We start from the raw sequence: 114,593 nt of genomic DNA, 5'->3' as shown, positions 1-114,593 counted from the left end.
TACCGAGGTGGTTGTGCGGTAAAGACGACTAACCTGCCCCCCAGCAACAAAGATCCGAGAAATATAGCACCGGTGTTGTTTACACTTTTAACTATGTCAGTTTTAAAACACAAGGTTACACGTCTAAAAATACTAAGTTGGTAACACGCTGATGAAACCCTTAAAAATGTTCCGTCACCCTGGTGTTGTAAGACTAGGTCTCGGACTGGTACGCTAGTTTAAAAAAAATTCTTTAGCATTCCGTGGCGATCAGGAAGGAGGGGGGCTTGATGCTTGGTCGCAGGAGCCAGTGGCGTAGCGAGGTCGGGTGTCACCCGGTGCGGCACTTAATGGTGTCACCCCCCCCCCCCCCCCCAGAGGCGTAGCGACCCTTCCCGGGGACAAACTTTCAAATTTTCGATTTGCACCCCCTCCCCTCAAACTTTCGATTTGCACCCCCCCCCCCCCCCCCTCCTCAAGTTTTCGATTTGCTCCCCCTCCCCTCGAACTTTCGATTTGCAACCCCCCCTCAAGTTTTTCTCTATATATTTTCCTATTTTTTGCCTTGGTGTCACCCCCCTAAATGGTGTCAACCGGTGCGGTCCGCACCCCCCGCCCCCCCCCCCCCCCCCCCCTTCGCTACGCCCCTGGCAGGAGCGACAAATAATTTAAGAAACAGGAAGTGAGATCATAATATCTGGAGAGAGGGATGGGTGTAACCGACTAATAGAAGACCGGGTTCAAATCCTGTGCAGTCTACACTTTTTTTTTTCCTGTGCTATGTGTTAGAGTTTAGTCATTGAGGCTATATTGAGCTCTTAATCTATTTAAAGCCATTGCAGTTTACTGAGCTCTCCCGGTAAATAATCACATGTCGAACATTAAGCTCTTCAGTTTGATTTGCATTTGATAGTGAAATTCATTTGGGAACCCTTTTGTTGGTTTCACGGATTAATTTTCTTGAAACCTATAGACTATAGTCTAGAGCTTTTTTATATCCAAGCTATGTTGTCGAGGGTACATTTTTTTCAAGTCAGTAGAACGTCACTTTGTCCACCCAGTTCTGGTGGGCATATAACTATCGTTAGGAAAAGTAAAGGCAGCTGGGCACAGTGCGGACCACACCGTTCCTTCATATGCCGAGGTCACAGAAACAGGTGAACTCTACTTCACTTTCCCCGTGAACCGATAGGTTCGAAAAGGGAACTTTTACATTTTATCAAATTATTTTGTTGCAGAGGTGTATTGGGGGTACAGTTCTTTAAGGCTATGCTATAGGGAGCATTTTGTCAGAAGCCATATTGTAGAGTCGTTTTGTTGGTGTGCTGGCCAGCATCAATGAACCTAATAATTTGTAACAAATCTTCGATTAAAAGGCTTCAAACATATGCCGCTTCAATTATTAGCTGACACAAATCTCGACCTATACCTGTAGTAACACATGGCGTTAAGCGTTCGTGTTATAAAATTAAAACAAGATCTCGCCAAGACATGGTGAAATCATAATCTTTAAAAAATACAACAAAGCAGTCTGTTTTAAATATATTTTAATCAAAAGTTTCGTCTTAAATGTATTATTTAAAAGAAGTTTTGCTAAAGTTTCCAAATGTTTTTTTTTTTAATGTTTCAGCTTTATCTTATTCGACTTGATTCTTTCTAATAAGGAAAGGCTGCTTTCTTCTCCTGTACACTCTCGGCCCAGTCATCCCAAGACGTGCCGGCATTCTGTAAGTAATACAAGGATTTAACAGGCATTCTGTAAGTAATACAAGGATTTAACAGGCATTCTGTAAGTAATACAAGGATTTAACAGGCATTCTGTAAGTAATACAAGGATTTAACAGGCATTCTGTAAGTAATACAAGGATTTAACAGGCATTCTGTAAGTAATACAAGGATTTAACAGGCATTCTGTAAGTAATACAAGGATTTAACAGGCATTCTGTAAGTAATACAAGGATTTAACAGGCATTCTGTAAGTAATACAAGGATTTAACAGGCATTCTGTAAGTAATACAAGGATTTAACAGGCATTCTGTAAGTAATACAAGGATTTAATAGGCATTCTGTAAGTAATACAAGGATTTAACAGGCATTATGTAAGTAATACAAGGATTTAACTGGCATTCTGTAAGTAATACAAGGATTTAACAGGCATTCTGTAAGTAATACAAGGATTTAACAGGCATTCTGTAAGTAATACAAGGATTTAACAGGCATTCTGTAAGTAATACAAGGATTTAACAGTCATTCTGTAAGTAATACAAGGATTTAACAGGCATTCTGTAAGTGATACAAGGATTTAACAGGCATTCTGTAAGTAATACAAGGATGTAACAGTCATTCTGTAAGTAATACAAGGATTTAACAGGCATTCTGTGAGTAATACAAGGATTTAACAGGCATTCTGTAAGTAATAAAGGATTTAACAGGCATTCTGTAAGTAATACAAGGATTTAATAGGCATTCTGTAAGTAATACAAGGATTTAACAGGCATTCTGTAAGTAATACAAGGATTTAACAGGCATTCTGTAAGTAATACAAGGATTTAACAGGCATTCTGTAAGTAATACAAGGATTTAACAGGCATTCTGTAAGTAATACAAGGATTTAACAGGCATTCTGTAAGTAATACAAGGATTTAACAATTAATGAAAACATGTCTAGAAGTAAAGTGTGAGTAAAAATGTAAAGTAGTTTTGAAATAACTTCATTTTAAATATATTTTGGCATATATATATATATATATATATATATATATATATATATATATATATATATATATATATATATATATATATATATATATATATATATATATAATTATTTTCTATTCACTACATTATTTAATCTTAGAAAGACAAAGTGGACAAAACGTGTTTTACCCAACCATCTGGGTCACTGTTGCTAGTATCTCTTGCGTTATTCACAGCTCTTGCGATTACCTGTTTATCAAACACAGTTTAAAAGTGTTTTAAAGTGTTGTAAAAAATGTATGGGGTTTTTTTTGGACAGAAATATCTAAAAGTCGAAAACAATATTTATCAGCATCCGTATGCTTATGATGTGTTTTCAAATTTTATATTACGCTAAACATTGCCGATAGTAACACTATAAAAAATAGTTTTCCCTCAAAATTTGGGAACAGTTGTAGGTAAAAATAGAAGAAAACTTACTGGGAAAGCCATAGTCACGGCAAGGAAAACCGTTAGACAGAGAAATATGGCGAGCAACTTCATGGTGCCTGGAACACAAGATGACACCACATAACTATCAGGTTGGGTTCACTGCTTACATTCAGTACAATCATTTTAAATGTCGTCTATAAAAATAGTAAATTAAAGCTTCCATTTTAATACTAAAGATAGACAGATGAAGTAGAGTGCACGTGTTTCCTGACCTCGGTTTATGAAAGGATGGTGTGATGCCCAGACGCCTTTACTTTTCCCAACGTGAGTCAGGTACCCATCAGAGCTGGGTGGGCTTAGAGATCTGAAGGCTAGTGGCTGAACGCTCTACCATTTAACCACGTCGTCGCATGAATAATAGTACTTGCTGTTGTAAAGTCTTCCGTGTTCAATTTCAATTTTGTATTTATTTACTCAATAACGGTAACAACAGTAGGCACTGAGGCCTTTTTTTTTTACATCGGTCGTTTTTCTTTTTTTTTTTTTTTTTTTTTTTGTCATCATCATCACTCCTTTATGGCCCCTGGGGAGCAAAGGGCTGCAACCACACATCTCCAGCGGACTCGGTTTTGGGCTGCTCCTCTACTCTGTGCCCATGAGAGCCCAGCTGTTTTTGCCTCTTCCTCAACCGTTCTCTTCCATGTTTTCCTTGGCCCACCCTCCTTTTCCCCTTTTTTTTTGTAAACGGTAGTAAATATTCTTTTAAACTTATCTCATTAACATTAAATTCGTCACAATATTCGTCACTGGAATTAAATTTTATTTCAAACGTATATAAGAATTATGTTATAATTCTGTAAGTACTATCTACAATACAATTTATAGAAGATGACATTTAACCAAGATTAGCGCCGACAAAAGTAAAGTAAAGTTTCCCTTTCAAACCTGACGGTCTATGGGGCAAGTGAAGTAGAGTTCACTTGTTTCTGTGACCTCGGCATATGAAGAGATAGTGTGGTCAGCACTATGCCCAGCCGCCTTTACCTTCCCTAACGTGAGTTAGGTACCTGATCAGAGTTGGGTGGACTCAGGGACGGTATACTGACTTGAACCCGGATTGGAACTCGAGACTTACGGGTTAGCCGTCCAGCTCTCTACCGCTAGACCACTCCGTCCCAGCGCCGACAAAACATCTAGCAAAACGCTAAGCGTGATCGTATACTTACAGTTACGTACGTTGTCTAGATACAGCGGTAGTGAATGTCTGTAGACGTGTGATGAATGGTCAGTCAATGTCAGGGTTTTATTACGTTTTTCATCCACCTCATTATCGTCATGTGGGTGAATAGTTTTAAGCTGTTACAACGGGGATGCTTTGAAAAGTGAATAGATAATATCAGAAAATGCGAATTTTATTCATTTAATCTTAACGATCAAGTTGAACAAAATGATTAGAGTATTGTATTAGTAGTAGTAGGGTATCTTAAAATCTATTTATGTTAAACTACTAAACGATTGAATTAATGAGAGTGTACTGTTCGTATCTCATACATTCTAGTCTTCACTGAGAGGTACCAACATAATGTGGCGTAATGTACTTGCTCGTATCATTTCATCATTTCATCAGCAGGTGAGGGTATGAAGTTTACAGTGCAAGGGAAACTACTCTTAAATTGACTGTCCTTGGATTTCGACAAAAGCGCTTGCAGGATAGCAACACTCCAGTAGAATAGACATTGAACATACACATGCAGTGTTTCTTCCAGACTTTTTTTTCTCCGGGGGGGGGGGGGGGGCACTTGATATTTTCGGGGGACGGGGAGGGGGCGGGGGGGGGACACTGGGAAAAGTATATGCTATCTATATAAATTCCGTTTTGTTCGGGGGGGGGGGGGGGGGCACTGGTAAAAGTATATGCTGTCTATATAAATTCCATTTTGTTCGGGGGGGGGGGCGGTAGATTTTCTTTGATGAAACAAATACTTCTATACCAACATTAAAATGAAATATAAATAAACTTACTAAGCAGCTTAGCGAAAGACAACAAAGATGTAGAAAGACACGGACATTACTGACTCAGGGAGCAAACTCCCGTTCCCCTCCCCCCACCATTAGTCAAGCAGGCCGACATAAGTCCGACTGCTGGGTTACGGAGAGAGCGGTGTCTCCGTCCCATTCTGTTGATCGCTTCTCCTCTGTCAGTAGGAATTCTATTGACGTTATGTACTGTATGTGTTAACAATTAAAGTAAGTGTTGATAACATTAACATAATGGCGTGTACTGTAACAGTTAGGATGGATAAAACGTTAGTAAAAATGTCGGTTAGAAATTGCAATGAAAGAAATAAACAAAGGTTCTCTACAGGCTCAGCGATGCATTGTGCTGATGACGTCAAACTATTCTTTAAAATGTATGCTACAGTGGACTCTAATAATGTTAAACAGAGCGATAGAATGAACTGACCGACATACATTTGTTTTAGAAACATGTTTTTATAGAAGAGTATTCAAGTTTTTTAAACGAGAAGAAAGTTGGATAAGAAAGTTGGATAAGAAAGTTGGATAAGAAAGTTGGATAAGAAAGTTGGATAAGAAAGTTGGATAAGAAAGTTGGATAAAAAAGTTGGATAAGGAAGTTGGATAAGAAAGTTGGATAAGAAAGTTGGATAAGAAAGTTGGATAAGAAAGTTGGATAAGAAGTTGGATAAGAAAGTTGGATATGAAAGTTGTAATGTACTAATTACTAGTTGTGTGGGTATGGTGATAGTTGGTGGTGGTGGATGGTGGATACATCGACTGGGCTAGTTGGTATTGATGGATGGTGGATATATCCACCGGGTTCGTTGACGGATGCATCCACTGGGATAGTTGGTAGTGGTGGATGGTGGATGCATGATATGGGCTAGTTGGTATTGATGGATGGTGGATATATCCACTGGGTTCGTTAATGGATGCATCCACTAGGATAGTAGTGATGGATGTGAATACATCCACTGGGCTAGTTGGCAGTGGTGGATGGTGGATATATCCACTGGGCTGGCTGTTGTACCTCGTTGTATGCAGAAGTGCAACACGACAGATGGTAAATTTACACTCAGTAGCTAGGATCAAGAGTTCCATTGATTGGTCAAGTCCATAAAATTAAACTGGACAAGCTTAGCAAAGAATAAAACTATTGATCTCATAAACAAACGGTCTATAAAAGCTTGAAATGTTGAAACTTTCATAAAGATCACAAGAGTTGTTTTTTGTCATTGTTGTTAGATTTTTAAACTACTAGTTATCGCCCATTGGTTTCTCTAGACCTCTTTTTTACGTGACAAAAAATTTCCAGGACCGTGACTTGAGTTAAAGAAAAAAAAAGCAAATAGTTGTTTTTTTTTTTTTTTCAGAACAAAAATGTTCCGTTTTTAAATGAATTTTTAATAAGTACTATGTTGTTATTTTATATCGGACAAATAAACATCAAATACTTAGGACAGAATTTCGATAATGCTTAAAATAACGAAAAGCGTTAGCTAACAGGTCAAAGGTTATAACTCATCAAACTTGGTTCCCAGAAAGATGCACAACGGAAATAAGCGCAACGAAAAAAAAGGCAAACAGAAAAAAGCGCACACATAAAAAAGCGCAAGCTGAAAAAAGCGCAAACATAAAAATACGAAAACAGAAAAAAGAGCAAACTGAAAAAAGCGCACACAGAAAAATAGAGGGAGGGTAGCAGAATCCCCACCCCTCCCCGCCTACATTTTGTCAGTGTCGCATCAAGAACGGCGTTAAATACACACACATACACACACACACACACATATATATATATATATATATATATATATATATATATATATATATATATATATATATATATATATATATATATATATATATATATATATATATATATATATATATATATATATATATATATATATATATATATATATATATATATATATATTGAGCATCACCTCTCCAATACTAAAAATATATCCTACGTCACTACTTTAAATATCATAAAAATAATAAACAGATTACTTCAGATCCTTATTCAAAATGGCAACAGCTTTATTTTTATATCTAAAGACAACGTCATTATAAGTCAGGGTTTTTTTTAATGTTACGTTTCATTTGATATATTATTATCATCCTAACAGCTCACAGGCATAATAGAGCTTCATATTACATAATATCGAATATCTTAAGACATCCTTGCTTCGACCTCACAGGCATAGTAGAGCTTCGTGTTACAGTCAACATAGTTGGTGGAGTAGTACTCGGACCAGGGTGATATACAGCACTCGCTGCCCGCCACAGTCAGCAGTGGGGTATACAAACCAAGGTTGGTATCGTAAGACCAGTTGTTGTAATACGTCACATTCTGAACGCTTTGACAATCCACCCAAATCGTTTCTCTCAGAAAATAAAACACGCTCAGGAAACTGTTCATTTCTTCGTACACGACGTTCAACAATTTTCCACCTTTTGCGGTGCAATTTCGTTCAGCTTCGTCGTGAGTTGATAAGCTTCTGAAAAAGCCGATACATTTCGTGGTTTCTCGGAGGTTCGCTAGAGTGAAACCCTTCGAGGTATCGCAGTAGGGTCTGATTTGGTACAAGTCGCCTTCGGAGCTAGAGGGCGCCTGTTGCAGAGGGTCTAGGGCTGCCCCGGGGGTACAGAGGTGTGTTGTGTTGTTGAATATGAGACTTCCACAGGCTGGGTAGCTGTGCAGGCAGGTCACTGCGCAGGATATCAAGGAGAAAGCTGTCCAGCCGTGGTCCAGCCGTACACTGCCGTAGCTGGGAGAACTGACGAGGTAAAATGAATGATGGACTGTGCTGGGCAATGCATGCTGTAGAAAACAGTTTGCTGGGAAAAAAGATAATGATAACGTTAATGCTAGTAACTATTATATTAAAAATAAAAAAATAGGCATTGTAATACAAACATGTTTTGAAATTATTGTAATAAAGAACATTATCTTGTTAGTATCAACACGAAATTAATTACCGTGGTGAAGTAAATATGAAACGTTCATGAGTTCAACATTAAGCAAACAATCCTCCTTAGACCTAGCGAACCCTTGGGCACATGAAGTATGTTTCTTGACCTCGGAAAGGAAGGTGTGGTCAGCCACCTTTACTTTCCCTAACATGAGTCATGAACCCATCAGAGATGAGTGGCCTGCATCATGATTCGAACTCGAGACTTTCGGATTAGAAGCCTAGCGCTCTACCGCTTAGGCCAAGCCGTCTCATGTGAGTATAACATACTGTGAGTATAACATACTAATACTGTTATGTTAGTAGTATAGCATGTTCTATTGCAATTATTGTTACTCTCACTTTATTTATTTGACCATCTATCGGCTTTCATTAACGGCTTGGTTAATATTAAACACTTACTTGACAGAATTAGCACTAGTGCCGTAATTTGTTTCATTGTTTAAACACGTGTTCACACCACAAAAAGATGGAAAATTTCACTGTTCTTTAATCTATATTAAGAGCAAAAGCAAAATGTCAATAAAACAGCACATACATTTTTTTATAAATCTAAAAAAGTAAAGCTCTCTTTTCGAACCTCAGTGTCCATGGGTCAAAGTGGAGTTCACACATTTTTTTTCTATGACATCAGTATATGAAACGATAGTGTGGTCAACACTATGTCCAGCCGCCTTTACTTTCTCTAACATGAGTTAGATACCCATCAGCAGAGGCGTAGCGAAGGGGGGGGGGGGGGGGCGGGGGGCGGACCGCACCGGGTGACACCATTTAGGGGGGGGGGGGGGGTGACACCAAGGCAAAAAATAGCAAAATATATGGAGAAAAATTTGAGGGGTGCAAATCGAAAGTTTGAGTGGGGGGGGGGGGTGCAAATCGAAAGTTCGAGGGGGGGTGCAAATCGAAAATTGAAAGTTTGTCCCTGGGAAGTGTCGCTACGCCTCTGAGGGGGTGGCACCATTAAGTGCGGCACCGGATGACACCCGACCTCGCTACGCCACTACCCATCAGAGTTGGGTGGACTCGGGGACGTTCTACTGTCTTAAACCCGGATTCGATTTCGAGAATTTTGGGTTAGCAGTCTAGCTTAATGTAAGTTATATTGTACTGAATATATTAAATTTAAAATGGTAATTATCTTATAAAACCATTCAACTTAATGCTATTATTTATTACAATTAATAACTACATTAATTTTAATCAATCATTTCCTCTTATAAATCTATTTCTAATTCGTACTGTGAATTGCTCTCTTAATATGACTACAAAAAGATTAATTAAAAGATTATAATAATCCTGCTAAACTAAATTCATATTTTTTCACCTTTTTTTCTAAGTTAATATTTACCTGATAGGTCTATAACTTGTACATACAAATTGAAACAGATTTTCAAATATGCAATGTGTCCTCCATAAGCCAAATTAGAAATTAGTCAAACCTTTTGTGTAGCTGGTTTTATAGGCATCAAGAAATCTCGCTATCGCGATAGTAACATCTAGGTGACAGCATAAAAATATTTTGTCAAGTCTTTTGTACTTTTTTGTTAATGAATGTCAAACTACAAACACGTGATGAAAGGATTACTAGCGATAGTTTTAATGGGTTGGACGACTCTAGCGATAGTTTTAATGGGTTGTACGACTCTATCGATAGTTTTAATGCGTTGTACGACTAAGTCAACACTACCGTAGCTGTCGCTAATGGTACAAAGCTTGACGGAGTTTATTTTTCTTAAAGTGCGTTGTTTATTTTATGCCATGGACCACCGCGAGGTCGGTTAAGATCGTCACTTGACCCCCCTTCCCCCCTCCCCCCTCCGTCACCGCCCCTCCTCCTACATCTCCTGCCCAGCACCAACTCCAGAAGATTTAAATTGTAATCAATTTTTTTAGAAGAATTCTTAAATTAACAAAGCTAAAAGTTTATTTAAATATTACATGAACTGTTCAAAGTGTATCCATATTTTGGCTGATAAAATTTATGGACAACATTCTTAAAATATTGTGATTATATTTTGCCAGCCTTGTTATAAAGCTGCGATAATCTTAAGTTAGTGTTCTGGTTTAGGTTAACTATGAAGCTGACATGAGTTGTTGCATAAACTAATCACCTACTGAGATAAAAGTGTCGGTTACAGCACAAAAACTTTAACATCTCAGGAAAAAAAATTCTAAAGGGTAAAATTTCTAAGACGAACTAGATCTATCTGAGATAAGTAGTAGCCTATGTAGAAATAAACCGGGAGTGATCTCCCCTAAACTTTCTCGAATATTCTTATATAAAATAACAGGGGATGGGAACTCGGGCTATAGACATGATTTTTAATCAATTTTAAATACTTAAAGTTTTAAAAAAAAATTCATAAAAAACGTTTTAATAACAAGCTTTTATGTAACAATGCACTAAAAAGTAGAAAATAAATTATAGACTACTATTTAAATAACTATAAAGAAAAGCGTGGGTCACTTTAGTATCTATTGGATACCTTTACTAATGTTAAGGAAGACACCCACGCTTTTCTTTATAGTTATTTAAATAGTAGTCTATAATTTATTTTCTACTTTTTAGTGCATTGTTACATAAAAGCTTGTTATTAAAACGTTTTTTATGAATTTTTTTTTCAGTACTTTACATGTTTTATTTACAATAGAGTTACATTACTAAAAACCATTGCGCGCCTACTGAACATCACGTTCAGTAGGCGCGCAATGGTTTTTGAATGCAGCCATTACGTGATGGCGCAGCTATTGAAGGTGATGACGCGTGTGGTGTGGTTGGCTAGACATGCCTACTAATTCGGTCCAAATTTTAATTAATTCATAAAAAATTAATTAGGCATCCAATTAAGTCAAATTTAGATTCAGATTGCATTGTCTTCATGTCTTGACCCACGTGCCAACTGTGAATCGTGTCGGTCAAGTAGAACTGTCCGAATTTTCACTCCTGCGTTTCCGTCTAGACTGACGACTGACGACAGAGGAAGTGAGTTAAATAAAAGCTTGTAAAAAAATTCATAAAAAACTTTTTAATAACAAGCTTTTATGTAATTATGCACTAAAAAGTAGAAAATAAATTATAGACTACTATTTAAATAACTATAAAGAAAAGCGTGGGTCACTTTAGTATCTATTGGATACCTTTACTAATGTTAAGGAAGACACCCACGCTTTTCTTTATAGTTATTTAAATAGTAGTCTATAATTTATTTTCTACTTTTTAGTGCATCATTACATAAAAGCTTGTTATTAAAAAGTTTTTTATGATTTTTTTTTTTCAGTACTTTACATGTTTTATTTACAATAGAGTTACATGACTAAAAACCATTGCGCGCCTACTGAACATCACGTTCAGTAGGCGCGCAATGGTTTTTGAACGCAGCCATTACGTGATGGCGCAGCTATTGAAGGTGATGACGCGTGTGGTGTGGGTGGCTAGACATGCCTACTAATTCGGTCCAAATTTTTATTAATTCATAAAAAATTAATTAGGCATCCAATTAAGTCAAATTTAGTTTCAGATTGCATTGTCTTCATGTCTTGACCCACGTGCCAACTGTGAATCGTATCGGTCAAGTAGAACTGTCCGAATTTTCACTCCTGCGTTTCCGTCTAGACAGACTGACGACAGACAGAGGAAGTGAGTTAAATAAAAGCTTGTAAAAAAAATTCATAAAAAACGTTTTAATAACAAGCTTTTATGTAATGATGCACTAAAAAGTAGAAAATAAATTATAGACTACTATTTAAATAACTATAAAGAAAAGCGTGGGTCACTTTAGTATCTATTGGATACCTTTACTAATGTTAAGGAAGACACCCACGCTTTTCTTTATAGTTATTTAAATAGTAGTCTATAATTTATTTTCTACTTTTTAGTGCATCATTACATAAAAGCTTGTTATTAAAACGTTTTTTATGAATTTTTTTTTTCAGTACTTTACATGTTTTATCTACAATAGAGTTACTTGACTAAAAACCATTGCGCGCCTACTGAATATCACGTTCAGTAGGCGCGCAATGGTTTTTGAACGCAGCCATTACGTGGTCGTGATGGCGCAGCTATTGATGACGCGTGTGGTGTGGTTGGCTAGACATGCCTACTAATTCGGTCCAAATTTTAATTAATTCATAAAAAAACAATTAGGCATCCAATTAAGTCAAATTTAGATTCAGATTGCATTGTCTTCATGTCTTGACCCACGTGCCAACTGTGAATCGTGTCGGTCAAGTAGAACTGTCCGAATTTTCACTCCTGCGTTTCCGTCTAGACTGACGACTGACGACATAGGAAGTGAGTTAAATAAAACCGTGTAAAAAAATTCATAAAAAACTTTTTAATAACAAGCTTTTATGCAATTATGCACTAAAAAGTAGAAAATAAATTATAGACTACTATATAAATAACTATAAAGAAAAGCGTGGGTCACTTTAGTATCTATTGGATACCTTTACTAATGTTAAGGAAGACACCCACGCTTTTCTTTATAGTTATTTAAATAGTAGTCTATAATTTATTTTCTACTTTTTAGTGCATCATTACATAAAAGCTTGTTATTAAAAAGTTTTTTATGAATTTTTTTTTTCAGTACTTTACATGTTTTATTTACAATAGAGTTACATGGCTAAAAACCATTGCGCGCCTACTGAACATCACGTTCAGTAGGCGCGCAATGGTTTTTGAACGCAGCCATTACGTGATGGCGCAGCTATTGAAGGTGATGACGCGTGTGGTGTGGGTGGCTAGACATGCCTACTAATTCGGTCCAAATTTTTATTAATTCATAAAAAATTAATTAGGCATCCAATTAAGTCAAATTTAGTTTCAGATTGCATTGTCTTCATGTCTTGACCCACGTGCCAACTGTGAATCGTATCGGTCAAGTAGAACTGTCCGAATTTTCACTCCTGCGTTTCCGTCTAGACAGACTGACGACAGACAGAGGAAGTGAGTTAAATAAAAGCTTGTAAAAAAAAATTCATAAAAAACGTTTTAATAACAAGCTTTTATGTAATGATGCACTAAAAAGTAGAAAATAAATTATAGACTACTATTTAAATAACTATAAAGAAAAGCGTGGGTCACTTTAGTATCTATTGGATACCTTTACTAATGTTAAGGAAGACACCCACGCTTTTCTTTATAGTTATTTAAATAGTAGTCTATAATTTATTTTCTACTTTTTAGTGCATCATTACATAAAAGCTTGTTATTAAAACGTTTTTTATGAATTTTTTTTTTCAGTACTTTACATGTTTTATCTACAATAGAGTTACTTGACTAAAAACCATTGCGCGCCTACTGAATATCACGTTCAGTAGGCGCGCAATGGTTTTTGAACGCAGCCATTACGTGGTCGTGATGGCGCAGCTATTGATGACGCGTGTGGTGTGGTTGGCTAGACATGCCTACTAATTCGGTCCAAATTTTAATTAATTCATAAAAAATCAATTAGGCATCCAATTAAGTCAAATTTAGTTTCAGATTGCATTGTCTTCATGTCTTGACCCACGTGCCAACTGTGAATTGTATCGGTCAAGTAGAACTGTCCGAATTTTCACTCCTGCGTTTCCGTCTAGACAGACTGACGACAGACTGACGACAGACTGACGAGGAAGTGAGTTAAATAAAAGCTTGTAATAAAAATAGAATAAAATCTCGTAGACAAATTAATTGCACACCAAGTGAACGCCAAATAAAAAAGCGCATAATAGTGCGCAATATTATTAGTACTTTTAAAATTTACATTAGTTTTTTGAGAAATCGGAAGTAGCGTAAATTACTACTTCTGGTCAACGGAAATTACTCAAAATTTAACAGAAGGTAGAGAATTAGATCTTTTACTTACATGTGAAATTTCGTTTATCTATCTGAAATAGTACTCAAGTTATAGGCTTTTGAAAAATTCAAAGTAGAAAAAGTACCACTTCCGGTTGTCGGAAATCGCTCAAAAGTTGATACGGATCTACGATTTTGATATAATACTTATATATGAAATTTCATCAACCTAGCTGTAACGGTACTCAAGTTATCGTGTTTACACACTGACACACAGACACACACACACAGACATACGGACAAGATTGCAAAATTATGTTTTTCCGTATCAGTGAGGTGTAAAACGTCGAGATCTGTAAAAATCTCGATTTTTTTTTTTTGCACGATTACAATACTTTCTCTATACTTCGTATATACGAGAAAGTAAAAAAGCATTACATTTGTGAAATCTAACTAAGATAGGTTTGATTTTTTAGTGCTTGCAACGGAATAAAAGTATAATAATTTTTTCTTTAAAATATCACATTTAAAGTAGCAGCAAAAAATATTTAATCAATAAATATGCTCTACTTTTCTTTAGAGTTGTCTGAGCTTTGTAGTAGTTGAGCCATGCCGAACTGTCCCAACTTTTGTTTAACTAGGGCTCGACTATCGCAGCAGATAATGGACGCGATGGCAGGCAGATTCAGCCTCCTTTACCGCGTGGTGGGTTTGGTTTTAACGGCACTACCGTCAAGCCCTGATTAAAGAGTTCACCTGTTTGTTGTGTAATGTGTTTACCAGATTAGATCTGTTTTGATAATGTGTAGAATTCGTTCAAGTGGTGCACAAAAACTGCATTTATCTCGCTCAACCAACTGACCAATCAACTCACTCGGGTGAAAGTTAAATTGTAAACAAACATGGCTGCGATAAGAGTGTTTTAAAGTTTCACCGGCGTTTGATCTCAGCGCAGCACGCGATAGAGAGGACTGCAAATAAGGTTGTACCTCACACAAACATAAAGAAAGAACCTGATTCTGTTAATGCTTAAGTTTGTCTTCATAGCTTTAATGACATATTTATTTGTAATTGTTAGTATAGTTCTAACAATATTATCAACTTTCATCTGGACAGTGGTTTTTTTTTTCAGACTTTTTCTCCGGGTGGGGGGGGGGGGGGGAAGAGTAGTTGAAACTTCCGGGAGGGGAGGGAGGACCGTCCTCGCCTGCCCCGATGAGATACATGAAACACAGCAGCGGGATAGAAATTAAGTTAAAATTATATCCGTGATTTCGGTCTCCCAGGCAATTTACAGGCGGACATTTTTTTGGGGGAGGGGGGGGGGTCATACCAGTTGATTTATATACTAGACTTCCTTGTTATGCATGGGACAGTGTCTTAACATATGTCTCATTAAAATACCCGATTACTACACAGACATCCAACATCACAGAAACAAGTCGAACTTTCCTCATTCAAACGGAAACACAAGTAATCGAGAACGCATGCGCAGTGAAATTTATTCAAGAGCAGCGAAAGAAAACTTTTAACTGTCCGTGGTGTTTGAGCAGACGGCAGACACGAGCGCGGCATATCCGGCCACGCTAACGTCTGCTGTATGCTCGTCACACTTCCGGACGATATCCAGCGCGCATGCTAACGCGACTTTTGAGATTGCGCACAAGACTTCCTGATTCGTCTTGGTGTGCAACTCAGTGGCGAAATCGTAATTTTCGGTCACACATTTTTGCACCTCTGTCGAGTTTTTGGTTAGAAGGACGACACAGTCGATCTTGTAGTGAGGGTCATCGCACATCTGGTCCATGGCTTTAGTTGACTGGTCGAGGTTTAGCTTAATTGAAACACCCACTGAAATGAGAGTTAAAGTTGTTTTCTCTTTATTTCTTTTTTAGTGACTTCTTGTAAACGAGAACCGAAAAAATATAAGTAGATATTGTTGAGCAACCTGTTAGATAATATGAAATTAAGGTGATAAGGGGTTGGGGAGTGATGGTATATTTTAGACGTCATTTTAAAGAATAGGCTTTTGTAAGAACTCTTTCAACCTTACGGTTCATGGGTCGATGAGGCAGATGAAGTAGAGTTCACTTTTTCAGTAAACAAGAAATATGAAGGTATAGTGTGGTCAGCACAATGTTCAGATGTTTTTACATTTTATAACGTGAGTCAGGTACCCATCTGAGCTGGGTTGACTAAGGGACATCCTGCAGTTCAAGCAGAGATCCGAGCTCGACACCACTGGACTAGCAGTCGAGCGCTCTATCACCCAGCCACGCCATCCCATATATGTGACAGGGCGTGAAAAACAAATGACGCTACACTTCTCAGGGGAGGGGATATAAGGGAGGGGGTACAGGGGAAGGGGTACAGGGGAGGGGTACAGGGGAGGGGGAGGGAATACAGAATTGTGTAAATACGTGCATCCTGGGACTTTGTTGTAAAGTAACTAACGTTTTGTGAAATATGACAGATTATCTAAATCATTACATTGTTTTTCTAAATGTAATGGATTGAATCAACATAATTTGCTAAGTGGAACACTTCTTCCACTATTATTTTTTACTTGGACAAAAAACGTGTAGTTTATCAAATCCGTTTGATTACCTTTTGATTATTACATAACTACCTAAACTATCAATAGCATCAAGTACATCCCAATAGGTCATAGGTGAAACACAAGTTACTCTAGCAAATAGTTAAAACCTCAGATTTTAAAAAACAAAAACCGGGAGGTAATTTCCTTAATTATTCAACGAGTTGATTAAATTTCCATTTTTTCAGTGCTAGCTTGTATAGAGACTTTTAACAGTACAACGGTAAAAGTATGACACCACAAACCTACCTGAAGTATGACACCACAAACCTACCTGAAGTATGACACCACAAACCTACCTGAAGTATGACACCACAAACCTACCTGAAGTATGACACCACAAACCTACCTGAAGTATGACACCACAAACCTACCTGAAGTATGACACCACAAACCTACCTGAAGAATGACACCACAAACCTACTTGAAGTATGACACCACAAACCTACCTGAAGTATGACACAGCAAACTTACCTGAAGTATGACACCACGATCCTACCTGAAGTATGACACCACAAACCTACCTGAAGTATGACACCACAAACCTACCTGAAGTATGACACCACAAACCTACCTGAAGTATGACACTACAAACCTACCTGAAGTATGGCAGCGTGCAACTTCATCCATGAAACACGTCAAACTTTGCTTGTATTCAGATCGTTTGGAGCACATCGCCTTGTGGTCCTGCAATAAGTGATTGGTTGAAAAACTATTGTGTGTGGGGGGGGGGGGGGGGAAGGGGAGGGAGGATACTCGTTGATTTGCCGCATCTACGATCTACGTTTCCGTATGGATCTAAGTAAGTGACGTCATTTATGGACACCCGCCCCCCCTTTTTTCCGGACGCCTGAAAATTGGGTTGGATCAGTGACGTCACGACAGAATGGTTGAGTTAGTGATGGCATACCAAAACTGGCAGGTTATACTCTAAATCTCAACCAAAGTTTTTTTTCAAATATTTTTCTTCGGGTGGAGGACAGTTGAGACTAATGGGTAGCGTATATTTTCTGTATACATTATCTTTTTCTTTTTTAATTTCGTTTGGGGAGACGCATGAAAGAAACAAGATGTGTAACAAAAGCGGTTTCCTTGAACACAATTCAACTACGCAAAAAGGGGATTTAACTCTCGTGTATTTTTAACCTCTTTTATTTTTCATTTTTACCTCCCTTGATCTGTAAGCTAAGAAGAAGCAGTTTTTTTTAGTAACACTGAAAAGTGTTTATTATTTCTGTTCAGAAGACGAAGGTGAACGCTATACAAAAATAATATTACACAAAAATTTCCTTTGCTTTCATTACGTGCACAAAAACGATAAATCAAACCGTTGGTGTTACACTTTGTTACTGTTCGTGTAAATACACGGTCAATGTCACCTACAGTGTTTCTTCCAGACTTTTTTCTCCGGGGGGGGGGGGGCCACTTGAAATTTTCGGGGGGCGGTAGACACTGTTAAAAGTATATATTTTCTATATAAATTATATAAATTTCACTTCGTTCGGGGGGGGGGGGGGGCGGTAGAAACTCTGGTCACCTATTACTTACATTTTCGTTGAAATCGATAGCTCCGGCGTCGTTTGGAATCAGGTGTTCGATCTCGTCCAACGTGAAGCCATGGTCGGTCAAACATCGGGTCATCGTGACCTTGATGCTAGAAAACTCACAGGAGGGGGCTGCACGGCACAAGGCGACCAATGCGAGGACAGCTGTAGGTTATAAGACGGGGTGGGTAAAATGCGAACAATGAGAGAACTGGTGTAGGTTATGAAAGATAAGACGGGGTGGGTATAATGCGAACAATGCGAGGAGAGCTGTAGGTTATAAGACGGGGTAGGTAAAATGCGAACAATGAGAGAACTGGTGTAGGATATGTATGATAAGACGGGGTGGGTATAATGCGAACAATGAGAGAACTGGTGTAGGTTATATGACGGGGTGGATAAAATGCGAGCAATGTCAGGACTACTGTAGGTTATAAGACGGGGTGGGTACAATGCGAAAATTGCGAGTACTCCTGTTGGATATGATAAGACGGGTTGGGTATAATGCGAACAATGCCACGATTGCTGTATGATATGATAAGACGTGATGGGTATAATGCGAACAATGCCCAGATTGATGTATGATATGATAAGACGCAGTGGCTATAATGCGAACAATGAGAGAACGGGTGTATAATATAAGACGGGGTGGGTATAAGGCGAACAATGCCAGGACTGCTGTGTGATATTATTAGAAGGGTTGGGTATAATGCGAATGAATAGAGAACTGGTTAAAATGTGCGAACAATGTTAGGACTGCTGTAAGATATGTTAAGATTGAGTGGGTATAATGCGAATGATGAGAGAACCGCTGTGGGATAATTTTATGAATGAGAGAACTGACGTAATTTATAAGACGTGGTGGGTAAAATGCGAACAATGCGATAGAGGTCAACTTAAGTTGGTATCTATGCAAGAAGGAAACGATAAAGGACAGGGTTAAATATAAATTAGACATAACAACAAACATCTGCATGTGTAGAAATATAATGACTGTATATAACGATTAGGTCGCTAATCCCAGTCAAACAATATTAGGATATAAACCTACACTGACCAACTCACCTATGAATGTGATCTTCATGTTTTGGTTTATGGAGAACAGGTACATTCGGGTAGGTTGAAAGGTTCAGGCAGCGTGTATTGGCCCGTATTTATACACACACGGGCTATTTCCTCGGGTCAATGACCCCAATGTTGTGAACTATTAAATTACCCCCCCCCCACACACACACACACCCTAGGCCAACTGGTCCGCTTGTAGACTACCATTGGTCAAGCCAAATCTGACACTGTTAAACGGGCGTCTAAAGCTAGACCCCGCAAAGTAACATATAAAGTATACTTGTCACTAGCAAATGGGTACGGATACCCCCCCCCAACCCCTTCCAAATTTTTCCTGTCGAATGTTACACCCTACAAAGTAAAGGCATACACGAAAAAAAAATTCCATTATAATATTTTATTATCGGTTTTGATTCTCCATAGCTGAAACGGCATCATTATTTCTTAATTTCTTAATTTTAACTTCAAAAGATGTAGCTGTTCTAGTAATGAATCAACCCCCTCGAGCAATTATAGATCAAGATGATAATCGTAATGGGGATGTGAAGGTCCTGACCTCCCCCCCCCCCCCCCCCCCCCCCCCCCCCCCCCCCCCCCCCCCGTTTAACTAAATCTTTCTTTTGCGACAGAAGTTAACCCCAGTATTAAATTACTTTCCTTTCTGTAACTTTGAGAGTCATCTCCCATGCTATAAAACATAGGGCGCCTATAGTCTGCCTTGCTAATTTAATTAGAGGAATTAGTACTTGATTTGTAATTAAATAACTTGACTTTTTATTAGAATATTAGTAATCATGTCGAGTTCTAATAGATGTATTTATAATGAGTCACTTTTTGCTAAGCTCTTTAAAACAAGGTTAGAAATTACACTGCGCACATTTTACTTTCGGTCTGTTTAAGTTAGATGTAGCACTTTGTGATAAAGTTAAATAACAACCAGAGATTTATTCAGAAGGTATCTGATTCTACAGTTGTAGACCTATTGGAATTAAAAAGTTATATACCAACCAAAGATTTATTCAGAAGGTATCTACAGTTTTAGACGTATAGGAATTATAAAGTTATATACCAACCAAACATTTATTCAGAAGGTATCTATTGTTTTAGACGTATTGAAATTATAAAGTTATGTATGAAGGTATGTACATTTGTAGACCTATTGGAATTAATTTTTTTTTCTTTTTTTTTTTTTTTTTTTTTGCCTCAGACATGTAATTTACAGCTTCAGTTGTGTGTGTTCGCTCTAGTATTACAGTTTTCTCATCGGCTTGTGAGGACTGATACAGATTTACAATAGTAATATTTCTTTCTTACTTGTAACCTACTTTCATTCATTTAAGATGGTTTACTTACACAAAGATCTAATACAAAACGTCTAAATATAAAAAAAATAATTTAAAAAAAAAACCAACCTGATAATGCAAATGTGTAATTAAATGATGATTCAAGGTATTTTTTTCCCTCGGCGTGGTGGGTGAGGGGGGGGGGGGCTATTGGAATTAAATGTTTACTCACATAGAAGGAGGAAATAAACCATTTGAAATTGACAAAAAAGACTACATATTTTTTTTTAAATCGGCAGCGAATTTAAGTAGTAATTTCATTGTAACAGTCGTTACCCTTTTTACTTATTACGTGTAAAATACGGTTAAAACTCATTAAGGTGAAATGATTAATTAATTATAATCATTCAGTTAATTTAAGCAAAACTGCGCTTACAATTTCTATAGACTGCCCAACAATCTATCTAGCTAAACTGAGGACATTATCGGTGAAGTTCAATAGGACACATATTCAGAAGGTGTTAAAGTCATTTGTTTTTAACTAAACGTCACACAAAAGAGTAAACTTGATAGTATGTATTCATAGCTATAAAAGTATTATACATTAATGTAAGTTATTTTAAACTCTTGTATTGAACTAATTACTGTGTATTGTTGTAACAGAACCATCTTACATCTGCTTACAGCTGATGGCGCTGACCATTTTGGTGTTGATGTTGACAAGTGGTGTTGTGTACAACTGGAGACGGCATCCAGTACACAGACTTACACCCCTCACTGTCTTCATCATAGCTGTCGCCAGTTATAACGACAACATGATGAAACATCGAACCGTTAACGACGACATAATGAAATATCAAACAGTTAACGACGAAATATCCAACCATAACGACGAAATGTCTAACCATAACGACGAAATATCCAACCATGACGACGAAATGTCTAACCATGACGATGACATGTCTAACCATGACGACGACATGTCTAACCATGACGACGAAATGTCTAACCATGACGACGAAACAACAGATCTAAAACAATTAACTTATGAGAAAATAATTTTAAAGGATTTGTTTATCTGCGGGAATTGTGAATGCACGAACAAAAGCAAAGTTTCTTTAGCCAAATGTACAGGAAAAATTGTTCAAATTCCTGTAGATCTACCAAATTACATCCAGCATTTGACCATCGTAAAGTCTGACTTTGCCGTCTTCCGCCCGACGGAAGTTTTACGGTATGGGAATCTTTCTTATCTGCATATACAAAACAACCAAAAACTCGTGGCAATAAGGTTATATCCTGTGTCTGATAAGACATCCGTTTTAGAAGAGCTAGACTTGAGCACGAACAAAATTTCAATAATATATGACAACAGTTTTCACATTTTTCCCAATTTAACTTCTCTATCCCTTAGCGTGAACAATATCTCCGCCATTACTAGGAACACGTTTACTGGACTTGGTCTACTACAAGCCCTGAACCTTTCCTTCAACCTGCTAGAAACTCTGGAGAACACAACCTTTGATGAACTGAAGTGTCTGACTCTGTTGGACTTACGGCACAATACAAACTTAGGATACTCCCCAAAACATTTCCCAGAATCCTTGCTGTCCAAACTTTTATTTCTGACTGACCTTAACCTTGAAGGTAATTCAGACAAATCTGATCACTACCCTGCCCTGGCTCTACAACCGCTCAAACAGTTACAAACGTTGACTGTAGACGGGTTGGATCATCCTTTCGGTAGAGAATTCATTTCTCTGAGCAATTTAGCCTGCATAAAAATAGGTCTTTCCCCAGGAACTTGCAATATAAACAATTTGTCTGATCACTTTTTCACAAACACACCTTTCCTAAGGCATGTTGAAGTAAACGGCTGTTCTACCCAGCGCATGAGTCTAAAAACTTTTCAAAACCTTAGAAACATAAAAACTTTATCACTAACCAACATGCCGGGGTATGACTTATTTGATGCATTTGAAGACCTTGAACACATACATAAAAGTTCGATTGCATTTCTGAAACTTTCCGGCCTAAACCACACGCTTGTGATGTGTCGTATCCTTGAACCTTACCACGCTAAATACCTACAGCACATGAAGATAACAACTTTAGATCTTTCCAATAACAATATAATTATGATGAGAGACGGCTTTGCGAATCTGCTTCCAATCACGCTTCAAAAACTAATTTTAACGAACAACAAATTAAACCCCAGGGTTATGATCCTGAAACAGATTAAATCATTGTCTAATCTGACCGCTCTTGATCTAAGTTTCCAAGGGTACTCTGACTTTTCAGATATTGATAACACTTACTCGTATAAGACATCCAAAAATATTGACAGTCATGAAGCGAGTGAAGTATCGGAATTGAGCTCAGTATATTGCCCTATTGGAGAGGAGACGTTCTATAAACAACAGAACCACTCACATAATTTTCACATCGAGAAAAATATACTCCCAAGACATCTTAAATCAATTCGTGCCGTACGCTACATTCGATTCGGGTTGTATATATTATATTGCAAGATCAAAGAACGATACGCTCTCCAAACATTAGATTTTTCTGGAAGCTACATGACGCGCTGGGGTAGTGGGAAACTACCCCCGGGTATATTGAGCGCGAACTTTGCCAGGAACTATTGTTCAAATTTGACGCAGAGTTTTTTCGAAAACAATAAATCACTAAAAATATTACTCCTTGGCGACAACTATCTGGCTGACGTTTTCGCAGCTGATTCTTCTGGTGCTATATTCTCTACCCTAAACAAACTAGAATACCTGGAACTGCCGAAAAATGTTATTTATAAACTTCCCTTCAAATTCCTTAATGGCTTGTCAAGTCTGAATATTATTGATGTCTCACAAAACAAGTTGCAGGTTATAAATATCAGTTTAGCGAGCTCGCCAAAACTCAGGATAGTTGACCTGAGCAGAAACTCCATTTCCTGGATCACGAGAAGTACACGTGATGACCTTGACACCATTGCAGCTAACCACACACTGTACCTGGACCTAACCTCCAACCCACTGCCCTGTACGTGTAAAGGTTTGCCCATCATATTTTGGCTGGCACACACGAATGTTTATTTGTTAAGTAAAGATTTCCTTATGTGCAGTGATGAGGACAATAATTATGTTAGCATGGGAGACGTCAGAAAAAAATTAGAGACCTTACAGAGATATTGCGCGTCTAAGGAGCTGATGTTCATCATTTGTTTGTTCAGTGCTGTGTGTATAGCACTTGTTGTATTGTTGCTTACCATGTACAGGTTCAGATGGAGGCTGAGATATCTAAGGACCGTAGCGATAGGAAAACTGTTGGGGTTTGAGTCGACGCTACCCAACAACCTGCGCTACAAGTACGACGCCTACATACTGTACACAGACGAGACGCGGAGCTTTGTGCTGCAGGACTGTGTCCAGGAGCTGGAGGTCAACAGGGGTCACAGGCTGTGTATCGAAGAGCGGGACTTCATGCCGGGTACCTACACCGTGTCGGCCATTGTCAGTGCCGTCCAGAACAGCGCCAAGACCGTGCCGGTGGTCACGCCCGAGTTCTACGACGGTGAGTACACGGAATACGGCTTAAAAATGGCGGTCATGGAGGAGATCTTCAGCAGACGATCCGTCCTTCACCTCTGTATTTACAAGCCAGTGTCTGCAGACGACATGTCACGTGATCTGCTGTCTGTGTTGAGGAAAAACCGTTTCACGGAGTTCCCGGCAGACGATGAGATGACCCCTGAGGCACGGCTAACTTTCTGGAACGAAATGTCAAGGTCCATCTCACATAATCCAGCAGAAGTCGACTAAGCCGCGTGACACAAGGTGTGGTGTTGTTCAATAGAAAGACATTCTGTTTTCTAGCGATGTAATGTGAGTTTTTTGCTCACTGGATTGTGAACTTTTGCATAATGAAATGTTAATGTTTACATACTGAAATGTGATTTTTTTTAATACACTGAAATGCATACTTTTGAAATTGAAATTAGTTTTGTTAACACCAAACTCAACGTTAAAAAGCTCATATCATAAATTGTGAATGAGAAGAGAGCTAAGGGATAAATAATAAGACGGGGGTGTAAGGGACGGGGGTGTAAGGGACGGGGTGTAAGGGACGGCGGTGTAAGGGATGGGGGTGGAGGGGACAGGGGTATAAGGGACGGGGGTGTAAGGGACGGGGGTGTAAGGGATCGGGGGTGTAAGGGACGGGGGTGTAAGGGACGGGGGTGTAAGGGACGGGGTGGAGGAGACAGGGGGTGGAGGGGAGGGGGTGTAATGGACAGAGGTGTAAGGGACCAGGGGTGTAAAAGACCAGGGGTGTAAGCAACGGGGTTTTAAGGAGCCGGGGTGTGTAAGGGACGGGAGTGAAAGGGATTTGGAGTGTAAGGGGGCCATGCGTGTAAGGGACCAGAAAACTTAACGTCTGCTTTACCAACTGTAAAAACCGAGCCTGTATGCACTGCTAAACCTAACGTTATCTGTGTTTCTTTGCTGTCATTTCTTTAATAGTACTCGAAAATGAATCGTTTACCTATAACAATGATTGAACACTTTACTCCTCTTCAACAAATACAACAATACGAATTATATCAATTAGCTTCGTTGTATAGACCCCAGTTAAGCATTTTACCAAAACAGCCTTCGATAGTTTTGCCCAAGATTATAGATCCCTGTTGTCTAAATAAAAAATGTTATGAAAACTTGATGATTGAAGTTGATTGTTCCCTTATCAAGTTTTTATTAGTCACAAGCGTAACAACAGCTGTTGTGCTCAACGAAAGTCATCCACTTGACTTGGTTAAGTATCCAAAGTCAAACAAGGATGAACGGTTCGGTTTAAAGTTGTGTCAAGATTTTATTTTATAATGTTGATAAAGTCGCAAATTTCCAGTGTTAGAGTAAGATTGTTTAAATAGCATTACTTTTGCGCGCATTATCGGTAGTTTTCTATTCTCTTAACATTGTAGATACGACAGACATGAAAACAGTTTTGTCTGTTGTTTATATTACGTAAAATAATATTCTGTCAAGGATGTTCTACTTTGTTTTCACATTCTAAAATTTAAACTTTAGTTTCAGTCTTTTAAATACCAAAAGTAACAGGGAAAATGTAAAAAAAACTCAGACTCTAGATTTGCTAATTGTAAGGTTAACGTTATTAGTAACATTGTTTTGACTATCATTTCAGTCTTATACAACGAGACTTAATTACACGCCTTATCAATCTGTTTTGTTTTTTTTAATACCAAGATTTAAAACTCATATATTCATAGCAAAGAAACGTTGCTTCATCTAGTTGAATTGGTAACGGTTAACATATTGTTAACATTTTACGGTCTCACATTTACCCCTTCTCCAACAAGGGGTGGGGATAACAATAACAAAAATTGCTGCAAATTTTAAAAAGGCTTTGCTCTCATTCAAATGGTAAGCTAGTGAAATTCAAACACTGTTGTCGTTCAACTGGTGAACAAATTTTGTTAACAAAAATTAGAAATTGTAATGCTGTAATAAAGAAAATCAATTAAAACTAAACACAGTTTAAAATACAATTTGAGCGAATTCAAACGGAAACAGTTTAATGCTCAGTAAGTAATTGTAGTCCATTTTACAAATCACCTTTGTTCAAATATTCAAAGCAAACAGTTAACAAAGACAGGTGTAGATTGCTAAGCTAATCAAAGTGCTACTGGTCTCATTTTACAATTAATTAATTCGATTTAATTGACGTTTTAATCCAATCAAGATAGGCATAAACAGAAATCGTGTAAGAAGGAAACATTGAGGAATCGCAATCAAAACCGGCAATAACTACACCAACGATGTAATATTTTCCGTTCACCTTACAGCTAAGCGGCCCGCCTGAATCTCCGCCGCAAATGTTTTCGCCTTCCTCCGTATCTAGACAGATGTAGGGATCAACCCCACCTTTCAGTCTCGTGTTCCGGAGAAAAAACATGCACAGTTTTTGATTCATGGGGTTCGTCTTTATCTGCAGCAAATCGTTAGAGAAGGATCCAAATTCACCGGTCACTCCGAAACCAGTAGCGAAACAACTTCTGGAGTCAAGCATCTCTTCGCTAGGCAAGCAGATCGGCCTTACATCTTCCGTGAAAGTTATAGCAGATTCAAGTTTGACAAGTAGAATATCATTCTCTAACTCTCCCGGTCCTAGTAATTTAGATTTTTGTATATATTTCTCCGCCTTGATGTGTGTCGAAGAGTTTAGTCGTGTTAAGTCGTACACTCCAAAGAAAACAGTCATTGTACTACCGGATTCTACCAAACAATGAGCAGCGGTCAGGACCCACCATTCCGTAAGGATGGAGCCCCCGCAGGTTGACTGGAAACCTGATTTAAGATAGGTTTCAATATAAACCTGCCATGGCCAGGATTTCTCTGGGGATACCTTGCCCATCACGATAGCCTCGGACTGGTCAACCGGTGCTTGACCACACAGAGGACTCTGGACAAGGATGTTGTTTGCGTCAGGTTTTACGATGTTGGTGTAGTTCACCCCGCCCGACTTCCTCCTATACATAGCTTGTAGCTCGTCAAAGCCCTTTGTGGTTTTCTCCAATGTGCAGACGTTATGGGTGCTGGTTTGTGTGTTTATGCTCCCCACAAATACAACACATAAAACCACTACCTGTTTTATAAATAGATATTTTAAAACATAAAACCACTACCTGTTTTATAAATAGATATTTTAAAACATAAAACCACTACATGTTTTATAAATAGATATTTTAAAACATAAAACCACTACATGTTTTATAAATAGATATCATTTTAAAACATAAAACCACCACATGTTTTATAGATATCATTTTAAAACATAAAACAAATACCTGTTTTATAAATAAATATTTTAAAACATAAAACCACTACATGTTTTATAAATAGATATCATTTTAAAACATAAAACCACCACATGTTTTATAGATATCATTTTAAAACATAAAACAAATACCTGTTTTATAAATAAATATTTTAAAACATAAAACCACTACATGGTTTATAAATAGATATCATTTTAAAACATAAAACCACTGCCTGTTTTATAAATAGATATCATTTTAAAACATAAAACCACTACATGTTTTATAAATAGATATCATTTTAAAACATAAAACCACTACATCTTTTATACATAGATATCATTTTAAATCATAAAACCAATACCTGTTTTATAAATAAATATCATTTCATAATAAGTTTTATTAAAAGGCAAGTAATTAATTTACATTGCAAGTTACTACTTTTACCGATTTTATCATTAAATAAATATTAGATTATTTCCTTGATTATCTGAACGATTCTGTAAAACAATTATTGAATTTCGTGTTTATTCTTCAAGACGCTTCCCAAAAAATTAATAGTAAAACATGACCAAATTGCCAGCATTACGATAGTGATTTATTTAAAAAATTTTGTTTAATGAAGTTTAACTGGGCTACAGCAGAGGCGTAGCGACCCTTCCAGGTGCCCGGGGACAAACTTTCGATCTGCACCCCCCCCCCCTCGAACTTTTATTTAAAACTTTCAATGCGTTTTTCCAACCCATTTTGGCGCCCCCCCCCCCCTCCCACAAGATCGGCGCCCGGGGACATATGTCCCCTCCCCTCGCTACGCCTCTGGGCTACAGTGCATATACGTGACCCAACTCTATCAATTACTTGAGCTAGACAACAGCATTACACTTCTTCTTCGTTCTTAATGAGAGTGTCTATTCACTATTGGTACTTCACTACAAATAGCCGTCAGAGGGCTATTCGTACTTCGCTATTTTTAGCCGACCAATCAAATTTATTTTTAAATTCATTGTCCTGCAGTCTATGTATAAGATTTAAATTTTGTAAGATTCGTAACTGTTCCGGTGGTCGAAGTGGTTGCGCATTGGCTTATTAGTTTTTCAGGCATGGGTTCGATTCCCGCTGTCCCAGAGGTTTTTTTTATGTTTTTTTTTTTGCTTTTTTTTTTAAATTTTTCTTAAGGTTTAGGGTTTAGCATTAGGGTTAGGGTTAGGGTTAGGGTTAGGGTTAGGGTTAGGGTTAGGGTTAGGCATAGGGTTAGGGTTAGGGTTAGGGTTAGGGTTAGGGTTAGGGTTAGGGTTAGGGTTAGGGTTAGGGTTAGGGTTAGGGTTAGGGTTAGGGTTAGGGTTAGGGTTAGGGTTAGGGTTAGGGTTAGGGTTAGGGTTAGGGTTAGGGTTAGGGTTAGGGTTAGGGTTAGGGTTAGGGCTAGGGCTAGGGTTAGGGTTAGGGTTAGGCATAGGGTTAGGGTTAGGGAGATCTAAAAATAATTAGTTCTAGATCGATACAGCTTGTAAAAGATGAAAAAGGGAATTCAAGAATAAAAAAAAATGCCGCACGCTGATTGGTCAGAGTACGAATAGCCTTCATAGGGCTATTTGTAGTTAAGTACGAATCGAGATTTATCTGCCAGTCGGTTTGAACTCGAGACTTTGTTCGAATTTATCAACCATGAGCTTTTTGCCGACTCGACCACGCCTCCAACACAATTAAGCGTTAAGTGTCAACTGGTTATGCGCCATTGAGGCCATTGACTCCGATTTCAGCCTGCTTTTCTTTTTGGATTTGCTTCCATAGCCTTTGTCCAAGCATTACACTGAAGCCACATATATAGATTAACTCTACTTCATCTGTCCTTTTCACAGAGCATTTTCTAGAATCGGTAAAGGACTAGTTACAACATACCTGTAATTTATTCCTTAAAATGTTGGTCGAGCATTTGAGTACCATTTCCTATAGACTGACTATAGGACAAAAGTTTCAAAACTTACTGTGAAAACAAAAAATTTTACATTCGTGAGAATTTGGAGTTGGAATTTTTTTTTTTTTTTTTTTTTTGCTGGTGTTATGTTTTATGTTTGGGTCAGGGTTAAAGATGGGTCAAAAGCAGAGTTTCTTTCGGACATTTTTCTCCGTGGGTGCACTGGAAACTTTCGAGGGGAGCACTATAAGTTTCCGGGGGGAGCATATTGATTTAAAGTGTATATTTTCCACAATATGTTTAAGAAAACCTGGCAAAAAATATACAGAAAATATACTCAAGTTCTTTGCATTTGCAAATTTGATAAAGACAAAGGCCTAATAATTTGATTTTTAAAATATTAAAATTTTTAATTTTTTGTTTAACTTAAATTTTTTTAGGACCAATAGACCTATTAGCAGGGGCGTAGCGAGGGGGGTGCGGGGGGTGCGGACCGCACCGGGTGACACCATTTAGGGGGGTGACACCAAGGCAAAAAATAGCACAATATATATAGAAAAACTCGAGGGGGGGTGCAAATCGAAAGTTTGAGGGGGGGGGGGGGGGGTGCAAATCGAAAACTTGAGGGGGGTGGGTGCAAATCGAAAGTTTGAGGGGGGGGGTGCAAATCGAAAATTTGAAAGTTTGTCCCTGGGAAGGGTCTCTATGCCTCTGGGGGGGTGACACCATTAAGTGCCGCACCGGGTGACACCCGACCTCGCTACGCCACTGCCTATTAGTATACAAGTATACAAGTAAAACTGACAAAATCACGTATTTCACCAATGTCAACAATATATTGATCGAGGGCTTCTGATCATTAAGCAGATAGAATTCCATGCTCTTATATATCTTGTTTGTTGTGCTAACCAACGGCATAAATAATGTGCGCACACATCCATACACTTATTAATCAATGCAATAATTGTTTTTAATTACTTACACTACAAGTTGTGTTCTGATCTAATTCAAACACAAGCTATGATCTTTTACAATAAAATCTTTTTAATATTTCCTACTACTAGGTAGATATTTCTAGCCCACTAAAAAAATGTTAGTCTATAGTTAATGCTACTTGGTGCGGATTTTTGATTTGCTTAAAATGTGTGCACGTTTTGTCAATATGGTGTGTACTTTCCTGTATATGGTTTAGGCTACACGGGGGTGGGGAAGAAAAAAAAACCGACGATTTAATGAAAAAACCAACAGCCAGCTGACGAAGGAATGCATTAGAGAAAATAAAGGTGGATTAGCTACTCACATAAGGCATCCATTGGGAATTTTTTTTAAAAAAAAGGCCGGCCAAGAAACATCTACCAGGGGGTGCATATGTCGCCCCCCCCCCCCCCGAACGGAAAATGTTCACCGCCTCCCAGAAAATATCAAGTGCCCCCTCGGAGAAAAAAGTCTGGAAGAATCTGGTTTCAGTCATTTTCGTAAAGGTATTCGATATTATAGGCCTAATTATAGTGATCCACACTTTTCATTCGGTAATGAAATAGTAGTACATACTTATGTATTTTTAAAAACAGTTATTTTCTTCTTTTCATTACATTATCGCATTAAAGCTTGTTATTAAAACGTATACTATTTTATGTATTTTTTTTTTTAAACTTAGGTTTACCTTGATTATATATAGGGCTATTTATTATTTTTTTCTAGTTATTGAGATAGTTATTTTTCTTGTTTCGTCACTAATAATTACTAGATCTATGTTTCTTGATGATCAACTTTGTTTTTAATTAAATCATCACTTCCAGACATAGAAATCTAGTCTTCCATATAGATCTAGATTCTACTCGACATAGCTCATAACGTGAATGTTTACTTTTCGTGCCCGCTATCATAGGCCTACTACTAAGGTGGGGTTTTAAATCTGGTAATTGTTAATAATATTAGTAGTATGAACTAGATCTAGCTATTTCTTGTTTTTGTGTGTTCATTTACCGAATCATAAAAAAGCCTACCACTACCCAAATCAACGCTTTAGTTGTGAGGATTTTGGCCTAGTTTGAAATAATGCCGCAAATAGATTGCACTTTTAGTTTTAGTTTTTGCTACCACTGGTAGTTCCGACCTTCATACAAGGTCACGGTAAACTGTATCAAGGTCGACTGTTTCTGATAGAAAATGTTGTGATTTAAAACCTCTAAAAAAATGTTGATCTACAATTAAAATTATTTTCTGGAAATAAAAAGTTGCTTTAGAGTAATATCGGCAATTGGTTTAAAATATATTAACGGCTTAAAGATTTAGTTAAAGAAAACGGCAATAGGTAAATAGACCGAGGCTTAAGTTTTCATATTCGTTCTCATGCGCATGCGTACTTTTTTTGTATCCTTGTTTGATAATGAAAGTTCATGGCGTCAATGGCAAGTTTATCCAGTAAAGTCGCTCGCAAAGCGGCTGCTAGCAGCATTGTAAGTTAATTGTTTATTTTAGGAATGAATACATACTATGCTTCTTATTTGGTTTTTGTTAAATACAAATAGTAATTCTTATATTTTTCGTTATCTGAAGGAATTGGAAGTTTTGTTGTTTTGGTCTCGAATTTGGCCAAGTTCATCGACTGGTCGCCACAGTGCAGATTTATTTTTTGGTTACTCTTATTTTACGTGCATTATCTACAGTATTGATTGTATAAAGTCTATTATTTATATAAACAACCATTTTGATACTAGAGTTGGTCTTTTAAATTAAAACCTTCTGATATATTATCACTAGACTATACTTTATTATGTAACATTACTAGAGTTATGTAATATTTTTATTGTAAGTCAAGGTATAGGACATTAGTTAGAACTAGAATCTAGATTATCTAGATCATAGATTCTAGATCTAGAAAATTTAGATTAAGATCTAGAATCTAGGATTCATAAGAGTTAAGAGTAGCTATAATAGGTCTAAGCATTAAGGAGGCCTTTTTAATATAAAGACTGGATTTAAACTCCGGATAGGCCTACATGTTCAGATAAACATTTTTCTTCATGTGTAAAATTCCTAATTTTATCTCAATTTTAAGAATTAACAAATTTGTTTTACAGTTTGGTAAAATCGGACAATCTGTGTCGTCATGCAGGGATTTTCATTTTCGAGTCCATGGTAGAAACACTGATGCTAAAGCTTCAACTTCAAATGTAATACTTTATTTTTTAGATTAAAAATTTAGCTTGATAACAGTCGTAGATGTATAGAAATAAAGACCCAAGCTAAAATCTCTTTTTCAGATTTCTAGAGACTACCCTGTTGTTGACCATCAGTATGATGCTGTAGTAGTTGGTGCAGGAGGTGCAGGTCTGAGAGCTGCGTTTGGTCTGGCAAATGATGGCTTTAAAACAGCATGCATAACAAAGCTGTTTCCCACCCGCTCACACACCGTTGCAGCTCAGGTAACATGATTTAGCTCGTTGAAGCCTATTTCACATATGGCCCTATAAAAAAAATGTATATTATCCATGCCTTTGTTATATTAAAAGTAATAATTAGAATAGCAGTAATACTGATACATTTTGTTCTGTATTTAAAGCATTTGCTTTTAAAGCCCAGAAACCATCCCCAGATTCTAAACTAAGAGGGACGACCTTAAAAAAACTTAATAAAATTATTTTTAAAATATGTTTATCATTTCCTTAGTTTTAAAAATGATAATGTAATTTTTTCTAGCATTAAATATTACTTGTGGCTAATTTTTTGAGTATGTGAAAATAATGTAGAAGTGCTTTTTGCATGATAATAATGTAATGGAGACACGGTAGGCAATAGAGCAGCTATAACAGCTGTGTCATGTCGCAGAATAGCTTGTCACAAATAATAAGGCAAATCTGATTGAGCTTTTTAAATTTTTTCTAATACCTAACGTTGGCGTCTTGGATGGTTGCCCCACCTGCCCTCCCCTAGCTACGTCTCTACTGCTCGGCCTTTTACTTAAAACAGAATAGAACATGCGTTTTAAAAATTGAAGTAGGTGGGACAATAACATATATTTATCCAAAAAAAAATATTCCTTAGGGTGGTATAAATGCTGCGCTGGGACATATGGAGGAGGACAACTGGCAGTATCATTTCTATGATACAGTCAAAGGCTCTGACTGGCTAGGGGATCAAGATGCCATCCATTACATGTGTGAGGAGGCACCTAAAACTGTCATTGAGGTTGGTGCTCTTGTTTAGCAGGAAATATCCTTGATATTAGTGATTTATTTATTCATTAGCATAGTACACCTTGCTGATTTCCATAAATATAAGTTGAAACTTGTTTATTCTTAATTTTTCACTGATTCTAAAAGCGCATTAGTTTTAAATTAATGAGAGTAATCTTCATTTTTTTTAAATTGGATTTTCTAAGCATTTTGCAAATAGACGGTTTAAAGTATTACCATAACAATATGTTTAAGAATTTAATTAAAAGGTGATTTTTTTTTTTTATTCAATAGCTAGAAAACTATGGTATGCCATTCAGCAGACTTGAAAATGGTAAAATTTACCAGCGTGCTTTTGGTGGCCAGAGTTTGAAGTTTGGTAAAGGTGGCCAGGCCCACAGGTGTTGTGCTGTGGCTGACAGGACTGGTCACAGCCTGTTGCACACGCTTTATGGACGGGTGAGCAGTTTTTGGATGGAGTTTTTTCATTGTATTCTAATTACGTTTTCACTTCAAACATTTTTTTTATAGAATGGATGTGCATATTGTGCTTTTCTATTAAAATTAAAATTCAAATAATTTGTACTGTGTAGAAAAACTTCAATACACTACCAATGTGATCTTTTATTTGAAGATCTATTAAAATAGTTTTGGTGCATAGGTTTTAGTTTTATCATTCTGGGTGGGGGGGGGGGGGGCGGAATATGTATTGTTAAAATGTATGGTAAGGTATGTTTTTCGCTTGCTCTGAAAAAACTTATGTTCCTTCCCCCGAAATATGACATCAATACATTGTATATTACAGTCCCTAAAATAAAATTAAATATTAGTCCTACAAATGTGACACTAATTAAACATGTATACTACAGTCCCAGGAATATAACACCAATAAAATTGTAAATTACAGTCCCAGAAGTACTATAACAATTAAATTACTAGGTTACAGATATATGACACCAATTAAATTTGTATGTTTCAGTCTCTAAAATATGACACCAATTAAATTTGTATTTTTCAGTCGCTGAAATATGACACCAATTAAATTTGTATGTTTCAGTCGCTGAAATATGACACCAATTACTTTATTGAGTACTTTGCTCTGGACCTCATCATGGAGGGCGGTGAATGTCGTGGTGTGACAGCACTTTGCCTAGAAGATGGATCTATTCACAGGTTCCATGCCAAGAACACTGTGCTAGCCACTGGGTAATATACCTTGGACCGTTAAACAATTTAATAGAATTTTAAAATGTACTACATTTCTAAACACATTGTTTTCGTGAACTTATGATTATGCAATTTTTAAAATTCCAATAGTGTTTATCAAGAGAAAAAATTTAAATAAAAAACCATACAGCAAAATATTCTGTTATTATTACCATTAACACTATTTTTTTTAACACATCAGAGGCTATGGGCGCACCTACTTCTCCTGTACATCAGCTCACACCTGCACTGGTGATGGTACAGCTATGGTCAACAGGGCAGGATTAGCCAATGAAGACATGGAGTTTGTTCAGTTCCATCCCACAGGTACATAAAAGATTTCTTTTTAAAAATTATCAACTCCTTGTTCAATATGACGCCATATTAATTTATATTTTTATGAATAAGCTAACTCTAGCATTCTAATAATGACACTAAATAATGTGAAGAGCCCTTAACTAAACAATTAGCTTTATTCATGGCCTTGGGGATGTATCATGTGACTTAAGTTAATGCTGTCTTAAATAAACAAATTATCTAGAATATATGTTAGAAATATTGCTTTAGTTTCTTAATTTCATCATTTTGTAGCTATTTATAAACTTGTTTCAAGAATGATCAACATACACAAATGTGTCTGTCTCCTGTATTCTGTAATAATTATTGACAAGTTTTTCTTGTGGCTATTGTCCAGGTATCTATGGAGCTGGATGTCTGATCACAGAGGGTTGCCGTGGTGAGGGAGGCTACCTCATCAACTCTCAAGGTGAAAGATTCATGGAGAGATATGCACCCAATGCTAAAGACTTGGCCTCTAGGGATGTAGTGTCTCGTGCCAGTACAATAGAAATCAGGGAGGGAAGGTCAGTATTATGTTCGGTCATTCTACTAGAGCTTGTTTTGTCTAAGTATGTATATATTTTTTTAATCTTGATTGATGTATACATTAAATGCTTCTTTTAGGTTTTAAAAAAATGCATTTGAGAACAAAATCTTTTTTTATTCTGTCCCAAACTTGCAATTGTTTCTGCCTTCACATGTAGACTATTGTAATAATGTATGTACCAAAAATGTTTAAGATCCCAGTGTAACTGAAATCTTTCCTTGTGTCCGTAGAGGCTGTGGCAAGGACAAAGACCATGTATACCTTCAGCTTCATCACTTGGACCCTGAAGTTTTGCACACACGTCTCCCTGGTAAGTCTTAACATTTACTATGGTTTTTATACAGTGAGATGGCTATTACTTTGAGTGTATTAGTTAAAGTAATAAATTAAAAATAATCATTTCTGACTAAATAAGCATAAATGCGTACAGGTAAATGCCAAAGTAACTCTTTACCTGGATTTTTCTAAGGAATCTCTGAGACTGCCATGATCTTTTCTGGTGTTGATGTGACTCGTGAGCCCATTCCAGTACTGCCCACAGTCCACTACAACATGGGAGGCATCCCCACAAACTACAAAGGACAGGTAAATAAACTCAGCAACCCTTAAATGTAGAAATTGTAAATGGTAGCAATTTTACGGAAAATTAATTTTAACGTTATTTACAACGATGCTTGTGTCTGCCAGGTAATCCGCTACACAAAAGAAAAAGGAGACGAGGTGGTCCCTGGTCTGTACGCTGCAGGTGAGGCAGCCTGTGCTAGTGTGCACGGAGCCAATCGCCTGGGTGCCAACTCACTTCTGGATATTGTTGTCTTTGGCCGTGCTTGCTCCAAGACAATCGCTGAGGAAAATAAACCTGGAGACAAGATTGGAGCCATCAAACCGGTATTTAATTCTTATTTGTTTACTCTATTTCAGGTTAGGTTTTTTTAATTTGCTTGAATAATTTAGAAAAATATTTTGCATGGAAGAATTAATTTGAAATAAGAACTTACAACAGTATATTTTTCAACTAAAAAGCATGCTTAATTTGCCATTATTTGGTATGTCTTACATTTTATTTATTTATTTTAATCAGTATAATGTTAAATTTGAAAACTGTTCTTGGTCTGTTTGATTGGTTTATTCCCTTGTTGTTAGCTTTTGCATTGAATTCTTTTTTTTACCTCATTTACTGTAGAATGCAGGAGAGGAATCTGTTGCCAATCTTGACCGTCTGAGATATGCTAAGGGTTCAACTACCACTGCTGAACTCAGATTACAGATGCAAAAGGTTTGTATCTGATTCAAGACTTACGTATCTATTTACCTGATTACCTTTTGAAAAAAACAAACATCACAATTTGAAACAGTGATTTTTTTTTTTAAATTAAAAAGTAAAAAAATAATTTATTTCTTTTTGCTATAAAAAAGTTGTTTTAATGTGTTAACAAGACTTGAGTGTGTTCTTGTTGTTGTCCCACAGACAATGCAGAACCATGCTAGTGTGTTCCGTGATGGACCCACGTTGAAGGAAGGCTGTGACAAGATGGCCAAGATCTATCAGGGCATGGAGGATCTCAAGGTACATTTTTTTGTAGTCTGTATTGTTTTTGTAGTATTATCACATTGATTTTTTGACCATTTTTGTTGTTGTTGACCTGAAGTGTTAAATACATTTTATGGACCTCTGCAGGTGTCTGACCATGGCCTCATCTGGAACACAGATCTAGTAGAGACTCTGGAACTCCAGAACTTGATGATCAATGCTGTCCAGACAATTGTGGGAGCAGAGGCTCGTCAGGAGAGCAGAGGAGCCCATTCCAGGGAAGATTTCCGTGTAAGTCACTGTGTATGATGTGTGCTGTCTAGGACTTGCTGGCACAGTCTGAGAAAAATGTAAACAAGCCCAGACTAGTTGGACTAAACTCTCATGTGTGGGGGTGTACATAAGAGATCTGATGTACATAAGAAATCTGATATCGCATCCATCAAGTTCATGTTATTCCAGCTGATTAGAACCAAATTACTATAAATAGATGAGAAAGGGAAAATATCAGTAACAGGCGTTCTTGTTTTTGCCATCCAACTACTAAAGTGAAGATTATGTCTTAATAACCTTCTAAAACTAAGGCACAAGTATTCATTCGTAAAAGACACGAGTTAATCAAAAACAATTTTATTTTCTTTAAATTTTTTTTATCTTCTGTTACAGACTCGTATTGATGAGTATGATTATAGCAAGCCAGTAGCTGGCCAACAGAAGAAACCTTTCGAGCAGCACTGGAGAAAACACACTTTGGCATATGTGGATCAAAAAACTGGCAAAGTTTGTATTTCTTCATTAATTTTTAAATTTAAAAAAATATATTGATTATTTTTCTTCTATTTATTTTAGTCAAATTTTCTATTTATTTTATCAACTGTCATTTGGAGGGTAAATTCAGTAGTACAGAATTAGTCAAGTGACTCAGATTTTATTTTGTGCTGATCAGTTGACCAATTTTGTAAAGAATGGGGGTCAGTTGACCAATACTATAGCAAGTTTGTCAACATCCAGTTGTACAAGAAATGTTTTTTTTTACTCACATTGAATTAAGATTGCTCATGCTACAGCTAATTTATTCTCTTGTCAACTTTCAGGTAACTTTAGATTATCGTCCTGTGATTGATGACACACTTAGTCAACAAGAATGCCCTTATGTACCCCCAGCTATCAGGAGCTACTAAACCCACTCAAGCTTGTAAGTAGACGCCATTCACATTCTTCTATTACACACTAGGTGTCTACTTAGCTAATAGGGTTTTGTAATTCTCTATCTCTCGCTTAAAATTTGACATCTCATTAGGCAGGGAAAGTTATAATTATTGAATGTGATTCAAATAAATAACCAACTGCGCTTCTTTAAAAATAATCACGATTCAATGTAGGATATATTTTTCTTAGGGCTAGCGTACATCTTGTTGTGTTATAATTATCATTGTTCATAATTTTAAATAACTTAACGATGGCAAAAGTAACTTTATTTTACAGATTTAATTATAATATTCACTTTTTGATTTGAAAAATATTAGCTGGCAAGTAGGAGAATAAGTTGGTGACTTAATTACAAGACCTGTTGTTATTTAGGATAACTATTTGATATCCTTGGGGTATAGGGAATTTGTTTTTAAAAAATATAATGATATTCTTTTGTAGTAGAAGAAAAGAAAACATTAAAAAATAGTTAACCAATTTGCATGTTCTTTAACCCATTGTGAAATATCTTTACAGGTTGGTCTTAGAAGGTGATTGAAAGTTTCTAAACATGCAGGATCTAGATCTTACTAATTCTATATGCTTGATGTCTGTGATGTATGTATGATGATATATGTTAGCTTTTCTTTTGTTTTATCTCATTGTAAACTTTTTGAAAGGTTATTGGATATATATTATTTTTTTGTTTATAAGGTTTTCTTTATTCTAGATATTTACTTCGAATATTTTTGTCTTGTTTGCGTAAAAGCTGGGACGTTTTGACAATGAGATTAGCCTATAGACAAGTACAACTTTCTCAATGGTTTAGCTGAGTTCAGTTTATATGCTCACACAACCTAATATCTATTCACAAAGGCTTGACCAGTGTAAAGCCATCTAACTCTAGCCCTAAACAAAACACTTTGTTTGACCAGATTTAACTGGTTAAAAAAAACAATGTATTGATGGTGTAGAATAGATAATTTATTGGTTGATGTTGTATTCATTCATGCCGATTTGGTTAGAAGAATATGCTCATGTAAATAAACAAAGTGGTGACATCTTGGAGTTTTGTTTTTTTTTTGTCGTCAATGTTTTACATGAATTTTAAATATTGTGTTGATATATAATGTTCATAAGCCACCATAGAATATAGCTACACAAAAAGCATTGGTCTCTTAAGCAAGGTTGTGGGAAGACGATAATGGTTTAAGTATATCTCTCTCACCACCTGGAGAGAGCCTGAAAGGAAAACCACTCTTAATAATTTTACTAATACTTCTTTTGTTTTCGTTGGATGGAGGTTCTGAGTATTTAAATATATTGAATTCAGTCCCCTTGACTGTTGAGGAAATACCTTCCAGTTTGTTAAATATTTACCTTAGTGACAAAAACAAACACCGCCTTCTTTTGTCCTGATGAGGATAAACTTAAACAGGTAAACAATTGAACCAAGCAAACTTAAGTTAGTGGGTTTTGTTTTAAGTAAACATGGTTCAATGTAAATAATATATGTTTGTATGGTAGGGACTGGTTGGAATTTTAAATTTTTCTTAATGAAAGTTAATTGTTGTTATATATATATATATACGGTGCACATAATCAACTATACAAATAAAATGTGTTTTCGATGAGTTAATTTTTTGAGTCTAACCGCTTCACTGGCTACTTATTTTTACTGTTAAAAAATCTCGATGTAGCACCCACTCAAATGTCTACTGTAGCTTATAGACGGCCAAGAAAACTTGATGAAACCCCCACACAAATGTCTACTGTAGCTTATAGACGGCCAAGAAAACTTGATGAAACCCCCACACAAATGTCTACTGTAGCTTATAGACGGCCAAGAAAACTTGATGAAACCCCCACACAAATGTCTACTGTAGCTTATAGACGGCCGAGAAAAACTCCTTGATGAAATCCTCTACAATGGCCGAGTCTGGAATTGTGGCCATCATCCCATACATGCCGGCTGTCCCTTGTTTAGACAGCTGCTTTCGGCCCTGGGTGAGAGAATGACTTGTTGTAATTTGTTGTAGTGAGAAGATGACTTGTTGTAATTTGGTCATTTAGGAAAGTGGGTTTTGAAAAGGTAAGCGTATTTCCCCCCCCCCCCCCCCCCACTCGATTTGTTTGATTGTTCGTCTTCAAATGACGTCACGCTTTTTTTTTTTTTTTTTTTTTACTAATTTACATTTAGCACTTCTCGTCGTCAAAATAAGGCAGTCTCTTCCCTCCCTCCAGATAAAAAGAAGTCAGAACTTAGTTTGTCCCACCCCCTTACCCCTTTTCCGAAAATTGTATTTTTGAGAATTGGTACATTTTTCGGAAATATTTAATAAACTTGTTCAAAATTAGGTAGGCTATATTGGCCCATTTTTTACTACAAGTCTAACTTGGATAATGTTAGATAACTGTTCAAATTTTAAGTTTTAAAAAACTTTTATTTTTACGCAATTATGGGATATCCCCTTTGGTCCTCTCCTTTGGATTGTGACGTCATTTATCGACTTGTCCTATTACATTATTCACATAGAAGGGACAGGAAAAACAAGTCCGCATGAACAAATAAGCAAATAATTGGTACAACATCCCCCCCCCCCACACTAACAAAATGTCGACCGCTGGATGAGGCTCTCCTACCTTAGCGTTGATGACGCAGTCTTTGAGGTCCTCGATCAGACTTTCCTTGGAGACCTGGTGGTGGGGCAGGATGGAGCAGTGGATACAACTGGGGTTCTGCTCGCGTTCAATCACCCAGCCTGGATTAGAAGAGTTACATCCCTTGTTTACCCAAACACTCCCATATATATATATATATATATATATATATATATATATATATATATATATATATATATATATATATATATATATATATATATATATTGTATGACGTTTTTTCTGTGGGGGTTTTTTTTTTCAGTTTTTTTTGTAAGTTTATAAAATGGCATCTGAATACTAGCGATACAAGTCATATGGAACTGTCTTTGATTTGCAGCCCCTTAAATGTTATGTGACTATAAATCCTAACATCAACAGACAACAAGAAGAGTAACCCACCTTTCTTCTCCATCAAATCAGCAACGGCCAGAATATCTAGCTGGGGATCTTTGGATCCGATAGCAAAGCAAGTCATTTGCGGATTGCCCAGAATATATAGACCCTGAAAAAGTTTCCGGGTTTACAGATATTTTTTACAAAGCTAAAAATACCCTTCATGTGGGGCATTTACCCTGTGTTAATAAAAGAAACGAAAAATTCAATTTGATGTTTGGATAAGGTGTAGTTTTTAACCGTACCTAACGCACAGCTAACCCGAATTCATCCCAGCCCTATCTTAAGTAACGCTAAAAGAAAAAAGCTGGTAATATGAAACTGGCTTGAAATGGAAATTCGTAAATTGTTATGTAGACTTTATTGCAAAAAGGATACATTTCGATAGTTGGCACACTAACCTCTATTTTATTAATCTCCTCCTTTAGATAATCTGTAATCGCCATCAAGTCCTTAGCTTTTGCCATGTAGCCCTCCTCGCCGAGAAAATTGAGCGCCGCCCATGACGCCGCAATGTTGCCACCTAGTCAGCAATGTGAATTGGGTTTAGAAACACGTGTTAGTATTTTTAGTTTTGTGACAACAAGATGACCTACCGTATGAAACACGTGATCTCTGTCCTGGTCTTATGCCCGCTAGAGACGGGCTACCACACCTGGTCTTATGCCCACTATAGACGGGCTACCATACCTGGTCTTATGCCCGCTAGAGACGGGCTACCACACCTGGTCTGGTGCCCTCTATAGACAAGCTACCACACCTGGTCTTATGCCCACTAGAGACGAGCTACCAAACCTGGTCTTATGCCCGCTATAGACGGGCTACCACACCTGGTCTTATGCCCGCTATAGACAAGCTACCACACCTGGTCTTATGCCCACTAGAGACGAGCTACCACACCTGGTCTTATGCCCGCTATAGACGGGCTACCACACCTGGTCTTATGCCCGCTATAGACAAGCTACCACACCTGGTCTTATGCCCGCTATAGACGGGCTACCACACCTGGTCTTATGCCCGCTATAGACGGGCTACCACACCTGGTCTTATGCCCTCTATAGACGGGCTACCACACCTGGTCTTATGCCCGCTATAGACGGGCTACCACACCTGGTCTTATGGCCGTTATAGACGGGCTACCATAACTCACCTGGTCTGGTGCCCGCTATAGACGGGCTACCACACCTGGTCTTATGCCCGCTATAGACGGGCTACCACACCTGGTCTTATGCCCTTTATAGACGGGCTACCACACCTGGTCTTATGCCCTTTATAGACGGGCTACCACACCTGGTCTTATGCCCGCTATAGACGGGCTACCACACCTGGTCTTATGCCCGCTATAGACGGGCTACCACACCTGGTCTTATGCCCGCTATAGACAAGCTACCACACCTGGTCTTATGCCCGCTATAGACGGGCTACCACACCTGGTCTTATGCCCTCTATAGACAAGCTACCACACCTGGTCTTATGCCCGCTATAGACGGGCTACCACACCTGGTCTTATGCCCTCTATAGACAAGCTACCACACCTGGTCTTATGCCCGCTATATACGGGCTACCACACCTGGTCTTATGCCCGCTATAGACGGGCTACCACACCTGGTCTTATGGCCGTTATAGACGGGCTACCATAACTCACCTGGTCTGGTGCCCGCAAGAGACGGGCTACCACACCTGTTATTAGGCCCGCTTTGGACAGGCTACCATAACTCACCTGGTCTGGTGCCCTCTATATACGGGCTACCACACCTGGTCTGGTGCCTGCTAGAGACGGGCTACAACACCTGGCCTTATGCCCTCTATAGACGGGCTACCACACCTGGCATTATGCCCTCTATAGACGGGCTACCATAACTTACCTGGTCTGGTGCCCGCAAGAGACGGGCTACCACACCTGGTATTATGCCCGCTTTGGACAGGCTACCATACCTGGTCTTATGCCCTTTATAGACGGGCTACCACACCTGGTCTTATGCCCGCTATAGACGGGCTACCATACCTGGTCTTATGCCCGCTATAGACGGGCTACCATACCTGGTCTTATGCCCTTTATAGACGGGCTACCACACCTGGTCTTATGCCCGCTATAGACGGGCTACCATACCTGGTCTTATGCCCGCTATAGACGGGCTACCATACCTGGTCTTATGCCCTTTATAGACGGGCTACCACACCTGGTCTTATGCCCGCTATAGACGGGCTACCATACCTGGTCTTATGCCCGCTATAGACGGGCTACCATACCTGGTCTTATGCCCTTTTATAGACGGGCTACCACACCTGGTCTTATGCCCGCTATAGACGGGCTACCACACCTGGTCTTATGCCCGCTATAGACGGGCTACCACACCTGGTCTTATGCCCGCTATAGACGGGCTACCATAACTCACCTGGTCTGGTGCCCGCAAGAGACGGGCTACCACACCTGTTATTAGGCCCGCTTTGGACAGGCTACCATAACTCACCTGGTCTGGTGCCCTCTATATACGGGCTACCACACCTGGTCTGGTGCCTGCTAGAGACGGGCTACCATACCTGGTCTTATGCCCTTTATAGACGGGCTACCACACCTGGTCTTATGCCCGCTATAGACGGGCTACCATACCTGGTCTTATGCCCGCTATAGACGGGCTACCATACCTGGTCTTATGCCCTTTATAGACGGGCTACCACACCTGGTCTTATGCCCGCTATAGACGGGCTACCATAACTGGTCTTATGCCCTTTATAGACGGGCTACCACACCTGGTCTTATGCCCTCTATAGACGGGCTACCACACCTGGTCTTATGCCCGATATAGATGGGCTACCACACCTGGCATTATGCCCTCTATAGACGGGCTACCACACCTGGTCTGGTGCCCTCTATAGACGGGCTACCATAACTCACCTGGTCTGGTGCCCGCAAGAGACGGGCTACCATATAAGCCCCCGGGCCAGGAAGCGAAGGAATAAATCTGGAATTTTCTGATCTCGTCGTTCTTGTAAGCTATGACGCTAGCGCCCTATGAGAATTGGAATACGGGATTATAAAAACATTTGGAACCTACATAAGTACACATAAAATAACAATAGGCTTATCTCATACAAACCTTACAAACGTACAAATATACGAACACATAGGCCCACCCTTACAAGCACTTACAGACAAAATCTCGACACCATGCACGCAACATAAAACACACAAACATGCACAAACGTCACACATACACATACACACACACACACATAATTAAGCCAACACTCGCTAATACACGGAAACGAAATACAATGGATCTTCAATTATCGTAATTCATGTGTGGAGCCTAAATATTTTAAAAACAATGTAGTCACACATATATTTTACCATTACCTTAACAGAGTAGCCATATTTGTGGACGTCTGCTGAAATGGAGGTCACGCCTGGACACCGGAAGTCCCACTTAGGTACAGGGTAGCCGAGTTTCTCCACCCTGTGGGGGGGAGTAGTAGGTAACGTAGAGTAGCGCTGAATCAACGTGTGTATAAAGCGATATCTACTAAATTGGTGTGAGCAGGGTATTCTCGGTCCTTAAGTTGTGTAGGAATGGTAAGTGACTTGACGGTGTCAAACTAGTGTTCATTTTGAGGCTGTATTGTGCCGCTGGCGTGGACTAAGCGGTAGAGCGCTAAGCTGCTAACCCGAAAGTCTCAAGTTCGAATTCGGGTTCATGCCAACTCTGATGGGTACCTAACTCATGTTGGGAAAGAAAAGGCGGCTGGGTACAGTGCTGACCACACCTTCCTTTCATTTTCCGACGTCAATAAACATATGAACTGTAATTCATCTGCCTAATGGATCGCTAGGTCTAAAGAGGATTCTTTATTTAGATTACAAACAGTAGCGTCACTGGCTCAAACCACTTCAAAGAAATTACCATTTTCGTTTTGGTGTCACCCCTTCCCATACGATTTTATTATTTTAATTGAAAAAAAAAATGTTTTGACAGTAAACGCATTTTCGATTTGGTGTCACACACTAAATGGTGTCACTCCCCATAAATGGTGTCACCCCCAAAATTGTGTCACCGGTGCGGATCGAACCCCACCCTGTGACGCCACTGGTTAGAAATAGTTTAAAAATCCCCGTTATAGATAGATATAATTCAATGGCGTGTCAGAAGCAGAGAGACAGAGGGGGTTGGCGTGTCTTCTCACCATGGCAACATGAAGCCACCAAAACAAGCGTCCACGTGACACGGCAGGCCATGCCTGGCCGCCATGTTGGAGACCTCCTCAACTGGGTCAACGATCCCGTGGCAGAACTGGGGCGCGGAGCATGCGATCAGGACAGTGTTGGGGGTGATGGCCTGGGGATGACATGTGGATGGCATGTGGATGACATGAGGATGGCATGTGGATGACATGAGGGTGACATGTGAATGACATGAGAAAGACATGATGACATGTGGATGACATGAGGGTGACATGTGAATGACATGAGAAAGACATGATGACATGTGGATGACATGAGGGTGACATGTGAATGACATGAGAAAGACATGGTGACATGTGGATGACATGAGGATGACATGTGGATGACATGATGATCACGAGGAAGACATTTGGATGACATTTTGATGACACGAGGGTGACATGGTGATGACATTTTGATAAAATGAGGACAACGTGGATGGAATGTGGATGACATGGGAATGACACAACAATGACATGTAGATGACATGAGCATGACATGGGGTAGTAAATAGGATGACGTATGGGTGACATGAGGGTGGCATTTGGATGACATAAGATTGGCATGGAGATGACATGATGGGTCTTATTGTTGAACACTTTTTATAATAATTTCTGCCTCTATTGCCAACCTTTTCCATAGCGTCCACATCAGCTGTGTAGTCAGACAACACTGGGATGTATTTTATAGACAACCCGAAGTAGTGCGCAGCTTTACCGATGGCCGGATGTTGCGTGAGGGGGCAGATCTAAATTTAGAAGCAAACAAGACCAGTCAGAAATTAAATGTTGCATACATCTCCTACAGCGTTTGGTAATTATCAAAGTTGTTGCGCTCTGTCATCTTTAACAGAAGTCTGACCAACTTACAATTTCCGGCTCTTTGATACACGGGTACAGTCTGTGAGCCATGAGACACAAGTCTGACCAACTTACGATTTCCGGCTCTTTGATTAACGGGTACAGTTTGTGAGCCATGAGACACAAGTCTGACCAACTTACGATTTCCGGCTCTTTGATTAACGGGTACAGTCTGTGAGCCCTGAGACAGTTAACACAAGTCTGAGCAACTTACAATTTCCGCCTCTTTGATTAGCGGGTACAGTCTGTGAGCCCTATCACGGTACGTCTTGACCGCCATCAGCACGCTCTCGGTCCCCCCTGACGTCAGAAACCCCACCGTCTCGCTGTCCCCGTGCAGCATTGCGCATGTCATGCCGACCACTTCCGTTTCCATCTGTCTACAGAGTTAAAAGGGGCGGCCGTCAGAAATACTTTCTTAGTGTCAGTGTTTCTTTCAGACATTGGGGGGGGGGGGGGGGGGTAATGGCTTTAAACTACCGGATAGGGGTTGGACTAAAATTTCAGAAGCTGGGGGGGGTGTATGGGGCACACTGGATGTATTTTGTATATAAATACAATTTCGTTACTGGGGGGGGGGGGGTAGACGAGCATTTGGACCTGTGCCTGCTTGTCAAATAAAAAGTAATGTACAAATATTTTACCAAACCTTAGGCTAGGATAGATCATTGGGTTGAGTCCATTTTCATGCAGGAACGCTTTTAAAAACATTTTGACCACCTGTTCATGTTCAGGCGAGTGGCCAGTTTTTTCTGGGAGGATAAAAAAAAAACATTTCACAAAACTCAAATGTGCCAGCTTGTTGCCAATGTGATGATTTTTTTTTTTAAAGTCTGATTATTTTCTTTAAAAACACTGAAACCAAACGATTTCAAACTAATACGTTTTTTTTAACAGAAATAATGTAGCCTGAAATATCTTGCATTGACATACAAACGCACAATACACAGTCTCTTATGCACACATTATATATATATATATATATATATATATATATATATATATATATATATATATATATATATATATATATATATATATATATATATATATACATATATATATAAATTAAAACGTGCCTGTGAATTGTTCGTATATCTCCTGCTGAAGTTTAAAATGGTCGTCTGTTAATGTGTAGGTGTAGGCAAAGACTTTTCCCTCTAGGTGATCTGTGTCTCTCGTCTTCATCTCTATCATCTTTTTTTCAATTTCTTCCTTGGTCAGTCCTGGAACAATCACAGGTTAATTAGTAATTAGTCAACAGTTATGTTCATACCCCCAGAGAAAATGCGGGGCAATGAGATGGAGGAATTGGGTGGATTTTTTTTTTTACAAAAAAAAAACTGCGTTGATAATTATGTTTATATTAAAATTATTTGTACTAAGCATTCAATTTTTTAAATTATGGTGTTTTGCAGCAGATGTGATTCTTACTGTCCAATCAGATAAACCTTTGAAATTGCCCAGATTTAGCAGAACCAGGCGTCTCAACTCTTGTATAAAAAAAAAATAACTTATTAATTTTTAATCCCATTTCATTTTTACCTAAGATCAGGTACATTAATTTTAGCTCATCTATATTTGTTTGACAGAGATTGAGCAAGGCAAAAACTAACCTTTTTTGGGGATAGCAACAGACATCGGCTTGCCAGTGGAAGCAAGTGTTGTGGTCTTCAAGAAATTCTTGGCCTCGGATTTTAAAACCGAAGTCAAAAGTTCCCCAACACCGGGAATTTCCTTTAGCCCAACAATGAGCAGACGCAGCAAGCCGCGCAGGCCATGGTGTTGATACACACCGTACAGCACAAGCCCAAGTAGGACAAGTACAAAGTGCTCGAAATAAACAAACATGGCTGGAAAAAAAAATAAAACTGTCAAAATCGATCAAAAAACGTATAGATTTAGTTGTACGGTGATTTTTGTTGATTGGTTTCATGTTTTAGAAGGGTGTTTAAAGAAAATCTAGGTATTAACAGTTTGAAATTGCTACCGTATTCATTGTTGATCCCATCATTAGGGGATCGTTCATAAATGACGTCACACTCGGAGGGGGGTCCGTAATTTTGTGACGGTGTGTGATGAGGGGGGGGGGGGGTTCAGATGGTGCGACGTCACACTTTTGCATTATAAAAAAGCAATGTTAGAAAACAAATTTTAGACGTTATTTTGCGTTTTAGAAAACTGTTTTAATACATTGTAATAGGAATTGATTAAAATACTCTATTTTGACAGAGTTCAGACAAGATTTTAGAAAAATATCGATGTTTTAAAAAAAAATTCAACTGCAATTTTGAGGCTGAGGTGTGACGTCATTTTAGGGGGGGGGGGGGGGGCTGGCTTTTTTTTGACGACGCGTGACGGAGGGGAGGGGTGGTGGTAAAAATCGTCAAAAAAGCGTAACGTCATTTATGGATGACTCCTAATTTGTATATATACATACATACATATATATATATATATATATATATATATATATATATATATATATATATATATATATATATATATATATATATATATATATATATATATATATATATATATATATATATATATATATATATATATATATATATATATATATATATATATATATATATATATATAAAGAGATAATGTGGTCAGTTCTTTGCCCAGCCGCCTTACTTAATCCAGGTACTTAATAGAGCTGAGTAGACTCAATGAAGTCCTACAAACTTGATTCCAGGAACCGTGACTTTCGTGCTAGCAGTTGTGAGCATTACCAATTAAAAAAAAAAGATCGTGCAAATCAAGCCCCAAAAAATGTGATGTTTACCCTACCCCCTTCCACAAAAACTTAATTAGACCACCCCAGCAGGTACAGCTCCCACCCCCTCCCCACACTCACACAACAAAACAAGGTGGTACAACAAAATTTGATTTATTTTTTTAAAAATACACTATTGGTGTTTTCCCATTTATTTTTAGCGCAATTTCCATACTGGACAATTGCGATTATTAACTCGTCATTTCTGGATGGACGTGTGTCCGCAATGGATGGATGTGTGTCCGCAGCTTTAAGTCGTATCTTCTCCTCAACGAAGCAATATCGAGGACTAGTTCCGAAGCAATTATGTTAAGCAAGTTACGAGGATGAACATAGGCCATAAAAATTCCGGGTTTCTTTCATGAATTTCCCGGAAAAGCCAAAAAACCTCGAAAAAATGCAGTTTTTTGCCCATATCTCGGCAACCAGACCACTTAGCGACTTGAAACATTTACAAATCGATTCCTGCCATAATTTGGAACAATATTGCCGACGAAAGTTTTCAAAAATATCCTTGCGTTCGGTCACAAAAAATTAATTAAGGAAATTGCGCTTAAATTGTCACTAGACTTTTTATTAACTTGTTTTTTGTTTTTTTTTGTTGTTGTTGAGATAATACTTTTATTAAAAAAAACAGGTAAAGTCCGAACTGTGAATTAAGGATCAAGCTAAATATAAACTCTAGTCCTGTCATTTTGTCTGCTAACAAAATATGCCTTCAATTTAATATAATCAAAGGAATTGTTATAGTATGATAACTGAAAATTTAAAGAGCGACGCAATAGGTTCAGCGAGCAAACCAAACTAATTTAAAGCACTTCCTTTTATAATTATATTTTCTGTTTTCTTATAAGGCTACGGTGTATCGTAGTTAAATTTTTACTGTTTGAATTTTCGTTCTTGACTTTTGGCTTTTTTTCAGTTGCCACTGTTGGTCGTCCATAAATGATGACGTCACGCCTTTTTTTTTGTTGATTCGCCTATTAAAACTCTGTCACACCTCCTCCTATTTCAGTTTTGCTTTTTTAACACGTTTTTATTAACTCAGCTTCGCGTGTGTTTGTTGTTAAAATTGACATCGAAAATTAGCCCACTTCTGATTGCTCTATAGACCTGAAATTTGGCATGCATGCTACTTTCGCCTAACAATTTCAGATGCAATCATAAAAACTAGCAATTAGAGACCGTAATTAGCTTAATTTAATTACGCCCCAAGGACCATAAAATTGAGGACATGATTTCTAAAGATACCGACAAGACTGGAGGCTTATCGACACAGTTACTTCGGCCCCAATCGATGTGAGCGCGCTGGCCGTGATCGTAAAGTGGTTAGTACTTCTCGTTGTGGCCGCGACAACCCAGGTTCGAATCCTGGTCGCTCAAGATTTTTTTAGTCCGTGTATTTATAAACACTTAGTCAATTCATACTTAATCAAGTCATTAGATAAAGTAGAAAATAAACTATATAAAAAACTTTTTTAAAAACCACGTTTTTCATGTGTAGCAACGGACTAAAAAGGAGAAAATAAAATACTTAAAAAAAACTTTTTAAAAAACCACGTTTTTCTTGTGGACTAAAAAGTAGAAAATAACTATTTACATACATTTGATGACAAAAAACGTGGGTCGGGCAGATGGGTCGGGAAATTTGATGGTGAACGTACCCACGTTTTTTGTCATCAAATGTATGTAAATAGTTATTTTCTACTTTTTAGTCCACAAGAAAAACGTGGTTTTTTAAAAAGTTTTTTTTAAGTATTTTATGTAAAATGTAATGAGTTATTTCCCTTTAGTAAAGAGAATAAAAGCCGTAAAAATTGCAAACTCCTTTAATTTTTCTAAAAAACATCGCTAATGTAGCTAATTACTAGTCTATTTACTATTAGTATTTTAGAGAAAAAAAGCTGTTCAAGATTTTATGTTTATCGATCAAACTTTGTGCAATTTTAAAGTCTTTTAAAGGTAAAATGTGAATTTTTATAAAATGCTAGAAACTTTTATTCCTCCCCCCCCCTCCCCCGTTGCATATCATCACAAAAGACTCCCTCCCCCTCCTACCATTATAATGACGTCATTTATTGACAAGCCCAAGGCGCTGGTAATTAATAAAAAATCAAAACACAAGTCAGCTAATTTCACACAAGTAGATCACAAACTTTTAACATTCAAACATAAAACACGAACATTCGGCGATACGGGTCATCTTTTCATTTCACCGCTACACATTTCGGCAGTTCGGGAAACTGACAATCATAAACAAAATACAATTCCTTTAACAAATAGAACTCACCTAAACACATGGTGTGTGGGGGTTGTATGTAACTTGTCTAGCGACCGTAATCAAGCGCGGGCCTGCATCGTCTAATGATACTTTGACCAAAGACCGTTAACGAACAGGACGTGTGTTTGGGGTCTGTGTTCCTGAGATACAAGATTAGATTCGGCGAACCAGGCCTCACTTTATTAACCTCACACTTTTTATCAATCGAATAACGAGAGCACGTTTTATCATTATCGGTGTGTTAAATAACTCATTGATACTCAGGCTAGATAAAAACGCAGGCTAGAGTAGATAGATACCTAGTCTAGAGTAGATAGATACCCAGGCTAGAGTAGATAGATACCCAGGCTAGAGTAGATAGATACCCAGGCTAGAGTAGATAGATACCCAGGTTAGAGTAGATAGATAGCCAGGCTAGAGTAGATAGATACCAAGGCTAGAGTAGATAGATACCCAGGCTAGAGTAGATAGATACCCAGGTTAGATAGATAGCCAGGCTAGAGTAGATAGATACCCAGGCTAGAGTAGATAGATACCCAGGTTAGATAAAAGATGACCAGCTGATTTTCAGTGATCTGAAGGGACTGAGCATACTCAGCTCTTATGGGTACCTGGCAGTTAATAAAAAAAGGATGAACGGGAATACCGAAAAACAGTTAGTGGTCTTGCATAAACAATATCAAACTTCTAAGGGGGGGGGGGGGGGGTTAAAGTTTGGTGACTAGGTCGGAATAATGACCAGAGCAGGGGGGTAGGGTTGTAAGCATGCATGACATTACACTTTTTCATTTTGTAAAGTCATTTTGAATGTAGGCACTAATTTTGCATATTGTTTTTTGTAAATTACAGTAAAAATGATAGCTTTTTCCCCCCAAGGCCAGATAAAGTAGAGTTTATCTGCTTTAGTGACCTCTGCATACCAGGGGATAGTGTGGTCAGCACTTTACCCAGCCACTTTTGCTTCTTTGAGTCAGGTACCCATTAGAGCTGGGTGGACTCATGGATGTCCTAGAGATTTAGAGGCCCTGATCCAAACTCCAGACTTTTGGGTCATAAGCTCTACCATTCAACCACACTATTCCTGATCTTCCAATGAGTAAATATATACAAAATTGAGGTGGGAAAGGGGGGGGGGAGAAGTAAAGAATTAGAATAGTGAGACATTGTTTACAGACAACCTCTAAAGTGTGAGTATAAAATTTCATTATTTGGGTAATCCAACATTTTAAAGTACTGTAAATAAAAGTTTTCCAAGTGGGGTAGGACCTACAATACTCGGTAGCGAGAAAATAAATACCTGATCACTACGCAAAAGAATCTAGATAAAATATGTTCAATTTCTTTTTTTTTTTAAATTATTATTTGGATTTAGTCACATCCTTTACACAACTGCTCCAACAATCAAGACAAAACAAAATAAATAATCAAAAATTTTACTTTTGATATAAAAATTAAATTTAATATACATTAAAGTAGAACTCTTCAGTGAATAGAGTAAATAAATGAGGTCATAAACCAATGTAATCTCAGCATTTGACAAAAATATAAAGAAGTAAAGCACTATGTGTTTTAAATATGAAAGACTAGACTGGAAAGTTTAGAAGGCACTGGAGTTTTGTCCCTTAGCACTAGAGTTCTGTTCCCTGGCACTAGAGTTCAGTCCCCTGGCACTAGAGTTTTGTCCCCTGGCACTAGAGTTTTGTCCACTGGCACTAGAGTTTTGTCCCCTGGCACTAGAGTTCTGTCCCCTGGCACTAGAGTTTTGGCCCCTGGCACTAGTTTTGTCCCCTGGCACTAGAGTTTTGGCCCCTGGCACTAGAGTTTTGGCCCCTGGCACTAGAGTTATGTCCCTTAGCACTAGAGTTCTGGTCCCTGGCACTAGAGTTTTGGCCCCTGGCACTCCTGGCACTCATCCATCTCTGTGACGTACTCCTCTATCTGCATGGTGGTCTCTGAGATGTTGAACCGGCGCTGTATCGCCTGTGACGCCATCTTTAGCACTCTCAGCGGATCAGATTTTTTGTCTGAAATAGACATTTGTAAAACAAATGTAAGTAATCCAAACTTTGTGTGATGGTTTGCAGCTTACATGTTTTAAGATTCTAAAAGTTAAAGTTATCTTATATTGTAATGTTGCTGTAAAAAAAATTTTTAAGTAATATAATTTTTATAGTATATTTTTTAAACTGAAATTATAACTAAATTTAACTTTACTTTAAATTCTACTTTATCCAAAGTCAAATTATAAAAAAGAATTTTAATGGCACAAGATGAGAGTTAAACAATTAAACACAGATACAGTGTTTCTTTCAAACATACCTCGGGGAGGGGGGGGGGGGGGGTATGGGGCACTCGGGGAAGGACAACCATTTTGTTTGCGGAGGGAGGGGGGGGCAGTAGACATAGCTAGATGTAAATTAAAACAGAAAAAAAATCAATAACTTTTATGCAGGCAAACTTAAAACTCAGCACAGCTCAGATTTAAATGGACAAAAACATTATTAGAACTCACCAACAGCTAAGTGGACAGACAGAGCTGTTTTGTCCATAGTCAGTGACCACACCCTCAGATTGTGGATGTCCAGCACACCCTCAACTTCAAAAAATGTTTCCCTCACTTCAGCAAAGTTAATTCCCCTTGGTGTACCTGGGCAAACAAATCATACCAAATTAGCTCCCTTTTTCCTTTTGTAACTTATGTCACATATTCTACTGTTTAGTTAATTAATTTAAAAGTTACAATATATTTTTAATTCAATCCTTGATAAACTATATATAGGAAATTAATTGTTGAACTAATGTCTTTTTTAACAAGACAAAACTGGTACAATATATAAATTATGCTTGTCTATATAAATACAGCAACTTACTACTTATAATAAAATGTTGTGTAAGTTACCTTCTCTAATGAGAGGTACTAATACTATTATGTACTAAAATATATGGGCTTATGTGGCTGAATGATTAAGGCTAAAACCTTGGTAGTTCTGATGCAGGTGTTTACATATAGGTATGGAGTGACTGTCGTTTATAGAAATAACAAGGTAATAACAAAAGTTAGCTAAAGATGTGCAATGTGTGTGTGGTGACCAGCCGTACAGCCAAAACTGCCCATAATCTGATAACCAGCAATGCATGGTCAGTATAGTGACCAGCCGTACAGCTAACAAAACTGACTCACCTTCCATTAAGACAACAATGATGTCCCTCATGAAGGTCAGCACATGAAGGTCAGTATTGTGACCAGCCGTACAGCTAACAAAACTGACTCACCTTCCATTAAGACAACAATGATGTCTCTCATGAAGGTCAGCACATGAAGGTCAGTATAGTGACCAGCCGTACAGCTAACAAAACTGACTCACCTTCCATTAAGACAACAATGATGTCCCTCATGAAGGTCAGTATAGTGACCAGCCGTACAGCTAACAAAACTGACTCACCTTCCATTAAGACAACAATGATGTCCCTCATGAAGGTCAGTATAGTGACCAGTCGTACAGCTAACAAAACTGACTCACCTTCCATTAAGACAACAATGATGTCCCTCATGAAGGTCAGTATAGTGACCAGTCGTACAGCTAACAAAACTGACTCACCTTCCATTAAGACAACAATGATGTCCCTCATGAAGGTCAGTATAGTGACCAGCCGTACAGCTAACAAAACTGACTCACCTTCCATTAAGACAACAATGATGTCCCTCATGAAGGTCAGTATAGTGACCAGTCGTACAGCTAACAAAACTGACTCACCTTCCATTAAGACAACAATGATGTCCCTCATGATGGTCAATGTTGTTACCAGCACAAACAAAGAGAACATAAATGTACAGATGGGGTCAGCTATCTTCCACTCCGGCTGGGGAAAGATGGACACTGGTCAGCACATTACCAGATACAACATTCAGGTAAAGTATAACTACTATAAAACCCTTTTAAAAAATATGTTTTTAAAGCACGAAAAATACGATAAATTCTTTTATCTATAATAGAAAACAGTGATTAAAATGAATAAAAGATTTCCTGATCTACCAAAACTTTTACAATTATTTGAAATCTTTTGATTTGATATTGATACTGTTAAGATTTTCTTCTTACTTTTAATTATTTGAAATCTCTAAATTAATTTTTAATCACATGTAATAAAGTTTTTTTTTAATTTGTTAATAATGTTATTCAAGAGGATTTCTTCCACCATATTTAAATATTATGGGTCAACATGTTAAGTGCCACATATATCTTATGGACTCTGACTAGGCCTGCTTATTATTCTGCTGTCTTATGTCTAATTAGACTGAAATTTAAGTAATGTATTATCAAGGTGTGCAAGAAATCGCTCAGGTATAGCAGTTAAAAATTGTGTTAAACCACCTATTAGCACACAGCCTAGCCTAGTGGTAGAGCAGTAGACTGCTAACCCGAAAGTCTCTAGTTTGAATTCCGGTTCGAGTCAATATATCATTGAGTACACCCAAATCTAATGGGTACCTAACTCACTTAAGGGAAAGACAGCTGGGCATAGTGCTGACCACACTATCCCTTCTAATGTCGAAGTCAAGAAACATGAACTCTACTTTATCTGCCCAATCGATGGGTAGGTCTAAAGAGGAATCTTTACTTATACTTACCTATTTCAACCAATATCTCTACTACGGTGAAAAAATTAAAACCTACCTTGTAATAGATAATGAAGGCAGCAACCAAGACTCCAACACTCTGAAACAAATCACCGATGACGTGAATGAACGCGGCCTTGACATTGATGTTGGACCCACTATGGTGGGACTTTTTCTCCACAACTTTTCCAGAAAGTAGCGGCGCTGTCTCATCCTCCTTGCTGCCGGCTTCTACGTCAGCCATGGCTCCGTAGCTCCCAGTCTTGGAGGCCGACTGGCTCAATCTTCTGGAGTCACCTTCTCCATCATGGCTTTTGTGGGAATGGCTGTGACCTCCACTTTCATGTAAATGGCTGTGACCTCCATTCTCATGGGAACGGCCATGACCTTGGCTTTCATGAGAATGACCATGACCTCCACTTTCATGTAAATGGCTGTGACCTCCATTTTCATGGGAATGGCCGTGACCTTTGCTTTCATGAGAATGGCCGTGACCTTCGCTTTCATGAGAATGGCCGTGACCCCCACCATGACTGTGGGAGTGCTGGTGCAGCGTTGTACCCAGGCTAAAGAAATAAGTTGAAATCATTTTTAACTGTCAAAGAAAAAAGTTGAAATAATTTTAAATTGTCAAACAAAAAAGTTGAAATCATTTTAAACTGTCAAACAAAAAAGTTGAAATCATTTTTAACTGTCAAACAAAAAAGTTGAAATCATTTTAAACTATCAAACAAATAAGTTGAAATCATTTTAAACTACCAAACAAAAAGTTGAAATCATTTTAAACTACCAAACAAAAAGTTGAAATCATTTTAAATTGTCAAACAAACAAGTTGAAATCATTTTTAACTGTCAAACAAAAAAGTTGAAATCATTTTAAACTACCAAACAAAAAGTTGAAATCATTTTAAACTACCAAACAAAAAGTTGAAATCATTTTAAACTACCAAACAAAAAGTTGAAATCATTTTTAACTGTCAAACATAAAAGTTGAAATCATTTTTAACTGTCAAACAAATAAGTTGAAATCATTTTAAACTGTCAAACATAAAAGTTGAAATCATTTTAAACTGTCAAACATAAAAGTTGAAATCATTTTAAACTGTCAAACATAAAAGTTGAAATCATTTTAAACTAACAAACAAATAAGTTGAAATCATTTTAAACTGTCAAACATAAAAGTTGAAATCATTTTAAACTAACAAACAAATAAGTTGAAATCATTTTAAACTAACAAACAAATAAGTTGAAATCATTTTAAACTAACAAACAAATAAGTTGAAATCATTTTAAACTGTCAAACATAAAAGTTGAAATCATTTTAAACTAACAAACAAATAAGTTGAAATCATTTTAAACTGTCAAACATAAAAGTTGAAATCATTTTAAACTAACAAACAAATAAGTTGAAATCATTTTAAACTGTCAAACATAAAAGTTGAAATCATTTTAAACTAACAAACAAATAAGTTGAAATCATTTTAAACTAACAAACAAATAAGTTGAAATCATTTTTAACTGTCAAACAAATAAGTTGAAATCATTTTTAACTGTCAAACAAAAAAGTTGAAATCATTTTAAACTGTCAAACAAATAAGTTGAAATCATTTTAAACTGTCAAACAAACAAGTTGAAATCATTTTAAACTAACAAACAAATAAGTTGAAATCATTTTTAACTAACAAACAAATAAGTTGAAATCATTTTTAACAATCAAACAAATAAGTTGAAATCATTTTAAACTGTCAAACAAACAAGTTGAAATCATTTTAAACTAACAAACAAATAAGTTGAAATCATTTTAAACTGTCAAACAAATAAGTTGAAATCATTTTAAACTGTCAAACAAATAAGTTGAAATCATTTTAAACTATCAAACAAAAAAGTTGAAATCATTTTTAACTATCAAACAAATAAGTTGAAATCATTTTAAACTGTCAAACAAAAAAGTTGAAATCATTTTAAACTGTCAAACAAATAAGTTGAAATCATTTTAAACTGTCAAACAAAAGTTAGAATCAGTTTAAAATGTCAAAAAAACATCACATTCAAAGATTCTCCAGTGAAAACAGGGTAAGTGCCAATAGTTATTTCACCTCAAAACCCTCAAGTCAGGACTAACTCTGGACCACTCCACCACCACACTGGTCAGTTGGCTTATTAAATAAATACACAAGTCAAGACAAAGCTAAATGAGAACCCACAAATGTGTATATAAACATCTATTGCATTGTTACATTTACAGACTGTAGAAGATGAGGCTAGGACTGCAAGGCTTACTTAAGTTGTCGCAGATAAAGGGTGCCATTGAAAACAGAGTCCAATGGAGAGGTGTGGCTGCAGCCCTTTGCTTCTTAGGGGCCACAAAGGAATAAGTCAAGTTGATACATTTGCAATGCAAAATACTTTTTTTGTTAGAAGCTGCTAGTTTTGTCTCCTGTGTGTAGTGAGGTGTCGTACTTTGTCTTACAGGTAAGTTTTATAATGTTTGATACCCTGGAGGTCTCCTAACATATGTGTTGTATGTAGTCTTACAGGTAAGTTTTATTATGTTTTGATACCCTGGAGGTCTCCTAACATGTGTTGTATGTAGTCTTACAGATAAGTTTTATTATGTTTGATACCCTGGAAGTCTCCTAACTTATGTGTTGTATGTAGTCTTACAGATAAGTTTTATTATGTTTTGATACCCGGGAGGTCTCCTAACATATGTGTTGTATGTAGTCTTACAGGTAAGTTTTATTATGTTTGATACCCTGGAGGTCTCCTAACATATGTGTTGTATGTAGTCTTACAGGTAAGTTTTATTATGTTTTGATACCCTGGAGGTCTCCTAACATATGTGTTGTATGTAGTCTTACAGATAAGTTTTATTATGTTTTGATACCCTGGAGGTCTCCTAACATATGTGTTGTGTGTAGACTTACATATCATAACGTTTGATATCCTGGAAGTCTTGTTACAGTTTTGTGTTGCCTTACAGATAAGTTTTATCAGTAACTGATACACCGAGATCAAAAACCTATATGTTTAATCAACACACATTGCTAAGGTTTTAGTCCATGATGATGATATTTTCATTTTAAAACTAGTAAAATGTATATCATCATCAAATATCTATAATCATCAAATATCTATAATCAATTTGATAGTAGTTTGACTTACAAGCAGTGTTTTATCTATAGACTACATAAAATGGACCATAGTGCATATGGTATTTTAAAAAAATAACAGCTAAACTAGCTTTTATATATCTCTCTTGCTAAGTCTGCTAAAATAAGAAGGCTACCATAAAACTAATATTCTGAGGGGAGGTTTCCCCCAGATCATATGATGATTATACATATTTTTCCCAGAAACATCTATAATTCTCTACATTGGGAGCATACGAGACACCACCATGTAAGGGCTTAGCCATTCATACCCCGCTCTCTAGGCATATCCCTACTACCCCCACCAGTCTGGTGAGCTGTGGTTCACGCAAAATGTTTGCAATCATAGAGCCAGGTTTAGTGACGGCTATTAGGGGCAGATAATTTAGTATTTAAACAATTTGGGGGAGGTAACTAAGAAGAGGCTGCTTTCACAAGGGGGGGGGGGATGGCGGGTGTTTATTGTCTTTCACGAGCTACTGATAGTGCTTTATATATTTTCAGTTTAAATATTTTCAGTTGCAGCACTGGTAGTGTTGAATTCACAAATTATGAATTACTGAAAAGTAGAAAATAAAATAACTAAATAGCAGCATAGAGTTCATCTGTTTCAATAACATAGACATGCAAGGGCATAATGACCAGCCGTCTTTGTTTCCCTAACATGTGTTAGAAGCCCATAAGAGATGGGTGGACGCAGGGACGCTCTACTGATTTGAACCCAGACTCGAACTAGAGACATATGGGCTAGTAGTCTAGCTCTCTGCCGCTAGACCACATCGCCCTTTTATCCTAACCAAACCATGTTTTTATTGTCTGTCTTGTAAACCATGATCCTAGCATGCTTTTATTTTTTTTTTTAAATTAATCTGTAAGCTTTAAAAGTTTGTATTTTTTTTAGAGGTGTTTACATATGTGGTGTCCCAGTGGTTGCTGCTAAGTGTGTCTATATTTATCATTAGTGGCTAATGATTCTCATGTCAACAGGTCATCATGTAACCACATTCTGCCTGTGGGGCTGTAGGGATAAAACTGTTGGCTTAGTTTTCTCATGTTAGTTCACTTTTATTTTGTTTTGTAGAGATCATAAACACTTATGAAATTTTTTTTAAAAACTTGAACATTCCTTAAACAATGTTAAGGGATGGAGTGGTCAAGTGGTAGAGGGGAGTGGGGGAGCTAGACTGCTACCCGTAAGTCTCGAGTTCGAATTCAGGTTCAAGTTAGTAGACCCAGCTCTGATGGGTACCTAACTCACATTAAGGAAAGTAAAGATGGCTGGGCATAGTGCTGACCACACTATTTCTTCATATGCCAAGGTCACAGAAATAGATGAACTCTACAACACTTCACTTGCCCTATAGACCGAAGGTTTGGAAGCAAAACTTTACTTTCAAACAATGTTGTGGCAGTTAAAAAAAAATTCACTAATACAATGTTAAAGTCTATACCAGTTGTGGCAGTTAAAAAACTTAAGCATCACTTACACAATGTTAAAGTCTATACCAGTTGTGGCAGTAAAAAAAATGTGAGCATGACTTACACAATGTTAAAGTCTATACCAGTTGTGGCAGTTAAAAAAATTCACTTACACAATGTTAAAGGCAACACCAGTAGCAGCAGTGATTAACATAATGGTGGCATCTATCTCGTAGTTGTCTTCCATGATACGCAGCACCGCAGAGTACACCAGCACACCTGTTAGCACCCACAGCATCAAGATGGACAGAAACGCCCCCAGAATTTCTGCAGACACATACAAGTTTATGCTACAGAATCACAGTGCTAAATGTGTTAGCACCCACAGCATCAAGATGGACAGAAACGCCCCCAGAATTTCTGCAGACACATACAAGTTCATGCTACAGAATCACAGTGCTAAATGTGTTAGCACCCACAGCATCAAGATGGACAGAAACGCGCCCAGAATTTCTGCAGACACATACAAGTTCATGCTACAGAATCACAGTGCTAAATGTGTTAGCACCCACAGCATCAAGATGGACAGAAAAGCCCCCAGAATTTCTGCAGACACATACAAGTTCATGCTACATAATCACAGTGCTAAATGTGTTCACTACATGATGTTGAAAGGGTTCTGATGTTTGGTGTAGAAAAATTAAAATTTACAAAAAATTTAAAGTATGTTTTATAATATTTTCTTACAACAATTTACATTTGAGTAGAGAAGTTAAGCACTTGTATGTTATTCCATAGACAATGGAATGGCTTAAGACAAATGGGGAGGGTTAGGTTAAGACTTTGATATTGTTGGCAGTCAGTTTTCTAACTTTCGCTTAACAAAAAAGTAATGATAAAGCATCTAAAAATTAACAATGAAGCATAGACAAGGCTGTACATTAGATTATATAAAGCCAACAAGTAACCAACTACTGTGGAAATGGAAGTTGTACATTAGATTATATAAAACCAACAACTAACCTACTACAGTGGAAATGTGTACATTAGATTATATAAAACCAACAACTAACCAACTACAGTGGAAATGTGTACATTAGATTATATAAAACTAACAACTAACCAACTACAGTGGAAATGTGAACATTAGATTATATAAAACCAACAACTAACCAACTACAGTGGAAATGTGTACATTATATAAAACCAACAACTAACCAACTACAGTGGAAATGGAAGCTGTACATTAGATTATATAAAGCCAACAACTAACCAACTACTGTGGAAATGTGTACATTAGATTATATAAAACCAACAACTAACCAACTACAGTGGAAATGTGTACATTATATAAAACCAACAACTAACCAACTACAGTGGAAATGGAAGCTGTACATTAGATTATATAAAGCCAACAACTAACCAACTACTGTGGAAATGTGTACATTAGATTATATAAAACCAACAACTAACCAACTACAGTGGAAATGTGTACATTATATAAAACCAACAACTAACCAACTACAGTGGAAATGTGTACATTATATAAAACCAACAACTAACCAACTACAGTGGAAATGGAAGTTGTACATTAGATTATATAAGGCCAACAACTAACCAACTACAGTGGAAATGGGAGCTGTACATTAGATTATATAAAACCAACAACTAACCAACTACAGTGGAAATGGAAGTTGTACATTAGATTATATAAAACCAACAACTAACCAACTACAGTGGAAATGTGTACATTAGATTATATAAAACCAACAACTAACCAACTACAGTGCAAATGGAAGTTGTGCATTAGATTATATAAAACAAACAACTAACCAACTGAAGTGGAAATGGAAGCTGTACATTAGATTATATAAAACCAACAACTAACCAACTACAGTGGAAATGGAAGTTGTACATTAGATTATATAAAACCAACAACTAACCAACTACAGTGGAAATGGAAGCTGTACATTAGATTATATAAAGCCAACAACTAACCAACTACTGTGGAAATGTGTACATTAGATTATATAAAACCAACAACTAACCAACTACAGTGGAAATGTGTACATTATATAAAACCAACAACTAACCAACTACAGTGGAAATGTGTACATTATATAAAACCAACAACTAACCAACTACAGTGGAAATGGAAGTTGTACATTAGATTATATAAGGCCAACAACTAACCAACTACAGTGGAAATGGGAGCTGTACATTAGATTATATAAAACCAACAACTAACCAACTACAGTGGAAATGGAAGTTGTACATTAGATTATATAAAACCAACAACTAACCAACTACAGTGGAAATGTGTACATTAGATTATATAAAACCAACAACTAACCAACTACAGTGCAAATGGAAGTTGTGCATTAGATTATATAAAACAAACAACTAACCAACTGAAGTGGAAATGGAAGCTGTACATTAGATTATATAAAACCAACAACTAACCAACTACAGTGGAAATGGAAGTTGTACATTAGATTATATAAAACCAACAACTAACCAACTACAGTGGAAATGGAAGTTGTACATTAGATTATATAAAACCAACAACTAACCAACTACAGTGGAAATGGAAGTTGTACATTAGATTATATAAAACCAACAACTAACCAACTACAGTGGAAATGTGTACATTAGATTATATAAAACCAACAACTAACCAACTACAGTAGAAATGGAAGCTGTACATTAGATTATATAAAACCAACTACAGTAGAAATGGAAGTTGTACATTAGATTATATAAAACAAACTACAGTGGAGATGGAAGTTGCACATTAGATTATATAAAACCAACAACTAACCAACTACAGTGAAAATGGAGGCTGTACATTAGATTATATAAAACCAACAACTAACCAACTACAGTAGAAATGGAAGCTGTACATTAGATTATATAAAACCAACAACTAACCAACTACAGTAGAAATGGAAGCTGTACATTAGATTATATAAAACCAACAACTAACCAACTACAGTGGAAATGGAAGTTGTACATTAGATTATATAAAACCAACAACTAACCAACTACAGTGGAAATGTGTACATTAGATTATACTATAAAACCAACAACTAACCAACTACAGTGAAAATGGAGGCTGTACATTAGATTATATAAAACCAACAACTAACCAACTACAGTAGAAATGGAAGCTGTACATTAGATTATATAAAACCAACAACTAACCAACTACAGTAGAAATGGAAGCTGTACATTAGATTATATAAAACCAACAACTAACCAACTACAGTAGAAATGGAAGCTGTACATTAGATTATATAAAACCAACAACTAACCAACTACAGTAGAAATGGAAGCTGTACATTAGATTATATAAAACCAACAACTAACCAACTACAGTGGAAATGGAAGCTGTACATTACATTATATAAAACCAACAACTAACCAACTACAGTAGAAATGGAAGCTGTACATTAGATTATATAAAACCAACAACTAACCAACTACAGTAGAAATGGAAGCTGTACATTAGATTATATAAAACCAACAACTAACCAACTACAGTAGAAATGGAAGCTGTACATTAGATTATATAAAACCAACAACTAACCAACTACAGTGGAAATGGAAGCTGTACATTACATTATATAAAACCAACAACTAACCAACTACAGTGGAAATGTGTACATTAGATTATATAAAACCAACAACTAACCAACTACAGTGGAAATGTGTACATTAGATTATATAAAACCAACAACTAACCAACTACAGTGGAAATGTGTACATTAGATTATATAAAACCAACAACTAACCAACTACAGTAGAAATGGAAGCTGTACATTAGATTATATAAAACCAACAACTAACCAACTACAGTGGAAATGGAAGCTGTACATTACATTATATAAAACCAACAACTAACCAACTACAGTGGAAATGTGTACATTAGATTATATAAAACCAACAACTAACCAACTACAGTGGAAATGTGTACATTAGATTATATAAAACCAACAACCAACCAACTACAGTGGAAATGGAAGTTGTGACTCACCCACTCTGTACCAACCAAAACTTAATTTTTTGGTCGCTGGACGGTGAGCCAGGTACAGGGCCATCAGGCTGATCATAAAGCTGGCAAAGTCAGTCAGAAGATGAGCCGCGTCAGACACAATGGCAAGGCTATGGGCCAGCAACCCACCTACAATTAATGATTTTGTTATTAATTAGTTAATTAGTTACCACACAATAGCAAGGCTATGAGCTGGCAACCCACCTACAATTAATGGTTTTGTAATTAATTAGTTAATTAGTTACCACACAATGGCAAGGCTGTGAGCTGGCAACCCACCTACAATTAATGGATTTTGTAATTAATTAGTTAATTAGTTACCACACAATGGCAAGGCTGTGAGCTGGCAACCCACCTACAATTAATGATTTTGTAATTAATTAGTTAATTAGTTACCACACAATGGCAAGGCTGCGAGCCAGCAACCCACCTATGTTTAATGGTTACAATTAATTAGTTAATTAGTTGCCACACATTAAAATATTCAGCAAGACTATAGTAAAAATAATACAGTTTAAAAATAATTAATTTGCAAAAAAATTGTTTTGTTTAGATGTTATTAGTTACGGGCCAACCATCTCCCCCTCATCAACACCATCCTTACCAACCATCTCTCCTGTCATAAACAGCAGACACAGGACACTGGCAAGTATGAGTTTGGTCCTGGCCTTCTTGTTGATACTTTCTTTCTTCAGCTGAGAGTGGCAGTGGCTGTCATCTGGAGCATTAGAGGTGGGGGGAGGGGGTAAATACAGGTGAGAGGTAATTATACAGGTGAGAGGTAAATAGAGGGAAGAGATAAATACATAAGTGAGGGGTAAATACAGGTGAGAGGTAAATAGAGGGGAGATAAATATACATGTGAGGGGTAAATACAGGTGAGAGGTAATTACAGGTGAGGGGTAAATACAGGTGAGGGGTAAATACAGGTGAGGGGTAAATACAGGTGAGGGGTAAATACAGGTGAGAGATAAATACAGGTGAGGTGTAAATACAGGTGAGGGGTAAATACAGGTGAGAGGTAAATACAGGTGAGAGGAAAATACAGGTGAGGGGTAAATACAGGTGAGAGGTAATTACAGGTGAGAGGTAATTACAGGTGAGAGATAAATATACATGTGAGGGGTAAATACAGGTGAGAGGTAAATACAGGTGAAGTGTAAATACAAGTGAGGGGTAAATACAGGTGAGAGGTAATTACAGGTGAGAGGTAAAAACAGGTGAGAGATAAATATACATGTGAAGGGTAAATACAGGTGAGAGGTAAATACAGGTGAGGTGTAAATACAGGTGAGGGGTAAATATAGGTGAGGTGTAAATACAGGTGATGGGTAAATACAGGTGAGAGGTAATTACAGGTGAGAGGTAAATACAGGTGAGAGATAAATATACATGTGAAGGGTAAATACAGGTGAGAGGTAATTACAGGTGAGGTGTAAATACAGGTGAGGGGTAAATACAGGTGAGAGGTAATTACAGGTGAGAGGAAAATACAGGTGAGAGATAAATATACATGTGAGGGGTAAATACAGGTGAGAGGTAAATACAGGTGAGGTGTAAATACAAGTGAGAGGTAAATACAGGTGAGAGGTAATTACAGGTGAGGTGTAAATACAGGTGAGAGGTAAATACAGGTGAGGTGTAAATACAGGTGAGGGGTAAATACAGGTGAGAGGTAATTACAGGTGAGAGGTAAATACAGGTGAGAGATAAATATACATGTGAAGGGTAAATACAGGTGAGAGGTAAATACAGGTGAGGTGTAAATACAGGTGAGGGGTAAATACAGGTGAGAGGTAATTACAGGTGAGAGGAAAATACAGGTGAGAGATAAATATACATGTGAGGGGTAAATACAGGTGAGAGGTAAATACAGGTGAGGTGTAAATACAAGTGAGAGGTAAATACAGGTGAGAGGTAAATACAGGTGAGAGGTAATTACAGGTGAGAGGTAAATACAGGTGAGAGATAAATATACATGTGAAGGGTAAATACAGGTGAGAGGCAAATACAGGTGAGGTGTAAATACAGGTGAGGGGTAAATACAGGTGAGAGGTAATTACAGGTGAGAGGTAAATACAGGTGAGAGATAAATATACATGTGAAGGGTAAATACAGGTGAGAGGTAAATACAGATGAGGTGTAAATACAGGTGAGGTGTAAATACAGGTGAGGGGTAAATATACATGTGAGGGGTAAATATAGGTGAGGGTTAAATACAGGTGAGGGGTAAATACACAGGTGTGGGGTAAATAGAGGGGAGAGGTAAATATACAGATGGGAGTTAAATACACATTTGGATGATATATAAACAGGTAATGGGGGGGGGGGGGTTAATTTAACACTAAATAATCATTATATAATGAACATGACAGTTAATTCTCTGAATTACTGAACTTACTTGAAGTGGATTCAATACCATCTGTGCTGTAAAGCAAAAAAGAAAATTTTAAAATAGCAAAACTGTGATCTTTAACATAACATTTTAATGATTATAATGATTCCAAACCTAAGATATATGAATAGAATGATTAAAAGGATCAGATAAAAGAGTCTGAGGTACTATGAGACTACAAGTTTTTCTCTTCAAACTCTGATGTTCTTTAATCAATCTAGTAGATCAAACATGAGATGGTGCTTTGTTTACCATAGACTGACACAGTGCTACAAATAGCATGTCTGTGTTGTGTACCCACCCACCCTAATTAATTTAATTAATCTAGTAGATCAAACATGAGATGGTGCTTTGTTTACCAGAGATTGACACAGTGGTACAAATAGAATGTCTGTGTTGTGTACCCACCCACCCTAATTAATTTAATTAATCTAGTAGATCAAACATGAGATGGTGCTTTGTTTACCAGAGACTGACACAGTGCTACAAATAGCATGTCTGTGTTGTGTACCCACCCACCCTAATTAATTTAATTAATCTAGTAGATCAAACATGAGATGGTGCTTTGTTTACCAGAGACTGACACAGTGCTACAAATAGCATGTCTGTGTTGTGTACCCACCCACCCTAATTAATTTAATTAATTTAGTAGATCAAACACGAGATGGTGCTTTGTTTACCAGAGACTGACACAGTGCTACAAATAGCATGTCTGGAGTTGTGTACCCACCCACCCTAAACTTTTACATTTAACACTAGTGGAATATTATCCCAGACCCCCTCCCTCTCTGCTCTGATACTTGCTTTAAATAATGTTTTCAATGATGGGATAGATCTATTTAGTGCACATTATTTGATGTAACTGATTTTCTTAACTTGTTAAGAAAAGAGAAATATAACGGAGAAATGTAGAGGGTAATATCCAAAATCTAGATTATTGAAGCACATTTAATACAGAACAGTTTATGATCTCGTTAAAAAAAATTCAGTAATTTTTTTTTTGGGGGGGGGGGGGGGCGGAGTGGCCAAGCGGTAGAGAGCTAGACTGCTAACCCTTAAGTCTAAAGTTCGAATCCAAGTTCAAGTCAGTAGACTGTCCCTGAATTCACCCACCTCTGATGGGTACTTAACTCACAGCAGGAAAAGTTAAGGCGGATGGATTGTGCTGACTACACAATCCCTTTATATGTTGAAGTCACAGAAACAGGTGAACTCTACTTCACTTGCCCCATAGACCACCGTCAGGTTTGGAAGTTGAACTTTACCTGGTTTGGTGATGCGTGTCCGAGGTCTGCAGAATGTACGTCACTTTTTTCTTCTCTCCGTCCAGCTTGGTTTCCACCTTCTCATAGAACTCACCCCCGTTACCCTTATAGCTGGCACCCCCCTTATAGCTTGCACTACTGTACGACTCCGACAGAAACATTGTCTCTTTTTCCTTATCCATCCTCACACACTAGAGTCAGAAACTGTACACTTAAAGTCACTGTTGTTTACTGGTTAGTTAATGGCTGCCACTAATGTTTGGTTTTCAAAGCTTGTGTTAGTAACACAGTATTTAACACCTTTTCTGTTGAGTGCTAAACTAAATAGTTTTGGCATAAGATTTTGTTCTTTAAATAAGAGGTCACTGAGAGTTCTATGAATGATGTGAAATGAAAATAACAGGTCAAACAATGTTGGGCAACAAACAATACAACAAGCCAGGAAGACAGTGTGGTGATGGCCTTTTGTGTGGATAAACTTTTGTATGACAGAGGATTCAGAGTATTGATGGGGGACCTAATAGAGGACCTTAGTGGAGAATTGGTTGAAGACATAATTGAGACCTCTGTGAAGAATTGGTTGAGGATCTAATAGAGGACATTTGTGAAGTAATAGTTGAGGACTTAATTGAGACATCTGTAAAGATTTGGTTGAGGACTTAATTTAGGACCTTTGTGAAGAATTGGTTGAGGACTTAATTTAGGACCTCTGTGAAGAATTGGTTGAGGACATAATTTAGGACCTCTGTGAAGAATTGGTTGAGGACTTAATTTAGGACCTCTGTGAAGAATTGGTTGAGGACATAATTTAGGACCTCTGTGAAGAATCGGTTGAGGACTTAATTTAGGACCTCTGTGAAGAATTGGTTGAGGACTTAATTTAGGACCTCTGTGAAGAATTGGTTGAGGACTTAATTTAGGAACTATGTAAATTCTTGTTTCAGGACCTATTTGAAGAGAGAACCAAGACATGAACAAGGTCATTGTGAAGTCTAATCAAAGGACCTTATTGTAACTGAGATCACCCATAAAGTTCTGATTCACGATATGAGTATGAGGGCCCAGGCCCAGGTGAATGAGACATGGTACAAAATGTTAGATGGCCCTGTTATCATACTTTGGTAAAGACGACCCTTTGAGTGAAAGAAGTTTGAAAACAATGGATCTGAAATGTAGCCTACGGGTATAGTTGGAGTTAAGACTACAAAATATTGTACAAATAAGAGATTCTGTATCATTCATCAAGACCCATTGGCCTTTTCCCCCTAGTAAATCTATATTTATAAATATAATAGAAATGATATAGGCCTAAGCCTAAGATAAATAATTAAATATAGGCCTATGCCTATTAATTAAACAATACACTAAAACATGCTACAGAACTAACCTACCCAAAGTTATAACAACTTTACGGTGGCAATAATTATAAAACGACAAATGTCAATGGCCTAAAGCAGGGGTCTCCAAACTTTTCAGTCCGAGGGCCGCATAAACTATCAAATTTCAGTTCAGGGGCCAATTTCTTCCAGGCTTGTCTTTGATTTTTCGGGGCAAAGTTCCTCAACCATCACTAACAAACGATTTTTCCTTGGACGAAAAGATCTCCGCGGGCCGGATGAGAGGACTTCGCGGGCCGCATCCGGCCCGCGGGCCGTAGTTTGGAGACCCCTGGCCTAAAGTGACACTAAATATCTTGAGAGCGAGAGAGCGGGCGTACAAGACAACAGAACAAGATACCGCGGTACTACCGCCGGTAGATTTGAGATTACCAATCGCTTCACCGTGCCAAACTACAACAATCCCACCGTCAACAACACAGCTAACAACCCCTACCACTTGACCTCGAACTTTCTAACACTCATCGATAACACCTCAAGTGAATCCAAACGTCCATCCAACGAAAAAAAAATATTCTATTCTATAAAGTTTACATAGACATAAATTTTCACTGAAGCTCCAAACAAGAAACACAGTGTCCGTTGAATTACTCAAATGACCGATAATAAAACTCCGAGTGCAAAAGAAATCGTCTGCAAAGAACTCGTGACCTTTTTCCAGTCGGGTGCAACTATTTATCTCCCCGACCACGGAAAATAACCCAAGATACTGACTGAACTGGTGAACTTTGTCAACAAACTGATATACGGTCATTTCAATTTTTTTTAATTTCTAAACGTCGGAAATACTCGGGGAGTAGCGTCGTGTGAAAACTTGCCTAGGCAAACGTAGGCCTAGTGATTTGGACAAACGTAGACCTAGTGATTTGGACAAACGTAGGCCTAGTCATTTGGACAAACGTAGGCCTAGTCATTTGGACAAACGTAGGGCTAGTGATTTAAAATGTAATCCAAAGATTAAAAAGGCATCGCTTTTTGTTTTCTTTTGGTGTCAGTTTTATATGAGGGGGTGGGGTGTAGTGGTTGTTTAATGTAGTATTTAAGGAGTTCACCTAAATTACTGTAGGACAGCTGTTTACCCATCACCTACCCCATAAACGTCATTCATCGTTTCGCCTTAAACCACCATCCAAATATTATACATAGCAAAAGGTATGCAAGAATAAAGAAAAATCAAATGCCGTATTATAAAAAATTAAGAGTGCTCGACACTGGGACTCCCTATAAACGAAATTACTATGTACTATTTTGTGTTTGTTTTGTGTTTGCGTGCAGGCTCCATATAGGCTGTAAAGGTTTCCCTTTTGAACCGGCTTCTGTCATCTCAGCATATGAAGCGATAGTGTTTCCAGTGTGTTTCTAACGTGAGTCAGGTACCCACCAAAGCTGGGTGTGCTCTGGTGCCGTCCTATGTACTCGAGGTCGGGATCCGAACTTGAGACTTTCGAGTTAGCAGTCGTACGCTCTACCCCCCGGCCACGCCGTCCAATACAAATACATGTGTGCACTATATAGTGTGTGCACAATCCATATATAGTATGTGCACGATCTCTATAGTTTAACACAAAGTGCCAAATGTATTTTATCCAGAGACCCAGCTTCATGACCAAATACCCATATTTAAAAAAAAAAATATTTAAAAATAACAACCTTGATTGAGGTGTTTCATTTAACCCTGTCTAACAAAAAAATTATTTAAAAAATAACAACCTTGATTGTGATGTTTCATTTAACCCTAGTTAACAAAAAAAAAATTATTTAAAAAATAACAACCTTGATTGAGATGTTTCATTTAACCCTAGTTAACAAAAAAAAAATTATTTAAAAAATAACAACCTTGATTGAGATGTTTCATTTACCCCTAACTACAACACGACCCTCCATAAGCGTGACGCACGTGAATATCAAGGCAATGATACTCATTAAACAGGTGGTGGGTACAAATTAAAGTTAACCTTGACCATGCACATAAGCTGATCAAGACTTTCAGTAAGGTGGGGTGGGGAAGGAGCTTGACAGGCCTATATATCAACATTGAACAAAACCTCGATCGACGTCCGACCCGAGACCATAGCTAGACAAATATACATTAGAAACGGAACGTCTTGCTGGAGTCTTCACATTTTAACACACATTCACTAGTGGGGGGGGGGGGGGGGTGGCTAAGCCAGAGTTTCTTCCAGGCATCTCTTCGCCCCCTCCCCCCACCCTCCCTTCCAGAAGAAGGTCTACCCCCCCCCCCCCCGAACGAAATGGAATTCATAAAGAAAATCTATACTTTTAACAGTGTCCACCTCCCCGGAAGTCTTAGTCCGCCTCCCCCCCCCCCCCCGGGAGAAAAAAAGTCTGGAAGAAACTCTGGGCCAAGCCCCAACAGCTACCAGTTGAGTTGAAGTCCTACAAAAATAAACCTCAGGCAAACACAATTCCAGTGTTTCTTCCAGACTTTTTTCTCCGGGGGGGCACTTGAAATCTTCGGGGGGGGGCGGTAAACTTTCTTCGGGGGGGGGGGGGGGGCGGACACTGTTAAAAGTATATATTTTCTATATAAATTATATAAATTTCATTTCGTTCGGGGGGGGGGGGGCGGTAAAAAAATTTCGGGGGGCTTTGCCCCCCCCCCCCCCCCGAAGAGATGCCTGGAAGAAACTCTGCACAATTCCCAGCATAGATCGTCAACACACTAACTGTCACAGCTGAGCGGACCGCGAGACGCACACGTGCACGCGCGCGGGCTAGCAGACGACACGATCCAAGGTTCAAGGTCAGACGTGTGAAGCGGACGAGACCACAGACGCTGACACTCAAGTGATTACCATGTGGTAATTAGTGAATGGCACGTGATCGTGTGTACAGCTGCTAATTAATGTCCAAAGGTTATTTTCATAGCAAGCCGAGTACAAATACTAGGTAGGTACTAGGATGGAGGCAAGAGAAACGAATCAATTTAGAAGTGTGTAGAGGGGGGGGAGTAGGATATTCTCCTTGCCAGACACAATAAATACAAATAAAACCAAAATATAAAAATTCTGTAAAAAAAAAAATGCGTGGCATAAGTGTAGTTAAAACTGACAATGTGTTGGGGGGGAGAGATATGTAGAAAAACAACATTTAGGACTAGATCTAAAGGGGTAAAAATGTCTTAAGATTTTATTTGGGGTCGTCCATAAATGACGTCACACTCGTTGGAGGGAGGGGGTGGGGTCCGTAATTTTGTGACGGCGTGAGAAGAGGGGGGAGGTGGGTTCACATGATGTGACGTCACACTCTTGCATTATGCAAAAACAATGTTAGAAAACGAATTTTAGCCGTTATTTCGCGTTTTAGAAAAATGTTTTAATAAATTTTAAAAGGAATTGATTAAAATACTCTATGTTGACAGTTCAGGCAAGAATTTGGTAAAATATCGATGTTTTAAGAAAAATTCAACTGCAATTTTGAGGAGGGGGGGGGATAGGGTGGTTGTAGAAACGTGTGACGTCATTTTAGTGTGGGGAGGGGGGGGGCTGGCTTTTTGTGACAATGTGGAAAAAAAGCGTGACGTCATTAATGGATGACCCCATTTTTTTTTTCTAGAAAACGTTAAACTGACATGGTGTAATGACAAGTGGTAAAAAAGTTTCCCTTTCAAACCTGACGGTCTATGGCAGGTGTCGGCAACCTTTTGAGACGGAAGAACCAAAAGTTACAATTTTCAAAATTTCCCAGTTTTTAAAGAGCCACAAACATTTTTTATACCAATATTGTATTATTCAATTAGGATTAGGTAAATAAATTTGATTTTGCTATTTAAAATAAATAGCTTTAAATAAAAACATAGGACTATCCCAATCCCCTTTAGAAGCAGTTAACTTTTACTTTCTTTACGGACATCACCTGCTCAGTGGGTGTCTCCCATTAGCCAGGCAGGCCTCAACACGGCAAACTCAACTGGCTTGGGCATCAGTTTTATTACCGTGTATCGGTCTTTTCTGTCCTTTGGATCTCACCAGGTTTATCTCCCACCCCACCTAACGCAAGGTAAACTTGTACCACACCGTCCAGTACACGGCTCAACAATAGTAACTAATCACTTTAAAACTACGTCACTCACGTCAAATTAAAGATTACTAACCGATATAAACATGCATTTTGAATAAAATGACATTCACATTTAACGATATTCGAAAAAGTGAGCACTTGGGCAGTGGCAAGCATGTTAGTCGCCACGGGGCTGGCTACAACACTGCTGTGGGGCTGGGCCTGGTGCCCAAATGGCTGTCAGCTGTCCGTATACTCTCTATTGCACCTATCTCACTGTTCTCTGATGAGTGTTTTTATCCTGTTTAAAGTTGAGTTTCTTTACACTATAATATTTGATGCAAATTTTCTGGAGGGGGGGGGGGGGCGGACACTGTTAAAAGTATATATTTTCTGTATAAATTCCATTTCGGCGCCCCACCCCAAATTTAGGTCAATATAGGCCTATGTTAATCCGCGATGGTGAAAATTCAACCCCACCTCCCTAATTTGGAAAGGTCGGTGCGCTTTTTACCAGTCACTTTGCCTTTAATTTTTAAACTTTATTTTGGTGTCACATAATTGGTGTAGAATACGATTGAATAAGTTCGTAATTTAAATTTCGAACATTTCAAACAGTTATCTAATTTTAATGTTGATTTAGTGATCGCTCCAACGATTGACGGGGCGTTCCAAAACACGTGCAATTTTGGTTTTTAAGTCTCGTTTCTCTGACTTTGAATTAGAAATATGTTCTGGTTATAGAGTTTTGTAATGACGGGGTTATCAAAGTAACGTACTTATTTGGTAAGTTTTGATGAATCGTTTAGATTTGGGATTAACGGCGGAAGGCTGTTGCTTATATGGTTTCGTAGGTAGAAAGTATCGAATTGTTAAGGTGTCATATGTTTTATTTGGCTGTTGTGTAGTTGTAGGTCTAGTGGAATCTGATTGGTAGTAGAGATATGAGAATTTTGGGTGATGAGGTATCGTAGTTCTGGAGTTTGGGAATATTGAGTCGTGTGGTATTAAGCTATCGAATTGTGTTGACTGTTAACGTGTACAAGTAGGTCCAGTGAAATCGTTGTTGATTGGAAGTATCGTTTGTAGAGCTTGGTGAAGTTAAGCGAGTTGGTGTGGTAATTCTGGAGCATCGAGTCTAGTTATGTTTAGGTATCGAAGTTTGTGAATGTAGTAGAGTATATCGATTAGTCGAGTTTATCGTAAGTTAGATGATTTCAATTCAGGATGAAACACACTACAGAGAAAGGTAGGCGTTCTCTAGCTGAAAAATCCTTGCTTTTTAGGTATCTATATTACCACTATAATATTATATAGGCGGGAATTTATAACTTTTTATAAACTTTTTTTTTTCAAATTATCATTTTTTTTGTATATTTAATCAATAGTTATAGTAATGTCTTTGGGTGTCTTAGTCAATCCCGAATTTGATATTTTTAAAGGTGTCCCTTTGTTTAGGGAGTCCAAAATTTATATTTTGCTAGATTGGATGGAAAGGCGTTGTTTAAACGTATGTCATCAAAATTGACTAGAAGTATGTTATAATAAAGCTACCGTGTTTCGACTTTCAAACCAAACCTACAGTTAAGTAGTCAATTGATAATATATAATTTCTTGCCACGGTTAGATAGCTTATATAAAATAATTTTTATAATTATTACGTAATGAAATTTAAGTCGTTTTGTTGTGTTTTTCAAGTATGTCTTAGTTACACGTGGTAAATTTAGCTATTTTTTTAAAAAGTTATTTCCCTTGAATAAAATTTTGATATTTGGATTTCCGAATGGGAAATAATTCATTTATTTCAAATTCCTAAACCTTAGGTTAACCCAGGGGTCGGCAACCTTTTGAGACGGATGAGCCAAAAGTTGCAATTTACAAAATTTCCAAGTTTTAAAGAGCCACACACATTTTTTATTTCAATATTATGATATTTTATAAGTCTAATATATATATATATATATATATATATATATATATATATATATATATATATATATATATATATATATATATATATGTAATAGAAAGTACATTGAAATAGGGAGTAAATAATTTTCTAATATAATAGCGAGTGTTTATTGTTTATATTTATTATTATATCATTCATCACCGAATGTTGTAGAACAATGTTTTTAATTTTCGAAAATGAAAAAAATTATAAATATTTGTGCATGGAGCTGAAGAGCCGCATCTTGACATCAAAAGAGCCGCATGCGGCTCGCGAGCCGCAGGTTGCTGACCCCTGGTCTATGGGGCAAGTGAAGTAGAGTTCACTTGTTTCTGTGACCTCGGCATATGAAGAGATAGTGTGGTCAGCACTATGCCCAACCGCCTTTATTTTCCCTAACGTGAGTTAGGTACCCATCAGAGTTGGGTTGACTCAGGGACGGTCTACTGACTCGAACCCGGATTCGAACTCGAGACTTGCGGGTTATCAGTCCAGCTCTCTACCGCTAGACCACTCCGTCCCATTATCAAGTGAAATTTGAAGAGTTACGTGGGAATGCGAGATAGCGCAAGTGATCTAACCCAAACGTCCCTAGTTCGGACCTCGCGGCAGATGAGACCCGTTAGCCTGGGACACTAACCCATCTAGGAGAGAACACTCCAACATGTGCATACTGTTCTTGCATGCACGAAGGTCAAAGAAGCAAATCGAAAAAGAAAGCATGCTGAGCCAAAAGGCATTACGTCACATAAAACGCAATACTTAATTATGTTGGAGGTGATTCCCATCCAATAATATAATCATAGGCAAAGAAGGAGAAGGAAAATTACAGTAGGCCATCTGTATGGACAAGATTTATTTTGTCTTAAATCTAAGAAATATTGAAGTTCACCATTAATTATTTTTTCCCCGCGGACCGCACTGGGTGTCTCTTTTAGGGGGGGGGGGGGGTGACACCGTGGCGAAAAATGGCAAAATAAGCTTTTTTGCCAGTTCAATTAATGATTAATTAGAGTTAACCCACTATAAATAACTGACTATAGATAAATATATTTACTATTAACTGTGCACATTTTGAAAATTTACAGAGGAAAAAGGCTTTGTTGAGTTTTTTTAATCAATGACCGGAGAGGGGGTGACACCAAAATCTAATAATTTAAAATGAAAACGATGCTTATTGCACAAATATTAATAGGTGGATTGTGCGTACCAATTGAAGCCATTAGGCACAATGGGGTGTTACCAATTGCAACTATATATATAGATATATATATATACATATATATATATACATATATATATATATATATATATATATATATATATATATATATATATATATATATATATATATATATATATATATCACATAATTTCTTTTTTTTTTTTGGGGGGGGGGGGGGGAGGGGGTTGACACCATGAGGTGCTGCACTGGGTGACACTCAACCTAGCATTTCCACTGGTACATCTAGATCTAGTACGTCTTAGTTCATAAGGTATTTAATAAACCTTTTAGATTGATCCATCTCAAAAGATTAGACTGAGTGGATCAGCACTATTTACCCTCTTGTTTTGTCCAGTGGTACCAACACATTTTTACTTGTTGCTATAACTGTATAATTGGATGGTGTGACCAAGTGGTAGAGCACTAGACTTCTAACCCAAAAGTCTCAAGTTCGAATCCAGGTTCAAGTCAGTCGTGCCTGTGAGCCCACCCAGCTCACAGAAACAGGGGAACTCTACTTTACTTGCCCCATGGACCGTCATGGTCAAAAAGGGAACTTTACTTTTTTTAACAATACAGATGGAAAACAGTTATTTCACTGACTCGTAATTGTTACTATGCCACCAGAAGTATGCTATAACACTGGAATAAGAAATGGAGAGACCGGCGCAAAATTTTCCCATTTTGAAATCTAATGAGCTAGGCTAAATATTTAACTTAACTGGACTTTCTTCTGCCAGTCTAGCAGTTTATAAAAATATACAGGCAAATTTTTAAACTAGCCTGACCAGAGTTGAAATATTTAACAGCAGAATTTGAAGAAATACATTTCAATGTGGTATTGTTAATACCATTTATAAAAACCTATGTAGCTTTCTACATATCTTAAAGGTTTTTAAAATGTTTAGCCTCTTACCTGTCAATGTAATTTGTTTTGTTAGTAATTAAATTTACAGATACATACCTGTAGCTGGTCAGGTCAGAAACACTACATCTGCTGACTGGTCTACGCACTAAAGACCTTTTACTTGGACCCGGAGAGCTTTCTCTGCTGATGATCTCTTGAGCAATGCCATTATTTGCAGTGTAAGAACTATTCACAGCAGACTCTAGGCTTAAACAACTATTTTGTCTGGAGCCAACAAATACATCAAGTTCTGCTGGTGGTGGTGGCAGCTTAGAGAGAAGTTTTGTCTTATCAGAAATAACTAACACTTTGTTACTAGGCTCAAGGGAGGCTGGGGATATCAACTCTGCTGCAGCACAGCCTGTGCTAGGTACATCTGCTGCGTTGATACTAGAATACAGGAGCTCTTCGTCATCCTCACACTGTATAGATCCACTAGCACCCAACAGGTTGGATGAGGGGAATATAGACGCCATGATATCCACCTAACTCATTGATTTGGAAGATGTTTGTAAATCCTCTATCTAAATTTGGAAAAAAAACATGAATCGATGTGAAAAAACTAGAGTTAGATATAGATTTTAGGTTTCGTCTAGGTGATAACTTGTTAGCGAAAGTAAAGGAGGTTGGGTATGGTGCTAACCACACTGTCCCTTCATATGCAGAGGTCACTGAAACAGGTGAACTGTACTTCACCAGCCCCAAAGACCGTGAGGTTCAAAAGGGAACTTTACTGTCAATGTACAAAGTACCTGTAATAAAATCTTCGATATAGACAAACCACAATTGACAAAGCTATTTGTACTGGTATCAGTCACTCCCCAACCCTGGTAAAGACAAAGAAAAAAGATCAATAACAAGACTAAACTATTTTTTAGCTGACAATGTCATGTCAATGTGTGTTTTGCATATTTTTTGCACTGTTCAGGAAGGCTCAGTCACATCAAAAAAAGGGGGTGGGGGTGCAGTCAGCACCCAGTAAAACCAGTTAGTGCGTGACTCCACATTGAAAAAATCACAAAAAATTACTGTTAAAACAACAGCTAGCAAGCTAGATCTAGACTAGTCTATTAATAACTATTAAGTATTAAAGTCTAGTACTCTAAGAGTCTAAGTGAGTCTAAGTGAATCTAAGACAAGAGATCTAGATTCTCTAGGTCTAGATCTAGCTGCAAGTAAGTAGCTTAGGCTTAATTTAAATTTAAAAAAATCCATAGATCACAGTTAGTTAGACCTAGATCTAGATCTATCAGCTTATAAATAATATATTATTTTTCATTCAAGAAAAACAGCTTGCCTGAGTGAAGTATCTGAGAATCCAGCAGATAGGCGGAGACTCAGCTGCTAGAATGTACATCGACCTGTCCTAGATTCTAAGTCTAGATTGTTGCTCGACCACTCATTTGTTTTGTAAACACCAAAGATTGTGCTTTTTATTTTAAGAGTGGCCTCCCTGTTTCAGGTGTATTCATGTAAATCCCGAAAGAGTTATAGATCGATTGACATTACAGAAGGTCTGAGTTAAAAAAAAAAAAGTATTCATGATCTAGATTCTAGATCTAGATCTAGAGTCTATTTACATTACAGAAAGTCTGAATTGAAAAGAAAGTATCCACTAGAATCTACTTTCTTTAAAAAATAAAAAGCATCGTTTGAAAAATATCAGTACATCTAACTGGTAGATCTATTACCTAAGGGAAATAATAAGTAAAAAAAAAATAGTCTTCTTTTTTATGAGACCATGATTTCCTAATGTCACTTATTTCAATATTTCAGCATATTAGTTATATATGCTACAACTTTACTAGATCTATAGCTTATTCGATGCAATTATGTCGATTATTGACGAATGGGCAGATTACAACTCCTTTTCCTTTTTCTTTTTTTTATTTATTTATTTATTTATTTATTTTGAGCGATGGCGACGTGACCTAGGAATAGGATTAGTTGAACTAGAACTATGCTTTACGACAAAAAATTAATTAATTTGTCTTCATGACATAAAGCATTAAATTGGCTGTTTATAATAATTCTATATTTCGCAAAATAGCTCAAAATATTTGTTGCTTTTCCGATCAGTTCTCTTAGCCTGGGACAATTAGTATGTCCATAGTTTAATAATGAAAGTAGCATTGGAAGACAGTCTAACAGTTTAACATACTTGAACTGTAAACAAAGTCAACCACCGAATCAGGGTGTAATCACTGGTCTAAATTTTAGATCCTAGTTACTAGGACCTAGATCTAGTAGATCTACTCAAGTACTGAGTTAGTCTGTTACTTACATAGTTTATTTTTTTATATTATTTATTAATTGGTAATCTATAGGCCTATTATTCTATAGTTGACTATAATTAAATAGTATAGTCTAATTTTAGCCTTAGGCTTTAGGTAGGCCTACGTAAAATCGCCCGCAACTAGATCTAGTAATGTGAAAAACAGGTGACTCCTTAAATTTTAATAATTATTTCACATTTTGAGGAGGATTTAAGTTTTGAAAAATACAAAAATGTTTTCTTGTTTCATTTATGTACCTGTTTTTAAACAATTGAATTAAAACTTTTCAGTAGGCCTAATAAATGAAGACTAGCAATGTTTCCAACAGATGGCGATGCAACCATTGCTCGGATGATTATAGATACCGGCGTCTGAAAATGGAATCTTCTTTTAAAAAGGGGTGTTGGGTTGTTAATAGTATTGTAATCTCAACTAGTTTTATGGTTAGAAATTAGGGTTAGGCGTATGGTAGGACCCGGGTTGGGGTTAGGGTTAGGGAGAGGGTTAGCATTGACATTAGTCAGCCATGTGTGTATTTAGTTAACCAACAGTAACCTGACACCCCTTTTTTAAAGAAGATTCCATTATCAGACACCGGTATAAACATTCTCCCGAAGCCACAATATTTTACAAAGGGCTGCTGTTTATATAGCAAATCTTGCTCACAAACACTGCTGTTTTAAGTTAATTTCTGGCCTATATTGATATATTTAGCCATTGATTTTGTTTTATTATTCATTTATCTATAATATTTGACACAGATAACACAATATACTTGACAATGAGGTAACTTTTTTGTACATTACTAGCCGCTGGCGATTTTATGTACCTAAAATGATAGATTACCTATTCATGGGTCAATAGGCATATAGGCCTAAGCCTATAAGATACATTTTTTGCAAATTTTTAGTGTAGTTCTGCTAGCAGCAAGGGCGCGGCCAGCAGGCTATCTCTAGGAATTAGATTCTAGATCTCATCTCACTCCACTCAGTTAATCATTGATTGTCATAGTAGTGATAAGTGAAGATCTAGTTCTAGTATTCTAATTCTAGTAATAAATATACTAAGTTCTATAAAAATACTAAACAAATTGGGTAGCCTAAAGTAGGCCTATAAAACAGAAGTAGATAGTTAGATCTCTTAACAAACGCGAGTCAGTTTCACACAAAACATTTTTTTTTTAAAACTTTGTCGATTCTAGGTTTCATTTGTTAATTTTAAGTAAAATTTTAAGTCGACCTTTTGCAATCCTAGCAGAACGAGACCCGGCCTAGCCTCGACCAACGGGTGGGCTTATTGTATAGATTTAAATATAAATCCAGTTCCAATAATACAAACCTATTATTACTATTAGGGGCCCTTTGCTCTTGTCTGAGTCTGCCTCATTCAACAACTATTATATTAATTACAGAATGGCTAAATAGACTATGTAATATATATGTAATGTGCACTAAAAATAGGGGAATACTGAAATAATCAAGCATCTTTTAATGCAGTAGATTACCTATCCCTAAAACAGATTATTTTAAATGAAAGGATATACTTTAATTTAAAGGGATCAAATATTGAAGCTACTGCTAGTATTATAATTTTATGATGTGTTGTTCTTTGAAGTCTCATTTTTCATTTAATGTAATACTTCTCAGCAGTGAGCCAAACATTATTGAATGTAATGTTAAAGCTCTGTTTTTTCAACTTAAGTAAAATAATTTTACGCTACATCAACATTTTCTATGAATATTTCAGATAAAAAAGCTGTGTGTATGATCCAAACTGAAAATTATATTTCTTCGGCACAATTTGTTTCTTCAACTACTGTGAAGCTTCATTATTGAGGACTGTATAAAAGTTTACCATGAAGCAGGAGCAAACTGTACAGGAGCAAAGGACGTATTTAAGGGAAAGGTTTTTGAGAATGCTTGGCTCGATCAGTGGCACCCCGGCCAATGTTTCCATGCAAGAAAAGACAAAAGTACCCTGCAGGTTTACTGTTGCTGATGTTGAGTTCCACCACATTCATGTTGCTGATTTGGTCACACCCATGGGGGTGATCCCCCGTGCCACCCTGCGCAGTTCGGATATCATCAGCATAGATTTGCCGCAGGTGGATGTGACGGAGAAAAGCTGATGGGGGCCCTAGTGGCTTATCCCTTGTAAATATTGTGTACTTAAAATTAAATAAAAATTAAAGTTTGCTTTGTTTCTATACATTTTGATTTTTTGTCAGCTTCATGTTATAAAATGTAATTCTGTCTATCTTTACCTTAAAGAAATTAATAATTCTAAGTTAATTAGGGCTCTAGCTTAAACTATAAATAAATTTTTATGTTTTATTTCATCATCTTCTGTCTCTCCAGAGTTCTCTCTCCTTCTGTGGTACTGGTTGCAAGCAATCCAGAGTTCTCTCTCCTTCTGTGGTACTGGTTGCAAGCAATCCAGAGTTCTCTGTCCTTCTGTGGTACTGGTTGCAAGCAATCCAGAGTTCTCTGTCCTTCTGTGGTACTGGTTGCAAGCAATCCAGAGTTCTCTGTCCTTCTGTGGTACTGGTTGCAAGCAATCCAGAGTTCTCTGTCCTTCTGTGGTACTGGTTGCAAGCAATCCAGAGTTCTCTGTCCTTCTGTGGTACTGGTTGCAAGCAATCCAGAGTTCTCTGTCCTTCTGTGGTACTGGTTGCAAGCAATCCAGAGTTCTCTGTCCTTCTGTGGTACTGGTTGCAAGCAATCCAGAGTTCTCTGTCCTTCTGTGGTACTGGTTGCAAGCAATCCAGAGTTCTCTCTCCTTCTGTGGTACTGGTTGCAAGCAATCCAGAGTTCTCTGTCCTTCTGTGGTACTGGTTGCAAGCAATCCAGAGTTCTCTGTCCTTCTGTGGTACTGGTTGCAAACTATCCAGAGTTCTCTGTCCTGCTGAAGCAATGGCTGCCACCCACTTGTTAGTTTTCTGATTAGTACTCTCTGGCTGGGTCAGTTAGTTTGTCCATAATTTTATAATGAAATTAGCTATGAGAGACTAACAAAGTAGAGTTGTTTATCCTGTGTCATTCTCCAGCTAGTTCCACATGTGAGTCATCTTGATAGTATTTGCCACAAGCTCTTGTTGTAATAAGGTTTCTATTTTAGTATCATCTTGATGGTGTCTGCCCCAAGTTCTCATTGCCTCTTGATTTTGTGAAAGCCTCTGTTTGGTGTTGTTGAAGATTTACACAGTGTGTGCCCTCTCTAACATCTGTTTTTGTTTTTTTTTTTGCTAAGCAGAGAGACACATCTTTTGCTAATATTGTCTAAGCAATGAAAATAGGGGATTCAGCCCAAGCAGCTGCTAATGAATTTATGAATTCTCTAATTATTCACTCTTATCTAAACTGTGATTAATGTATGTTGATCAACCATTTGACAAAGGACTAATCATTCAGTTAAGAACAACATCATAATTATCATAATACCACCACCATTTAAGACAATTTTTAGGTTGGGAGCATGAGTTAAAGTCTGTTTTTATTGATCTACTCCTTTAATATTTTTCTATTTATACAGAGAGATACCAGAAAATACAGTTAACATTTACATAAGAACTGATTGGTAGAAACAAAAAATGTGTCCTTAACTAGATTTAATACATACCAGTAGAAATAAATGTTGATCATTTGCTATAGTTTCAACCTATTTACTATTTTAAAACAAATATTTCTAAACACATTACAAAAGCTTTAAATACAGTGTAAACTGTAATTATAATAATAACCCTGATCACAATAAAAACAGGGTTTAACCTGGCCTGATAAATATATGTTTATAATCAGCACATACAAATTACCCAAACACAGCTATTCTTTCCTTCCTTCTGTATTCATCCATTCTTCTTTCACTCAGTGTGGGCGATAATCATTTCTGACCTAATTATTTAATCATTGATCATCACTTAGACAAACAATTTACTCTAAGGTTAGAGGTTATCAGGTAGGAATGCCAGTTGTCACTAGTGATGTTTGATCTGTGTAAAAACTTATCTATTTTGTTTCGTTATAATTCAACTACCTTGTCCTGATTTTGTAGCGAAGTGTAATAGAACTTAAAAACAAGGGGAGGTAAATCTGTTTTGCATACTTGCAGAAATTTGAGTTCGATAAATCCATACAAAGTTAGTATTTGTGTGATGTTAAGTTAGTGTTCGGGTAGAAAAAAAAACAAGAAGAGTTGTCATTTAGAGAAGAGTTGCTGTTCTTTAAAGAACAGTTGTGGTTCGTTAAAGAAGAATTGTCCTTCAGAGAAGAGTTATTGTTCTTTAAAGAAAAGTATATGTTGGGGTTGAAACGGTGAGAGAGAGGTGTATCGCAGTGATACTAATAGACCCGATAACAAAGGGCTAGGTTTGTCAGTATGAAGCTCGACATACATAAACTATTAAAATGTATATAGAAGTTTTCAATGGTACCATTGAATCAAGGGTATTTAAAATTGATGAAATTTTGTCAACTGAAAATCTAACAAAACGTATTGTTTTAAAAAGTTCTTTCCCCACCGCCAGGTTTTACAGCTAGTAGAAACTTTAAAAATAAGCAATCAAAGGAACGAAACAAGCCGAGTGAAAACAACTCACTTTATTTACTTGAAAGATATGTGTCGATCATGAAACAAATAACAGGAGATATTTAAAACATTTTCGTTTGATCCTAAGACTTGGTAGTGCTACATAACTTTGACAAGTGACCTTAGGATGTGGTTTTGCCACATAAGACAAGAGATACATGATGTGGTTGTGCCACATAACTTAGACAATAGATACTGGGATGTGGTTGTGCCACATAACTTAGGAAATGGATCCTAGAATGTGGTTATGCCACATAACTTAGGCAATAGATCCTAGGATGTGGTTGTGCCACATAAGACAATAGATCCCAGGATGTGGTTGTGCCACATAAGACAATAGATCCTAGGATGTGGTTGTGTCACATAAGACAATAGATCCCAGGATGTGGTTGTGCCACATAAGACAATAGATCCTAGGATGTGGTTGAGCCACATAACTTAAACAATAGATCCCAGGATGTGGTTGAGCCACATAAGACAATAGATACATGATGTGGTTGTGCCACATAAGACTATAGATCCCAGGATGTGGTTGAGCCACATAACTTAGACCACAGACTCCCCAGCCGATGTCTTGGTGCCACTCCCTGCCACAGATCCTGAAGCGTTGCTCCCTCCGGCAGACGACGGAGCCCTGCTCTCTGCGGCAGCTGTTTCTGCTTCTGGAACTTTCTCCACTTCCGGTGGTGGAGACTTGGACCGGAGTCTGGTCATCAGAAAATAAAAAACAAAAAAATATTTCATGCTACCCCCTCGTAAGTTTTGAACTGTATTAGAACCCTTCGGTCATTGTTTAGTCATAATCTCTAAAATGTTGCAATATATATATATATATATATATATATATATATATATATATATATATATATATATATATATATATATGTATGTATGTTTGTATATATATATGTATGTATATATATATATATATAGGTATAGATATATATATATAGATATAGATATATAGTAGAACATGGAATATATATCTTTTTCAAATTAAGTAAAAACGAGTTAAATTAACGATATTGATAGAGATATTAGACCATACCTTACAACATGCAGAGCAGCAGCACACAGATTACACAGGACTAAAACGTAAGCGACAATGGTAAGTGTCCCTATGGGTACTTTTTCTTCTGAATAAAAAAAGATTAAATTTTTCTTAATTTTTCAATAGATTTATGTATTCAAATATCAGCTATTACAACAATGTGTAGTATTTCCTGGAATAGCCTGTAGTAGGAAAATAAGAACAAGCAACGCTTTGATTTTTCCGTTTATCATACAAGATATGCATTTGCAGATTGAAAGCGAAAACTGTTATACTGGAGCCTGGTCATCCTTTACTCCTGACCAATCAAATCACGAAAACATTTTACTTACTAGTGGCTTATGTTGCATTGTATGTTGTTGTTGTTGTTTTTTAAATCAAACAGATTTGCGTGTATAAATATGTATTTATTTATTTCTAATCTGAAAATACATTGGCAAGATAAAAATCCTTATATACGCCTGAAGGGAATGCCGATATATAACAGTCTAAAAGAAAATAGTAGAAAGGAGGTATTGGAATGTAGGGCACAGCCTCCGTTATGCAGGTAGCAGTGCCACCAGAGACACTTCCGTTCCATTTCCAGAGAAAGGAGGAATGGAAGATAAAAATTGTGTTTTAAGATCTTTTGAAATAGAAATTGGTGGGCCTAAATTGGGGGAGATCTTGTGAAATAGAGATTTGAGAGGCCTAAATTGGGGGAGATCTTCTTGAAATGGGGTCTTCCATAAATGACTTCACACTCAGAGGGGGGGGGGGGATTTCAGATGGTGCGACGTCACACTTTTGCATTATAAAAAATTATTTAAAAGGGAATGTTAGAAAACTAATTTTAGACGTTATTTTGCGTTTTAGAAAACTGTTTTAATTAATTGTAATAGGAATTGATTAAAATACTCTATTTCAGATAAGAGAGGGGAGGTTAAAATTGTCCAAAAAAAGCGTGACGTCATTTATGGATGACCCCAATAGAGATTTGGGTGGCCTAAATTTTGAGAGATCTTTTGAAATAGAGATTTGGGTGGCCTAAATTTTGAGAGATCTTTTGAAATAGAGATTTGGGTGGCCTAAATTTTGAGAGATCTTTTGAAATAGAGACGGGGTTGAGAGAAGTGCACGAATCTAAAACATGTTCTACTCTGTCTGGCTAATGAGCAATGGTTTGATCCTGTAATAAACGTATAAGAGAAGTACGAATTCCTCATATGCAGTTTTATTATGTGTTGTTTAAAATGTGAGTGCCAAATACAATTTAATTTTACAAGAAAATGTTTAAATATGTATCGATATTTACCATCATGTTCTTCTTCAATTGGACAAACGTCTACAATTGTAACTGCCGTTACATTTTTGTCATCGTCATCATCCCAATAGCCCAGTTCACGGGGATAAAGACTTTGAGGCTCGGCAATACAGTATAATTTGGATCTGTCCCCAAGCCCAGCCGTACTTGTACCTGTGGTAACATTTGTTGGTGTGTTAATCTAATAGGGTACAGAGCTAGACTGATAACCCGAATGTCTCGAGTTCGAATCCGGGTTCAAGTCAGTAGAATGGGGGCGCGGACCTTTGACCACAGGTGCTTTGACCATAGGGGCTTTAACCATAGGGGTTTTGACCGCAGCGGGGGTTTGACCATAACGGGGTTTTGACCATAGGGGGTTTGACTACATGTGTTTTCTCAGCAAATGGTCTTTGATAACAGGTGGGTTGTCAACGGGTGTTCGATCACAAGCGCTGTGGTCAAAGCCCCGCTGTGGTCAAACCCCTTATGGTCAAGCCCCCTATGGTCAAAGCACCTGTGGTCAAAGCACCTAGGGCCGTAGAATGTCCCTGAGTCCATCCAACTCTGATGGGTACCTAACTCACGTTAGGGAAAACAAAGGTGGCTGTGCATAGTGCTGACCACACTATCTCTTCATATTCCGAGGTCTCTGAAACAGATGAACTACTTTATCCGCCACATGTACCTTGGATACGAACGGGAAAAGAAAAAATATCTGTAAGGTAATTTCAATACACTTGATATAGTTCGTTTACAATAAATAATGTACTTTTGCTGGTTTATTGGATTTAAATTGATACTAGAATACCCGTCATCCGTTGGATAACTGTGGGTTTCAGGGGTCATCCATCAAAAAACATCACGTCTGTCACTCAGAGGCATAGCGACCCTTCCCGGCGCCCGGGGACAAACTTTTCGATTTGAACCCCCCCCCCCAAGATTTCGATTTTCACCCCCCCCCCCCTCAAACTTTTGATGTGCACCTCCCCCCCCCCACTCAAACTTTCGATTTGAACCCCCCCTCAACCTTTCAATTTATTTTTCCAAACCATTTTGGCGCCCCAACATATGTCCCTCCCCCGCCCCCCCTTCATATACTGACGTCACAGGTGACCTACTCAACTCTACTTCACCTGCCCAGTGTCCCGCCAAGTCTCAGACATGTTTTTATCGTTTAAAAAAACGATTCCAGCCGAGCATGTCTCTGACCACACTATCCTTTCATATGCTTAGGACAAAGAAACAGATGAACTCTACTTCACCTGCCCTGTATCCTGCCAAGTTCAGAAAGGCAACTTTATCATTGACATCTAAAAAAAAAATTGAAAAAAAAAATATCATTGACATATTGGTCTAGAACCTGTGCCACCCGCATGAGAGCCGCCTACACTACCAAATTAGCTATTTACTCGTGACGTCACAAATGAATTTTTACACTATACTTTGAGTCTCCTTATGCAACTTGATTTACGCGCATAGATCTAGATCTAAGTCTAGTAGTAGTAACTTTCAAATTAAATTTTATCTTAAATTAGCCAAACAAAGATTTATATAAAATAATTAAGGCCTGAAATAGATTATAGATGTATTAAGGCCTGAAATAGATTCTAGATGTAGAATTTACATTAAGTCTAGATCTAGAATTTACATTGAGTCTAGTGACCTAGATCTAGGCTAGATCTAGATCTAGGCTAGATTCATAACTTTCCTTCGACAGCTGATCTTTAGATCTAGAGAAATTTATTGTAAAACTAAATGAAAAAAGACAGTTGAAAATTGATATAAGTGTTGGAACGTAATAAATACAGCAAACGGACGTATTGTTAAAGTTATGACCGACAGAAAATTAGATTTAGAACGCGTTAAACTTGTGAATGGGAACACAATTTTCTTCGATAGACGCCGCCATTTTATTGTACTAAAGAGTAAACAAAAAACTGTGACGTCACGGTCCCGCCGAGTGTGGTGGTCGTTCTAAACTTTTAAAAAAAATAGGGTTACTCTACGTATGAATAAATCAATAAATTAATTAACGTCTTTAAATAAATGTGTGATTAACAGTCTGTCTTAAAACAACAAATTTTCTCTACCTACATACTATTTTACAGCTCTCCACGATGAGTGCAACCATGCGCAATAGTCAATCAGCCAAACAAAAAAACAAACAAAAAAACAAACAAAAAAATAAATTTTCAAACATGTAAACAAACTTGACTTTTAGTAGCATACTAGACTACCCGTCATCCGTTGGATAACTGTGGGTTTCGGGGGTCATCCATCAAAAAACATCACGTCTGTCACTCAGAGGCATAGCGACCCTTTCCGGCGCCCGGGGACAAACTTTTCGATTTGAACCCCCCCCCCCCCGCAAGATTTCGATTTGCAACCCCCCCCCCCCCCCTCAAACTTTTGATGTGCACCCCCCCCCCCCCCCCACTCAAACTTTCGATTTGAACCCCCCTCAACCTTTCAATTTATTTTTCCAAACCATTTTGGCGCCCCAACATATGTCCCCCCCCCCCTAGCTGTAACGGTACTCAAATTATCGTGTTTACACACAGACAGTCAGACACACACACACACACACAGAGACAAGATTGCAAAATTATGTTTTTCCGTATCAGTCTTGCACGATTACAAGACTGTCTCTATACTTCGTAGGCCTATATAATAGAAAATAAAACGAAAATAAAACTATTTTGCTTTCTTTAATAAAAAAGATTTGTCGCTCATGAAATACCTTCCATATTTTAGCAACCAAAGGTTTTCTTTTACTCTCCCACCCCCTCTCCCCTTGTGTTACATATGACACTTCTTGGCTTCAAACTTGTGTGTCTAGTTAGCAAACGCGCGCTCTAATCTAAACCACGCTTTTAAGATTCAATTCAAACATTTCCAGTGAAACATCAAGGGTAACATTTTTCTGTCTACTTCATATCGCGAAAAATACTTCAATTATTATTATTTTTTTGCAGTTTTTTTTTTATTTAAAAAATCAAACAACTCCAGTATACGAAATACAAAGTCACCCGACCAATATTTGACCACAGTACGCTGTGTTATATAACATCATAAAGTCACTGAAGCATGACTGAACTTCCTGTTTGAAAACTCCAGCACTTACAAGAGAATAAAACATGCCAGACGGCTTAACACTCGACAGGTGTGTTGGGTTGTTGGTGTGTTACAGGTAATCCGGGGCTCAGGATATACACCTGTATTCTTCGTAAAGGTAACTTTACTTTCCGCTTGATAACATACTTAGTTGTATGAAAGTTTGTATTATATTCACACATACACCATATACCCACTTCAATTAAATTTAGCATCAAATGATATTAGAAGGTCAAAGTGCATATTATTGTTGAGAGCTGTTTGAAATACAGATTGATGAAAAAATTTGGGTCGGCGACTTTTGATGGGTACGTAGCCTACGCTAGGAAAAGTAAAGGCTGCTCTGTATAATTCTTCACACTATCCTTTTTAAATGCAGAGTTAAAAGAAATATAACATTACTTCATCTGCCCTATATATTTAAAGAAAATCATTTATGTTCTCCTATTTAGTGCATTATTACATAAAAGTTATCAAAACGTTTTTTATGCATTTTTTATCTTTGTTTATTTATACTGTCCCAAGTGGCTTTTATTGTTGTTAAAATACATTTGTATGTTTTTATTTTTAAAATCTAGACACATAAATATAAAACAAAAACATAAGATTTTTATTTAGCATTTTTAATTAGCTGTACCACTCTGAAGTAGTTTTATGTTTTTTTAACATTTATTACAAAGCAAATTAATTATTCAAATACATTACTGAATAGGCGTACTTTCTAAAATTAAAAATCGCATTGAAATAAAACCATCCTTGTTCAAAAGTTTACATATCAATCCCCACCCCCACCCCCTGTTGATATTAATAAATTGACAGCAAATTATCATCTGCACAAAGACCAAATCAGAACAGTTTATCTGGATCATGGGGTGGGGGGAGGGGGGATTCAGAAACGTAAACAGATGATATTAGCTAGCATTAATTTTAAGTTTAATTCAGCAATGTTCGTTACAACCAGTTTTAAATGCGTTTCCTTTACAGCATTAGGTTTCAGAACAGGACCAAAGTTTGGAGCTCAGCTCTTTAGGCCTCGGAGACATGGCGAGTGAGGGTGGAATATACTTGGCATTAGCTGCTGCTGTTGGAGGCATGTTTTGTGTTTCTCTGGGGTTAAATATCGTCCTAGTGGTTATGGTTTTAATCAGATGTTGCCATAGTCGGGACCACATCAAGAACACCATACAGTCCTTCGTCTGGTTGTCTCTGACTCTCGCCGAATTTCTGAACGTGGTACAGTTCATTATTGCTGCTCTTCCAATCACTGGACTGTATGACAATATAATTATATATAACTTTATAGAAATCGCTTTCTCGGTATCGGCTATCGTGTACGTTATAGGACTGATTATTTTGAACTGTGAGATAATTCTCAGACCGATACTTTGGACACTACGCGGAACAAAACTTACTTTGATCGGCGTTGGGTGTTGTGTTGTGCCCTGGTTTGTGGCTATAACTTTGGTTCTCTCGCTAAAAAATAAGGATCGTGGAGAGTACATATACGAAGCATGCCTGTCTATTTTTAACTGTGTTCTGAACACTTTGGCTATAGTACTCAGCTGTTTTATCGTCTGTTTGCCAGCGATGAGAAGACGATATGTTTCCATAAACCAGGCTAATGCTAGGCTCACCTTGGCTTTACCTACAGATCACGGTTCTGTTAATTCTGGCTATACTAACACAGAATACCCAGAGCAGAGATTGGCTCCAGGGGCTGATTCTCATAGAGCCACGGTCGACAATTCTAGCGTACTTCAAGGAAATCCTAAGTTTCCTGAAACTGTATCGACGTTACCGCGTCGTGAAGATACACCTGAGGACCATGCACATAAAGCTACAGGTTCAAACCCCACTGAGAATGACCCTACGACACGTGATGATTTAGAGCACCGCAACAGCTCGCCTGCACAGGTGATGGTGAGCCCACAAGAGGAAACTGCAGCTGAAGAAACAACCAGCCCACAAACTCCGCTTTTACCGCAAACAGACTTACCCCACTCCGCATTGGATACCAACCCCAAAACCGAAAGTGTTAAAATTTTTATTTTGACTTTAATGTCGGCTTATTTTATGTTTCCTGCATGGGCATTTTATTTTGTAAGGGACTGGTGCGGTGTTTGTTATTTTTTAGCTATTGTGTTACCTTGTGCGCGGAGTTTGGTGCTTGTCGTAATCTTGATCTTGTTTTTACCAGCAATGGCTTGCCCTGTGACCGGAAGGTTCCAATACAAAATCATGTTTTAATACAGAGAATCATGAGATATCTGCAAACATGATAAACCTGTTTATATCGTTATATATATAAATCTCAAGCACCAAATGTAACCTGACAATTTGCCTGTCGGGACTTCAATAGGAAAAGCGCCCATTCCCTTACACAATACATGTATAACATAATTGTATATCAGCAAATAATACTGTGTATATCCTTTATGTGTAATATATTTTAAAACACTAGCTCAACCTGGATATAAATGACCACCTTAAAATTCGACATTTTTTTCCGTGACGGAAACATATTGGTAGGAACTCTAACTTAAGCAACCCTATATATTTCCAGGTGCAATTAAGACATTTTAATGAAACATTCGCTTAATTGGTGCAAAGTTTCCTTGAAGGGAAACTGGGGTTTTTACTCATAGGATGAGTTGCATCTACTAGCCAAACCATAAGACCCAGCCCACCTGACTCAGCGCACCGCACGGGGGATGGCAGCTCAGGATATAGACATGATTTTTAATTCATTTTTAACAACTTAAACTTTTTAAAAATAGAATAGACTCGTAGCAAAAAGAAAAACCCACCAAGTGAACAACAAACAATATGTGTCATGTATTTGGTATTTTATACTTGTGTCATGTACTGGACATTTTATACTTGTATCGTGTACTCGGCATTTTATACTTGTGTCATGTACTTGGTATTTTATACTCAGAGTTTCTTCCATGCATCAGAAACACTGTTTATACTTCGTCTCTATTTCACCATACTCAATCTCTATCTCACTATACTTCATCTCTATCTCACCATACTTCAATTCTATCTCATCATACTTTATCTCCATCTCACCATACTCCATCTCTATCTCACCACACTTCACTTCTATCTCACCACACTTCATCTATATCTCACCCTACGTCATCTCTATCTCACCAATCTTGATCTCCATCTCACCATACTTTATCTCTATCTCACCACAGTTCATCTCTATCTCACCACAATGTTGACATCCATGAATGATACCCTACATACCATAAGAATTATCATTCGGCTTTTTACCTAGCATTAGCTACATAAAATATATTACATGATAAATAAATCACAAAATTATAATAACTAACACATCTTTTCTTTTATAACATTAAAAAATATTTTATTTTTTAATAAAGTGTTACAATGTAGAGACATATTGAATAAAAAAAGCTCTACATAGCAGATGTTTAATAGAATGGGGTGTAAATGGGGTTAGTGTAGTGACTTCCCTTCTTCACCGAGGATTTGACGCTAGATTATATTTAAAGGAACATGGAATTTATTTCAATAAACAGACCAGAAGCCTGCAAGAGAAATCAAATATTTTAAACTAATTTCTTACCAAAAAATTTTTTTTGGAGGAATGAGATCCAACTAATTTCTTTCCTCTAATTTTAAAATTGATTGATTACACAACAACCAGTTGAAGTTATCCTGCAACAATCATACTTTTTGTCATAATTATTGTTTTATTAACAATAATTTGAAACAAGTTATAAGTGGTACGAATAGTATAAAACTTTTTAACATGAACGAGGTTTCGATTTTTATCATGATCTTTATCAATAAATACAAAAAAATGATAAAAATATTTAGTGATTTGATGATTGTATTTTTATCTTTATCCATATTTTATGCTTACGATTACATGAAAAGCATCGGATCAAGATGATTCAATTTTAATAAATTTTGTTGGCAAGTTTAATGAAATTTTACGACATTGAAGCATGAAAAATGTGTGCATGATAAAAAGATTAAAGGACAGTTAAAGAATTACAGAAACAGCAGTTTCAACAAACAAAAAGCAATGTATCTCTATAACAATTATTTAAACTGAAGTGATGTAAACACATCATGACAAAAAGCCCCCCCCTCCCCCCCCCCCCCCCACCAATAATGACGTCACCAAAATCGAACCGAAAATTACCCAGCGATTTATCTAATCCTATGATTTATATGTATATTTGCAAAGTTTGTCTTTCCTTACCCACTTAAAATATGAATATAAACAAAATGATTACTGTAGCAACAGTTAGAATAAGATTAAGATGAATAATGGTAGAGAATTTACTGCAACATCCAATGTGTTTGTTTTTCCTCAGATGTAAAATAAATATTGTTTATCTTAATTTTACAAACGTTTTTATCACAAATATGTTACTAAAACAAAAAATGCATTATTTTTCTTAGTAAAGATGTTTTATTGTTATGTGGATCAAATAACTATTTTACAAGATTTGTGTAGAGAAACTGATGAGTCAACTCCCATCAACAAGGGAAACAACTTGAAATAAGAGAAATAACATCAGGGTAGGAAATACAAATGGGTTTTTAAAATGTGTGCCTTTCCTAATGAATGTCAAGGAAAATTGCTGCTTGTCCAAATTTGCATCAATTACTTTGATACCCTCACAAATTTATAGTTAACACGTGATAAATACGTCTTAGCCACCCCCACCCCTCCTCGAAGCTTAACCACACCCTTACTTAAACCCTTACACTTTGCTCATTACAATGACCGGAATCGACATTCCATTACAGGAAAAAAAATAACATTGTGTATAAAACATGAACCGGTATTTAAATTAGCAGCACGAATAATTATGTCAAAAGTAACAAGGTATTTCAGAATGTGGTGGTTTAGGCATCGTGGTCGTTATCTGAATGAAAACAGTCAATTGTGAGAGTCTCGAAGTTTTGTGGTTCATCTGTTTCCTGTTCACGTGTATGTGGGGATGTGTTGTGGGTTATGTCACTGACAAGTGCTGTATGTGTGTCAGTGGGGTGTGGCAGATCGGGCTCAGAGGAACTGGCAGATGCTGGCTCTGTGTGGGAGGTTGGTGCTATTGTTGGTGGTGCCGTTTTGGTGTGGGTTGTGGTGGTGTGGGTTGTGGTGGTGTGGGCTGCGGTGGTGTGGGCTGCGGTGGTAGGCCCTGAGGTGGTATCTACCATATAAGTGGACGCTTTGGTGGTACAGTCGGTGCCAGATGGCTTTGCAGTTGACGCCGTGCTGCCGTGTGTTGTGTGTGTGTTGTCCATGTCTAACGATGACGTGTTGGGCCGCACGATCTTGGCGCGTGCTGAACTGGTGTGTAGTGGGTCAGGGAACAGAGCACACGCTGAGGGCTCAACATCGTGGCCAGATATTTCCGCTGTTTTTTTGAGTGACCTCTATGCTTCCAGAGACCCTATTGGTCAGCGCTTCCGTAGACGGGGTCAAGGACAAGGGCGTTAAAATACATTTTTTTTTTAAAATCTTGACACATAAATATAAAACAAAAACATAAGATTTTTATTTAGCCTTTTTTATTAGCTGTACCACAAAACGATGTCAAAAAGGGATACCTCATAATGGAAACATAAGCACAGTTTAAATTAGCAGCTCGAATAATTATTTCAGAAGTAACAACGCATTTGAGATTTTGGATTCAATGGTCTAGGCATCGTGGTCGTTATTTGAATGAAAACAGTCAATTCCAAAATCTCTGGAGTTTTGAGGTTCGTTTGTTGCCACGACAATATTACAAGTAACCCAGGTACTAAGTTACCTTGGCAAGTACACCAGTGACTGAGTTACCTGGGTTGCCCTGTGACCAGCAGGTTCCAATACAAAATCATGCTTTTATACAGAGAATCATGAGATATATGCAAACATGATAAACCTGTTTGTATCATTATATATATATATATATATATATATATATATATATATATATATATATATATATATATATATATATATATATATATATATAAAGCTCACACACCAAATGTAACCTGACAATATGCCTGTCGGGACTTCAATAGTTACCTAACCAAGTAACCCACAGACTAAGTTACCTTGTCAGGTCAACCAGAGACTAAGTTACTTCGCCAAGTAACCTAGAGAGTAAGTTACCTCACCGAGTAAACCACAGGTAAATTTACCTCGCCAAGTAACCCAGAGACTAAGTTACCTCAGCAAATAAACCAGAGACTAAGTTACCTCGCCAAGTAAACCAGAGACTAAGTTACCTCACCAAGTAAACCAAAACCTACGTTACTTCTACAAGTAACCCAAAGCTAGGTTACCTCACCAAATACCCCGAAAGACTAAGTTACCTCACCAAGTAAACCAGAGACTAAGTTACCTCACCAAATAACCCAGAGACTTAGTTACCTCACCAAGTAACTCAGAGACTAAGTTACCTCACCAAGTAAACCAGAGACTAAGATACCTATCCAACATCAACCCACAATACGCTGTAAGAGATACATAACATCTTAAAGTCACTGAAGCATGACTAAACTTCCTGGTTGAAAACTCCAACACATACATGTGAATAAAACATGCCAGACGGCTTAACCTTAGACAGGTGTGTTGGGTTGTTGATGTGTTACAGAGAAACGTAATACACATACCTGTGTACCGATAGCTTGGCATATACTGAGTACCAGGTAAGTTCACATTTACTGTGTAACACATTCAATTTTGTAATATATTACTTTAGCTTTAATTTGTATTCCCTGAATTTTACCTAGCCGTTTAAAAAGTAAACCAAATTAGTTTTTTTTCTGTTTTACTAAGTGGTCATTATTAATAGTTATTTCAATACATCATACACTCACTTCTATTGTCTATATGTGTTTAAAGATATAAAAAGACAACAGCTACACGCTCAGATGTTAATGCATTAAGTTAAAAGTGCAGTAACATTTTATAATTGTTTTAATTTGTTTGTTTTTTGTCACTAGTAGCGTTTGTGGTTGCTAAAATATGTTTTGCATGCTGTGCCTTTTAATCGTACAAGTAAATAAATGTAAAATAAGGACAAGAGGTTATTTCTGCTCTTCTTCTTCGTTCTTAATGTTTAGTGTTAGAAGGGTCCGAGCCTTATCTGCCAGAGTGTTCGAAGTCGAGACTTTTTTCGGATTTTTAACAACTATGAGCTTTGCTGACTCGACCCATCTCCATCGCAATTACGTATACGTGTCAACTACTTATGCACCATTGAGGCAATTGTCTCCATAGCCTTTGTCCAACCAAGAACAAACTACAAGGCAGCAGTTGATTGGTTTTAAAGTTTTTTCTCCTAGAAGAGTGGCTGTCCCCAGCTAGCGAGCTAACACGAGACGTTTCGGTTTAGCAACCATGAGCTTTACCGACTCGACCACGCCGACCCCCTATTGTCGCTTTTATGTACCTTTCTTTTCACTGTACCTCAAATCATCACTATAATTTCATGCTTTTAAAAACACCACAACAATATAATTAATTATTTCAATAAATTACTAAAAACTTTCTAAAATGAAAAATCGAACTTTTCTCCATTGTTGAGTACATTAGCTTACACGTGAAATGTCCGTTGACGTCTCTAACTATATTCCATAATAAATATGTGCAATAATAATGAGAAGGGCGTTTATGCTTAATGAGTTAGCAAAGTTTAAAGATGAGACGGTATGGCTAAACCGTTAACACCAAAGTCTCGAGATTGAATCTTGGTCCAAGTCAGTAGAACGTCCCTGAGTCCACCCAGCTCATATAGGTACCTAATTCATGTTAGGGAAAAATGACGGCTGGGCATAGTGCTGACCACACTATCCCTTCATATGTCAAGGTCACTGAAACAGATGAACTCTACTTCACTGTGTATGATAGGCACGAACGTAAAACGATGGTGATGATGAAAATTTGAAGACATAACAGAAATAACAAACTGTCATGTTTTTTTTTATCCTTCCCTTCGAGTGTTCTTTGATTTAAAAATAAGTTTAAAAAATATTTTTGGTTCTGTTTAAAGAAGGTTTAAAATAATTTGTTTTTTCTTGCAGCTTCAGCTGTTAGAACAAAACAAAAGATTAACTGGTCTTGGAAACATGGCCATCGAGATCCCGTGGTATGATATATTATCAGCTGGTCTTGCAATCACGACCATAGCTTGTGTGACATTAAACGCCGTTGTCCTCCCTGTTATGGTTGTTATAAGATGGTCTCAAGGATCAAACCAGACAAAGAACATCATCAAGACGTCACTGTGGCTCACACTGTGGGTGTCTGAGCTGTTTAACTCGATGCATTACATTGGTATGTTCATCGTGGCGATCTGTAAACAGTTTGATTCGTTACACATGTACATCGACGATGTTTCGCCAATCACGGCGATTTTGTACGCTACGGGTCTGATTGGCTTGAATGTGGAGATGATTCTCAGGCCGTACTTACGGAGATTCCGGATAATAACTCTTGCGGCCGTAGCTTATGGGTGCTTCTTCGCACCCGGGTGTCTTGCTCTCGTTCTGGTTCTTTCGCAGTACAGTTTGCAATCTTTACCAGAATTCTACTACCTGTATGATACCTGGGTTTCCGTCTTCAACCTTGTTCTCAACACATTGGCTCTTTTCTTCAGCTGTCACTTAACCTGTTCACGTGTAATGAGAAGTAGATTTGCTGCTACACGTTTAGCTAGTGCAAGAATCCAACAGCCTGGAGAATCTGGCTCTGTAAGTTTGGCCAGTCAAGGAGTCAACAAGGATTTTCCTAGAAATCTTGGTTCCATTAATTCTGGTTCTTCAAACGTAGATATTGAAGAGCAAATATCGCTTTCAGGAACTACGTTTTCAGTAGCGGAAATTGATAGTTCAAGATTACTTTTAGAAAACTCCATAACATCTCCTGAAGCTTCATCATCAACCTTAAGACATCGTGAAGATGACCTGGGTCTTCCACAGAACGTCGTGGGTTCGAACCCAAGTGATCATGTCGAACCACTGAACAACCCGCCTCCATATCACGTAATGGTGAGCCCACAAGAGGAAACTGAAGCTGAAGAAACAACCAGCCCCCTAACTCCGCTTTTACCGCAAACAGATTCGAACATCTCCGCATTCGATGACGACCCTAAAAAAGAAAGTGTTAACATTTTAGCAGTCACCTTAACTTCTGCAATACTCATGTATCCATTTTGGATAGTAAAGTTGATAAATGAAAGTGATTTTTTGGGTCTCTATATGATAACTTTGCAACTCTCCTGTTCACGAAGTTTGATACTTGCCTCAATGTTGATTTCTTTCTTACCAACGTCTGTTCGACGTATAAACAGTGGCGTAGCGACCAAAAAGCTAGCGTAAGCAAGGCATAGGGGCCCAGGGCAAATAGGGGCCCTTTTCCCTCTGTAATTTTTTTTAAACTTTTATGTTGGAATTTTAATATTTGTATTACAAAAATAATTTTAAAAAGAAAACGGAAATCCAGTTTTTTTTCTACTGTAGAAGCAATCAAAAGTTCCAAAAAAGGACCCCAGACCTTTGTAACTGGGGGGGGGGGGTGTACAAGGCCCGTCGGTATTAATAACACTATAGGCATTGTTGCATTATCGGGCAAGCCGTTGATAATTAGCCTATAAATAAACTTGAACATTGACTCTTTTATGAGAATGTCATGCGGCACCCGCAAATTTATACGCATCGCTAAAAAATCTCTACCCCCACCGCCCCACAAACCTGCACCCCCCTCCCCTCTCAACTATCTATCCTCACCGAAATTCCATCCATTCACAACAAGCTACGTCGAACATGTGTAATTGTTTTTCTAGTTTTAACCTTAATCACAATTTGTTTATTGATCTAATTATTTTTAATCAATGTGCCGCTACTTAAAGATATTTGTTTGTCTGTCTCCTTGTCCTTTATGCAAAAATGATCCAATCGCCAAGAAACATTTGGAAGTCGTTTAGAATAATTCAGACAAACCTCTACTGACAGTGAAATTTCCTACCACAACCCCACACATGAGGAGCAGTGCCTTCCTCTCGAAGAGAGGCCAGAAAGCAATTACGTTCGGATAGCGTTTCTTTGACAGTACGGCGGTTCGGTTTGCCACCCAGATTTTCCCAAAAGCTTTGTTAGTGCCTAGGGTCAGTTATTGGAGTGTCCTGCACAATGAGTCAGGATTACTTCCAAATTCAAAGGTCAAACTGCACAGGTGTATCCCCTCGTGAGCACTGCGGCGCATACACTTGTTTTAATGAGCGCCATGCCCTAGGGATACGGAGAAAGAAAATAAGGGGTGTCATTCAGCCGCCTCGGCAGTAGTATACGATTAGGCTCCCCGAGTCTCTCCATTATGAATATGTTATGAAACAAGTTGTAAATATGCCGTTTGGGCCAGTAACTTGGCCATCCTAAAAATTGAACATACAGAAGCAATTAAAATGAACATCAAGGAACATATTAATCACTTTGCAAACATATAAGAAAAGAAAAAACAAATCTAAATAAATCACGAGCAACTTTTTAAAATTTGTATTTGGTTAGTGGCGTCACAGGGTTCGATATCACCCCGTCCAACAATTTTGATTTCCGGTGGAGTGTTACCTCCTCTTCTTAATATATTACTATGTTAACTGAATAAAACGTAGTTTTGACAGTTTTCCTCATGGTATCAAACCTAAATTGTGAGGCCCCTGCCCTGTGACCGCACTGTGTTAGGTTACTTAAATGTTGCAGGCTTACAGTTAATTAGTTTATTTTTACACAAAAAGTGATATAAAATCAAAAATATTTTACGTTACGAGGTACTACATAATAATACCGTATAAATATACAATTAGGACGTATAAAATACACAATTTACAGATTATAATTTTTGCCTAGGGGCCCCAAACTCCTAGCTACGCCACTGCGTATAAACCAAGATTTCAAACATAAAATCGTATTCTAATGTTGAGGATCATGCTGTATGCGCAGAAATTATACTTTTGTTGAGGTCACAGAAATGGTTTTTGTTTACGTTTTTAAAGACACGGTAACGCAACAAATATGTAGAAATATTAGCATTTTTTTTTTAATACTTGCTAAAAAAAGTGTTCATTACTTTCTCCAAACAATTCATGGTATTTCTAGGTAAAACTGAGAAATTTCAAGGACAGTTCGATATATAAGAATTAAATGTCGATCTAATTCAGTGCACGCAAGAACAAAAAACATACATTTTCGGCAAAAATGTTAAGAAGAACGGGATTTGATTGAATAAATTTAAAGCAAATACAGCGGGAGTGATCCCCCCCCCCCCTAAACTTTCTCGAATATTCTATATAACACTACGGGGGATGGCAATTCGGGATATAAACATGATTTTTAATCCACTTTTAATTACTTAAACTTTTTAAAATAGAAGAGAATCTCGTAGAAAAAATATTTGCGCACCAAGTGAATGCCAAACAAGCTATGTATAATAGTTTGGAATATTATTAGTACTTTATAAATTCACATGCGTTTTTTATAAATTGAAAAAAGTGTAAATTAGTACTTCCGGTCAACGGAAATTACTCATAATTTGACAGAAGGCAGAGAATTAGATCTTTTACTTATTTTTTAAGTTTCGTTTATCTATCTGAAATAGTAGTGAAGCTATAGGCTTTTAAAAAACCAAAAGTAGAATAAGTTCCACTTTCGATTACCAGAAATCGCTGAAAAGTTGATGCAGAACTACAGTTCATAAGAATACTTGTATATGAATATTCATCAACGTGTTTACAGACACACACACAGATTTACGGCCAGAATTGCAAAGCCCAGTTTTTCAACTCGATTACACATAAAACGCAAAATTTTTGATAAATCTGCATTTTATAATTTTTGCCCGATTAAAATAAGTCCCCTATACTCCGTTTATGATGTAGCCTACTGAGTTGTAAAACGATGAAAACTAAAAATTTCATGTGATTTTTGTGCACGATTACAATACTTCCTCTATACTCTGTATAAGAGAAAGAAAAAACAGTGACTCAGCTAAAAGCACACCGATTAGAGTGTGCTTTTCATTTTATACTTGTGTCATATACTTGGTATTTTATACTTGTGTCATATACTTGGTATTTTATACTTGTGTCATGTACTGGACATTTTATACTTGTGTCATGTACTTGGTATTTTATACTTGTGTCATATACTTACCATTTTATACTTGTGTCATATACTTGGTATTTTATACTTGCGTCATGTATTAGACATTGTATACTTGTGTCATGTACATGGTATTTTATACTTGTGTCATATACTTGCTATTTTATACTTGTGTCATGTACTTGGTGTTTTATACTTGTGTCATATACTTGCTATTTTATACTTGTGTCATGTACTGGACATTTTATACTTGTGTCATGTAATTGGTAAATTATAGTCGAGTCACATACTTGGTATTTTATACTTGTGTCATGTACTTAATATAATATACTCCATCTCTATCTCACCATACTTCATCTCTATCTCACCATACTTCATCTCTATCGCACCATACTTCAATTCTATCTCATCACAATGTTGACATCTATGAATGATATCCTACATACCATAAGAATTCTCATTTGGCTTTTTACCTAGCATTACCTACATAAAATATATTACATGATAAATAAATCACAAAATTATAAAAACGAACACATGTTTTGTTTTATAACATTAAAAAATATTTTATTTTGTAATAAAGTGTTGCAATGTAGAGACAAATTGAATAAAAAAAGCTCTACATAGCAGATGTTTAATAGAATGGGGTGTAAATGGGGTTAGTGTAGTGACTTCCCTTCTTCCCCGAAGATTTGACGCTAGATTATATTTAAAGGAACATGGAATTTATTTCAATAAACAGACCAGAAGCTTGCAAGAAAAATAAAAAATTTTAAACTTATTTCTTACCAAAATAATTGTTTGGAGGAATCAGATTCAACTAATTTCTTTCGTCTAATTTTAAAAGTGATTGATTACACAACAATCAGTTGAAGTTATCCTGCAACAATCATTCTTTTTGTCATAATCATTGTGTTAACAATAATCTGAAACAAGTTATAAGTGGTACGAATAGTATTAAACATTTTAACATGAACGAGGTTTCGACCCAAGATCTTTGACAATAAATACAACAAAACTGATAAAAAAATAGTTATTAATTTTATGATGGTATTTTTATCTTTATCAATATTGTATGCTTACGATTACATGGAATGCAATGGGTCAAAACGATTCAGTTTATTAATAAAATTGTGTAGGCAAGTTTAATAAATTTTTACGACATGGAAACATTATAAATGTGTGCATGAAAAAACAACAATAACAGCTCAGGGAGAGTTAAAGAATTACGGAAATAGCAGTTTGAACAAATAAAACGAAATATATCACTATAACAATTATTTAAAACTGAAGTGATGCAATAAATGTGTGTAAACACATCATGCCACCCCCTCCCTTCTCACACCAATAATGATGTCACCAAAATCGAACCAAAAATTACCTAGTGCTTTCTCTATGATTTATATATATATATATATATATATATATATATATATATATATATATATATATATATATATATATATATATATATGCAAAGATTTTCTTTCCCTACCCACTTAAGATATGAATATAAACAAAATGATTACTGGAGCAGCATTTGGAATAATATTAAGATGAATAATGGGAAAGAACTTACTTCAACATCCAATTTGTTTGTTTTTCCTCAGATGCAAAATAAATATTGTTTATCTTAATTTTACAAACGTTTTTATCACAAATATGTTACTATGTTACTAAAACAAAAAAAATGCATTATTTTTCTTAGTAAAGATGTTTTATTGTTATGTGGATTCAGTAACTATTTTACAAGATATGTGTGTAGAGAAACTGATAGGTTAACTCCCATCGCCAAGGGAAACAACTTGAAATAAGAGAAAGAAACATCGGAGTAAGAAATACAAGAAGGTTTTTAAAATGTGTGCCTTTCCTAATGAATGACAAGGAAATATTGCTGCTTGTCCAAAAATTGCATTAATGGACACCAGCGAGTTGACGAGATTCCTTCCATAATGTTGTTGACATGAAATAAAAACGTGCTTTTTAGATTTAGATCGTAAAAAAAAAAAAAAAAAAAAAAACTTAAGCCTAAAATTAATTTAGAAATTTTATATTTTTAGAATAAATGCTATAAAAGTTGCAAATCCAGAGAACTTGAAAATAATTGGTTGAGTTTAAGGCTACATTTCTATTTATTTGCATCAAGCCTAAGTTATAACCCGATGTTTCACTTTCGTAAGACAAATATTGATTGGCTGTACAGTAACTTAGTGATCGATAACTATTTGTTTACAAAACTTTGCAGATCAAGTTTTTAAATAACAATGCAAATTTAAAACCCCTTGACCTAGTTTTCTATTTTTAGCTTACAATGTGTAGAATAAAATTTATGGCGGCCTATCCAATAGCAGGATGTCATTGTTTATGTCGCCATTACACGTGAAAACCAAATTGTTTTTGCTTTTTTTTTTTTAATTTTTATTTAGTTACCGAAAATATTAAAAACATCAAATACATCCAATATTTAGTAAAGTCCGAAAAAAACCAGACAGGCAGGATTTTATAACCATATTAATTGTAACTACGCCGTGCAAGATTTTAAAATTAATTTATGGACCTCTCAAATACCTTTGAGACTTTTCTCGCTGGTGTCCATTACTTTGATATCCTCACAAAATAATAGTTAACACGTGATCAATACGTCTTAGCCACCCCCACCCCTCCTCGAAGCTTAACCACACCCTTACTTAAACCCTTACACTTTGCTTATTACAATGACCGGAATCGACATTCCATTACAGAAAAAAATATCACAATGTGTATAAAACATGAACCGGTATTTAAATTAGCAGCACGAATAATTATGTAAAAAGTAACAAGGTATTTCAGAATGTGGTGGTTTAGGCATCGTGGTCGTTATCTGAATGAAAACAGTCAATTGTGAGAGTCTCGATGTGTTGTGGTCCATCTGTTTCCTGTTCACGTGTATGTGGGGATGTGTTGTGGGTTATGTCACTGACAAGTGCTGTATGTGTGTCAGTGGGGTGTGGCAGATTGGGCTCAGAGGAACTGGCAGATGCTTGCTCTATGTGGGAGGTTGGTGCTATTGTTGGTGGTGTCGTGTTGATGTGGGTTGTGGTGGTGTGGGTTGTGGTGGTGTGGGTTGTGGTGGTGTGGGTTGTGGTGGTGTGGGTTGTGGTGGTGTCTACCATATTAGTGGACGCTATGGTGGTAGAGTCGGTGCCAGATGGCTTTGCAGTTGATGCCGTGCTGCCGTGTTTTGTGAGTGTGTTGTCCATGTCTAACGATGACGTGTTGGGCCGCACGTTCTTGGCGCGTGCTGAACTGGTGTGTAGTGGGTCAGGGAACAGAGCACACGCTGAGGGCTCCACGTCACGGCCAGATATTTCCGCTGTTTTTTTGAGTGACCTCTATGCTTCCAGAGACCCTATTGGTCAGCGCTTCCGTAGACGGGGTCAAGGACAAGGGCGTTAAAATACTTTTTTTTTAAATCTTGACACATAAATATCAAACAAAAACATAAGATTTTTATTTAGCATTTTTTATTAGCTGTACCACAAAACGATGTCAAAAAATGGATACCACATAATGGAAACATAAGCACAGTTTAAATTAGCAGCTCGAATAATTATGTCAGAAGTAACAACGCATTTGAGATTTTGGATTCGATGCAGTAGCGTACGCAGGGGGGAGCAGGGGGAGCGGCCGCTCCCCCTCTGGCCATTTTTCGCAAAGTGGCGCCTTTTTTGGAAACTTTTAAAACTCAAAGTTTTAAACAATGATATTTGCAAAAAAAAAAAAATTTGGTCGGCACATCTATGTAAATCACAAGATTTCTTTTCATGCAGAAATTAAGCATTATTCTACTAGTCTAGTAGTGTCTACGTTTACAACACGTATTAACAGTTGCATCAGTTTGCCATTCTAAAAATAACCATTACGATGCATTGCAATGTTTAAAAAACCTCTATGGGTAGTACCACTTGGCAAGAGGGGTGTTAAGTTTAAGGCAAAAGCAAATGTATTTGCTTACGAATAATTGAATTAGAAAATGTAATACATAAAACTTCACACATAATTACTTTATATATACAGTTTGAATCGTGTGATTAATTTTTTTTAAATTACAATACAGAAACAAATACAACTGATGTGGCACCACTATTTAAATTTACTTATGAGCAAACTTCGTAGTAGTGGGAAAATTTTGACACGGTCAACAACAGTTACAACCCCCCCCCCCCTCCCCCATGGACCCCTCTGTAAAAAAAATATTGTCATAATACCACTGCTACTTATTTAAATCTATTACTGTAATATATATTTGTGTAATAAATATTTGTGTAATATTTATGTATGTTTAGAACAGTCATCTAAAAACGGACGCTATGTTCACTCTGAGTTGGTTATCTCCCCCCCCCCCACACACACACACCTCACCACCACAATTGTGTAGAGCGACATTAATGTCACATCTAGGTATACACTGGGTTGGATAATTGACCTAAAGTGACCGGACAGTGGTGAATGAAGTTGAACACCCCCCCCCCCCCCAACCCATCCCGAACTGATATGTTAAGTAGACCTACATGTAGAAAAACGCGTAATGATGTACCAAAGTCCCATGCCGCCAGAAAATTAGCTTTTTAAACGTAAAACTCTGTGAATATTGTTTTTGCAATTACCAGTAAAAAGGTGTGTGATCAATACAGTGATCTAACACATACCTATCACTATGTTAAAAAATTATCTTTAAAGAACACAAACAAGCAGTAGTTAATTTAAAATATATGATCTGAACTAAAAAGACCGAAATTAAGTTAAATGTCGGCTGTTATTCCGAATGTTTATCTAATTAATCGAAAAGCGTGGTTTTATACCAACTCTGATTTTAAAAACTTTCATTATGCTGTAATACTTTAGCATTTATGATGGCGATATATTAAATTTTGATTATAGACAAAAACATTTTGTAAACACGAATAGTGTTAATCAATTTCATTATATTCTAAAGTAATGATTTATTTGTTTTGACATTTATAATTAAATGTGTAGATATATAATATTTATATTAAGAGAGTGATAATTTCCCCTATTTCACTTGTCTTAAATAATTTCCCAGGAATTATTATGTAAGAAATTTATTTTACAAGAATTACAAAACAGATTGTGTTACGTTCATTGTTTTTGGTTGTAGTGTATATATATATATATATATATATATATATATATATATATATATATATATATATATATATATATATATATATATATATATATATACATATATATATATATATATATATATATATATATATATATATATATATATATATATATATATATATATATATATATGTTTAGATTGATAAAATATAGAACGTATTAAAAATTCGGCGCCTTTTTTTTTGCTCTTTTCGCTCCCCCTACAACGAAAACCTGGATACGCCTCTGATTCGATGGTCTAGGCCAGGGGTCTCCAAACTACGGCCTGCGAGGTCCTCTCATCCGGCCCGCGGAGATCTTTTTGTACACGGAAAAAACGTGTGTTGGTGATGGCTGAGGAACTTTGATCAAAAAAATCAAAGACATGCCTGGAAGAAACTGGCCCCCGAACTGAAATTTGACAGTTAATGCGGCCCTCGGACTGAAAAATTTGGAGACCCCTGGTCTAGGCATCGTGGTCGTTATTTGAATGAAAGCAGTCAATTCTAAAATCTCTGGAGTTTTGAGGTTCGTTTGTTGCCACGACAATATTACAAGTAACCCAGGTACTAAATTACCTTGCCAAGTATACCAGTGACTGAGTTACCTGGTTTGCCCTGTGACTAGAAGGTTCCAATACAAAATCATGCTTTAATAAAGAGAATCGTGAGATATATGCAAACATGATAAACCTGTTTATATCATTATATATATATATATATATATATATATATATATATATATATATATATATATATATATATATATATATATATATATATATATATATAAAGCTCACACACCAAATGTAACCTGATAATATGCCTGTCGGGACTTCAATAGTTACCTAAGCAAGTAACCCACAGACTAAGTTACCTCACAAAGTAACTCAGAGACTAAATTACCTCACCAAGTAACCCACAGACTAAATTACCTCACCAAGTAACCCAGAGACTAAGTTACCTTGCCAAGTAACCTAGAGAGTAAGTTACCTCGCCAAGTAACTCAGAGACTAACTTTACCTCAGCAAATAAACCAGAGACTAAGTTACCTCGACAAGTAAACCAGGGACTAAGTTACCTCACCAAGTAACCCAGAGACTAAGTTACCTCGCCAAGTAACCCAAAGAACCCAGAGACTAAGTTACCTCACCAAGTAACCCAGAGACAAAGTTACCTTGCCAAGTAACCCAGAGACTAAGTTACTTCGCCAAGTAACCCAGAGAGTAAGTTACCTCACCGAGTAACCCACAGGTTAAGTTACCTCGCCAAGTAACCAAGAGACTAAGTTACCTCAGCAAATAAACCAGAGACTAAGCTACCTCGACAAGTAACCCAGAGACTTAATTACTTCTACAAGTAACCCAGAGACTAAATTACTTCTACAAGTAACCCAGAGACTAAGTTACCTCGCCAAGTAAACCAGAGACTAAGTTACCTCGGCAAGTAACCCAGAGACTAAATTACTTCTACAAGTAACCCAGAGACTAAGTTACCTCACCAAGTAAACCAGAGACTAAGTTACCTCACCAAGTAACCCAGAGACTAAGTTACCTCACCAAGTAAACCAGAGACTAAGTTACCTCACCAAATAAACCAGAGATTAAGTTACCTCACCAAGTAACCCAGAGACTAAGTTACCTCACCAAGTAAACCAGAGACTAAGTTACCTCACCAAGTAACCCAGAGACTAAGTTACCTCACCAAGTAAACCAGAGACTAAGTTACCTCACCAAGTAAACCAGAGACTAAGTTACCTCACCAAGTAACCCAGAGACTAAGTTACCTCACCAAGTAAACCAGAGACTAAGTTACCTGACCAAGTAACCCAGAGACTAAGTTACCTCACCAAGTAAACCAGAGACTAAGTTACCTCGTCAAGTAAACCAGAGACTAAGTTACCTTTTCAACATCAACCCACAACACACTGTTAGAGATACACAACATCATAAAGTCACTAAAGCATGACTGAACTTCCTGGTTGAAAACTCCAACACATACATGGGAATAAAACATGCCAGACGGCTAAACACTCGACAGGTGTGTTGGGTTGTTGATGTGTTACAGAGAAACGTAATACACATACCTGTGTACCGATAGCTTGGCTTATACTGAGTACCAGGTAAATTCACATTTACTGTGTAACACAATCAATTTTGTAATATATTACTTTGGCTTTAGTTTGTATTCCTTTAATTTTAACTAGCCGTTTAAAAAGTAAACTAAATTAGTTTTTTATTTCTGTTTTACTTAGTGGCGATGTTTTTTTCAGAATATATTAATAGTTATTTCAATACATCATACACTCACTTCCATTGTCTATATCTGTTTAAAGATATAAAAAGACAATAACTACACGCTAAGCTGGTAAGCCAGTAAAAAGTGCAGTAACATTTTAGTGACATTTTATAATTGTTTTGATTTGTTTACTTTTTTGTCACTAGCAGCGTTTGTGGTTGCTAAAATATGTATTGTATGCTGTACCTTTTAATCGTACAAGTGAATAAACGTAAAATAAGGATAAGAGATTATTGCTGCGCTTCTTCTTCTTCGTACTTAATGTTTAGTGTTAGAAGGGACCGAGCCTTATCTGCCAGAGGGTTCGAACTCGAGACTTTTTTCGGATTTTTAACAACCATGAGCTTTGCCGACTCGACTACGCCTCCATCACAATTACGTATACGTGTCAACTAATTATGCGCCATTGAGGCAATTGACTCCATAGCCTTTGTCCAACCAAGAACAAACTACAAGGCAGCAGTTGTGCTAACCACACTATCCCTTCATATGTCGAGGTCACTGAAACAGATGAACTCTACTTCACTATGTATGCTAGGCACGAACGAAAAAAGATGATGATGATGATGATGAAAGTTTGAAGACATAACAAAAATAACCATCTGTCGTGTTTTTTTGGTTTGTTTTTTTTATTTTATCCTTCCCTTCTAGTGCTCTTTGATTTAAAAATAAGCAAAAAAAATTTGGTTCTGTTTAAAGAATGTTTAAATTAATTATTTTTTTCTTCCAGCTTCAGCTTTTGTAACAAAACAAAAGATTAACTGGTCTTGGAGACATGGGAGTTGAGATTCCGTGGAATCAGATATTATCAGCTGGTCTTGGAAACAAGGACTTCAAGATTCCGTGGTTTCATATATTATCAGCTGGTCTTGGAAGCACGGCCATAGCTTGTTTGACATTAAACGCCGTTGTCCTCCCAGTTATGGTTGTCATAAGATGGTGTCAAGGATCAAACCAGACAAAGAACTTTATCAAGACGTCACTGTGGCTCTCGATGTGGGTGTCTGAGCTGTTTAACTCGACGCATTACATTGGGGTGTTCATCGTGGCGTTCTGTGACCAGTTTGAATCGTTAAACACGTACATCAACGTTGTTTCACCTATCACGGCGATCGTGTACGCTACGGGTCTGATCGGCTTGAGTGTGGAGATGATTATCAGGCCATGCTTACGGAGATTCCGGAGAACAACTCATGTGGCCGTAGCTGTTGGGTGCTTCTTCGCACCCTGGTGTCTTGCTCTCGTTCTGGTTCTTTCGCTGTACAATTGGCAATGGTTACCAGAATTCTACTACCTGTATGATATCTGGGTTCCCGTCCTCAACCTTTTTCTCAACACGTTGGCTTCTACACTGAGCATTTATATTACCTGTTTATTTGTAATGAGAAGTAGATTTGCTGCTACACGTTTAGCTAGTGCAAGAATCCAACAGCCCGGAGAATCTGGCTCTGAAAGTTTGGCCAGACAAGAAGTCAACCAGGATTTTCCTAGAGATTACGGTTCCATTAATTCTGGTTCTTCAAACGTAGATATTGAAGAGCAAAAATCGCTTTCAGGAACTAGGGTTTCAGTAGCAGAAAATGATAGTTCAAGATTACTTTTAGAAAACTCCATAACATCTCCTGAAGCTTCATCATCAACCTTGAGACATCGTGAAGATGACCTGGGTCTTCCACAGAACGTCGTGGGATCGAACCCAAGTGATCATGTCGAACCACTGAACAACCCGCCTCCATATCACGTAATGGTGAGCCCACAAGAGGAAACTGAAGCTGAAGAAACAACCAGCCCCCAAACTCCGCTTTTACCGCAAACAGATTCGAACTTCTCCTCATTCGATGACGACCCTAAAAAAGAAAGTGTTAACATTTTAGCAGTCACAATAATTTCTGCAATACTCATGTATCCATTTTGGATAGTAAGGTATAGAAATTATTACAGCTATTCTTCCAAAAGTGAATTTTTAGGTTTCTATATGATAACTTTGCAACTCTCCTGTTCACGAAGTTTGGTGCTTGCTTTAATGTTGATCTTTTTCTTACCAACGTCTGTTCGACGTCTAACCCAAGATTTCGAATCTAAAATATTATTCTAATGTTTAGGATCGTGCTGTATGCTCGGAAATTATACTTTTGTTGATGTCACAGAAATGGTTTTTGTTTACGTTTTTAAAGACACGGTAACGCAACACATATGCAGATAAATTAAACTTTTTTTTTTTAATACGTGCTTGAAAAAAGTGTTCATAACATTCTCCAAACAATTCATGGTATTTCCAGGTAAAACTAAGAAATTTCAAGGACAGTGCGGTATATAAGAATTAAATCTGGATCTAATTCAGTGCACGCAAGCACAAAAGACATAGGGCCTACATTTTCGGCAAAAATGTTAAGAAGAAGGGGATTTGATTTAATTAAGTAAAAAACAACAAACAGAGATTCAGCTAAAACACGCCGATTAGAGTTCACTTAACATTGTATACTTGTGTCATGTACTTGACATTTTATACTCATGTTATGTAATTGACAGTTTATACTTGTGTCATGTAATTGACAGTTTATACTTGTGTCATGTACCCGGTATTTTCTACTAATGTCATGTACTCGGTATTTTCTACTTATGTCATGTACTTACTATTTTATACTTCATCTCTATCTAGCCATATTCCATATCTATTCACCATACTCCATCTCTATCTCACCATACTTCATCTCTATCTCACCCTACTCCATATCTCTCACACCATACTCCATCTCTATCTCACCATACTTCATCTCTGTCTCACCACACTTCATCTCTATCTCACCATACTTCGTATCTGTCTCACCATACTTCATCTCTATCTCACCCTACTCCATCTCTCTCACACCATACTCCATCTCTATTTCACCATACTTCAATTCCATCTCACCATACTTCATCTCTATCTCACCACACTTCATCTCTATCTCACCATACTTTATCTCTATCTCACTATACTTCAATTATATCTCACCACACCATCTTTATCTCACCATACTTCATCTCTATCTCACCATACATCAGCTCTATCTCACCATAATTCATCTCTATCTCACCATACTTTATCTCTATCTTAGCACACTTCATCCTTACCTCACCACACTTCATCTCTATCTCACCATACTTCAATTCTATCTCACCATACTTCATCTCTATCTCACCACAATGTAGACATCCATGAATGATACCATAAGAATTCTCATTCGGCTTTTTACCTAGCTACATAAAATATATTACATGATAAAAAAATCACAAAATTATAATAACTAACACGTTTTATTTTATAACATTAAAAAATATTTTATTTTGTAATAAAGTGTTTACAATGTAGAGACATATTGAATAAAAAAAAACTCTACATAACAGATGTTTAATAGAATGGGTGTAAATGGGGTTAGTGTAATTGACACCAGATTATATTTAAATGAACATGGAATTTATTTCAATAAACAGACCAGAAGCTTGCAAGAGAAATCAAATATTTTAAACTAATTTCTTACCAAAAAATTTTTTTTGGAGGAATGAGATCCAACTAATTTCTTTCGTCTAATTTTAAAAGTGATTGATTACACAACAATCAGTTGAAGTTATCCTGCAACAATCATTATTTTCGTCATAATTATTGTGTTAACAATAATTTGAAACAAGTTTTAAGTGGTGCGAATAGTATGAAACATTTTAACATGAACGAGGTTTCGATCTTTATCATGATCTTTATCAATAAATTAAAAAAAAAATTATAAAAATATTTAGTGATTTGATGATGGTATTTTTATCTTTATCCATATTGTATGCTTACGATTACACGAAAAGCAATGAGTCAAAATGATTCAATTTTAATAAAATGTGTTGGCAAGTTTAATGAAATTTTACGACATTGAAGCATTAAAAATTGTGCAGGAAAAAAAGAATAACAACTCAAGGACAGTTACAGAATTACAGAAACAGCAGTTTGAACAAATAAAAAGAAATGTATCGCTTTAACAATTATTTAAAACTGAAGTGATGCAATTAATTTGTGTGTAAACACATCATGACAAAAAGTCTCCATTCCCCCCCCCCCCCCGTTTTTTCCCCACCAATAACGACGTCACCAAAATCACAACGAAAAAACCCACCGATTTCTCTAACTCAATGATTTCTTGGTCAACTCTAAGCATGGTAATCAATTTTTTGTGAAATTTACAAACATAGACATTCTTTAAAAAAATACTTAACTTTATATATTATATATATATATATATATATATATATATATATATATATATATATATATATATATATATATATATATATATATATATATATATATATATATATATATGCAAAGTTTTTCCTTCCCTACCTACTTGAGATTTTTTTTTTTAATAATTTATTTGATAGATTTTACATAGCATCAAAGACATGAACATCAATTGCATATATAATAATCAAAGGGAGAAAATAAAATGGAATAAGAACTAGACTAAAATAAGGTGTGCAAAGGTTTCTCTTGACTGCTTAGTTTACTGTGCTCCTTCCTTAGCTGCGGAGTCAAAAGTTCACAATGTAGCCACCCATGGACGAAATAGAAACGACCGTGGGAGAAGTGTCTCTTTAATACACACACTGATCTATCATTTCAAAACTTTCCATGACATAAAATTGACCCTTGGCAATGAGGGCACGCTACCTTGAAATATCCGCCAGTCCGGTTGAGTAGGGGGAAGTGTGTGGGGGGGGGCGGTGAGGTGTGTATCTCTTTCTACCATTCAGGTTGTGCACTTTTAAAAACCTGGGAAACAGAAGACTGTTGTAATGTTAATTTACTTGATGGCTGATCGAGTGATGTTTGGCTTGAGACTGTCGATATATGCATCTAGCTTATTTGCTTCTTCTGTAGTTCCAATGTTAGTTTCCTGTAAAAGTAAGATGTCAATATTGTGTTTATTTATTATGTTGTTTATAT

The 114,593-nt window shown here is 37.1% G+C and overlaps 7 protein-coding genes and 1 long non-coding RNA gene across 12 annotated transcripts; 3 read left to right on the top strand and 5 right to left on the bottom strand.

The window, feature by feature from the left end:
• Positions 1-2,865: 2,865 nt before the first annotated feature.
• Positions 2,866-4,445, bottom strand: LOC131949729 (uncharacterized). Its single transcript, XR_009388190.1, has 3 exons — positions 4,335-4,445; positions 3,157-3,224; positions 2,866-2,925 (listed from the first exon to the last, which is right to left on the bottom strand). It is a non-coding gene; the product is annotated as an uncharacterized LOC131949729 (long non-coding RNA).
• Positions 4,446-15,378: 10,933 nt separating this feature from the next.
• LOC131949727 (uncharacterized) lies at positions 15,379-19,200 on the bottom strand. The gene is made up of 4 exons (XM_059311595.1): positions 19,090-19,200; positions 18,029-18,189; positions 17,080-17,167; positions 15,379-15,735 (listed from the first exon to the last, which is right to left on the bottom strand). The coding sequence occupies exons 1-4, from the start codon at positions 19,133-19,135 to the stop codon at positions 15,413-15,415; spliced, it is 618 nt and encodes a 205-aa protein (XP_059167578.1). The 5' UTR covers positions 19,136-19,200; the 3' UTR covers positions 15,379-15,412.
• Positions 19,201-21,268: 2,068 nt separating this feature from the next.
• On the top strand, positions 21,269-24,190 carry LOC131949709 (toll-like receptor 4). The gene is made up of 2 exons (XM_059311573.1): positions 21,269-22,019; positions 22,674-24,190. Exons 1-2 carry the CDS (start codon positions 21,269-21,271, stop codon positions 24,188-24,190), a joined length of 2,268 nt encoding a protein of 755 aa, XP_059167556.1.
• A 1,743-nt stretch (positions 24,191-25,933) lies between these two features.
• On the bottom strand, positions 25,934-31,234 carry LOC131949700 (coagulation factor XI). 2 transcript variants are annotated; one of them, XM_059311560.1, is made up of 3 exons: positions 31,126-31,234; positions 29,098-29,182; positions 25,934-27,029 (listed from the first exon to the last, which is right to left on the bottom strand). In XM_059311560.1, exons 2-3 carry the CDS (start codon positions 29,140-29,142, stop codon positions 26,091-26,093), a joined length of 984 nt encoding a protein of 327 aa, XP_059167543.1. In that variant the 5' UTR covers positions 29,143-29,182; positions 31,126-31,234; the 3' UTR covers positions 25,934-26,090. The 2 variants fall into 2 exon arrangements, with proteins under 2 accessions (XP_059167543.1, XP_059167542.1); XM_059311559.1 differs by lacking the exon at positions 31,126-31,234 and adding an exon at positions 30,096-30,188.
• A 205-nt stretch (positions 31,235-31,439) lies between these two features.
• Positions 31,440-39,163, top strand: LOC131949698 (succinate dehydrogenase [ubiquinone] flavoprotein subunit, mitochondrial). The gene is made up of 17 exons (XM_059311557.1): positions 31,440-31,572; positions 32,197-32,289; positions 32,380-32,541; positions 33,161-33,304; positions 33,586-33,750; positions 34,349-34,497; positions 34,700-34,824; positions 35,192-35,360; positions 35,614-35,693; positions 35,853-35,968; positions 36,071-36,271; positions 36,567-36,659; positions 36,852-36,950; positions 37,062-37,205; positions 37,581-37,694; positions 38,009-38,109; positions 38,640-39,163. Exons 1-16 carry the CDS (start codon positions 31,513-31,515, stop codon positions 38,093-38,095), a joined length of 2,001 nt encoding a protein of 666 aa, XP_059167540.1. The 5' UTR covers positions 31,440-31,512; the 3' UTR covers positions 38,096-38,109; positions 38,640-39,163.
• On the bottom strand, positions 39,065-51,448 carry LOC131949699 (sphingosine-1-phosphate lyase 1-like). The gene is made up of 13 exons (XM_059311558.1): positions 51,317-51,448; positions 47,855-48,091; positions 47,318-47,464; positions 46,888-46,990; positions 46,453-46,618; positions 46,010-46,126; positions 45,342-45,493; positions 44,518-44,617; positions 44,056-44,170; positions 41,561-41,682; positions 41,166-41,268; positions 40,746-40,864; positions 39,065-40,105 (listed from the first exon to the last, which is right to left on the bottom strand). The coding sequence occupies exons 1-13, from the start codon at positions 51,324-51,326 to the stop codon at positions 39,980-39,982; spliced, it is 1,617 nt and encodes a 538-aa protein (XP_059167541.1). The 5' UTR covers positions 51,327-51,448; the 3' UTR covers positions 39,065-39,979.
• A 1,302-nt stretch (positions 51,449-52,750) lies between these two features.
• Positions 52,751-83,914, bottom strand: LOC131949702 (proton-coupled zinc antiporter SLC30A2). Of its 4 annotated transcripts, none has more exons than XM_059311562.1 (10): positions 83,798-83,914; positions 77,768-78,234; positions 66,952-66,977; positions 65,155-65,268; positions 64,533-64,679; positions 60,670-60,823; positions 55,984-56,491; positions 55,063-55,168; positions 53,820-53,954; positions 52,751-53,331 (listed from the first exon to the last, which is right to left on the bottom strand). In XM_059311562.1, the coding sequence occupies exons 2-10, from the start codon at positions 78,184-78,186 to the stop codon at positions 53,186-53,188; spliced, it is 1,755 nt and encodes a 584-aa protein (XP_059167545.1). In that variant the 5' UTR covers positions 78,187-78,234; positions 83,798-83,914; the 3' UTR covers positions 52,751-53,185. The 4 variants fall into 4 exon arrangements, with proteins under 4 accessions (XP_059167545.1, XP_059167547.1, XP_059167546.1 ...); XM_059311564.1 differs by lacking the exon at positions 83,798-83,914 and adding an exon at positions 83,605-83,722; XM_059311563.1 differs by lacking the exon at positions 83,798-83,914 and adding an exon at positions 79,008-79,125.
• A 12,721-nt stretch (positions 83,915-96,635) lies between these two features.
• Positions 96,636-100,807, top strand: LOC131949701 (uncharacterized). Its single transcript, XM_059311561.1, has 2 exons — positions 96,636-96,713; positions 98,091-100,807. Exon 2 carries the CDS (start codon positions 98,136-98,138, stop codon positions 99,384-99,386), a length of 1,251 nt encoding a protein of 416 aa, XP_059167544.1. The 5' UTR covers positions 96,636-96,713; positions 98,091-98,135; the 3' UTR covers positions 99,387-100,807.
• The last annotated feature ends 13,786 nt before the right edge of the window (positions 100,808-114,593 follow it).

The sequence above is a fragment of the Physella acuta genome, unplaced genomic scaffold, assembly GCF_028476545.2.
Source record: "Physella acuta isolate Inbredline_101_S28 unplaced genomic scaffold, ASM2847654v3 ptg000710l, whole genome shotgun sequence".
NCBI classification, from domain to species: Eukaryota; Metazoa; Mollusca; class Gastropoda; family Physidae; genus Physella; species Physella acuta.
The sequence above is the reverse complement of the archived record's forward strand: the minus strand, read 5'-3'. Positions and strand labels throughout refer to the sequence as shown.

Excerpts from the sequence above, each read along its gene's own strand:
- LOC131949727 (XM_059311595.1), bottom strand. The coding sequence starts at position 19,135 with ATGTACCTGTTCTCCATAAACCAAAACATGAAGATCACATTCATAG. Across the intron at positions 18,190-19,089 it reads CATGAAGATCACATTCATAG|CTGTCCTCGCATTGGTCGCC; the intron begins GTGAGTTGGTCA and ends TATAACCTACAG. Across the intron at positions 15,736-17,079 it reads TGCACGCTGCCATACTTCAG|TGGGTGTTTCAATTAAGCTA; the intron begins GTAGGTTTGTAG and ends CTCTCATTTCAG.
- LOC131949699 (XM_059311558.1), bottom strand. Across the intron at positions 44,171-44,517 it reads AATATGGCTACTCTGTTAAG|GGCGCTAGCGTCATAGCTTA; the intron begins GTAATGGTAAAA and ends CAATTCTCATAG. Across the intron at positions 40,865-41,165 it reads TGATTTGATGGAGAAGAAAG|GCTGGGTGATTGAACGCGAG; the intron begins GTGGGTTACTCT and ends CTTCTAATCCAG.
- LOC131949702 (XM_059311562.1), bottom strand. The coding sequence starts at position 78,186 with ATGGCGTCTATATTCCCCTCATCCAACCTGTTGGGTGCTAGTGGATCT. Across the intron at positions 64,680-65,154 it reads TATGACAGGAGAGATGGTTG|GTGGGTTGCTGGCCCATAGC; the intron begins GTAAGGATGGTG and ends CATTAATTGTAG. Across the intron at positions 60,824-64,532 it reads TTTTGGTTGGTACAGAGTGG|AAATTCTGGGGGCGTTTCTG; the intron begins GTGAGTCACAAC and ends ATGTGTCTGCAG.
- LOC131949701 (XM_059311561.1), top strand. The coding sequence starts at position 98,136 with ATGGCCATCGAGATCCCGTGGTATGATATATTATCAGCTGGTCTTGCA.
- LOC131949698 (XM_059311557.1), top strand. The coding sequence starts at position 31,513 with ATGGCGTCAATGGCAAGTTTATCCAGTAAAGTCGCTCGCAAAGCGGCT. Across the intron at positions 32,290-32,379 it reads CTAAAGCTTCAACTTCAAAT|ATTTCTAGAGACTACCCTGT; the intron begins GTAATACTTTAT and ends TCTCTTTTTCAG. Across the intron at positions 35,969-36,070 it reads CCACAAACTACAAAGGACAG|GTAATCCGCTACACAAAAGA; the intron begins GTAAATAAACTC and ends TGTGTCTGCCAG.
- LOC131949700 (XM_059311560.1), bottom strand. The coding sequence starts at position 29,142 with ATGGTACTCAAATGCTCGACCAACATTTTAAGGAATAAATTACAG. Across the intron at positions 27,030-29,097 it reads TTTTAAGGAATAAATTACAG|GTAGTGGTTTTATGTGTTGT; the intron begins GTATGTTGTAAC and ends TTTATAAAACAG.
- LOC131949709 (XM_059311573.1), top strand. The coding sequence starts at position 21,269 with ATGTCTAACCATAACGACGAAATATCCAACCATGACGACGAAATGTCT. Across the intron at positions 22,020-22,673 it reads GACTGACCTTAACCTTGAAG|ATATTGATAACACTTACTCG; the intron begins GTAATTCAGACA and ends CTGACTTTTCAG.